Source organism: Schistocerca americana, chromosome 3, assembly GCF_021461395.2.
Source record: "Schistocerca americana isolate TAMUIC-IGC-003095 chromosome 3, iqSchAmer2.1, whole genome shotgun sequence".
Taxonomy (NCBI): Eukaryota; Metazoa; Arthropoda; class Insecta; order Orthoptera; family Acrididae; genus Schistocerca; species Schistocerca americana.
In genome coordinates this window covers 881643747-881787925 of record NC_060121.1, presented here as the reverse complement: position 1 = coordinate 881787925, position 144179 = coordinate 881643747, and the positions used below count along the sequence as shown (strand labels likewise).

General features: G+C 42.6%; 1 protein-coding gene and 1 non-coding gene across 2 annotated transcripts; both read right to left on the bottom strand.

Moving 5' to 3' along the window:
• Window positions 1-23278: 23278 nt before the first annotated feature.
• Window positions 23279-139311, bottom strand: LOC124606463 (retinal homeobox protein Rx3-like). Its single transcript, XM_047138445.1, has 6 exons — window positions 139223-139311; window positions 63635-63769; window positions 46828-47012; window positions 44110-44276; window positions 37398-37515; window positions 23279-23345 (listed from the first exon to the last, which is right to left on the bottom strand). Exons 1-6 carry the CDS (start codon window positions 139292-139294, stop codon window positions 23279-23281), a joined length of 744 nt encoding a protein of 247 aa, XP_046994401.1. The 5' UTR covers window positions 139295-139311.
• Trnat-ugu lies at window positions 37835-37905 on the bottom strand. Its single transcript has one exon. It is a non-coding gene; the product is annotated as a tRNA-Thr (tRNA).
• Window positions 139312-144179: the final 4868 nt, after the last annotated feature.

The following is a 144179-nucleotide window of genomic DNA, read 5'->3' as shown; positions in this document are numbered from 1 at the left end:
TACTACGTTCCCACACGACACACAGATCATTAGACATGATAGTCTTTGAGGATTTTCAATAGATTACATCAGTTTCAGTATGTTGTCTGACATGGGCTACTGGAACTACTCGTATTGACTCTATAATCTCCACTAGTTGATTACGGTGTTTCTCTCCCTCATTTCTGTACAGTAACATCGAATACAACGTCATGCTTCATGTCGTGTGTTCTTCCTCTCTCTCTCTCTCTCTCTCTCTCTCTCTCTCTCTTTTTTTTTTTTTTTTTTTTTTTTTTTTTTTTTTTTTTTTTTTTTTTTTTACGGAGGTTAGTCATCATTTGTGTTTCTACAGATTTTGCTGAGTTAGCATTTGTCGTTTGGACAACATTACGATGTCTTTAGCACTTTAGGTGTTGCTGACTTTGGTTTATCGGTTTCACATTGCAACTGTTCATTTGTTACTCAAGTAATTGAGGACAAAGTGATCGAGCAAGTGCACAAAGTAGAAAATGAAGTTATAAAAGAAATAGATCAGAAAGTGCACGCCGCAATTGAGGCCAGAGATGTGGGCTCAAGTGCGGATGTGCAGGATCTAAAAAAGATAGTGCACAAAGACATTCCGCTGTGGCAGCGGAGTGTGGACCGTCGTCTTGCCGAAATGGAGCTTAGCTTGCGGCATGACGAGGTTATCCTGGTTATACGTGTTGTTCTCAATCTGATGTGGATGCACTTTCGTTTTCTGATTTTCCCCCATTGTTTAGCTAATGCCTGTGTGTTAAGTATTATTCACATAAGATGTTTCTATACTATGACCATCGTTGATGGCTTGTGCAATAGGTTTCTTTCTTTTAAGACTGATCTGTTTGAGTACATGAGCTTGTTTCCCATGTATGGTTGTGACTAACGTACAACAGATTGGGAGTTTTACATTTATGATCATTTAGTTCACTGATTATTGTAGTGGGATTCTACTTTACATCTGTGTTTTCCTGTATATTAGAATATGTTAACTAGTTTTCTGATTATCACTGACTACTGATTGCAACGCTTTGAAGTGTGCTGTATGTATGAGATACCACTCTGCAAGGGATACATACTTGTAGACTGTGATTGCTGTAATTGTCGCTAACAATTTCGTTCCGTAGTGGCCGCATGGTTCAAGTAGTGTGTAAGTCTAGGGATCGATGATTACAGCAGTTTGGTCCCCTAGGAATTCACACACATTTGAACATTTTCTTGCGTACCTTCATTCTTCGACATGTAATTACGGTGGTTGACGCACTATCTTTGTTGGCATTATGGTGTTCTTGTTGTGAGTTCTAACTGTTTACATTGTTTTGATGGTACATGACAGATATTTGTGTTCACGCGTCTGCAACTGTCTTAGCTAACGTGGATGTTTGTTCACATTGTGTAACTCCTATTTTCGACCTATTTTGTATCCGTATGGATATTTCTATGTCATTTTGTGGTACTGCTTATGTATAATGTTGTATATCTCATGGAAATTCTTTGACTATGTATACGTGTTTCCGTTATGTGAAATTTTGAAGGATATTGTTTAAAAAAATGGTTCAAATGGCTCTGAGCACTATGCGACTTAACTTCTGAGGTCATCAGTCGCCTAGAACTTAGAACTAATTAAACCTAACAAATCGAAGGACATCACACACATCCATGCTCGAGGCAGGATTCGAACCTGCGACCGTAGCGGTCGCTCGGTTCCAGACTGTAGCGCCTAGAACCGCACGGCCACTCCGGCCGGCTATTGTTTAAAATTATGCTTGTGAATTTAAATAACTACTGAAGCGATTGTCACGTAATGTACTTAAAAATGACATGGTCTATAATTAGGGAACGTAGGGTTAAATGTAAAAGATGCGGGGAAGCCCCACAGCTACGGAAGTAGCCTGGCGGAGTGGAAAAGGTGCGGTTGGCGCGCAAGTGGCAACTCGTCCTTTGTGACGAGAAGGAGTCTGGGCTGAGCAGTGGTATGGTTAACACCTCACTAGCAGCAGAGGACCACAGTGGCTCATATTCCTGGAGTTTTGAGGCCAGAAGAGCTTGTTGTTGTTGTTGTGGTCTTCAGTCCTGAGACTGGTTTGATGCAGCTCTCAATGCTACTCTATCCTGTGCAAGCTTTTTCATCTCCCAGTACCTACTGCAACCTACATCCTTCTGAATCTGCTTAGTGTATTCATCTCTTGGTCTCCCTCTACGATTTTTACCCTCCACGCTGCCCTCCAATACTAAATTGGTGATCCCTTGATGCCTCAGAACATGTCCTACCAACCGATCCCTTCTTCTGGTCAAGTTGTGCCACAAACTTCTCTTCTCCCCAATCCTATTCAATACTTCCTCATTAGTTATGTGATCTACCCATCTAATCTTCAGCATTCTTCTGTAGCACCACATTTCGAAAGCTTCTATTCTCTTCTTGTCCAAACTATTTATCGTCCATGTTTCACTTCCATACATGGCTACACTCCATACGAATACTTTCAGAAATGACTTCCTGACACTTAAATCAATACTGGATGTTAACAAATTTCTCTTCTTCAGAAACGCTTTCCTTGCCATTGCCAGCCTACATTTTATATCCTCTCTACTTCGATCATCATCAGTTCTTTTGCTCCCCAAATAGCAAAACTCCTTTACTACTTTAAGTGCCTCATTTCCTAATCTAATTCCCTCAGCATCATCCGACTTAATTAGACTACATTCCATTATCCTTGTTTTGCTTTTGTTGATGTTCATCTTATATCCTCCTTTCAAGACACTGTCCATTCCATTCAACTGCTCTTCCAAGTCCTTTGCTGTCTCTGACAGAATTACAATGTCATCGGCGAACCTCAAAGTTTTTATTTCTTCTCCATGAATTTTAATACCTACCCCGAATTTTTCTTTTGTTTCCTTTACTGCTTGCTCAATATACAGATTGAACAACATCGGGGAGAGGCTACAACCCTGTCTTACTCCCTTCCCAACCACTGCTTCCCTTTCATGTCCCTCGACTCTTATAACTGCCATCTGGTTTCTGTACAAATTGTAAATAGCCTTTCGCTCCCTGTATTTTACCCCTGCCACCTTTAGAATTTGAAAGAGAGTATTCCAGTCAACATTGTCGAAAGCTTTCTCTAAGTCTACAAATGCTAGAAACGTAGGTTTGCCTTTCCTTAATCTTTCTTCTAAGATAAGTCGTAAGGTCAGTATTGCCTCACGTGTTCCAGTGTTTCTACGGAATCCAAACTGATCTTCCCCGAGGTTGGCTTCTACTAGTTTTTCCATTCGTCTGTAAAGAATTCGTGTTAGTATTTTGCAGCTGTGACTTATTAAGCTGATAGTTCGGTAATTTTCACATCTGTCAACACCTGCTTTCTTCGGGATTGGAATTATTATATTCTTCTTGAAGTCTGAGGGTATTTCGCCTGTTTCATACATCTTGCTCACCAGATGGTAGAGTTTTGTCAGGACTGGCTCTCCCACGGCCGTCAGTAGTTCCAATGGAATATTGTCTACTCCGGGGGCCTTGTTTCGACTCAGGTCTTTCAGAACTCTGTCAAACTCTTCACGCAGTATCGTATCTCCCATTTCATCTTCATCTACATCCTCTTCCATTTCCATAATATTGTCCTCAAGTACATCGCCCTTGTATAGACCCTCTATATACTCCTTCCACCTTTCTGCTTTCCCTTCTTTGCTTAGAACTGGGTTTCCATCTGAGCTCTTGATATTCATACAAGTCGTTCTCTTATCTCCAAAGGTCTCTTTAATTTTCCTGTAGGCGGTATCTATCTTACCTCTAGTGAGATAGGCCTCTACATCCTTACATTTGTCCTCTAGCCATCCCTGCTTAGCCATTTTGCACTTCCTGTCGATCTCATTTTTTAGACGTTTGTATTCCTTTTTGCCTGTTTCACTTACTGCATTTTTATATTTTCTCCTTTCATCAATTAAATTCAATATTTCTTCTGTTACCCAAGGATTTCTACTAGCCCTCGTCTTTTTACCTACTTGATCCTCTGCTACCTTCACTACTTCATCCCTCAAAGCTACCCATTCTTCTTCTACTGTATTTATTTCCCCCATTCCTGCCAATTGCTCCCTTATGCTCTGCCTGAATCTCTGTACAACCTCTGGTTCTTTCAGTTTATCCAGGTCCCATCTCCTTAAATTCCCACCTTTTTGCAGTTTCTTCAGTTTTAATCTACAGGTCATAACCAATAGATTGTGGTCAGAGTCCACATCTGCCCCTGGAAATGTCTTACAATTTAAAACCTGGTTCCTAAATCTCTGTCTTACCATTATATAATCTATCTGATACCTTTTAGTATCTCCAGGGTTCTTCCATGTATACAACCTTCTTTCATGATTCTTAAACCAAGTGTTAGTTATGATTAAGTTATGCTCTGTGCAAAATTCTACCAGGCGGCTTCCTCTTTCATTTCTGTCCCCCAATCCATATTCACCTACTATGTTTCCTTCTCTCCCTTTTCCTACACTCGAATTCCAGTCACCCATGACTATTAAATTTTCGTCTCCCTTCACAATCTGAATAATTTCTTTTATTTCATCATACATTCCTTCAATTTCTTCGTCATCTGCAGAGCTAGTTGGCATATAAACTTGTACTACTGTAGTAGGTGTGGGCTTCGTATCTATCTTGGCCACAATAATGCGTTCACTATGCTGTTTGTAGTAGCTTACCCGCATTCAGCTTAAGGACTGTATTTATGGGCCTCAGGTGGTGAATTTTGTGATACCATTATCGTGGCGCGGTTTTTGGTCCTATAAAAATATTATTTCGACGCCAAGAAGATCAGTAATAGGGCGAGGCCAACAGCACTGCCATGACTGCATCGCCGCCAGGTTAACAGCCACTGCAAATTGCGCCATGAGTGCCACCAGCCTTCCACTAAATTGTTCAGTATTTGGCACTCTATAAATGGACCAGGTATTTGTGAAATTTGCTTAAACTTAATCATAATCGTGGTGTTACTAAAAGCTCAATCTTACACCAGTGATTATCGCAAATCACAAACCTAGGCAGGTATCCTATCCTAGTGAATTTAAATCCGAGTGTCCTTATTTATTATGAGAAAGTGGCTGAACTTGAATTTAACGTTGTGTTTTCATTTGCACAACCAATTATAATTACCACTAAATCAAGAGACTGCTTATTAAAGCACATTTGTTATTTAAAGAGTTATAGTTGGTTGTGTTTTACTTAACTAATAAGTAATGATAAGAATAGTTACCTATTCTCGTACATACTAGTGTAGTTTTGTTAATGAGCATGGTTCTTCAAACCATGAAAGTTTAGGGATCCTCATGTACCAGCCTAGTTATTTAATGAAGCAGTGCAAAGGCTCCTTCAGAGCCAGTGTAGTTAGGTTTACATTCTGTTTAGTCGCTTCAAAACGAGTTTAAGAAAGAACTGTTTATTATGTTATCTATTCTAACGCAAGGTGGTTAATGCACAGGCATAGATACCCTGTTTTAGGCAATGAAGTTATAGATTATGATCATTAGTAGACCCTCTGATTTAAATTCAGAATCATTTCAAGCTATTTCCTGTTCAGTATAGCTACTAGTTTCACCGTGTGTCGGTATTTGGTTTTATAAACTGTTGCCCCTAGTTCAATTAAGGTACATGTTGTTGAGAGGCATATGTTGCTGTTTACTATTTCATCGGCCATTTGCTTATCTGACTTACTAGTTAGCAGCACATTCATCTGCAAGGATAGGTTACTGTGTTGTAGTGTGAGCAGATATAAGGAGAGAGTGGAGTGTATCAAGGAAGGTTAGGTTAACCTTAGCACTGCCTTCTGCTTTATCACTTTGCTTGACAGAAGAATGTCTAATTAGGCTGGCGACCAGTTTAAATATGTAACGTTACAACTTGCTTTTGTGCTGGGAGAACGTCTGTTCCTGATCCACCGTTTACTACTGTTTATACTCTGCTGGAGTATTTCGGAAACGAATCCCAGTTTGACTGCTCTGTTTCCATTAGGTTACCTTGTAACACCATAATCGATAGCGAGTAGTTTATACAGCGTAATATATTATTTGAAGTATAAAGTGTTTACTCTTTACGGCTTCATGTCTTTGCATTACTGTAAGAAGGTGGTGTTTAGCAAAATATGTTTTGTAGAATTATAACTGTGTGCTTAAATAATGGAATTTTATTAAATATGTTTGTTTATGTATGAGAAAATTCAATGTAAAAACTGGTTCATACTTAGGGACTTTGTCTTATATATTGTAAAAGACATAGTGATTCCGCTCCGCTACGGAAATGGTGTGGCGCGAGCTAAAAGGTGGAATTGGCGGTCAGGCTGAGCGGGAAGCGAGAGAGTCAGTCAAGCAGTCAGTAGCCAGCAGCCGACCAGTCGACAGCGCAGGTGCCGAGCGAAGCATCCAGTATCTAATTTAATATTGAATTGCCTCGGATGTAATTGTGGCTGTAAAATGGTGCTCTCGCTTTGGAAATGGCTCTAAAAGTAATATTCACGTCGCCAAGAAGAGCTTAATAGAGCATATTACTGCCAAAGGAGAGACCAGGTAGCCGCCACGTGCTCGCCACCACTATCGCACGACCACTTCATCAGATCCAAGAGGTTAGAACTGTATAACAGTCTGAACCAGAGTGTTTTTGTGATTTAATTTGCAATAATAATTCAAATATTGCTGAACCTTGTGTTCGAACCATGAATTTACTCCTTTCATGGTACCCAACAGGGTCCTCTCAAAATTATTAAACACCTAGTATCCTGTGTATGAAAACTGATAATATTCTGTGTTATTTGATTAAGCCTAATTTCTGAATGCAAAAATATATAAATGTGGATAGTCAGATTAATGGTTTCACTGAAATCAAGGGAGACACTTACTGATGAATTTATAAAAATCTCCAAAGTGTTTGGTTTGCTTCTATTTTACAAAGATCAGTGTTTTAATGTTCAGCAGTATAAAAGTTGTCAGTGAAAACCACTTGCTTCATAAGTGTTGTTATAAACAATTTTGCTTTAATGCCACTTGAAGTTGAACTGTTTCTTGAAGTCATTTCTGAAGTTGTAGAGAGTATTGTCAGTACAAATAATGTTAAAACTTTGCAAAATAAATGATCTTAAGTGAGGCGGTAATTCAGCTTTGATCATAATGCAAAATATTTCTGAAAAGTGTATATAGTTTGCTCATATAAAGAAGAGATGGTTTGGGGCCCACATTTCATTCTTTTATATTAGGAAGAAACCAAACTGAACAGTTGTTTTATAACTAAAGAAACCTGAAGTAATAATTTAAAATAATATATATAAAACCATGTATACTGTGTTATTTCATCTTATTTTTGCTTTATATATGTGTGTTAGTCAAACTTTAATTCTTATCTGGTGCCATTTAGTATTGCGTAAGTCTTTGGGAACAATTCCTGTGCTAAAGTAGTGAAAGGTAAAAGTGAAGATTAAGGTCAACAGGGATAAAGTCCCAATTATTTTATGATTGCTTACGTATGCTGTTTGTAACTACTGCTATTCACTGTGTAGTTCGCCTGGTTATTGCAGGTGTTCATTACACTTTAATGAGAAATAATTAATGAAAGTTCCTTTTACAAGAGTAAAGATAGATTCATTAAAAATAATGTTCTCACATTATTATGCCTAACTAGGCTGGCGATCGTTTTATTATTTCATTCACAAGAACTTTGCTACTGTAACTTCTTGCAAAATTTTAGTCGTCTGGTATCTACTAATTGCTACCATTACAAAATTCATGTTCGATTCCCTCTATCCGTTAGGTTAATGCACGGTCAATGCAAAAATCCTCCCAGAGGGTGACACTTTTGGTTAATTTTGTGTAATATTTGGCAAATGCGCTGCTAGAGTCCTATACTTCGCATCTTTGTGACAGGTTAGAAAATTCTGTTATCTGGAAACAGTGTAACACACGCACGCACACGCAACGCCGGTATTAGTGTTATAATCTCACGGTCACATCTCAAAAACTCCCCGCAGAGATAAAACGTTACCATCGATTGCCGTTCAAGGTGGTCTGTGGTACCGTTACAACTGCATACCTCTAAAGCCTTAATAGTACCCGACATAGAGTTCTGGTATATTCCTTGACGTCCGTATTCTCAGAAAATCATCCACTTTCTAATGTACCAACTGACATATTACACATTTTATGGCATACTCTGACACATTTTTTCTGGTTATTTTTCTGCTATAAACCATACTTTCCTTTGTCTTCTCCTGCTTAAAGACTACGTGACATATAGAGGTATGAGTCTTTCGCTGTTCTGACTGCAGTGAATGGCTTTCTAATATACTGCTTATGTGTTGCAGTATCATTCTTTGTACTTACTTCATAGTTTATGGTTTGGTACATCACCCAGCCACATGCCTGCTTATAAGCAGACTTACCACTTTCATGTTAACGTCTATAATAACCTTTTCCATATATTTCAATAATAAGTGTTTATTGGGGATTCATTACAGTATATTTCTATAAATTCATTGTCTGGTTCATTAAAATGTTTTATGAAATAAGTGGCACCTTATGAATCTATTATTGATAGAAGGCACTGGTGTAACTTTATATTCTTGTGTTATTAGTTATTATTAATATATGGAATATGGCGTACAGATAGTTGTGGGGCTTACCTCCAGTTTTACTAGTATATGACAACATATAAATGCATGTTTTAGCTTCAGTTTGTACTCATTAGTAGGGCCTGGATTTAATTACCTAAAAAACAGTGAAATATGCACTCATTTATGACCTAAAACTTACATAAATATGACCTTAAAAAATAAAATATGACTTAATAGAAGTTTATTTAAAGCATCCTTGCTTGTTTATTTAATTTTTTATTCACTATAAAGTAATACAAAATTCACTTCTCAAAATATAGTAAGTATAGTTTTTTCTTTCTGTAGGGTTTTTGGCTAATTTGCACCTATTTTTTGAATGTCTGAATGTTTTATTTTCTAAACACAAAGTACAGTGAAAACATAATCCATGGAAACAGTAAAACAATGCTTTTATTTCTACATAGTATTTAAAGCGTTTCACATTATTTAATGCCGTATGTCAATCTTCAATATCTGCAAAGTTTCACTGGATCATAAGGTGCATTTTCAGATTTTGCATTGTCAAAGATCTACGGTTGTCGCTGACGATTGTTTTGTACCTGTAAAAGCTCCTCTCCACTTCACAAGACATCACTGGAGCGTATTTGAATGCAGCCAGGTCACCGGAGTTCAGCTTTGTTTCAGTATCTTCAAATGTTGCGGCATTCCCTGAAAGACTGTCACTAATTTTGAACAATGTAGAATATCCAGGATTCCGTTGTAGAACACTTTGCAATTTGGTTTTCACTTTGTCAGCCACATGACAACGAGCTCGACCCAACTCAATCTGCACATGTTGCACAATACTCAGGGACTCACATAGCTGAGTGCTAACAGCCTGCAGTCGTTTGATGGCTTTTGATATCACTGAAAAATTGGTGTTGATGTATGTCAAGTTTCGAAACAATGTATCTGTAAAACCTTCTTTCACAATTTTGACAGCACTTGATTCATCGCTATCAAGCTCGCAGAAGATTATCTTTATTTGGGTGTAGTTGGTGCAGTAATACTGAACAGCATTAAGCCAAGAACCCCATCGGGTAAGAACAGGTTTAGCTGGGAGGGGCGTTTAAGGTGCTTGTTCATTGAATTTCTGCCCCCTTAGCGGAGCCTTCACATAGATTTTCTTGCCACAGGAAATTAAGTCGTCCTCGTCAGGGTGATTTGATCGCACCTCTTCGGCAACTCTGTGCAACGCATGCGCAAGGCAAGTGGCGTACACCATACTTGGGTAGAGAATCCTTTGGCTGCTTTAGCCATATATGAAGCACCATCTGTTACAAGCAGCAAAACGTTGTCTCTTTTCACACCATCTGGCCACAGTAGCTTCAGGGAGTTGTCAAACAAAATAGCAATCGATGAACTGTTACCCCATCGAAAGCTTCTCACGTTAGTAGGAACATATCCCCATCAACTTTTAGAACACCAACAACAACATTTGCAATATATAGCGCCCACTAATATCCGTAGTTTCATCTATTGACAGCCAGATTTTTTGCTCAGCAATAGTAATTCGTATATTGTTGAGCACATAATTGTAGTATATGGATAAATAGTTATTTCTCAGTGTAGATTCATCTGGAATGGGATGTGTTGTGTACTTCTCCAAGAACCGTCTGAAATGTGGATTCTTCAGCTTTTCCAATGGGATGTTGCAGGACACCATCATCTCACACAAATTCTTGCAGAATGATTGTGCGGTTGACGATTGACCTGTCTGTTCAAATAACAGCGTTTGCCTGCTGTTATTTTCAGCACTTCGTTTCATACAGCTGCTGTGTTTAGCGGTATTACAATGTTGTTGCACATTAAAGCGCTTTTCTGCACTAACTTTAACTTCACACAGTTGACAAAATAATATTTTCCCATCAGTATACTAAAGAACTTCTCTCCAAATTCTCAAACATATCCTCGCAACTTCACGCTGTTGGAGCATTTTGCTTTAGGCATGTTGAACACGGCAAAGGCTGTATTCAAACTGGTACTGGGAACACCTGTGCGACTGCGATGATTATTACTGCAGAAGATGCCTTTGTTGGCTCTGAGAGCGTATTGTCGACTCTGTGCAACAATGTTTTATGTTCGCGAAACGACTGTTGTGGTACACCGATTTTCTGCTACAGTTCTGAGAAATAAAGTTGTGTACTAATTTATCTGTTTATCTTTCATAATAACACGTTAAATATTGTCTCGTGAGCAACATATTCATTTTCTTATTCGTGTGTCCCGTAAGTTACGAGAAAAGCGGTATAAGCATTTTTGGCAAAAGTTGCGGAAATATGACCTATTATATTAAAAGTTAGCCGCAATATGACCTATTACTAAAATTTGTTGAAATATGACTTTATACGCACAGTCAAAATACATTTTTGACACTGAAATGCCTAGATTTGTGTATAAGTTGTTCTAAAATTCACCTTAGTTCAGAAAAATATGACTTTTCATTAAAAAATATATATTTACAATTATAATTGTTTTGGTCAGTGTGTTTCTCAGGCATTGACATAAGCATTCCACCGTGCTTATCAATGCCTTACTTGCAGTATTGATCTCCGTTTAGTAGGTTTTTTTCAATTATGTATCATATACATTTTGTCAACTAGTTTATACTTACACAGCGTGTAACTTTTATCTTATTTTAGTCCTTAGTTTATCTTTAACTCTGATGCTGCTCCCTGTACAGTTTACTAATTTTATTTGTTACTCCGTATTACCACTATAAGACTTGCACTGCCCCTTTTGGTTATGTATTTCATACTGTTACCATTGTTGTCTTTGCAAAGGGGTCTGAAGATGGCTGAACATATCTCCGAAACTGATTGCTCAATAAATTAACAGTTTGGAAATTTAGACGGCTGAAAGGTGTTTTGATTTGGCATTCTGTAGTGGACAGTCTCGGTCCCGCAACCATCTGTATATAAGATGAACGTACAGAGACTAAACAAAGTATGTCCTCAGTAGCTTGTTTCACAAAAAGGTGACTCGAATAGTAAAATCTTATGTCTGGAGCCTACAAACGCCTTAAATGAGTCGTGGAAGATCCCAACTCGTTACATTTATTCGTTTTAAAAGGTCATTATGTGAAAGTTGAATGCAAAGGAGAAGCTTCTCTCTCAGCTGAGTAATAATTTTGAAATAAAAACCGTTGTATGCGTTGTGCCTCATTGCTGAACAGTCACTGATAAAGGTGTGTAAGTAGGCTGTTTATGTTTTTTTATTGGTAACGCCACCTCTGTATGAAAAATCACTGGCTGTGCTGTGTGCAGTCTGTGGGTAGTTTGCATTGTTGTCTGCCATTGTAGTGTTGGGCAGCGGCAGCTGGATGTGAACAGCGCGTAGCGTTGCGCAGTTGGAGGTGAGCCGCCAGCAGTGGTGGATGTGGGGAGAGAGATGGCGGAGTTTTGAAATTTGTCATGAACTGCTATATTTATATATGATGATATCAAGGTAAATACATTGTTTGTTCTCTATTAATATCTTTCATTTGCTAACTATCCCTATCAGTAGTTAGTGCCTTCCATAGTTTGAATCTTTTATTTAGCTGGCAGTAGTGGCGCTCGCTGAATTGCAGTAGCTTGAGCAGCGAAGATTTTTGTGAGGTAAGTGATTTGTGAAAGGTATAGTTTAATGTTAGTCAGGGCCATTCTTTTGTAGGGAATTTTGAAAGTCAGATTGCGTTGCGCTAACAAAATATTGTGTGTCAGTTTAAGCACAGTCATGGTACAATTTTTCAAAGGGGACGTTTCAGGTGGAGCACATTCCTGTTTTCGTTTAGAAAATAATCTTTGAAGCGTTTCTGAATCGTAGTTACCGGCATTCTGTAAACTTACCTTTCTTGTAGAGAGGCCTAACAGTAGGATATTTTCAGACAGTAGGATACTTTGATCTGTAAAGGGCTGCATTAATTTACAAACTTCATATTTTATTATATATGTAGTTTTATCAGTGCGCCGTGTGAGTTCGTGGGTTGAGTTGCTGTTACTCTTCTTTTGTTGCCATAAATAACATTTTGATATATAACGGTCAATAAATCTTTGTTTCTGCAGAATGTTAGGTATTTTGTTCCTAACATGGTATCAGATGTGTGGTTTTACTAAACATTGACTTGATGAACTATTGACACGTAATTTAGTAAAGTTATCTAAGAAAAGACGAATTCAAGCAGACGGCTTGTCATGTTATATCACGTTATTGTGGATAGCTTATGATGTCATTCGACGTGTTTGCTAGTTTAAAAGAAGGCAGAGGAAAAGGAAAGTACTTCAGTTGACTAGTATGAATAAAAAGAAACATCGTGAGTGAAAAAAACACCTCAGAAAGGTAACTGGTAAAGAGAACTGGGCAACGTGGCGTATTCTCATGAAGGTTATTTTGGAATGTGATGTAGTTTATAAAGTGGGATGTGGTATTTTCATCAAACTAGGACTAACTGTTGAAGGTTATGTTGGAAAATGAGCTAACTGGACAAAAGTAAATTGTAAGGCAAAGAAACGACCCGTTTTGTCACTAGACACAAAACGTTTACTTCGAGTCGCCCCACGTGAAATTGCAAAATATCTGTGGGAAAAATTGCACCAGATCTATGATAGTCAATACACAGAAAATGTTGACTTGTTGTGACGTAAGTCTCATATTACTCAATCTCAATGGTCCAAGCCAAATGCAACGTCATTTAACAAAATTTGATAGAGTTCAAACAAAACGTCTATGCTAAATAACCCAATACATGAAGCTAATTTGCGTACTCGTTTACTTCAGACATTGCGAAAAGAATTTGTTCATATTTATGTACTTTGACACTGTCTACCACAAGAAGACGAAGCAAAACTTGAATTCCAGGAAAAAAACACCTACTTACGAGTTGCGAATAAAAAAACCACATGAAACAAATGTAGCAACTGTAATTTTTTTACAGTTCAAGAGTAGGAACAAAAATAAATTGTTTAGTGTACAAAATGGGCAAAATCCAAGCACACTGTACTGCAAGAAGTGTTTTTCCTGTGTAAAAACGAACAAATTTAGAAAGATTGCAAAAAAGAAGTGGTGTGCTGTCAATGCAAAGGCATAGATTATCTGTCCAGAAAGTGACCTCATCGTGGTGATACTTCAATGGAATGTTAGGCGGGTTATGGAGCCCCTCAGGAAAATAGCGGGTAGGTCGGGGAAGAATGCCAGTGTGCACTCGGTGTGCTTGCCGGGGGGTCTCGTCCGTAATGTGGAGGAGGCCCTTCCGGCAGCTATTGAACGCACTGGGTGTGACCGGCTGCAGATAGTAGCACATGTCGGAACGAATGACGCCTGCCGCTTGGGTTCTGAGGCCATCCTTGGTTCCTTCCGGCGGCTGGCTGATTTGGTGAAGACAACCAGCATCGCACGCGGAGTGCAAGCTGAGCTTAATATCTGCAGCATAGTGCCCAGAGTCGATCGCGGTCCTCTGGTTTGGAGCCGTGTGGAGGGTCTAAACCAGAGGCTCAGACGACTCTGCGACTATAATGGTTGCAAATTCATCGACCTCCGTTATTGGGTGGAGAACTGTAGGGCCCCCCTAGACAGGTCAGGCGTGCACTACACACCGGAAGCAGCTACTAGGGTAGCAGAGTACATGTGGCGTGCACACGGGGGTTTTTTTAGGTTAGAGGGACCCCCCCTTGGGCGAAACGATAAAATACCTAACGGATTACCAGAGAGGACATTATCATCGTTGATAAAGAATGTCCGTCCTCAGAGACCAAAAACAGGAAAAGTTAACGTAATATTGGTAAACTGCAGGAGTATCCAGGGCAAGGTTCCTGAATTAGTATCTCTTATTGAAGGAAATTGTGCGCATATAGTATTAGGAACGGAAAGTTGGTTAAAACCGGAAGTGAACAGTAACGAAATCCTAGACACAGAATGGAATATATACCGCAAGGATAGGATAAACGCCAATGGTGGAGGAGTATTTATAGCAGTAAAGAATTCAATAATATCCAGTGAAGTTATTAGCGAATGCGAATGTGAAATAATCTGGGTTAAGTTAAGTATCAAAGGTGGGTCAGATATGATAGTCGGATGCTTCTATAGACCACCTGCATCAGCAACCGTAGTAGTTGAGCGCCTCAGAGAGAACCTGCAGAACGTCGTGAAGAAGTTTCGTGATCATACTATTGTAATAGGGGGAGACTTCAATCTACCAGGTATAGAATGGGATAGTCACACAATCAGAACTGGAGCCAGGGACAGAGACTCTTGTGACATTATCCTGACTGCCTTGTCCGAGAATTACTTCGAGCAGATAGTTAGAGAACCAACTCGTGAAGCTAACGTTTTAGACCTCATAGCAACAAATAGACCGGAACTTTTCGACTCCGTGAATGTAGAAGAGGGTATCAGTGATCATAAGTCAGTGGTTGCATCAATGACTACAAGTGTAATAAGAAATGCCAAGAAAGGAAGGAAAATATATTTGCTTAACAAGAATGATAGGGCACAAATCGCAGAATATCTGAGTGACCACCATCAAACGTTCATTTCTGAGGAAGAGGATGTGGAACAAAAATGGAAAAAATTCAGAAACATCGTCCAGTACGCCTTAGATAAGTTCGTACCGACTAAGGTCCAAAGCGAGGGGAAAGATCCACCGTGGTATAACAATCATGTACGAAAGGTACTACGGAAACAAAGAAAGCTTCATCATAGGTTTAAGAGTAGTCGAATCATAGCTGATAAGGAAAAGCTGAACGAAGCGAAAAAGAGCGTAAAGAGAGCAATGAGAGAAGCATTCAACGAATTCGAACATAAAACATTGGCAAACAATCTAAACAAGAACCCTAAAAAGTTTTGGTCATATGTAAAATCGGTAAGCGGATCTAAATCCCCTATTCAGTCACTCGTTGACCACGATGGAACCGAAACAGAGGACGACCGAAGAAAGGCAGAAATACTGAATTCAGTGTTCCGAAACTGTTTCACTGCGGAAAATCGTAACACGGTCCCTGACTTCAGCCGTCGCACGGACGCCAAAATGGAAAATATTGAAATAAACGATATCGGAATTGAAAAACAACTGCTATCACTTAGTAGCGGAAAAGCATCCGGACCAGACGAGATACCCTTAAGATTCTACAGTGATTATGCTAAAGAACTTGCCCCCTTTCTATCAGCAATTTATCGTAGATCGCTGGAAGAACGTAAAGTACCTAGCGACTGGAAGAAAGCGCAGGTCGTTCCCATTTTCAAGAAGGGTCATAAATCAGATGCGAATAATTATAGGCCTATTTCGCTTACGTCAATCTGTTGTAGAATAATGGAACATGTTTTGTGTTCTCGTATTATGACGTTCTTAGATAATACAAATCTCCTTCATCATAACCAACATGGATTCCGCAAACAGAGATCATGTGAAACTCAGCTCGCCCTATTTGCCCAAGAAATTCACAGTGCCGTAGACACTGGCGAGCAGATTGATGCCGTATTCCTGGACTTCAGGAAGGCATTTGATACGGTTCCGCACTTACGTTTAGTGAAAAAAATACGAGCTTACGGAATATCGGACCAGGTTTGTGATTGGATTCAGGATTTCCTAGAAGAAAGAACACAACATGTCATTCTTAACGGTTCAAAATCTGCAGATGTAGAGGTAATTTCGGGAGTACCGCAGGGAAGCGTGATAGGACCTTTATTGTTTACAATATACATAAATGACTTAGTTGACAACATCGGTAGCTCCGTGAGGCTATTTGCAGATGACACGGTTGTCTACAAGAAAGTAGCAACATCAGAAGACTCGTACGTACTCCAGGAGGACCTGCAGAGGATTAATGCATGGTGCGACAGTTGGCAGCTTTCCCTAAACGTAGATAAATGTAATATAATGCGCATACATAGGGGCAGAAATCCATTCCAGTACGATTATGCCATAGGTGGTAAATCATTGGAAGCGGTAACGACCGTAAAATACTTAGGAGTTACTATCCGGAGCGATCTGAAGTGGAATGATCACATAAAACAAATAGTGGGAAAAGCAGGCGCCAGGTTGAGATTCATAGGAAGAATTCTAAGAAAATGTGACTCATCGACGAAAGAAGTAGCTTACAAAACGCTTGTTCGTCCGATTCTTGAGTATTGCTCATCAGTATGGGACCCTTACCAGGTTGGATTAATAGAAGAGATAGACATGATCCAGCGAAAAGCAGCGCGATTCGTCATGGGGACATTTAGTCAGCGCGAGAGCGTTACGGAGATGCTGAACAAGCTCCAGTGGCGGACACTTCAAGAAAGGCGTTACGCAATACGGAGAGGTTTATTATCGAAATTACGAGAGAGCACATTCCGGGAAGAGATGGGCAACATATTACTACCGCCCACATATATCTCGCGTAATGATCACAACGAAAAGATCCGAGAAATTAGAGCAAATACGGAGACTTACAAGCAGTCGTTCTTTCCACGCACAATTCGTGAATGGAACAGGGAAGGGGGGATCAGATAGTGGTACAATAAGTACCCTCCGCCACACACCGTAAGGTGGCTCGCGGAGTATAGATGTAGATGTAATCATTCCGATTTTGTAATGTTATCCGCTGTGAGAATATCGTCAGAAGAAAGTCCAGGAAAAACTTTGTTCTCAAAATCCGATTTAACTGAAAGCCTAGATAATCTGAGGCGCCAAAGAAACAAATTCAGATATATGTAAACAGGAAGAATACGGCGCTGCTACGGCAACGCCTATATAAGACAATAAGTGTCTAGCGCCGTTGTTAGATCGGGTACTGCTGCTACAATGGTGGGTTATCAATATTTAAGAGGGTTTGAACATGGCGTTATAGTCGATGCGATGGGACACAGCATTTCCGAGGTAGCGATGAAGTAGCGATTTTCCTGTACGACCATTTCGCGAGTGTACCGCGAATACCAGGGATCTGGCGAAACATCAGATCTCCGACATCGATGCGGCCGGATAAAGATCCTGCAAGAATGGGACCAACGACGACTGAAGAGAATCGTTCAACGTGACAGAAGTGCAACCCTTCTCCAAATTCCTTCAGATTTCAATTCTGGGCCATGAACAAGTGTCAGCCTGCGTACCGTTCAATGAAACACCATCGATATGGACTTTCGGAGCCGAAGGCCCACTCGTGTACCCTTGATGCCTGCACGACACAAAGCTCTACGTCTCGCCTGGGCTCGTCAATACCGACATTGGACTGTTGATAACTGGAAACATGTTGCCTGGTCGGACGAGTCTCGTTTCAAATTGTATCGAGCGGATGGACGTATACGGGCATGGAAACAACCTCATGAATCTATAAACTCTGCATGTCAACAGGGGACCGTTCAAATTAGTGGAGGCTCTGTAATGGTGTGGGGTGTGTGCAGTTGGAGTGATATGGGACCCTTGATACTTCTAGATACGACTTAGGCAGATGACGCGTACGTAAGCATCCTGTCTGATCACCTGCATCCATTCATGTACATTCCGACGGACTTTGGCAATTCCAGCAGGACAATGCGACACCCCACACTTCCATAATTGCTACAGAGTGTCTCCGAAACACTCTTCTGTGTTTAAACACTTCCACTGGACGCCAGACTCCCCAGACATGAACATTATTGAGCATTTCTGGGATGTCTTGAACGTCCTGTTCAGAAGAAATCTCCACCCCCCCCCCCTACCTCTTGCGGATTTATGGCCAGCCCTGCAGGATTCATAGTGTCAGTTACCTCCACCACTACTTCAGACATTAGTCGAGTCCATGCTATGTCGTGTTGCGGCACATCCGCGTACTCGCGAGTGCCCTACACGATATTAGGCGGGTGTACGAATTTCTCTGGCTCTTCAGTGTATATCAGTGTGTGATAAGCGGTATATCGATAGTGGTGCTACTCATCAGGTAACATATCGTTGAGACTGGTATGTTTCATAGAGTGCTTTTGATACGGCAATGAAAGCGGCAAGCGAAAAGAATAATGTACACATCAAAACAATTGGAGTGGTCGAATTGATGTTGAAACTTTTGATAGAGAAAGGTGTACCTGACGATATTTTGAACATGTGTTGTGCTTTCCAGATGGTGCTTCTAATTTTTTTTCTGTTAGAAATGCTGGAGAGAAAGGTATTGATCAAACTATCAAAAATCATGTAAAATATGGTTGCTTTACAGAAACGACGTACCAATTGCTATCAAGAATCATGGTAAAATATCTTTGTTTTACAGAAACAACATACCAACTGCCGTTGATTTATTCGAAAGCAAGAATGAACATTATCGTTTGGCAGTGAAAATGATTCAGCGAGAAAAGTCTTTTGTTGTAAATTATGTTATTGATACTCTATAAAGGTGGTATGAAACATCTGGACACTAGAGTAAACTACATGTACAATCATCACAGCCATGTGTATCGATATGACCGCTGATGGCGAATTTTGTGAAGATTATATGCTAGGTAAACAGTATCGTCTACTTTTCTCCAACCGAGTCAGTAAAGCAGCTGGCTCAGGAAAATTATCCATTTCTAATGTCTTTGGTCTAATGGAAGAAAAGGATTTAGCTGGCTATCGATATTTTCTCGTTTATGATTTTCCTGCCTTCAGAGTGACAGATCTTTTATGGCAAAAAAATGAGGTTAAACAGAAGCTACCAGTATTTATTGATATGGTGAAAACACAAACTCTACTGAAGATTAAGGGCTTGCTAACTGATGGTGGCAAGGAATTTTATAACTGTAATGCAAAAATATATACTGTTTCAACTGGGCTGAAACATTCTATGACTGTGCCATATACACCGCAACAAAACGGATTTGCTGAATGCGAGAACAGGATTTTCTGTGAGATGGTTTGTTCGCAGCCTCAGTCAGCAAGGGATATTCCAAAAACAATGTGGGTAAAGCTGTACTGCTGCAGCTCATACTCTGAACCAGACTGGGTCAACAAAAGTAGAAGCAAAACCACTAACTAAATTATTTTTGAGGAAGGAGAGTCAGTTTGGTCATCTGAAATTGTTTGCGACAGAACGTTTTGTCTGGATTCGATCACAGAAACGGAAGAAATTCAGTGCCAACACTTGAAAGTGTTACATAGTTGGCTGTGACGACTGTGGCTATCTGTGTGTACTTCCCAGACAGACATTGAGTTATTGTCAGCCATAATGTAAAATTCAGGGATGAAACATTATAACTACTATTGATGAGTGATAGTAAAAAGTTCTTTGACGCCTCGACTGCGAATGTTATTAAAAATGAAACACCACACAATCTGAATGATGAGGACACATTACAATAAAATATTACGGTACTGAATCATCACTATTGTCCTGAGCTCAATGAAGATGCAAACGACATCTATTTAAATGGTGCTGAAAATACAGATAGACATCGAGTATTGAGGAATAGAGAAATGATTAGGCCAATACGTTACCAAGACGAACCTGAGCAACCAAAGGTGATGATGCTAAAGGACGTTCCAAAGGACTATGATGAAGCAGTGAAGTTCTCAGAGGCAGAAAATTGGAAAGCTGCAATGGATTAAGAAATGCACTCATATCAAAAGTTTTGTACCTCGAAATTAGTTGATTTACCAGTCGCAAGGAAGATATTGGTAACTATTGGATGTCCGCAACAAAATTGAATTATAACAGTGACATCATTTGCTACAAGGCAAGATTATTTGCAAAAGGATTTAGTCAGAGGCCAGGAGTTCATTTTTCTGAAACTTTTATCCCTGTCGTTGGATATGAAACAATGAGAGCCTTTTTGTGTGTTGCTGTTCAATGAAATTGGAGGATTAAGCACTTTGATGTCAAAACAGCGTCCCTGAACGGTATGTTGGAGGAAGAAATTTATATACAACAGCCACAAGCTTATGACGATAACACTGGTTGTGTGTGTGTGTAGGATGCTTCGAAGTATGTATGGATTGAAGCAAGCAGCAAGATGTTGGTATGAGTTTTCGAGAGTACCTTGAGAAATTAAATTTACTGGAGAGCAGTGCTGATCCATCTATATATATTAATGAGAAGTTAATTCTGTTATTTCATGTGGATGATTGATTGATAATGAGATCGGATGAAGTCGTTTACAGCTGCACAAAATAATTATAAAAAGAGTTTGATATTGTGGTAAACGAAGTGGATTGTTATACTGGCCTCCAAATCCTAAGACTTGAATATTGTGCGAAGATTAATCAGACTGCGTACTACAAAAAGTGTGTTTGCAAGGTATGGTATAAGTGAGAAAAACCCAGTATCATTACCGATTGAATCTGGGTGGGTACCTAGTGATTCAACACAGTTAATGACGCTAATACTAGAGCGATTATTGGTAGTCTCATGTAATTAATTATGGTAACACGCCCAGATCTAACACATGCTGTCAATGCTGCTTCAGGAGCACAAAGTTCATCTATTCAAGCCTACCTTAAATTGGTTAATCGAATTCGTCGCTCCCTAAAATGTACAATTGAAGATGGAATTCAGTTTAGAAAATTGTCGAATTCTGTTATAGAAGCTGATAGTGAAATCGATTATGCAGGTGAAAAATTGACTAGACTTTCACAGGTGGACCAGTAATGTGGAAAAGTAAACTTCAAAAATGTATTGCACAGCCATCAATGAAAGCCAGATTTGTTGCCTCAAGTGAGAGAAGTAAATCATTAGTACAGCTGGGTCATTTAATGATGGAAGTTCAATTGCCACATCACTTAGTGATAAACACATAAAGAGTATAGGATTCTACAAACGCTCCCAATATATTGAAACACATTATCAGTATGTATGGCAGTGAGTCAGTGAGAAGAAGATCATTGTAGAATATATTTCGACAAATGATCAAGATGCAGACTTTTTTTTGGTAAGGGTCTTCCAACGAAGATGTTATAAAGAATGAAAATTTTGATTGGAATGACTGATTGAAAACTTTCATTCAATAATAAAATATGAAAATTGAGTTAGTACAAAGTAATGCATACATTAAAATTTCATTTTTTTTATATAGGCTATGACTTCAGTGTGCTGTGTAAGTTCTTAGGTGAGTTGCTGCAGTGCTTGTTTGGTGCGATAGGCAACATGTTCATCCATAACAATGAGTATGTCTTTGTTTATGCAGCGTATTAGTTCGGTATTTCATTCCTGACATAATCTGTACATGATAGTACACTTAATTAATAACGTAGTATATGTGAAACTAAGTGCATGACATATGAATATTGGTTACTTACTGAAAATGTTACCAGTCCCATACGAATCTGTATTTTTGATGACCTTGACAATGTCCTTTTGTTGAAGATACAGATACAAAATAAATGTCAATTTCATTCTCTGCATTTGGTGCAGATATTATCTTCTCTTCTGAGCCACATGCACCATGCTTCACCATATAATGGCACAAGTTTTCTACTGAAGTAGTATCTGCTCGCTTCTGAATTTCCGTTATCTTCTATCTCCCTAACCCATTTCCTGTAATCCTCTTGAGGTGCCGCATCATAACATCTGCACACCAACTTTCCCCTTTGTGCTTTCATATCTCCTTGTAAAGGCTAGTAATTTAAAACATTTGCTACATATGAACTGAGATTTAAAATGGTACAATTCTCTTTGACACTATTTGAAAACTGTTGAAACTTCAAACGACTTCATGCCTGAACTTTCAGCCTCACTCATCATATCTAACTTACAGATATTTTACTACTGTTATTAGCATACTATGCTACTGTTTATAAAATGAAAGTGTCTCCATACCATCACTCGTTCTTACTGTTCTTTTATCAGTCCATTTCTTGCTTAATGAAGACACTATGCTTCTAATTGGTCTTGATACACTTAATGACTTCTTCATAACATAATTAATTCTTTTTGCAGAAACTATTGTTTAACAGACATGGAAACCTTTTAAGACATATTATGAGTTTAATTTAGCCACTGGTTTTATTCCAAAATTAACCACAGTCAATATGTTTTACATCTTCCTTTAAAGTCTTTCACTATAGATGGTTCATAAATCTCAGTGTTTCTTTTAAGGTCTGGGAACTGTATAAGCGATATATCTAACTATGGGTCATAACAAATTTTATTTAACTTCAGTTTGTTGTATGAAAATATTAGTTATCAATGCATTTGTATCTTAACCTACTCTTGAAGGTAATTTATGACACACTAATTTATAGGTCCTTGTACCATATTCATTTCTGTTAGGAGTAGTTAACGAATCTGGATTAAAATCACCACAAATTCTTTCTTCTATCTGACAATAGCACAATGACACATCAAAAGTTTGCATGAAATATCCAAATTTCCCAATGGGAACCTATTTAGTGAATCAGTGTCTGCTTCGCCAGTTAGTAAATCTTACCAAAAATTCTTAGTATTCATGTATACTTCCACTTGTTCAGTACGTGACTCATTAAACATTTCCAAAATCTGTTAAATATTCTGTGCAAGTTGTAGCTATTGAATATAAAAGAGAGCAAAGTTCTTTGTCATACAACTAAATGTCCATGTTTAAATTACATTGCTGCATTTATAGGAAAGTTCATCAGTAGCTAAGATTCCAGATTCATTGTTAAAACCTTTAAAAATAACTTGTCAATGTCGAGATCTTCGTCAAATACACATGGCATAATTTCGTATCACACATACAAAAAAAAAACATCAAACGTACTGTTGTGGTACAAAAAAGTTTGGGTGATCTCAGTTTACTTCAAGCTCACGTATACTGAAGATAAAATCAGGCTTCAAATTAGATGCAATTACACTCCTGGAAATGGAAAAAAGAACACATTGACACCGGTGTGTCAGACCCACCATACTTGCACCGGACACTGCGAGAGGGCTGTACAAGCAATGATCACACGCACGGCACAGCGGACACACCAGGAACCGCGGTGTTGGCCGTCGAATGGCGCTAGCTGCGCAGCATTTGTGCACCGCCGCCGTCAGTGTCAGCCAGTTTGCCGTGGCATACGGAGCTCCATCGCAGTCTTTAACACTGGTAGCATGCCGCGACAGCGTGGACGTGAACCGTATGTGCAGTTGACGGACTTTGAGCGAGGGCGTATAGTGGGCATGCGGGAGGCCGGGTGGACGTACCGCCGAATTGCTCAACACGTGGGGCGTGAGGTCTCCACAGTACATCGATGTTGTCGCCAGTGGTCGGCGGAAGGTGCACGTGCCCGTCGACCTGGGACCGGACCGCAGCGACGCACGGATGCACGCCAAGACCGTAGGATCCTACGCAGTGCCGTAGGGGACCGCACCGCCACTTCCCAGCAAATTAGGGACACTGTTGCTCCTGGGGTATCGGCGAGGACCATTCGCAACCGTCTCCATGAAGCTGGGCTACGGTCCCGCACACCGTTAGGCCGTCTTCCGCTCACGCCCCAACATCGTGCAGCCCGCCTCCAGTGGTGTCACGACAGGCGTGAATGGAGGGACGAATGGAGACGTGTCGTCTTCAGCGATGAGAGTCGCTTCTGCCTTGGTGCCAATGATGGTCGTATGCGTGTTTGGCGCCGTGCAGGTGAGCGCCACAATCAGGACTGCATACGACCGAGGCACACAGGGCCAACACCCGGCATCATGGTGTGGGGAGCGATCTCCTACACTGGCCGTACACCACTGGTGATCGTCGAGGGGACACTGAATAGTGCACGGTACATCCAAACCGTCATCGAACCCATCGTTCTACCATTCCTAGACCGGCAAGGGAACTTGCTGTTCCAACAGGACAATGCACGTCCGCATGTATCCCGTGCCACCCAACGTGCTCTAGAAGGTGTAAGTCAACTACCCTGGCCAGCAAGATCTCCGGATCTGTCCCCCATTGAGCATGTTTGGGACTGGATGAAGCGTCGTCTCACGCGGTCTGCACGTCCTGCAGGAACGCTGGTCCAACTGAGGCGCCATGTGGAAATGGCATGGCAAGCCGTTCCACAGGACTACATCCAGCATCTCTACGATCGTCTCCATGGGAGAATAGCAGCCTGCATTGCTGCGAAAGGTGGATATACACTGTACTAGTGCCGACATTGTGCATGCTCTGTTGCCTGTGTCTATGTGCCTGTGGTTCTGTCAGTGTGATCATGTGATGTATCTGACCCCAGGAATGTGTCAATAAAGTTTCTCCTTCCTGGAACAATGAATTCACGGTGTTCTTATTTCAATTTCCAGGAGTGTACATTTTATGAAGTGAATGAACAGCACAACAGTGGCTAGATCCACCATGTTTTATTATGTACATGTCCAGTTTCAGAACACGTGAAGTTCCATCCTCGGATGGAACTTTAAATATTCCAAAACCGATCATGTACGCAATAAAGCAACTGTTTTGCGGTTTCTTTATTCTACAGTTGCAGATGTCCCATAAGAGGAACCATTAGATAGAATTACGTTCTTTACACACTAGTGAGGAGTTTTTTATTGGGTAGCTGCGTAGTGGGCAGCTTTAATGAGACCTTTTCCTAACTACACTTTAGTTCCAAAGACTAGTATAGATACAGGGAATATGTGCAGCAAAGGACAAGAAAGACGTGTATCTTAAGACAGTCTTTGAAGAGAGTCTCTGCATAGTAATATATCTGTAGCCACACTAGTTTTATGTAATATCTTTTATTGCTCGTAGTAGCACTTCATACAATTAGCAGTATAATTTAATTTACAATGCACATTTATAACGATACTGTACAAGTCTATGAATAAATCAACACGTGAGAAGTTAACATACGCTTCAGACACATAAAAAAATGCTTTCTTTTCCATACTGAAACGTAAAATATCTGACGTAGTCGACAACAGATTGCTCTACGCGCTACAGTATTTACATATTAGCTAGAATAACATTCACGTTCAGAATGGTGGAAAATACGTCGCTGTATAATGTCATAATATTTCCAGTTTCTATTGCTTGAATATATAGGAAAAGCGGGAGGAGTAATTACATCAGACACAAATTGCTAACGAACGTCACTTACAAGACTCAATTCTTAGACCACTAAGCAAGTAACATGTAATGAACAGATAACTGCTTTCAAGCAATGATTTCTTTGTCCTTTGTCAGAAACAACAAACAGTTTTTATGATGATTTTTTATGTCGCTACAGTATGGTATAGATCAAGAGTTCCACAGTCCGAGAAAAATCAGTTAGGCTTATCAAAACGTCAACATCTTACTTTTTACACTAGGTGTGTGAATTTACTCTAGCCACACTCGCCGGCTAAGGCCACGAACTTGGCAGAGCTACTATCGAGTCTTCATAAGTATTTATACTTCATTATCCGTGTAATACTCACTGCTTACGGAGCCAGTTCCACCTCGCTATGTACGAAAAACCATTTTACACGAAATAACTTAGCCAATTTATGGAAAACCCATAAACGTGCTCGGGTATAGAGAAGGAAGCAAAATCAGCTAGGAGAATCAATATCTTTGCCTGCTGGTGCTCCTGTAATAGCTTTGGCCACGTGACATATAGAGCGCCCCAGGAGAACTTTTTTTGGCTAGAGGGGTATTTCCTATGTTATGTAACTAAACAAGACGGTGACCAATATCGGTAAACTAAAGCAGTTCTTATGTGCCAAAGACACGAGCAAATTTTACATGTTTTACACGTCGTCCACAATATGTGCATGACGGCGTAGGGAGACTGGTTTTGTGCGATACATCTCAGCAGCTATAAAGTAAGCAGTCGGTACTGTAGGCTCTGTTCAAAAGCACGTCAACAACAAAGTGTTTAGTAACTGCCACCGACTGAGGAAAAGGGAAGGATGTGCTACCTGATTGGTTGAGCAAAAGTTGCTCACATCTATATGGTGGAATATGAGAAATTAATCTCATCGATTTCAGGACTTGAACTTCAGATATATGCGTTAAGTCGAAAGTTTAACAAAGTTCTAAAGATGAAAGAAGAATAATGCCAGCTGCCATTCAAATTTTTCTTTAAAATAATTGAATCTTAATTTGTTCAACAGAATAATTATTACTTCTTACATTCAAACTATACGAATATTCACGAAGAGTTGGGGGATGTGCGAAAATTTTTGAGTTGTAAAATTCCTGAAAGCTCTAAGTGAGACTGAAGAGAGAGTGCAGAAGAAGGAAAGAAAAAGGGAAAGGAATAATGGGACTTACTACGGTAGAAAGAAGTATAGCAGGAGCAGATGGTGAACAGGACAATAGGACAAAAAGTGAATTCATATAATGTAAGGAGAAAGAGAGAAAAATCGGAGATGAGAAGAAGAGAAAAATTACAATAATAACAGATGGGTCACAGAAACAATGTGAAGAGCGAATGAAGTGAATTGTCATGATGTACGGAAAAAAGAAGTGCTGCGATATAGAAAATAATAAGAAATGTGAAAATATGAAAATAAGGCAGGTTTGAACAGTGATTGAATGAAGAGTGGAGTGAATAACTGTCAGATTTAGGATAAAAGGAGGAGTGGAAAGACGTGAAGAAGGTGAAGAGACATGAAGGAGTAACATAGTGGTATCGAGAGAAGTGTTTGTGAGATCAAATAAAAGCCGTATTTTAGTAAAAGAATTAGGACTAAGAAAGGAAGACTTACAGGAAATATGGAATGGTGAAACATGCAACGTATTTCCGAAGAGTGAAGAGAATGCGACCATTATGTATTCGAAATACATAAAAGGAAGTACTGGAGAAGGAGAAAGGAAAACTAAAAAGAAATGTGGTAGGAAACAAGCAAAAACTAACTCACCATCGTGTATCAGAGGTGGAGATTAGAAACGGGGAAAACGAGAAAGACATGGCGAAGAGAGTGTGTCGAAAAGAGTGACGAGAAAATACTGAAGAGAGGAGAGGTGCTCAGGTTATTGTTCTGAACGGAATGCGATAAAGGAGTAAGGCATACAGGCAGAGCTGTCCAATTATTTAATGAATAGCAGCTCTTTTTAAACGTGGATTAATGTAAGGTAATGCCCATTAGGCCGTCCTCTCGTAGATTTACGAAGGACCGAGTTAGCTGTTCATTCTGGTACAGCGAAAGGAGGTTACTGTGGGTACTCGATACGACTTCGTCTAGACTCGTAGTACTCTGAAGGGAACAGTGGGGCTCGTGTCTTTGGCAGTGCTTGCCGCGGGCCATCTACTTGTCGTCGGGGGCGCGCCTCCCTGCGGGAGTGGCCGCTTAGCTGGCGTCTGGCGGCGAGCAGGAGGCGGGGGCGGAGGCGTCGCCGGCGGAGAGACTCAGGTCGGTGGCGTCGTGGGCGGCAGCGGCGGCGGCGGCGCGAGAGGCGGCGTCGGCGGCGCTCAGAGACAGGTCGTGGGCGGTGGGGGCGGCGGCGGCGGAGGCGGCGGGACTGGCGCAGGGCGAGGGCCGCTGCGGGGGTGGCGAGGGCGGCCGCGCAGAGCAGGCGCACAGCAGCTTGGAGCAGGCGCCACCCGCCTTCTCGCACAGGGGCAGTCTGCCGAGGGAAAAAGACACACCGGCGTCAGCGGCGTGGGGGCCATGGCAGGGATCACCACCTGAACTTTACAAGTTTAGTTCATATGTGGGGCAGGCCAAAATAACACCAACTCCCACCCACTGTCGCTCTGCAGCTGCCTCAAAAACAGGTGCCAACAGTAGTTGGGGTACCTGGCCGATGTTCGTTCCGCTGATGAAAAGACATCACAGACGATCGGAAAGATTCTGGGCGACGTATGAAACTAGGCTATCTGGAGACTTTTTCACAACTAGGATTACAACTACGACAACTAATGACGAAGGAAAGCAGCAGACCAAATATTGAACCATGGGGGATTCCTCAGAGTTCATGTTTCGTATAAACCTGATCCTTCGATACCACTCGTCGACTTAGATTAATGACGTCATCACAAGCCCCGAAATTTTTTTTATATAAATGATAACCATGACATCACAACCACCCTTTCCCATGGCGAGAAAATATAAAGATGCATTACTGATAAATACTGAACCAAATGAGCACCCTTGGAAATTAGGGGCTCTCCACGCAGACAAACTAAAATCTAAATTGACACCCACAGTATCACGAAAGTGATAGAATATACAAACCACACAACCAGATAAACACGAGAGAACGGTTGATATCACACTCAAAATTATCGCAAACCAGCTATAACTGGTATCGGAAAGTACACTTTTATATATTGCTCAACTGAAAAGCCGTATAACGCTACAGAAAATATCCAGTACCTACACAGGAAGCCAAAAGAATATAGCAACACAAATAGCGAAAAAGCTACAGCAATACAGATAAGAAAAATTCATGGCAAATAACCAAATGCAGTGTCGAAAACATCGCTTGCCCTATATAGAGCAACTGGAAAGCCTAATATGGCTGAAGCCGAGTTCATACTTCCACAATGACTTCTCTGATTCATACACAGCTCTCGTTTATTAATATTATTATTATTATTATTATTATTATTACTGTTATTACTATAGTGTGCAAGAAAAGTACAGTACATATATTTAAAAATTTAGAGCATATTTATCACACGTTTGCTCGATATACAGAAGATTTTCGAATCATGTGTAGAAATCTTTTCCTTATCCTGTAAACATAATGTACAAACATTGGAAATAAGTGTAGGGTACTATCCCAGATAAGAAAACAATAGTAATACACGAGAGTTAACTGTGAATCAGAGAATTCTGCTCTCTGGAGTTCGCCAGGTTTCAGTCCTTGGCCCGCTGCTTTCCGTACTGTGTATCAACAGTATTTCGTCTGTGTTACCGTCTTGTAAAAATCACTTTAATGACTTCATCAGGGAGCAAAAACTTATCTACAACTTCCACAGGAGCTCGACTGCTGTTATGAGAAAAGAAAGAAGGCAGTAAATGACAAAGAAATGTGGCAGTATTGTAAACTGGTTCCCATGTGATGCAGTTCATATATGGAACACGCGGTAAACAAAGCCAAGGTGAAATACGGAAAAGGAATTGAAGTTCAGATAGAGAAAATGAAGAAGTCAGGTTTCCGAAACCATCGGAATTCTGTGAGAAAAAGCAAAACATCAATGAATATAATACGTAACTAATGGAGTATAACCCAGTTAAGCCATGTGATGCTGGGGGTTTGGATTATGAAATGAGGCACTAAAAGCAGAAGACTGGTTTTGCAATTTGGACGACAAAGTAGCTGACTCTACCAGAAGTAGAGAGAATATGAAATGCAGACTGGCAGTGGTAAGAAAACATTTCTGAAATGTGCTAATATGGAACATAAGTTCAAGCGTTAGGAAGTCTTTTCTGGAAGTATGTATCTGATATAAAGACTCGTGTCGAAGTAAGACGGGGTTAGCAAGCAGTACTGGACGGAAGAGTGCAGGAACTTTGAACATGCAGTGCTACACAAGAACGCTGCCTGTCAGATCGGGTAAATAATGGAGCGTACTGAATCAGAATGAGAAGAAAAGACATTTATAGCACAGATTAATTAAATGAATGGATCCACTTATAGGACACATTCTGAGGCATCAAAGAGTAATCGATTTGATAATGGAGGGAAGTGTGCGGAGTAAAAACTGAAGAGATGGACGAAGGCTTTACTGCAGTAAGCTCGTTCAAACGCGGATGTGGGCTGAAGTAGTTACGTAGAGACGAAACGACTTGCAGAAGATACTGCAGAGTGCAGAGCAGCATCAAACAAATTTTAACACACAACAATAACAACAACAACAAGTATTACTAGCACTACTGTGAGAGGTAACGCCTGAAATTTGGCATCCTTGGCACACACTTGACTGTGGGTCTCGGAATATTGAATTTACCAACATTTTCCGAAATGGAATGTCACATTCGTCTAGCTCCAACTACCATTCCGAGTTCAAAGTCTGTTAATTCCCGTCGTGCAGCGGAATCTCGTCGGAAACCCTTTCACATGAATCACCTGAATACAAATAACTGCTCCGCCAATCCACTGCCATTTTGTACCTTGTGTGCGCTGTGTTAGCGTCATCTGTATGTGTGCATATCGCTATCCCAAGATTTTTACCCCCCTCAGGTTATGTGTGCAATGAGTTCAGCTTTGTGTTGGCCTTTCGCTTTCAGCAGTTCTTTCGTCCCTCCTATTTCGTATAGCTTTTTCTAATACCATAACCGTATTTCCGGAGACCTCGAGACGAGCTTCCTCCTGTATTGTAAACGTCCAGGTTTCACATTCGTATGTCAGAACACTACATGCAAAGGCGTTTATAAATGTTTTCTCAGTGTGGCAGTCGATGTGCTTCTTCAGCATAAGGCCCTTCTCTTGGTCAGTGCTGTCCGTTTCTTGATTCCCACGAGACATCTGTTACTTTCCTCTATACGGCTGTGACGCTACCGCCAACAGTTCTTAAGCAATGCTTCACCTAGGGGCTATTAGTAGGCGCCCAGGCGCACACCGTGTGATCGGATGGGCTGCTACCGTTCATTTAGCGGATACCGCTCCAACGTCGGACTTCGGAGTCCGGGGTTCGGCGCTGCTCAGTGCTGCAGGGACCCAGTGACGCCCTCAGCGCTGCGCTCAGAGACGGTACTGTCGTGCAGTGGCGGACATTTCCTGTGCCATCAGATCCAGAAAAATATAGCCTACAAACTGCCTAAAAGTGCTTCAGTTTTTACGGCGGAGATTGTGGAAATTTTGGAAGCAATTAAGTTTGAATCTTCAAATTCCTTCTTCAAGATATTAATCTTGTCCGACTCCCACAGCATTTTTCTTTAATGTGGTATTCGAATATATTAGCTGTAAACAAAGAGAGCAAACCATCATTCTCCTCTGGGTGCAGTCCCACGCTAGCATAAATTGCAATGAGGAAGCTGACGTCCTAGCGAAACAACGGCATCTTATAGGATGTGGATATACACTGTGCTAGTGCCGACATTGTGCATGCTCTGTTGCCTGTGTCTATGTGCCTGTGGTTCTGTCAGTGTGATCATGTGATGTATCTGACCCCAGGAATGTGTCAATAAAGTTTCCCCTTCCTGGGACAATGAATTCACGGTGTTCTTATTTCAATTTCCAGGAGTGTAGATGGAAGGAGGACGGAGGGGGGAGATTATTAGGAATTGTTCTCGGTGTGATATTACCGTATTCAACCTACTTATGTGACATCAAGAGCAACAGGAAACAGTCATTACGAGAGATGTGTAATGTGTCCCAACAAACGAAAGGTGGGTACTATGCAGCATTATAGCCATACTGCAAGCTCGTGGTTTACGGGGACGCATTTTGACCGATCTACGACTTCCACCACAATTCGACTGCGCTTTAACCATGCCTCATTTCCTCTACATCTTCACAGTACCAACATTTACGGTATCCCAGCGTGTTAGGGTGGTTCCGAGTCATAATCTGATGCAGACCACATCTTCTTTCGTATTCCAAACTTAACAATGAAAGACTGAAATTTCTGGGGACTTTGACGAGTATGGGTTATCTTTTCCCTCAATCAGCGTCTTCTCTTTTGGTTTCTGAAGACATTCGCCTGTACAAAGTGATTGTCAGTTTTCTTACGTTTGGAGGGAAAAGTCTGTGGGACTCATAGTTTCATTTTTCTGTATCACTTAGTATTAAATTTAAGAAGTAGTATATACTGATAACGTAAATAGTTCTAGTTTACTGTTCTGGAAAAAGCTGACGGCTTTAAGCTTTCAGTTCTGTGGATATTCATTTTCACATTTTCTCTCTACGATTGCGTATTCCATGTAACCATGTGTTTCCGATGGCTAAATATGGTACGAGCTTTGCAGGCGAAACAAACAAACGAAGCTTCGGAAGTGCTGTCAGCACCACGTGGTGGTTGACTCCGTCAGCGGGCTAGCCGCTAGACACGGCGCCCACACTGCAGTGTGACCGCTCCCAGTGCGTCCTCCACCACGACGCAGACTCCCCGTGATCCTGGTTTCGACGCCAGACGCAATCTGCATGACGTACGAATGTTATGTCTCGTTGAGAATGAAGAGTTTGACGAAACTGCTGGTGTCCATCTCTTCTCGCTGTTTGGACCCTAACGTCGGTGGCTGCTATTCGTACCCGGCACGCTTGATTGGGGGGTGGGGGTGGGGGGGGGGGGTGGGAGGGTGGGGGGGGGCAGCCGCGCTACGGCGACCAACACAAGAAATCCCCAGCACTCCAGTAACTGTCCTACAAACTTCACCGCTACTCTTTAGTGCCTCAAATTTGCAGCGTTATCCGTAAGTAGAGTATAGTATACCTAGGAACACTTGATGTTCTTTGGTCGGTACTTCAGTCTACTGACTAATTTGAGGATCATGTGAAGGGTTGCAGACAAGAGACCGCCATTTTCTACAGTTTTTGTTGCTGGTAGACATTCTATTCAGCATTTGTAAATATTTCGAGTTCTACACATTTAAGCGCTTTATGATATATTAAAGCTTCTTAGAATAGATAGGGTGTTTCAAAACTGTTAGAAACTAACACAAATTTCCATTTTCAAGACAGGTAACATTGTTCGGACATTAAAGAAAGTCAGTTGCAAATATTCCATGTCCCATGGTAAAAGACCTCCTTCCGTTTAATGGCATAAGATGCTGCAAGACCGAAGAATTATGGTTTTACCGTCCACTCGTAATATACCAGATATGTAGAGTCCTACTCACCGTAAGATTCTGTAACTGAAGAATTAACAATATAAAGTGTTTGAAAATGAACAACCGGGTTTTAAGGCTTTGTAGCATTTATTACACTTAACTTACAATTGTAAATAATACATCAAATGAAAGATGAAGTAAAACAGTTTCCCTTACGAGTGTTCAGTGTGAACACTATTTACCATAAAGCAAAAACCGAGTCGATAGGCGAATTCTTTACAAATCCTGATCAGTGAGTGTGGATTAATTGTTGCATCAACTGTCTTGATCCTGTTTATAACGTCAGATAGATCAGCTGGTAGTGGAGGTACATGAACACGATTATTTATGAAGCCCCAGAGGAAAAATCGCACGGCTTCAGTTGTGTGAACGTGGAGACCGTGCAAAACAGGCTCTGTCGTCCAGCTCCTTGCGGACAATCCAGAGGACAGGTAAAACGTCAATTAACCACTCATGTACTGAGTTATGTTAGTGCGGTCGCACACCATCTTGACGCAAAATAAAAATCTGTGGATCATCTGATTCTAGTTCACTTGCTTCATTGAAAATGAAAGGCCCCTAAACCTTATGCCGGGATATGGCACAAAAATATTCGATTGGGAAGTCTCGTTGCAGGTGTGCCATATCGTGGGAATTTGCTGACCCCCCAACAAGAGCACATTATGTGTTATCGCATTTTCACTTAGGTAAAGTGCCGATTAATCATGAAGATGATACAATCCTGAAAGTGCCAGCCGGTGTGGCCGTGCGGTTCTAGGTGCTTCAGTCTGGAACCGCGTGACCGCTACGGTCGCAGGTTCGAATCCTGCCTCGCGCATGGATGTGTGTGATGTCCTTAGGTTAGTTAGGTTTAAGTAGTTCTAAGTTCTAGGCGACTGATGACCACAGATGTTAATCCCCTAGTGCTCAGAGCCATTTGAACCATCAATCCTGAAAGTATTCATCGTCATATAGCAACATTTCGTTCGTAAAGTTGGTACGTACCGACTCGATGTTTGCCGTATGGCACATAGTGTTCACATTGAACTCTCGTAAGAAAAAGTGTTTTAGTTGATCTTTCAATTGATGTATTACTTACAATTGTAAGTTGACTGTAATAAATATTACAAAGCCGTAAACCTGGATGTTCATTTTGTAACACCCTGTGTTGTTATCTCTTCAGTTACAGAATTTTATAGCAAGTAAAACTGTATATTATTAGAATAGTTATGTAACGTGTGGAAGGTAAAACTATACTTCGTCAGCCGTGCAGCATCTTGCACCATTAAACGGAAAAAGGTCTTTTAATATGGAACATGAAGTATTTGCAACTCACTTTCGTTAATGTATTAACAATGTTACCAGTCCTGAAAATGGAAATTTTTGTGTTACTTTTCAATAGGTTTAATTTCAAAAGGTGTTTAACTTATAACTGGTTTTCGATAATACTTCTTCTCAGTTTGGTTTCGCTTACTGATTATTGGCGTGTAGTAGAGTAGTAATATAACACATAGCATTCACAACACTTTTTTGATTGCACCCCTTTTAAGTTCCAGTGAAATAGTTGCACCTAGGTACAAGGCCATGTCGTACCTTTGAACATGTTTTTACATTTGGAAAAACCTTAATTATCCTGAGTAATTTTTGTAATTTCAGAAAAAGACTGCAGCATATAAAATGTGAATGCAATCGTATACAAACGGAATATGAAAAATGTTAAAACTGTATTACAGACCCAGCTAGACGATAAGTCTGAAAACTGTACCGAGGTACACTATTCTTCCCTAGCTCTGAGATTTCAGGAGACGACTGCACAAAAACTGTAGTACATGGAGAAAAATGACACGTATCAGTGGATAGAACATGTCTCCAAGTTACGATTCGCAATACGAGCAGTGGCGAGGTTGTGCTAGGAGCCAGGATTGTCAGAACATGTATACAACTCTACTGCTATATTGCTCTTGAAGAAACAAGTTTGCCAAGATCGCTAATGATCCTTTTTATTATCGTTACCGGTTTCGAGAGACATGGGCTGTCGTCATCAGTGCGTGTAACATTATTAGATGTACATGCTTTTTACAACAATGAAAATCACATAGTGATGTAGCGTGACATTGTAATAGAGAGTGGAAGGGAACATCAGCATGCTACAGATAAAATAGCACAGAATCAAAACATACAACACGTTGTGTTGATGTCCGAAAATACACTAACCACTTGAAGTGATTAGTGGTTAGTGTATGCTGGAACATCAGCACAACAAGTTGTATGTTTTGATTCTGTGGTATTTTACTTGTGACCTGCTGATGTTCCCGTCCACTCTCTATTGCAGTTTGAGGCAAAAACACTATGTAACTTTCATTGTTCTAAAAGGCAAGTACATCTAATAATGTTACAAGGTCTGATGATGACAGGGCAGGTCTATCGAAACAGTTAACGGTAATAAAAAGAATTACTAGCGATCTTGGCAAATTTGATTCTTCAAGAATAATATAACTGTCAGATGGCCACCAACGATTGAAGAAATGTCAAACACACTGAATGCGCAGAATATTTTGACCACCGATCTACTATCGATATAAACTCGTCCAGGCGATAGCAGCGGCACCTGGCGAGGAATGACTGCTAGTCAGACACACGCACTGTGCATGTGGTATCAGTGAGATTGCTGTCCGCGTGTGGAATGGGGAAGCCGCGCGATCTATCTGAGTCTGACCGAGGGCAGATGGCGATGGCGCGGAGGCTCGGCAAGAGCATTCCGGAAACTGCGCGACTTGTCGGGTGTTCTAGGAGTGTTGTGGTGAGTGTCTTCAACACGTGACGAAACCAAGGCGAAACCACTTCCAGACCTTATGAGGTTGGGCGGCCACCCGACATTACAGAAGTCGGACGTCGTAAGCTGGACAGACTGGTAAAACAGGACAGGTGGCGAACTGTGAAGGTTCTAACATCAGATTTTAATGCTGGACAGAGTACAAGTGTGTCTGAACATGCCGGCGGCTGTGACAGAGCGGTTCTAGGCGCTTCTGTCCGGAACCGTTCTGCTGCTACGGTCGAAGGTTCGAATCCTGCCTCGGGCATGGATGTGTGTAATGCGCTTAGGTTAGTTAGGTTTAAGTAGTTCTAAGTCTAGGAGACTGATGACCTCAGATGTTAAGTCCCATAGTGCTCAGAGCCATTTGAACCATTTTTGTCTGAACCCACAGCGCACCGAACACTCCTAACGAGCGGCCTACGACCTGTGCATGCGCCGATGTTAACATCGCGACATCGGCAACAACGGGTGAAATGGGCACGTGACAATCAGCACCGGACGTTAGCGCTGTGGCAGAGCGTTGCATGGTCTGGTTAATCCCGATACCTTCTCTATCATGCCAGTGGGAGGGCGCGAATCCGACATCTTCCAGGGGAACAGCTCCTTGACACATGTACTGCGGGATGGAAACAAGTTAGCGGCGGCTACATTAGGCACCACGACGGCCAAGGAGTGTCGTACACTGGTTGCACACCACGTACACCTCTTTATGATGATCATATTTCCCGATGGCAGTCGCATTTTTCAACAAGATAATGCGGCATGTCACAATGCTAGGCGTGTGATGGAGTGGTTCGAGGGACACAGTCATGAGTTCCAATTGATGTGCTGGTCCACAACTCACCAGATCTGATCGCAATCGAGCACACCTGGGATGCGATTGAACATGGCGTTGGCGCTCATCTTCCCCTTCCCCAGAATTTACGAGGATTATGTGACTTGTGTGTGCACATGTGGTGCCATCTCCCTCCAGCGACGTAAAAGGCCTCATTGATTCCACGCCAATGCGCGTCGCCGCTGTTATCCGTGCCAAAGGTGGACATACCGGCTGTTAGGCAGGTGGTCGTAATGTTCTGGCTGATCAGTGTATAAATCATCCGCTGTCACACTTATTTAGTCCGCGCCTGCAGATAGGCAACCCAACGAACACATTTCCTCAACGGGCCGCTGCCGCGCCTTCCGGGCATTTCGTGCCGGCGGCGTCAACGAACTGCACCCAAATATTGACGTTTGTCGCATCCCAGCCAGTGCCCATACCGAGCGTCTGTAAAGTGACTTAAAAACTTGGAGAGATGTTCTGTCTATTGTACGTCTATCCTCTCTGTGCCTTGTAGGTTTTGCGCAGTCGCCTTTTGAAACTCTGGATGTCCTTGTGAAGAACCCTGAGCGGCTTGTGTTTTTGGGAACATCACCGAGTTCCCCAGCAGAGTGGCTACTGACCCGTGCACGGCGGTGCGGTAGCCGTCCCGGCAGAGAGCCGCCGCAGCCGCCGCCGCCGCCGCCGCCCCCGCGGAGTCCATCTTGAGGGCGGCGTCCGCCGCCGCCGCCGTCGCCGCCGCTGCAGCCGCCGCAGCAGCCGCTGCCCCCTCCTGGCCCAACTGGCCGCCCCCGGCTGCTGGATTGCGCCCTGTGAACACACACACATCCGCAACTTCACAAAGTGTACGACGCGTTTCTATGGCGGCACATCCGACCACCTCGAGACAAACAGAAAATGTTGCCAGACAATTATGTTCCACGAGTGCCCCATCACCAGTCTAGGAAGGTCAGCATTTTCCTGTAACTTGAGTGATATACGCACAAAGGCGATAGTCAAAGAAAGTGAGATAAATACTATTGATGGCCGTATGAAGGCTGAAGCGTGGAATGAAACTCTCTATCAAGGCCGGGATTCGAACCCGGGTCTCCTGCTCACAAGGCAAATGCGTAACCACTACGCCACCCTGGCACAATGGTTCTACTCATCCCCACGAACTACCCTAGGACGCCTCCCTCCTTAATCCAAAATTCCATTCACGCCTCAGCCCACTTGGTGTTTACCCCAAGCCCGCATCTCGTGGTCGTGCGGTAGCGTTCTCGCTTCCCACGCCCGGGTTCCCGGGTTCGATTCCCGGCGGGGTCAGGGATTTTCTCTGCCTCGTGATGGCTGGGTGTTGTGTGATGTCCTTAGGTTAGTTAGGTTTAAGTAGTTCTAAGTTCTAGGGGACTGATGACCATAGATGTTAAGTCCCATAGTGCTCAGAGCCATTTGAACCATTTGTTTACCCCAAACTCGAAATTATTGCAAAGGCTCTCCAACTGTATTGGAGTAGCACTTCATCATCGAACGAAATGGTGATCCTGCCTGAAGCAAGGGCATGCTGCTTTACTCAAATGAAACTGTGTGGTTCCAGAGACTCTTTCAAGTCTCGAACATCTATGATACATATATGCAGACTGAATCGACGACAGGAAATTGTAAAGTTGTTCGAGTTTAGGGGGAATACTAAGTGGCCTGAGGCGTGAATCGGAATTTGGATTGAAGAGGGAGGCGTGCTAGTGTAATCCGTGTAGTGGTGCACAGCCACTGTGCCTAGTGAGCCGGACAGTCGGGTTCGAATCTTGGCCTTTGTACAATTTTCATTCCTCACTTCAGTCTGCATTTATACATCATGTATAGTTAAGACTTGAAATCTATAGGGAAAGGTGTGTAATATCGAATATTTACGAGAACCATGAAGTAACAATTAGAATGGAAGACCAAGAACAAAGTGCTCGAATTAAAAAGGGTTCAAGATACGGATGCAGTTTTTCGCCCTTACCGTTCGGTCATACATCGAAGAAACTGTGGCAAAAATGAAAGAAACGTTCAATATTGGAATACAGGGAGAGAGGATACCAATAACAAGATTTGCTGATGACATTGCTATCCTCAGTGAAAGAGAAGAAGAATTGTAGGACCTGTTGAATGGATTGAACAGTTCTATGAGTACAGAGTATTGATTAAGAGTAAACCGAAGAAAGTGAGAAGTAGAAAAAATTAGATTAACGGTAACGATAACATCAAAATAGGTGACCGTGAAGTAGGCGAAGAACAAACTCTCCTACCTTGGAAGCAAAATAACATATACCGTCGAAGCAACGGTGTTGTATGAACTTTCCAGTATCCTCGTCATAGAAAGCAGCCGCCTATGCTTTCGGCCAGTTATCTGCAATGGTCTGCATCACGTTGTCTGTGGAAAAAAATTTGTCTTCATAGCCAGCGGTTCTTGTGAGCAGAGATGAGACTCTGAGGGAGCCAATTACGGACTGTATTGTGGGTGATCAAACACTTCTCATCGGAAACGCTGCAGGAGCGTCTTCATTGTCCCTGCAGTGTGCGACCGAAATTGGCATGAAGAAGAAACTGCTCGACAGTTGCGTTATGTGGGATGCATTACACAGGTGAAATCTCTAACCAGACCCTCATGCTTGGTGGGAGACGCTATTCCCTACGCATCTTTACATGCTCACTGTTCACTCAAAACTAAAAAGAGCGACGCGACACGATCGACGGGCACACTAGAGACACTGACCAACATATCTGTGCGAAGCTTTAACGGATTTTCCCAGTGGTTTCCATTTCGCGACCGATCGGAACTTACTTTCTGGGCAACCCTCGTATAAAAAGCAGATAATGACAAGCAGAGGGCATTTCCGGCAAAAGAAGGCTAATAGTATCAAACGTAATTCTTAATATGAGGAAGAAATTTCTGAGAACGTGCGTTTAGGGCACAGATTTGAATGATGTTGTTCAATGGACTGTGGGAAGAAGGAACAGAAGAGAGTCGAATCGTTTAAGATATGGTATTATGGAAGTTGTTTAAAATGAGGTGGTCTTATAACATAGCGACTTGGGAGATTCTCCGCAGACTCGGCGAAGAAAGGAGCTTATGGAATATACTGGCAAGAAAAATGGACTGGATGACAGGACATTTGTTAAGACATCAAAGAATAACTTCCCCGGTACATTCTTTACTTTCTTTTTATTCGTTGATTTATTTACCCTGTAAAGACTGTCGGCACTACGCCCTTTTGTCTTCAGCATCCAGTTTACTATTTAGAAATAGTGGTGAAGCGACAGTAACAACAATAATAATAGTAACTCAGATGACTACAGCACAGAATTGTTTGTTAAGAGAAGAATAATCAAGAACAGAAATACGTAGGTGGAAGTGCATAGGACAGAGAGAGAGAACGAGAAGCGTGGGGAAATGTAAGTGTACAAGTAATGACGAGGGGGGCATAAACAAACAGTGACTGAAATTGAAGCGAAAAATAAAAGCACTGGAAGAGGAAATGAGGATTTACTTCACTGTCGGAGAGAGAGAAATGTTAATTTCTGTGAGAGAAGTTACTGGTATCAGAATCTGAAGTGCTTCGTATTTTTATGAAGTTGGTTTTGAAGGGATTGTAAAGGTCCTTTTACATTTCATTCTTTTCTCTGGAAATATACGTCGAGTGTCGGACGAAACTGAACTTGGAAGTAAACAATGTTTGTATCTGTTGGTATAGATGTGTCGACAGTGTGTACAGTGTGGTGCCAGTGACGTATGCATAATGCATCGTGGTTACGTAACGCGCCTGGCAGCAACCACCTCAACTGGGCGTCTGAAGCACTGACATGATCAAATGGGTTATGTTGTTACGTAATGAAGTAAAGCAGACAAGTATTTATCGTTAGTTCGAACCGTCTGGTGTTATGACTAACCGTGCCTTGCTGAATTACTTCCCAGTATTGTAGGTCCAGCTGAACTACGCCTCAGCCAACCTCAGCCAGCCAGCTGAACTAATGATTTTGCAAATTTCGGTTTCCTGTGGAAATATATTCCGTAAATGTTGAAGGACGTAGAAGCTACGGAAAATCTTCCTGCACGTTGCGACATGATTGTCTGCCTACCTGATGTTTTCATCCAAAGTTACACCTCGGTTCTTTGACTTTCAGTGAGTAGTTGTCAGAGAAATTTTCAAAAATTTCGTCTCAGAATGTGAAGAATTTATCCGTGAAGTCTTTGTGAACGGAAAAACGAAGTCCGTCTTATACGATTTACTGCAGTCTACTAATATCAATAGTATGGCCTTGCACCCTCTCCAATTTTATGCAGAAACTGACAATTACGATCTGAAGGAATATACTGTTTTTTTTAGGCCTTCTGACTACTTTCATGCTGCTCTTCTCATTTTCCAATTTCTACATCCCAGAGTAGCAAGATTACCCAAAGCAGTAAAATATTTCCAGTGCCTGTCTGTCCACAGTCTTTTCCATACATTTAGTTTCGACCCTGTTCTGTGCAGAAATTCCTTATTCCTTTTCTTATCAGTCACATTCATTGACAGTTCTTTTTTCTGTAAGGCCGCACCACATTTTTGAATTTACTACTTACGTCAGTCAGTTCAAGTATCTCTTCTGTTATCAATAAAATCTTCCCAGGCCGTTACGTACACATATTTTTGTCTATCTAACATATGTGATTGCCCTTCACAACATATATATACCGACTCAACTGAAGTAGTTACTATGGTAATGTTATACTAGTATCTGTAGCCTCTATAGCCACAACGGAATAAGACTGCACATATCATATCTCAGTGATACAGTATCTCATTTCCTTGTAGGTTGAATATTCCTGATGATATTTATTAAAATTCATCCACCTGTCTCATTATTAAACTATGGTAAGATACTGTCTCTCCTCATGGGTGCATCTGTCTCTCCATGATGTAATAGTCCTGTGTACGCTTGCCGCTTCCTAGTATGCCTCACCTCTTGCCAGTTTACAGCAGTGTATTTCCTAATACTGGCTTACTACAGTACCTGACTCATTCTTGTCTTAATGCTACGGTCGATTAAGCATACTTCAATCTCCAGTGAGCGCGCCTACAAAGTCACGCAACTCGCCCAGCGCTTAGGTGTTGCGTGTAGTCTGTCAGTTGCGTGCAGGCGACCAGCCGAGGTCGTTTAGCGACTGACTTCGTAGAGAAATGCCAGAAATTGAAGTTAAGTATGCCAACGTTCCTTGAAGCCCTCGGGTGGCTTTTGTTCCTCATCGATACAGATACCCACTCTGTAGGAGCAATCACAACGGAGGTGTTCATGTGGACAGGTCACACTAATCCTTGGTTCCTGAAGAGGGGCAGAAGACTTTTCAATAGATACAGGGGCAACGGTGTGGACGATTGACTGACCTGGCGATGTAACAGTAGCAAACAGGGTCTTGCTATTGTTGCAAATAGCTGAAATCAAATATTTCGGATATAAAATAGTCTTAAATTTGTATCTATAGGAAGGAAATACTCAGGAGGATGTTGTGATGAGAAAATAACACATCTGGCGGACAATGAGTCGGTGCGTGGAATATTATATCCAAAAATTGTGTAGATAGCTTACAGAACTTCGAACAGAATTGAAAAGTTGAAATTAGGTACAGTGGGAATTAGTGAAGTGTAATGGCTAGAAGAAGAGGATTTCTGTTCATATGAGCACAGGTTTATCAACACTGCGTTAAGTAGGAGAAATGCAGGTGAATGTCTAATAACGGATAGGAAAATGGGAATGCGGATGAGTTACTGTAGATCATAGTGAATGGAAACACAAGAATCCGAAATAAAGCCACATTCGGTCATAGTAGTGGAAGTGTTTATGCCTACTAGCTCCGCAGATAACGAAAACACCGAAAGAAATGTGTGATAGGGTAAAAGAAATTATTCATGGTGTTAAAAATTACGAAAATTTAATTGGGAAACATCCACTTGATAGCAAGACAAGGAGTAGGTAAAACAATAGGCAACTGGTTTAAAAACCGTGGAAGAAGGTTGTAGATTAGAAAGACACCTGGAGACACTGAAAGGTTTCAGGTATATTATACAGGGTGTTTGAAAAAGAACTCCCTAGTTTTAAGTATAAATTTAATGGCGAAATTAATGAAAATTACATCAATGAGTACATATCATGAAAGAGAATTCCTTCAAGTTTTGTTTGATGTTAGTAGACTTCAACGTGGGATCCATTTGTTGCCTGCACACGTCGAGACGGTATTCCTCGTCTCTCCACGTACTCACCAACATTTCCGCCACGACGATTGTTTCCCGGGAATGATTGATATCTCTGATCTTTCCACTATACACAACATTTTTTATGAGGCCCAAAAGAAAAAGTCCAGTGGTGTTAAGTCTGGGCATCGTGGTGGCCGAGATATTGAGCCAGCTCTGCCTATCCACCTCCCTGGAAAGCAAGTCTCAAGAGCCGCACACACGTGGTTACTGCAATGAGGTGGGGTGCCATCTTGTTGGAAAAACACAAGCTCCTTTTCCGCCTCAATATCGTCTATTTGGAGAAAGACTACTCTGTCAACATGTCGCAGTAAACGTTCTCGTTTATTGTTTCTTCTACAAAAATGAAAGGACCAATCACACGATCTTCTATCAAACCACACAACGGAGAGTCACGTTGATGTTGAATAACTACATGTTGATTGCTCTGCCCCCCAAATATGACGATTAACTGTTCCACTGATATGAAATGTTGCTGAGTTGCTCTACACTGCACTGCACGCACGCCTGGACTGAACTGAGGGAAGAGAGGTAAAAGACAGCACTGGTGCTGTCTCAAGGTCAAGCAGACCTGCCAACTGCAGGGGGGCCAAAACGTAGAGTGTTGATGAATCAAACACCACAAACTAGAATAATGTATGTCACTTTGTACAGATTCTAGGACAGATTAAAACTAGGGAATCCTTTTTCAAACACTCTGTATAGAGATAACGCAGAGATTTAAAATCCAGATTTTAAATTGCAAAATGTTTCCACGAGCAGATGTGGCTCCAATAATAATTTCTCACTCAGAGAATAGGACAGTAAAAAGACCTGCAAAAGTTGAAATAAACAGGCTTTGTTAGAAGAGAACATTGGGAACGGCTAGGTGTAATATGAGAAAGAAATGTGACAGAAGATGAATGAGTAGATTTTAGAGATGGCGATTTTAGAGATGGTGAACAACTTAGGAAATATAAAAGTCGCAGTTGAAATCCTTAGATAACACACAAAATGCTGGATATAAGTGATGAAAGGAGAATGAAGCAAATGAAGTAAAGACTACAAATGTATCTACAAGTGTGAATGCCAGCGTCGGCTATACCTGGCATCATCGCATCCACAAATTGAAGGACTGGTAGAGTTTTGCTATCCACGAACTTTCTGTAGTCGAGAGCATTTACAACACAAGACCCATGGCAGAAGAACACAAAGTGATGCCGATCCTCCTCAGGTTGCATCACATAGTTTTCTGATGGATTCACAAAATATCTGCAATGACCACAGACTCAGTCAGGAAATTTATTTCATTTATTAATATTTTTCAGATTTAGAGAGTGATTTTGACATTGTTGACTGGAATACCCTCTTTGGTATTCTAAATAGGGGTAAAATACTCCAGCCGTTGTAGCCGAGCGGTTCTAGGCGCTTCAACCCGGAACCGCGCTGCTGCTACAGTTGCAGGTTCGAATCCTGCCTCGGACATGGATGTGTGTGACGTCCTTAGGTTAGTTAGGTTTAAGTAGTTCTAGTCTAGGGGACTGATGACCTCAGATGTTAAGTCCCTAGCGGTTAGAGCGATTTGAACCATTTGACAAAATACAGGGACCGAAATCAGACGGCAGTTATGAGACTTGAATACATGAACGGAAGCAGTGGTTGAGAAGGGTTTGAGACAGGGTTGTAGCCGATCCTCGGTGTTATTCAATCTGCACATTGAGCAAGCAATAAGGAACACCAAGGAGAAATTTGTAGAGGGAATAGGAGTTCGTGGAGAACAAAAAAAAGTTCTATGTTTGCCGATGACATTGTAATTCTGTCAGAGGTGGCAAATGTCTTGGAAGAGCATTTGATTGGGATAAACAGTGTTTTCAGAAGGTGTTATAAAATTAACATCAACAGAAATAATACAAGAGTAAGGCAATACATTTAAATGTGGTGATTGTGGGGAAATTAGACTCATAAATGAAACAGTAAAACCAGATGAGTTTTCGCATTTGGGTAGCAAAATAACTGATGATGGCAGAAGTACAGAGGATTCAAAATGCAGACTGGCAACAGTGAAGGAAGAATTTGTGAAAAAAAAAGAAATATTTTAACATCGAATATAAATTAAAATGTTAGGAAGTCTTTCCTGAAAGTATTTTTCAGAGTGTTCCGTACATAGAGGTGAAACATGGATGATAAATAGGACACACAAAAAGATAACAGAAGATTTTGAAACGTGAGGCTGTAGAAGAATGTTGAAGCTTACGTATGCAGATTGAGTAACTAATGAAGACAATCTAATCAAAGAGAAACGAGTTTTATGCGACAACTTGACTAAAAGAGGGGTAAGTTGATTGGACACCTCATGAGGGATCAAGGAATGGTCAGTTTGGTAATGGAGGGGAAATATGAAAGGGGGTGAGCGGTAAAAATTACAGCGATACAGTATGCAGGCTGAAGTGGATGCAGGTTACAGAGATGAACAGGATATTCGGCGTGGAGACGTGCATTAAAGCAGTCTTCGGCCAGAAGAGCACAAAAATACAACAACCACGTCGAACAGAATTTCGTCCGTCCCTTACATTGGGCTTACCCTTCCTTATTGTCGTCGTAATATCGATTAAATTAATTAGAGGGTTCCTGAGAAGTGGTAGGGTTTATTTCCTTTTCGAAAATGAATAATAAGGAGAGAGTTTGGCATACTACATCTTTGTAGTCTGTCGGGAATCTGACATTGTTAACATTCCATTCTATCTGTTCTTGTTAAGTAGGAGAAAGGAACATTCACATCAGTCTGACTGAAGCTTATAACGCTAAATTATTTTCGTAACAGTCTTTAAATTATTGTTTTGTTCCACACTGGTGTAGTACGTCTCCAACAGTTTTCATTGCGGTTGTGGTTGCTAAATAGTACGAAACGTTATTGACAGACACAAAGCTACACTTCACGTTCCCCACAGATGGCAGGAAAGAGCGTGTCTCTCTTGAGGGAAGTTCAACGCTATTTTATTTCAGCGATATCAGGAAGTTCAGGAACCGTCAGCCACTAAACATGTGGACCCGTAGGATACTAACGACAGCATTCTACAAATTTGGCTCTTTATGTTTGTGAGTGCATTAGGAAATTACAGTAATTGTATGAAGAAGGAATGTAAGTTCATAGACATGGTTGACAAGAATGTGTGTATAGTGTAGCATATAGTGACAGTACAGAGCCACAGATGTGAAATAACGTGGCAAGTTCTGGACACCATATACTGCACACATCCTGTAACAACTGCAGCTAATGTAGTGAACGAGCTAGTGTAGAATACCAGATAGCATAGCAGTTAGTACAGTGTAGCAGAAGGCGCACTTTAGCAACTGTTGTCTTGTGACACGAGTGGATACCTAGAGCATTGTGGCAGCTAGTGTATTGTAGTGTATTGTAGGGTCTAGTGTAGTGTAGTGTAACATAGTGTAGCAGCTTAGTGTATTGTTGGGTAATGTAGTGCTATGTAGTGTAGTGTAGTAGCTACTGTAGTGTAGTGTAGTAACTACAGCAGTGTGGTTAGTGTAGTGTAGTGCTGTGTAGTGTAGTGTAGTGTAGTGTAGTGTAGTGTAGTGAAGTGAAGTGTAGTGTAGTGTAGTGTAGTGTAGTGTAGTGTAGTGTAGTGTAGTGCTGTGTAGTGTAGCGGCTACCGTGGTATAGTGTAGTTTAGTGAAGTGTAGCAAGTAATGTTGTGCAGTGTACTGTAGTGTACTGTAGTGTAGTGTGGTATAGCAGCTAGTGTAGCATGGGCGTTACTTTACTGTATCTTGTTATTTAGTACAGCAGCCAGTTTAGCACACTTACCGTGCAGCAAAGCGAGCACAGTGAGCTGCCGCTAGCGGGTAGCGCAGTGTGAAGTGTAAGGTAGTGTACTCACCGAGCAGGAGCGGCGGCGCGGCGAGCCCCAGACAGCGCATGCGCCACGCGTCCTGCAGCAGCTGCAGTCGCGCCTGCTTCCGCCACTTCGCGCGCCTGTTCTGGAACCACACCTGCGGACAGTTCAGCGGACACGATCAGCCGGTTGCGCAGAGAACACACTGCACCCCCAGTATGTGTAGGCGTTACCCTGTTCATAGCGCATTAGAAAATGGAGTAGTCGTTTCTACCATCAAACTGCTGCGTTATCGGACATTTATGTCACTTTTTTTGTCAATCCCCGTGGATCCATGTACAAAGGGGTACTCGGAACATGATTCGCAGAACGATGGTAGAACTATAAAAGAAGGAACTAAAAAATAGCGAAAGCAAGGCAGGAAGATTGAGGCTTAACATTTTCTCGATGATCTGGTCATTAGAGACAGTACAAGCCATTAGCGACTTAGAGGAATCATGAGTAACTTAAATCTGGACGTCCGAGTGGGGATTTGAACCCCTGTTCTCGAGAATGCCTTACCATCGCGCTCCGGATAGACTTTGCGATGGTATTGACAAGTAACCAACAATTTACGCTGTAAAGCACTGCAAGAAACTCCCCTGAGAGATAAACCGAGCCATCTGCAACCACATGGTACACTCCAACCGGAAATATATTGGAAATGCAACCTGCAAAGAGAGGCTTGAACAGCGCTCTGCGCGAACTAAGCATATCGATTCAGCAGATCCCTCCATGTCCTGCGTGAAAATAAGGTACAGCGGAAAATAAGACACCTTGGGAGACACTACGGCGATATTAAAAAAGTCAACTTTCATGTTTCTGTGCCAGCGACAGCGGAGATTACTCTTGTAGTAAGGACAGCAACATTTTGCACAAGAGCTTGATAGTCATAAATAGATTTTTCACCCATCTTTAGCGCCGATAATTTAGAATGTGCCACTGCGATAATTATTCGATCACCTCGCTGCAGTAAAACACAAACTAAATCATCTCCGAACAAGCGTTGAAGGCCCAACGGTATCGACCGGCCGCCGTGTCATCCTCAGGCATTTGGCGTCACCGGATGTGGTCACGAAGGGGCATGTGGTCAGCACACCGTTCTCCCGACCGTGTGCCAGTTTACGAGACCAATGTAGCTACTTCTCAGTCAGGTAGCTCCTTCAATTGGTCTAACAATGGCTGAGTGTATCCCACTTGCCGACAGCACTCGGCAGACCCGGGTGGTGACCCATCCAAGTGGCAGCCAAGCCCAATAGCGCATAATTTGGGTGATCTACTCGGAACCGGTATTACCACTGCGGCAAGGCCCACGGCTATAGTAAAACACTGCATTTCCGAAAAATCCCTTCTCAGAAATTGCAACAACTCTGTTCTGTTACGATGAAGCGACAATGTGTTCTCTGTGAAGTCCTAGTTACTGTTATCCATTGTCTTATACCCTAAATAATTTACGTTCCATTCCACACTCGAGTCATCTGCAACTAGAAAAAGACCTGATTCCTTTTTTAGTTTTTCGTCACGAATGTACATAAGCTCACAGAAGTAAATATTAGTCCCCCCTTGAAAGTGGTCACTGGTCACTTTGGATAGCTTCATATGATGTAGAACTAATGCTGTGTGGTCATGTCACCCTCCACTGCTAATATAATTCGTTATATCGAAGTGTATCTGACAACCACAGGTATAGAATCAGCAGAATAAGTTGGCCAACATGCAGGCCTCACAGAAGGGCAGGAAAGAACACTCTCTTTTGGACTAGCCACAACAACCCCACGACTGAAGTTGCCCTTTTTGTTGGTGTATCGACACGGACTGTGCAATATGTCTGATACGAACGGTGTAGAACCAGTAGCCACGCGACAGAGGACAAGATCAGCGGTCACGAAAAGACGCTAAAGCGACAGCGACCGCAGACATGCGTCGCATACTGTCAGTCGGTTTGAAACCCGGCAGGAACTGCAGCTGTCAGTGGACGCAGGCCCATCTCAGCCAATCTCCGAGTGAAGACTGCGAGTGGCAGTGAATGCAGAGGACATTTGGAGAGGGGATCTCGCACAAGGCCATCGCTCAACTGGCAAATAGAGCCGCACTTCTCGAACACAGTGGGCCAAACCACACAATAACTGGACAGTAAATGGCTCAAGGCGTGTTGGGTGGTCTGGGAAACCACTATTTCGCCAGTTTTTCCAATAATGGAAGGTGGGTGAGGGCACAGACGGCCCACTGCCCAGTGCGCCCCTCATAGTGCGGGGGCACACGAGTGTGGCTAACACTTCTGTTTCCCTGCGCCCTTTAGCTTACTTCCCATTCCTGCATTTCTATCGTCTTATGGAATAATTTCCTCGATCAAGGCCACGCACAGATGCAAATCATTGATTGCACCTAAACGTGCTGTTGCTTTGAAGCTACTGGCATATAAGGAAAGTGTTAAAAGCAAACCGGAATCACGTCTGCTTGACAGCAGCAGATGAATTTCTGAGTAGGCACTATACAAGGCGAGTCATCTGCCCCTAGCTATGGGTTTTATGCAATCCGCAACACCCTCAAATACCATCTGCAACATTTTCATATTCTCTAGCTCGCTACAGGCAAACTATTAATCATACAGGAGAAATAAGGAGGACTTTTTTTTAGGAAGTTTGATGCAGTTAAATGTTGTCTGGGAAATCTTTTCCCTAGGGACCATAGTTTTCGAATTATTCAAGAAAAACTTACAAAAGTTACTTTCAAACGCGTTTTTTTTTATTAAATCTTATGGGACTTAACTACTAAGGTCATCAGTCCCTACTTAGCCTAAATCATCCTAAGGACAAACACACACACCCATGCCCGAGGGAGGACTCGAACCTCCGCCAGGACCAGCCGCACAAACGCGTTTTTCTTGAATAACTCGGAAACCGAGACTTTCAGCGAAAACAGTACAACATTTAACTCCTAACTAAGGTACGAGCATAGGGGATTGGTTCCAAAGTATGTGAGTGGCTCGAAGATTTCTTAAGTAATAGAACCCGGTACGTTGTCCTCGATGGTGAGTGTTCATCGGGGTGAGGGCATCATCTGGAGTGCCCCAGGGAAGTGTGGTAGGTCCGCTGTTGTTTTCTATCTGCATCAATGATCTTTTGGATAGGGTGGATAGAAATGTGCGGCTGTTTGCTGACGATGCTGTGGTCTACGGGAAGGTGTCGTCGTTGAGTAACTGTAGGAGGATACAAGATGACTTGGACAGAATTTGTGATTGGTGTAAAGAATGGTAGCTAACTCTAAATATAGATAAATGTAAATTAATACAGATGAATAGGAAAAAGAATCCTGTAATGACACACTCACGTCGATTAAATATTTGGGCGTAACATTGCAGAGAGATATGAAGTGGGAGAAGCATGAAATGGCAGTTGTGGAGAAGGCAGGTTAAATGGCAGAATTTTGGGAAGATGTGGGTCATCTGTAAAGGAGACTGCTTATAAAACACTAATACGACCTATTCTTGAGTACTGCGCGAGCGTTTGGGATCCCTATCAGGTCGGATTGAGGGAGGACATAGAAGCAATTCAGAGGCGGGCTGCTAGATTTGTTACTGGGAGGTTTGATCATCACACGAGCTTCAGAAACTCGGGTGGGAGTCTCTAGAGGAAAGGAGGCGTTCTTTCCGTGAATCGCTACTGAGGAAATTTAGAGAACCAGCATTTGAGGCTGACTGCAGTACAATTTTACTGCCGCCAACTTACATTTCACGGAAAGACCACAAAGATAAGATAAGAAAGATTAGGGCTCGTACAGAGGCATATAAGCAGTCATTTTCCCTCGTTCTGTTTGGGAGTGGAACAGGGAGTTTGGGAGTGGAACAGGGAGAGAAGATGCTAGTTGTGGTACGGGGTGCCCTCCGCCACGCACCGTATGGTCGATTGCGGAGTATGTATGTAGATGTAGATGTAACTATATTAAATTTCATAGAAAACTGTCCTGCTCATTTTTTCTCTACGAGTAGTAGTTTTCGAGTAGCAAGCGAGAGAATATACACTATGTGATCAAACGTATTCGGACACCCCCGAAAACATACGTTTTGCTTATTAGATGCATTGTGCTGCCACCTACTGCCATGTACTCCATATCAGAGAGGTCAGAAGTCATTAGACATTGTCAGAGAGCAGAATGGGGCGCTCCGCGGAACTCGCAGACTTCGAACGTCGTCAGGTGAGTGGGTGTCACTTGTGTCATACGTCTGTACGCGAGATTTCCACACTCCTAAACATCCCTAGGTCCACTGTTTCCGATGTGATAGTGAAGTGGAAACGTGAAGGGACATGTACAGCACAAAAGCGTACAGGTCGACCTCGTCTGTTGACTGACAGAGACGGCCGACAGTTGAAAAGGGTCGTAATGTGTAATAGGCAGACATCTATCCAGACCATCACACAGGAATTCCAAACTTCATCAGGATCCACTGCAAGTACAATTACAGTTAGGCGGGAGGTGAGAAAGCTTGGATTTCATGGTCGAGCGGCTGCTCATAAGCCACACATCACGCCGGAAAGTGCCAAATGACGCCTCGCTTGGTGTAAGGAGTGTAAACATTAGACAACTGAACGGTACACAATGTGGCGATCTGATGGCTGGGTGTGGGTATGACGAATGCCCGGTGACGTCATCTGCCAGCGTGTGTAGTCCAACAGTAAAATTCGGAGATGGTGGTGTAATGGTGTGGTCGTGTTTTTCATGGAGGGGGCTTACACCTCTTGTTCTTTTGCGTGGCATTACCACAGTATACGCCTACATTTTTGTTTCAAGCACCTTCTTGCTTCCCACAGTTGAAGAGCAATTCGGGGATGGCGAATGCATCTTTCAACACGGTCGAGGACCTGTTCACAATGCACGGCCTGTGGCGCAATGGTTATACGACAATAACATCGCTGCAATGGACTGGCCGGCACGGAGTCCTGACCTCAATCCTAAAGACAACCTATGGGATGTTTTGGAACGCCGACTTCGTGCCAGGCCTCGCCGATCGACATCGATACCTCTCCTCACTGCAGCACTCCGTGGAGAATAGGCTGCCATTCCCTAAGAAACCTTCCAGCATCTGATTAAACGTATGGCTGCGAGAGTGGAAGCAGTCATCAAGGCTAAGGTTGGGCCAACACTATACTGAATTACAGCATTACCGGTGGAGTGCGCCACGAACTTGTAAGCCATTTTCAGCCAGGCGTCCGGGTACTTTTGATTGTACGTTCAACCGTCCAATGTTTAGGCTCCTTAGAGCAAGTGAGGCGTCGTTAGGCATTTACCAGCGTGATGTGTGGCTTTTGAACAGCTGTTCGATCATGAAATCCAAGTTTTATAACCTCCCGCGTAACTATCGTAGTACTTGCAGTGGATCCTGATGAAGCTTGAATTCCTGTGTGATGGTGTGGATAGATGTCTGCCTATTACACATTAGTGTCGGCGGTCTCTGTCAGTCAACACACGAGGTCGGCATGTACGCTTTTGTGGCGTATGTGTCCCTTCACGTTTCCACTTCATTATCGCATCGGAAACAGTGGATCTAGGGATGTTTAGGAGTGTGGAAATCTCGCTTGCAGATGTATGACACAAGTGACACCCAATCACCTGACCACGTTCGAAGTCTGCGAGTTCCGCGGAGCTCCCCATTCTGCTCTCTCACGATGTCTGATGACTACTGCGGTCGCTGATATGGAGTACCGGGCAGTAGGTGGCAGCAAACTCCACTTAATACGAAAAACGTATGCTTTTGGGGGTGTCCGGATACTTTTGATCACATAGTGTATTCTTCGGCAGCGATGCAGTAATTCAGCAGGATATCTGTCCCTTCAGAAGACCAGAATCACATTGTAATGCTTTCAGGAGCGTAATAGTGATCTCACGTTGCCGTCTGGAGAACCAAAATTCGCCTGACCTGAACACTACGTGACGTATCTGGAGTACTGTCGGCTGTGTGCCCCCGAATCACCTCATCGACTCATAATTACCATGAACTGCGCGGTCTTCGCGTAGGCATCTGGTGCCACCTATCTCCAGAAGCCTGTTAACGACTGTTCCAATCTGTGCCAGGCAGAATCGCTCCTGTATACCTGTTCCAGTGATGGAACAACACGCTATTAACCAGGTCGTCATGACATTTCGGCTCATCGGCGTGCGTACCAATGATACATATTATATTAGACTTCCTCAGGTACAGTCTGGAACCGCGCGACCGCTACGGTCGCAGGTTCGAATCCTGCCTCGGGCATGGATGTGTGTGATGTCCTTAGGTTAGTTAGGTTTAAGTAGTTCTAAGTTCTAGGGGACTGATGACCTCAGAAGTTAAGTCCCATAGTGTTCAGAGCCATTTAAATGATAAATTATAACTTTCTCAGGATATTCATGAATACCGAACTGCAGTGGAAAGTAGAGAAGAAAATTGCATATCATCAAAACTATTACGAACAGTCCTAGAGAAAGGCTGCAGATTATCAAACAGGGTTTAAAAAAGAAGGAATACCACTTAATGGGACATATATGAAAACACCTTCGTTTTGCGAATGTTGTACTGTCTGCGGATAAAAAAGTGGAAAAGCTTAATAGATAAAGTTTGCAAGTACATTCGAAAATCAATTATACACTCTATGATAGGAAAAGCGAAGCACCAGGAAGGCATGGGCTGACGTCAATGTATCTTCGTACACGTAGACATTAGCGGCGGCTGTTTACACGATTACAGCTGAAATTTTCAGGGAGAGCGCCCCGTGCGGGTTTGACTGTTCTCCTATCGGGCGCGTCCCAGGTGGTGGACAGGGGGTCTCGCCTGACTTGACTGGAGGGCTTGAAGGAAATAAAATACCTCCCGCGGACTGAAAACAGGCCCCTTGCCAGCGGTGTGGTGAAGTCCTTCACGGCAGCTTCGGCGGAGAAGAATAACTTCTGTACGGCGCAGTTGGCGGAGGAGGCAGTCTCTCCTTTCTCAGACCTAATTAAGAAAGAAACCACCGCCTTGTGGCGAAGAGAGATCTTAAAAGGCTGAGGGAGTAAACTCTGATAGAAAATCCTCAGATGCGTTAGGCTTAGCAGGCCAGCAAAAGAGTAACAGATTTTTTGTTTTCAATTAAAGAACGAGCCTCGGATTGAAAATACCCAATAGCAGAATTTCTTGTACCCATGAAATGAATGACGGCTCTTTGCAGCCTGAAGAAAATCCAAGGAACGCAAAAAAAAGAACAATTGATAAAGGACGAAACACTAGAACCCAAGAAAAACATAAAAACGAGATGAGAGAGGAAACATTAAATGTATTAACCTTCACAGGAGAGAGTGAAGAGGTTACATGAGGAAGAGAAGAAAGATTCATATACCTGGAATGAGTGAGACCAAATGGAAGGGAAAGAACTCAAAATTGCTAAGACCCGGGTACCAATTATACTGGCATGGTCACAATAAAGCGACAGAGAATGGGGTGGGCCTTGTGTTTCACAAAGACATTGGTCTCATTGCAGATGTAAGCTTTATAAGTGAAAGGAGAATTAAAGTCAAAGTGAACATGAGAAAGAATGGTTTCACTATACTCCAAGTGTACGAACATCAGTAAGGGTGCAGTGAGGAGTAAAAAATGAAATTCCTTGAAAACCTGGAAGGCCAAGTAAGAGAAGATAACATAAGGATAATTGGGTATTTGAATGCTCAGGTCGGCATTAATAGAAATGAATCCCTTTTGGATATGGAAAAAAGAATGTTAAGTGTGAGGAAATTCTAAATTTGTTCATAAGGGATAAGCTTTTAGTAAAGATTACATTCTACAAAAAACGAGATAGCTATAAGATCACTAGATATGGTTGGAATGGCAAATCTAATACAGTTATCTACTATTTCTCGACAGAGAAATACATTAGAGGAAAAGTGAGAGATACCAAAGTTATACCAAGTGAGTATTTGGATAGTGGTCGCAGCTTACTAGTAGGTGGTCAAACTGTAAAATTAAAAGAATGACTGCCGTACAAACATTGCGTGAAATTAAGAAATGGAAGTTGAAAGAAGAAGAAAATAAGGAAAGTTTCCAGAAGTTAATAGCACAGAAATTGCCAACAGGTAGTGGTAGTGTGGAGGAAGTATGGAACCTATATAGAATATTAATAGTTAGTAGTGCCGTGCAAATATCTGGCAAAACAAAAGGTAAAGTAAAGGAGAAACAAACAACTTAGTGGAAAAGTACAGCAAAAGATGCAATTAAAGGACGTAATATAGCAAAGAAAAACATGGAGATTAAGCACAAGATGATAACACTGAAGCAGGAATATCGACAGAACAAACTCAAAGCGGAGAGAACAGTAAAAGAAGAAAGGAGAAGAGTTGGGAAATATTCACCCAGAAACTATAGTAAGACAGCAAGGGGAACCAAAAATTCTTATATGGGTTGTTGAAAAGTGGAAGATCTAACAGAGAAGATGTAAAAGTGATTGAAACAGATGATGGAGATATTATCAGGGACATGGAAGGCATCAGGGAAGTGATGAAGAATTATTTTGAAATATTATTGAATAGGGTTCAAAAATGGTTCAAATGGCTCTGAGCGCTACGGGACTTAACATCTCAGGTCATCAGTCCCCTAGAACTTAGAACTACTTAAACCTAACTAACCTAAGGACATCACACACATCCATGCCCGAGGCAGGATTCGAACCTGCGACCGTAGCGGTCGCTCGGTTCCAGACTGAAGCGCCTGGAACCACCCGGCCACAACGGCCGGCATTGAATGGGGAAATGAACAAGAAAGTGACACTGAAGTCATTGAAGTAGAGGAAGAACAGCATCCAATTTCTTTGGTAGAAACCAAGGCTCTGAGCACTATGGGACTTAACTGCTGAGGTCATCAGTCCATAAACCAAGGAACAGAATGGTTACATCAGATGCTGGGGGCGATCTGGAAAAAGTGCCAGATGACTGAAAAAAGGGTATTGTAATACTACTGTTTAAGAAAGGAAGTAAAAAGAAGTGCACAAATTACTGAGGAATGACACTGCTATCACACTGCCTTAAGATAATAGAAAGGGTAATAGAAAAGAGACTGAGAAAAATTCTAGGACATTAGTTTGAGAAACAAGAGCATGGTTTCAGAAGAAATAGTTAATAGAGAACTATTGGCAAAAAGGAAAAAAATCTGATAATGTGTTCCCGGACTTGGATGAAGCATACGACAGTGTACCAAGGGGTAAAATGTGGGAATACCTGAGAAAATACGATGTTCCTGATTCATTAATTTTACAAGTTCAGGTACTGTAGGAAGACTGCGAAAGCAATGTATTGGTAAGAGGTGGAAGATCAAAATGGTTTGAGACAAAAAGAGACGTTCAGCAAGGCAGTTAAATTTCCCTGTTACTCTTCATTACACTTTCGGACACAATCATGATAGAAATCAAGGAAGTAGAAAATGAAAATCTCAAAGCTGTTACTTTAGCTGATTGTGTCGCCATTTGGGGAATGGCGGGAATGGAGGTTTAGAGGAGAATGGATTACTGGAATAAAAAGTTTAAAGAATTGAAGTTGGCTGTGAGTAAGAACAAATAGATGAGTAGGACTCCCACGCCTTGCAAAGTCATGCTAGAAGGAGAGATGATTGAATGTATAAAAAGTTTCAAGTATCTTGGTAGCGTTGTATAAAGTGATGGAAGTGCCAAACTCGAAGTTTTAGTCAGAGTAGCAAAAGGATCCAGCTTCTTCCACCAAGTACGAAACCCAATATGGGACAAAGGAGTCCCTTAAGAGACCATTTATAAAACCCACCTCCTGCCGATCATGGCGTATAGTCTGGGAACCTGTGTCATAAATAAGTGGGAAGAGAGTCTATTACAGGCATGTGAAATGAAGTTGCTTAGATCAGATTTACAAAATCCCAAGAGAGGCAGAATCAGGAACGAATGTGTAAGGATAGACCTGTAGGTGACCTTGACCATGGAGGAAGGAATGAGTACTGTAAGACTGAAGTGGTTAGGTCATCTGAAGCGAATGCACCCGACTTCAGCTCAGCGTCAGTATTTTAGGATGAAGGTACCAGGAAAAAGACCGATTGGTCAGACCAGGTTAATGAAAATATCAAGAGGAGAGTAATAACGTGGGATGTTGCGGAGAGAGAAAAGCTACACCAGGACAGAAATCAATGGAGGCAGATAGTTCACAAAGTTCCTATATGGCTTTCTAGAAGGAAGTCTTGATGATGATGATGATGATAAAGCTGACAGTGGCCCAATATTTCGCTCTTCGTTCAATAAAATATTAAAATACATAGCCTAGTATAAAATATAAAGATTCAAATAGACACAGCTGTTTGAGAATTATTGATTTCTCCTTTGTGCGAACCATAGCATCGATAAATTTAAGCAAGATTATCATTTCCACCAGGCTTTTTGGTTGAAGTAACTGCTTCACTTAGCACTACTTGAAGGCTTCGGCCTTTTACTACCATGCTGACAAATGGATGGGGGCACTGCTAGTGGGTAAAGAGTTGGGAATGTATTGTTTCTGGTTACTGATATAGACTTTATCTCTGTCGACGACGACGCAATGCGTGGCGTGTGACTTTTGACATTTAGTTACTACGAAGATGGGTCCAGTCTCATTTGTGCAATTCAAAATGAGCTGCCTCGCAACTGTACTAAACAAAGTATTATTTTAACAAAGCATCATGCTGTAAATTAGGCTTTCGTTAAATTATTAATATAGTTCATTACATTAGTGATATTAAATCTACACATAATTTCATAATTGTTATCTTTAAAAACTACCATCCTGGATTCTTTAAAACATTAAAAGTTGTAACGCAATAAATTAGATACAGGGGAGCTAAAGTGGGAAAAGATAAATCAGGGGAAGGAAAGTTGATTAGTGTGGATAATGGAGAGGAGTGGTAGGCCAGAGGTTACAGGAGGGACAAACGTCATGACAGATTTCATCATCTGAAATTGGGAGTCTGTTGACGTTTTGTTGGGAGGTCATGTATAATACGTACAAGGCCAGCGTTTGGAGGATGTGTTGGTAGAGGAGAGGCGGCGCTCCATGGCTGGTGGGTGGTAAGTGGAAGGTGAGGTAGGCAAAATGTTCTGGAATGTATGGGATGCGCGTAGCTATTAGACATGGTCGAGGAACGTGAAGAATTTGAATCGTGAGGGATGAGCAGGTGAGGGTAAGTAGGCGCGAAGTGAGGCAGTACACTTTGCGCTAGAGGGTTGGGAAAAGAGTAACAGAAATTAGATGGACCAGGCAAAATACACGTATGAGAGGATAGACTGAATAAAACGTTTATAGGTTGACAATACTCTGGAGAGGTGGAATCGTTATGCTGGGTTGCCTAATAGTCTGGATGATTACTATGTTGGGTTTCCAAGTTCGTTAACAGTGGATGGTTATTAGGGGGTGTGTTAGTTTATTAGCTAATTGGGTAGGACGGTCACAAATGGTGAGGTATAAGTCATGCAGGTGGGAGCAGCAACGATTTGTTCTATAATTTTTGGCTGAGTGTGGGAAGTGTTGGTCCTGAGGAGCGTCCGAAGCGTTTGCATTGTTGAGGTGAATCTGGAGGGGTTTTTGGTATTCCTGGAGGATCTGGAAGAGGTCTAGGAAGGCGGTGTTGTCGACGTAATGTATGAGATTGCAAGCGTAGTGCAGCTTCGCTGCTGGGTCGATTATAGTATTGCGACAGCGAGAAAACGTGATGGCAGAGTTTGTTTGACGAATTGTTGTGGAGTCGGCATTTGGAGGCAGTTTAACAGATGGTGTTTCTGTAGTAAAGAGTAAGACACTGAGCGTCGGCACTACGTCGATCAGTGAAGTAGTTTCGTGGCCTCCATACGACTCTCCACACGAGTAACAAATTATGTACGTCAACCATCACCTGCTCCGTAAACAGTTATGTAAGAAGTAGCAATGAACTTTACTAGTGCAAAATTCTGTGCAGTTTATACGGTTAATGGCGGCCACAATATTACTTACAAAGTTAACCCGAAATATAAAAACACTGGTGAACTATAAGACCGCAACAACAATGACGGAGGGCTCGTACATCTAAATATGACATGCGAAGAAAGTATGTCTAGTGTGGAGTCAGCAGGTATATATCTCATGCATACCACAAGCGAGTTGTCTGTACCAGAACGCTGCGACTGTGGTTCAGTAAGACTGAACGGTACCTTTTAGTGCGTAGCAACTTGCAGTTAGGTAGCCATCCAGTTAACGCAGGTTCCGCGAGAGCTGGGCGTGGCGAGGCCCACGAGAAAGACAGGTCGCGGCGAGTACGTCACGAAGCTAGGCTTGAACTCGCTCGCTCGGTTAACTCCCAGCTGGGCGTGACGTACTAAGGAGAATTGCATCTTCCACTGAGATCTGCTATTATGAAATCTTACTGATTAACTGTACTACAACAAAATTTAATTTAAGATCAATACTCGATATAAATAGTGTAACGGCTTTTTTATTGCACTTAGTCTCTTCTGCTTAACAGTCCTCATTTCATACAAGAAGTGGCGCCTTGTTGTTGTTGTGGTTTTCAGTGCAGAGACTGGTTTGATCCAGTGCAAGCCTCTTCGTCTCCTAGTAACTACTGCAACCTACGTGTTTCTGAATCTGCTTACTGTATTCATCTCTTGATCTCCCTCTACGGTTTTTACCCCCCATGATTCCCTCCAGTACTAAATTGGTGACCCCCTGATGCTTCAGAATGTGTCCTACCAACCGATCGCTTCTTCTAGTCAAGTTGTGCCACAAATTCCTCTTGTCCCCAATTCTATTCAGTACCTCCTCATTAGTTACGTGATCTACCCATCTAATCTTCAGCATTCCTCCGTAGCACCACATTTAAAAAGCTTCTATTCTCTCCTTTTCTAACCTGTTTATTGCCCACGTTTCAGTTCCATACATAGCTGCGCTCCACAAAAACACTTTCAGGAAAGGATTCCAGCCACTGAATCTGTACTCGATGTTAATAAATTTCTCTTCTTCAGAAAAGATTTCCTTGTCATAGCCAGTCTACATTTTATATCCTCTCTACATTGACCATCGGCAGTTATTTTGCTCCCCAAATTGCAAAAGTCATCTACTACTTTAAGTGTCTGATTTCCTAATGTAATTCCTTCAGCATCACCTGATTTAATTCGATTATATTCCATTATATGCAACTGATAATCAGTTTAACGTGATTTTAATTTTATTGTACCCCAGTACAATTGTAACAAATTACAAATAGACATATGGACTTCCGATCATTGTAGGACTAAGGACAATAAGACTCCATAATAGCGGATTCCAGTAGAAGATGCAATTCTCGTTTGTATGGACACACCTAGTTACGAGTTGACAGGTGTAGAAACGTAATTTTGTCTGCTGAGTTGAGGGAGCGACTCTCCGAAAGTAGGCGCCGCGGCCTATCTTCCTCCTGGGCCTCATGTGAATGGCTAGTGACGTCATACCGCGGCCGGCCGCTTGTCAGTCTCTCAGTTATTTGGCAAGGCTCTTCTCTACACTACGATACAATTATTTTCAGAGCGACTTCGTCTCTTTAAGTTTCTCGCTTTTTTTTAATGGCTTGTCGGATTTCTGACACTTTGAGGCAGCCGTTCACTACACGAACTCTGCCGTGGCCGACAACTCAGAATTTCTTCTTTGTCACACTAGTCTGCACATCAGCGGTTGCGTGAGCTATCACAAATTTTTTTACGTGGCAGGTAGGAAATTAACTTACAGTGTTGAATTTAACGCCTGATTATTCCCAACCAGCAGAACGCGCACTGGTTACGTCGTGAACTGGAGAAACAGGTTAGAGGATGCAAAAGGATATACTGGAGTGGAGAGCATACAGGAGCCTGGGACGCCCACCCATAATGGTGTCAGACACCTGAGAAGGTTATGTTCACGCTCACACAGACTGGCCGATGTGACCACACTTAGTTCGGAGTGACTGCTTTGAGGCTGGGCGACTGACATTGGGTATGCAGAAGGATATGATGGAGTGGAGAGCACACAGGAGCCTGGGACGCCCACCCATAATGGTGTCAGACACCTGAGAAGGTTATGTTCACGCTCACACAGACTGGCCGATGTGACCACACTTAGTTCGGAGTGACTGCTTTGAGGCTGGGCGACTGACATTGGGTATGCAGAAGGATATGATGGAGTGGAGAACACACAGCAGCCTGGGACACCCATCCATAATGGTGTCAGACACCTGAGAAGGCTATGTTCATGCTCATGCAGACCAGCCGATGTGACCCCCACTTAGTTGGGAGTGAATGCTTTGAGGCTGGGCGACTGACATTGGCGATGCAGAAGGATATGACGGAGTGGAGAGCACACAGGAGGCTGGGACACCCATCCATAATGGTGTCAGACACCTGAGAAGGTTATGTTCACGATCACGCAGACTGGCCGATGTGACCACACTTAGTTGGGAGTGAATACTTTGAGGCTGGGCGACTGACATTGGCGATGCAGAAGGATATGATGGAGTGGAGAGCACACAGGAGGCTGGGACACCCATCCATAACGGTGTCAGACACCTGAGAAGGTTATGTTCATACTCACGCAGACCGGCGGATGCGACCCCCACATAGTTGTGAGTGAGTGCTTTGAGGCTGGGCGATTGACATTGGGTATGCAGAAGGATATGATGGAGTGGAGAGCACACAGGAGCCTGGGACCCCCATCCATAATGGTGTCGGACATCTGAGAAGGCTATGTTCACACATGCAGACTGGCCGATGCGACCCCCGCATAGTTGGGAGTGAGTACTTTGAGGCTGGGCGACTGACATTGGGGATGCAGAAGGATATGATGGAGTGGAGAACACACAGGTCTGGGACACATATCCATAATGGTGTCAGACACCTGAGAAGGTTATGTTCACGCTCACGCAGACCGGCCGATGTGGCCACATTTAGTTAGGAGTGAGTGCTTTGAGGCTGGGCGACTGACATTGGGGATGTAGAAGGATATGAAGGAGTGGAGAGCACACAGGAGGCTGGGACACCCATCCATAATGGTGTCAGACATCTGAGAAGGTTATGTTCACGATCACGCAGACTGGCCGATGTGACCACACTTAGTTGGGAGTGAGAGCTTTGAGGCTGGGCGACTGACCTTGGGGATGCAGAAGGATATCATGGAGTGGAGAGCAAACAGGAGCCTGGGACACCAATCCATAATGGTGTCAGACACCTGAGAGGACTATGTTCATGCTCATGCAGACCGGCCGATGCGATCCCCACTTAGTTGGGAGTGAATGCTTTGAGGCTGGGCGACTGACATTGGGGATGCAGAAGGATATGATGGAGTGGAGAACACACAGGTCTGGGACACATATCCATAATGGTGTCAGACACCTGAGAAGGTTATGTTCACGCTCACGCAGACCGGCCAATGTGACCCCCACTTAATTGGGAGTGAGTGCCTTGAGACTGTGCGACTGACATTGGGGATGTAGAAGGATATGAAGGAGTGGAGAGCACACGGGAGCCTGGGACACCCATCCATAATGGTGTCAGACACCTGAGAAGGTTATGTTCACGCTCACACAGACTGGCCGATGTGACCACACTTAGTTCGGAGTGACTGCTTTGAGGCTGGTCAACTGACATTGGGGATGCAGAAGGATATGATGGAGTGGAGAGCACAGGAGGCTGGGACACCCATCCATAATGGTGTCAGACACCTGAGAAGGTTATGTTCACGATCACGCAGACTGGCCGATGTGACCACACTTAGTTGGGAGTGAATACTTTGAGGCTGGGCGACTGACATTGGCGATGCAGAAGGATATGATGGAGTGGAGAGCACACAGGAGGCTGGGACACCCATCCATAACGGTGTCAGACACCTGAGAAGGTTATGTTCATACTCACGCAGACCGGCGGATGCGACCCCCACACAGTTGTGAGTGAGTGCTTTGAGGCTGGGCGATTGACATTGGGTATGCAGAAGGATGTGATGAAGTGGAGAGCACACAGGAGCCTGGGACCCCCATCCATAATGGTGTCGGACATCTGAGAAGGCTATGTTCACACATGCAGACTGGCCGATGCGACCCCCGCATAGTTGGGAGTGAGTACTTTGAGGCTGGGCGACTGACATTGGGGATGCAGAAGGATATGATGGAGTGGAGAACACACAGGTCTGGGACACATATCCATAATGGTGTCAGACACCTGAGAAGGTTATGTTCACGCTCACGCAGACCGGCCGATGTGGCCACATTTAGTTAGGAGTGAGTGCTTTGAGGCTGGGCGACTGACATTGGGGATGTAGAAGGATATGAAGGAGTGGAGAGCACACAGGAGGCTGGGACACCCATCCATAATGGTGTCAGACATCTGAGAAGGTTATGTTCACGATCACGCAGACTGGCCGATGTGACCACACTTAGTTGGGAGTGAGTGCTTTGAGGCTGGGCGACTGACCTTGGGGATGCAGAAGGATATCGTGGAGTGGAGAGCAAACAGGAGCCTGGGACACCCATCCATAATGGTGTCAGACACCTGAGAGGACTATGTTCATGCTCATGCAGACCGGCCGATGCGATCCCCACTTAGTTGGGAGTGAATGCTTTGAGGCTGGGCGACTGACATTGGGGATGTAGAAGGACATGATGGAGTGGAGAGCACACAGGAGACTAGGATAGCCATCCACAAGGATGACAGTGACTGAAGGCTATGTTGGCCGATGCAACAATCTCTGTTGGGAGTGGCGCTGCCAGCATGTGTCTGGGCGACTGACCTGTACGCGTGCCTCGGACAGGCTGATGCGCAACGCCACCTCCTCCCGCAGGAAGACGTCCGGGTAGTGCGTCTTCTGGAACAGCGACTCCAGCTCCTGCAGCTGCTGCGGCGTGAAGGTGGTGCGGTTCCGGCGCTGCTACAAGCCCACAAGCCGCACTCACACACTGCGCTACACAATCACTGTGCTCCTACAGCTACATCTCCTAGCATTTACAACGAAATTAAAATTTGCAAAATTAAGAACTGTTCATTAAACAGAAATTTAATTTCATCCATATTTAGCAGCTTTGAACGTAACTGTATCCAGTATACGGGTAATGTGAACAAAAGCGCCCTCGGTCACAGTTTTATTCACGTCCTACCGAACTACGCGTAGCGTTTCGGACCCTGTGGGCCCATCATCAGGTGCCAATTGTCTTAATACCCAATTTACTTCTGCGTTTGAGGGAGGTGAAAAGCACATTCTTATTTAAGAAGGTTAGATGTTATGTTTTGCGTTTCGTGAAGCAACTGCGAGAAATACGATAAGGTACAGTGGAAAAATCAGAGATAAACGTACCGAACGATCTGGGAAGAATATTTTTAACCTTTTATCGCCAGAGACATTGGTTTATCCCTCTTCTCATCGCATATCACGTCACTCAAGGCGCACATTGCTTTATACATTTTAAAAAAACTTCACAGATGTAGTTTAACATTTCATTGAATTACACAATGCATTTATGATCCTGTTAGTCAGTCAGTTTCATGTACCATGGATCATTTGGCACAACAGATGTGGAAAGAATCATTTTAAATTCCCATCGCAAAAGTATGAAGTATTTTTAAAATGTATAAATAAATGTGCGCCTTTACTGGCGCTATGTGCGTTAACAGAAAACGTAAACCACAGTCTGCTGGCGATAAACAGTTAAAAATGTTCTTCCCCGATTGTCCAATAAGTTTTTCATTAATTTGTCCACTGTTTCTCACCATATTTTTCGCATTTGCTTCACGAAATACAAAACGGAACATGTAACCTTCTCGTGACAGGAACATACATTTCACCTCACTCAAACGCTGAAGTAAGGGATTTATTAAAACGATTTGTACCTGAAAATTGACCCACAGGGTCCAAAACGAATCGTATAATTCGATAAAGCATGAAAAAAATGTGAATGAAGGCCTTTTATTCGTACCTCTTATGTATTATATACAACTTATAACTACGAAGAACTTCGCCACATAAAACATACATATGTATAATAAGAGGTATAGAACGAGTAAGAAGACTTGAAATACTGCAGATAAAATATCATAGAAGTCTCCCCCACTGAGATGTTCGTGAGGAGTCTTCTGGCCTCTCCAGGTAGACAGCCGAAATCCAGTGTGTGGTGGAAAGTAGACAGTGGAGACCTTTTAGATCAGGGGTGGCCAAGATTTCGGTTCGTGAGCCACGCCCAGGCATTAGCGCTCTGTCTCGCCGCACACTTCCCCCACACGCAGTCTGGACGGGAGGAGGGGGGAGAGGGGAAAACTGCGAACATGCCATGTTTAAATGGCAACACAGTCGCCCTGCATACGACTTGGCCTTACATTTCACATTTCTCAACAACGTAGATCAGAAACAAAACAAATTTTCAGTATTAGTTAGTTACATTTGGTGTCCTGAAGACAATATAATTTTAATCTGGTACAAACTGCTGGCATATAGACAGAAGCAGACAATTTCATAGATTTTAGGACTCAGGTTGCCATGTAATCATGACTTATTTAGTTATGTAATCACGAAAAGGTCATTCACACGAAACTGTCGATCGAAAAATATTGTAGCACTTACGCAACATCATTATGGAGACGTGGAAACTCTACACAAGGAACGCAACATAGACGTCATGGAGAGTTTTAGCGTAAAAGTATTTGTCGGTACAACGGGGATTACCATCAGTTACATCTGCACATACTCAGGAGCGCTTTCAACTGAAACGGTAAACGGTCTCGGAAACAAATGGAAGATTGGCAGTGTCCTCGAATCGTTTAGGAAATTATCCTTGTAATTCTTTAAAGGCCACAATGGATTATTCAAACCTTGCGTTTTCTTTAATGTCAGTGAGCTTACGGAACTGTACTGTGTTTGACAGAAAGTATCCCTCCTATAATGCGATTTTCTTTTCAAATGCATCCCCGTCAAAACAAAAGTAGTTGCTTCTCACCTTGCAGTGTCTTTCTGTGGGCAGTGTGCAGTCAAGTCCACTTAAACTGTAAGGTCTGCAATCCATTCCAGATTATCTAATTTTCGTTCCTGCACTCCTTTTTCCTTCTTTAGTTCAACGACAGCGAATTTTAAACCGAAAAATCGTTCCAGACATGCCCATTGACGTAAACAACGTATGTTCCAAATATATATATATAGAGTGACAATGGTCTTCGTTCAGTTCCTCCGGGCAGAGAGTTGAAGCGTCGACTTTGGAGAAGCAACACAAGGGAAATGTGACGCAGTCGTGTCAGCTGTAAGATTTTACCTTGCATGACCATAATCACGAAAGTATGCACAATTTCCTAACTTACGGTTTGACTGCTACTAACTGGAATGAGAAGGAACAAACAATGGTGAGAAAAGGTCGTCTCCATTCTGATGGTGACGTAGTGGGATTCTCGGAAAGAACGTCGAGTGTTATCCTTCCCAATGACAGCCTCCACTGCCCAGTCATAGTTTGTAACTTTTTCACAGTCAGCCTTGCATCGCGCACAATTTGCTATTGTTCCTTTTAATCCGAGATTAATCCTTTGCTTTACGTGGAAAAGAGAATCCATTCCTGCCTTCTTCGCCTTGCCACGGTTCGCGCGGCTGCCCCCGTCGGAGATTGCAGTCTTCCCTTGGGCATGGGTATGTGTGTTGTCGTTAGCGTAAGTTAGTTTAAGTTAGATTAAGTTGTGTGTAAGCCTAGGGACCGATTATCTTAGCAGTTTGGTCCCATAGAACTTACCACAAATTTCCAATTTCCTGCCTTCTTGTCTAAATGTTAGGCTCCTATTTCATGACAGCTTACACATCACAACATATACGCAGTTTTGTATACTGTTCTTGTCAGTTTAGTGCTAATATACCACTACATAGCAGATCACAAGCCTTTTCTTCGAGTACGGGCTAGGAATCTACGGCCGTCGCAACCGATAGGTCATGCACATAGGTATACGCAACTACTCTTTCAGTAAAGCTCTGCCTGGACTGTAACTTCGAGAGGAGTTAAAAAAATGCACCACAAAGAACTGTCAGAGTGGGGGGTGCCTCAAGACACTAACATCTACATGCGTCGCTTCCAGCACAGAAAAAATAAATGAAACAATCAAGCCAGGCTCATATGCCGACAGGAGGACGTTCTCTATATTACAACAATTGGTAATGTTTACACTCTCTTTCCTTATGCAACTGAAATTGTGTATTTACGCCAGACGTGTTTAGCTCTCCCAAACGCATCACTAATAATCTTAATTTGTACCACAAGCGTAAATAGCTTCCTGTGGTCATTTTACGCAGACCATTAATGATACAAGATGTTTCAGAACATCCTGATGTGAGCACTTTCCAAGGTCGATAGTCTTTTTCCTTTCCCAGTTCGACCATTAGCTCTGCTGTATGTCAAAATTTTTGTAAGCTTAAACAAGATGAAATACGAGGCGTAACAGAAAGGTACCGGCAAAGCTTCGGGAAACATTCCACACAAATACAAGAAAGAAATAAGTTGTATTGGAGATGTATACAGAAACAATTTACTTATAATTCTACACAATACATTTAACATGAGAAACAGGAAAACGATTTACCAGCCTATCACATAAAGGTCTTTGTTACACGAAACTTTCAGAATGACCTCCTATATATGACAGCCCGCCATCACATCGAATCCCGGAAGCGCCGGTGTACGCCTGGAGTATTTCGTATAACATGGCAGCCTTCCAGAATACGGGCACCCAGAGCCTCTGCATCTCGTGCAGATCGTCTGTGCACAAGCACTCCTAGAGGGGCCAACAAGTGAAAGTCACCATCTCGCGTGCAACAGCCGTCATACTGCCCACATCCGACGCCTCTCGCCACAAGTGTACGAGTACAAACAAACGTTTAGCGGTTTTGTGAGCCAGCAATCCCGTCCACCTTACATAGGCATTACAATAAAACTGTCGAGGTAATGAGCGAATAACTATGTCATTTACATTTTAAACTACCGTTGTTGACATTACTTGCCACATTTCGGAATTCCGTGACCCGGCAGTGACATTTTTTTTTAATTAAGGAAAAGCCTAGCATTTATTCCAATAATTTTATTTAAACAACAGTTTAAACTGATCACCAGAACTTATATCCGAGTATTGGAGCTCAACGTTTAATGTTATTCAACTTTTAAGACATTTGGACATTTAACGTCAGATTAAATCATAGCTGGGACACAAACTTTACCTTTAAATATGACAGAATTTACATATGACTGATAGAAGTCGACCTCGGGGAAGATCAGTCTGGATTCCGGAGAAATGTACTGATCCTATGACTCACCTTAGAAGACGGACTGAAGGAAGGACATCCGAAGTTTATGGCATTTGTGGATTTCCCTTTGAAATCCGGAGGGTAGCAGAGATAAAATACAGGGAGCGAAAGGCTGTTCACAATATGTACAGATCCCAGAAGGCAGTTATAAGAGTCGAGGTACATGAAAGGGAATCAGTGGCTGAGAAGGGAGAGAGGCAGGGTTGTACTCTATCCTAGATCGTATTCAGTTTGTACACTGAGCAAGCAGTAAAGGAAAGCAAAGAACAATTTGGGGTAGGAATTAACGTTCAGGGAAAAGAAATGAAATCTTTGACATTAGACAATGACACTGTGATTCTGTCAGAGACACGAAAGGACTTGGAAGAGCAGTTAAACGGAATGTACAGTGTCTTGAAAGGGGGTATAAGATGAACATCAGCAAAGCAAAACAAAAATAATGGAATGTAGTTTAATTAAATCAAGTGGTGCTGAAGGAATTATGGTAGGAAACGAGACTTTGAAAGTAGCAGATGAGTTTTGTTATTTGGGTAGGAAAATAACTGATGATGGGCGTAGTAAAGAGAATATAAAATGTAGACTGGCAATGACAAGGAAAGCGTTTCTAAAGAAGAGTAATTTCTTAACATCGAAGTTAGGAAGTCTTTTCTGAATGTATTTGTGTGGAGTGTAACCATGTATGGAAGTGAAACATGGATAATAAACAGTTTAAACAAAAAAAGAACAGACCCTTATGAAATGTGGCAATACAGAATAATACTGAAGATTTGATGGGTACATCGCGTAACTGATGAGGAGGTACTGAATAGAATTGGGGAGAAAAGAAATTTGTGGTACAACGTGACCAAAAGAAGGGATCGGATGGTAGGAGACATTCTGAGACATGAAGGGACCACCAGTTTAGTACTGGAGAGAAGCGTGGGGGTAAAAATCGTACAGGGAGCCGAAGAGATGAATACAGTAAGCAGGTTTAGAAGACTATAGATTGAAGCAGTTGCTCGGAGATGAAGAGGCTTGCAGAGGATAGAGCAGCGTGGAGAGCTGCATCAAACCAGTCTTCGATGATGATGTTTGGTTTGTGGGGCGCTCAACTGCGCAGTCATCAGCGCCCGTACAAAGTCCCAATCTTCACACACTCAAATACAGCCACTTTCACGAATGATTATGAAATGATGAGGACAACACAAACACTCAGTCCCCGGGCAGAGAAAATAGCCAGCCCGTCCGGGAATCGAATCCTTGACCCCGTGATCCAGATGCAGCAAAGCTAGCTTCTAGACCACGAGCTGCGGACCAAACCAGTCTTTGGACTGAGGACCACAACAACAACAACAATGATACAACGCAGAGCTCATTACCTGAGTGATCTCGTCGGTTTGGGACTGACACAACGGACCATAACGTCTACTACTTCACGGAACTAGGACTTTGCGGTAAATGCGCTGCCTATTGCATACGACACTTTTTCAAAGGGTTCCTACCTCATGGAGAGAAGGGCAGTATGTCATGTACGGTAAATTACATGACTAGCTTCAGATAATGCTTTACACCATCCTAACACACACTTCCTCTCTTCATATAGTTCTCTAATTAATCTTGTCTCATTTCGGCCAGCTATCGATCGTGTCACTTGAATAGTGACCTTCCAGAAGCTTAAACATGCACTGACTATTCTCTCTGTGAGCCTCCTTTCTTTCTTCAGCGCATATCTTGCCAGTTTACAACTTTGGCTTCTCTTGAGAATGCTGATGTGTTCCGAGTTTCTTCTTGAACTGATAACGTTCCTGGATGTTTTCATTTTTGAGATCCATTTTTGCAGATTCAGTCCAGTCTTTTAAACCAGGAAGAGTTGGTTTTTTGCGCAGAAAGTGAGCAAAAATTCACATGATAAATCTATTCGATCTAATACTTACCGTACGTAGATGAGAAAAAAAAATTACCCATTTCTGCATGGTGTCTGTCAGTTTTTGCACATCTGAGACCATTTCATCGTTACGTATATCGTCTTCCGTACTCCCTGTTTTTTTCTTTTTTTTCATAAGATATTCCTGAAGATCATCTTGTCCTTGGTTTCTAGTTTCTCGTTCACATTTATCCAGATCACTCTGAATCGTTTTGCTGTTAGCAGAATCTATGCTCTAATTACTGTCCAACAGTGGCTTTGGTTGTCCTGGATCCTCAGTCAGCTGGTACGGCACTTGGACCTCGCTGCCGCTGTTAGTAGATGTGGAGGCTTGTTTGTCAGCCATGTACGGTTCTATTCTCTCTCCTAGGAGCCAGCTCTTATCCTGCATGTTTTTTCCATGATCTACATCCAGCTCTAAGGTTGCCGCCTTGATAGTTATATTTTCTCAAAAGAGATCTGCAGGCCCACTTTCGTCGCTTGGAATTTGAGTCCATTTTTATTAGCCATGAATTTCGCTTTGGCAATGGTATCAGCCAAAGTCTACTGCATAATCACTCTCTTTTTGTTGTTAAGCCCATTTGTTTCGGCAACTGTAGAGGTGTGATTCGATAAACAGAGTGAGAGATGCTATCTAAATCAACGAAGGCCACCGGGAACTTGATGTTTCTGAGTTTCAGGTAGATATGAGAGCAGAAATTGTTCTCTCACTAGGTCATTTTTAGCGTTATATGCCTCAGTCTAAAACGGAACCCTTTCAGGATTTCTTTGTTGTCCGTCTGTCTGTCCGGATGTTGAGAACACTTTTTTTCAGGAACGAGTAGTTCAAAATTTATGCCACATACTAAGGTCTAAAGGCCCTGGGCGGTGTAAAAATTTTAAGGTTCTACTTTTTAAAATGCAGTACCACCATACTCTCAAAGATGGCATTTACTGTATGTTCCCCAAAACTTCTCCATTTCTCTGCATTTATTCGTTTATGTTTATCTTACGGATATTGCTTATGTCCCTCAAATATTTTGTAGTAATTCTTGTTTTAAAAAAATTGGTTATTGGTTCAAAAAATGGTTCAAATGGCTCTGAGCACTATGGGACTTAACATCTGTGGTCACCAGTCCCCTAGAACTTAGAACTACTTAAACCTAACTAACCTAAGGACATCACACACATCCATGCCCGAGGCAGGATTCGAACCTGCGACCGTAGCTGTCCTGCGGTTCCGGACTGAGCGCCTAGAACCGCTAGACCACAGCGGCGGCCAATTGGTTATTGTATCACTCTCCACGTTTTATACGTCCTGAAGTAGTCTTGCCAAGTACTAATTTCATTTTATTGGTTTAGTTTATCAATATAAACTGTGATGTAGCTTCCTGTTCCAGTCTCGTGTTAAAGTTTTTTCATGTTTACTCCCTTTATGTTTATTTACTGTTCAACTTTTTACTTTTTACATTGTATAACCACCACACTGTCACGGTAGTTATTTACTGTACGTTTATGCATGAATCTAGATGTTTAACTTCTTTTCCAATGCAGTTTACAAACATTGTAACTTCTTTGGCGACAATAGACAATAATTGTATGAAGAGGGCCTTGTAAACCGAAAACCGACTAACACTATAAAAGAAATACTGTGAGACAAAAGCATACTAGCGCTTTTCATTAATTAAACTTCCAAGTCAGCTCAGTCGAGAGATACCGCCATTTATGTCACTCATTTAGATATCCGAAAAGTCACTCATCAAAACCTATAGGTTACTTCCCGTTGACCTAGAAACAAGAAATTTGGCAAGAAGTAAGCTTTCACAGTGCAAGTAAAGGAAAAATTTCGAAATTGTTAGTTTATAATTATTCATCTTTCGCTTACGCCATAGTCCCGCAGCGATCGCAGGGTCGGCGTGGTTACATCGTATTTGGCAGTGTTAGTGTTAGGGATGGCTGGATGCCCTTCCTGTCGCCACCCCGTACCCCCCATGACAGAATCAGTGTACCCCAACTTTCTGCGTCTAGTGTAAATCGTGAAATAGTGCGGACGTGTTTCAAATGTCTGCGACGCGTGTAACTGAGGCGGAACGTGGGGACCAGCCCGGTATTCACCAAGCGGGATGTGGAAAACCTCCTAAAACCCCATTCAGGCTGGCCAGCACACCGGCCCTCGTCGTTAATCCGCTGGGCGGATTCGATCCGGGGCCGGTGCGCCTACCCGAGTCCAGGAAGCAGCGCGTTAGCGCTCTCGGCTACCCTGGCGGGTTGTTAGTTTATAATTATAGCAGACGAAAAAAATATTTCTTTTGTCGTTTGTTATCCGACTTGAGACTTGAAATTAAAACATTCCCAAAAGTCTTGGAATCCCTGGGGCCGATATCTCGTCAGTATCAATGCCGATAACAGGCGAAAATCGTCAACATCTTCGATTCCTGGAACGGATAAACTGTCTACATACATATCTAAGTTTATTGATGTCCATGTTATTGCATAGACGAGGGACTTGAGCTGATAATATATATGGGAAAGAGTACCATGACAATTGTATCTTGAGAACATCTTTATTCTTTCACACTGCTAGTTTCGGCGGCACATTACCGCCATCAGGCCTCAGCACAGTCAAAAGAGTATTTGGTTTCCTTGGCGCATTTACTGTGGGATCCTTGTTACTAGCACACGTGGGCTAGCTTTCATCAGGAATCTATACTCGACATCGTGTTGTCTCCAATGAAATCATATACAGGGTGGTCCATTGATAGAGACCGGGCCAAATATCTCACGAAATAAGCATCAAACGAAAAAACTACAAAGAACGAAACTTGTCTAGCTTGAAGGGGGAAACCATATGGCGGTATGGTTGGCCCGCTAGATGGCGCTGCCATAGGTCAAACTGATATCAACTGCGTTTTTTTAAAAATAGGAACCCCCATTTTTATTACATGTTCTTGTAGTACGTAAAGAAATACGAATGTTTTAGTTGGACCACTTTTTTCGCTTTGTGATAGATGGCGCTGTAATAGTCACAGACGTATGGCCTACAATTTTATACAAACAGTTGGTAACAGGTAGGTTTTTTAAATTAAAATACAAAAGGTAGGTACATTTGAACACTTTATTTCGTTTGTTCCAATGTGACACATGAACTTTTGTGAACTTATCATTTCTGAGAACGCATTCTGTTACAGCGTGATTACCTTTTAATACCACATTAATGCAATAAATGCTCAAAATGATGTCCGTCAACCTCAATGCATTTGGCAATACGTGTAACGACATTCCTCTCAACTGCGAGTAGTTCGCCTTCCGTAATGTTCGCACATGTTTGACAATGCGCTGACGCATCTTGTCAGGCGTTGTCGGTGGATCACGATGGCAAATGTCCTTCAACTTTCCCCACAGAAAGAAATTCGGACACGTCAGATCCGGTGAACGTGAGGGCCATGGTATGGTGCTTCGACGACCAATTCACCTGTCATATTTCTTTACTACACGAATATGTAACAAAAATGGGGGTTCATATTTTAAAAAACGCAGTTGACATCCGTTTGACCTATGGCAGCGCCATCTAGCGAGCCAACCATAGCGCCATCTGGTTTCCGCCTTCGTGCTAGACAAGTTTCGTTCTTTGTAGTTTTTTTGTTTGACGCCTATTTCGTGAGATATTTGGCCCGGTCAGGATCAATGGACCACCCTGTATACATGAAGTACATGCGATTGCATTGGAGATAACAAGGTGACGAGTATAGACTGCTCATGAAAGCTAACCCAAGTGTGCTAGTGGCGAGGATCCAACAGTTAATGCGCCAAAGAAATGAGAAAAACTTTCGGCGGTGGTCGTGTCTGAGGATGGCGGTTATGTGCCGCCGAAACTAGTCGTGTGATAGAATTAAGACATTCTCAAGATACAGTTTTGGTGGTACTTTTTCTCATATAATTAAGTTTGTTACGGGATCCTTAGAGCACGAATGCTACTCGCACCTGGGCATTTCTTGAATGCTCGTCTGCCTCAGTACTTTATTTCGAGTACGTTGCGCCACGTCTCAGATCTCCTCCCGGCCCGCACGCTCTATGGAGCCGCTTCGGCACCCACCGGCTGTGCGCAGAGCGCGCCGTTTGCTGCTCTCCCTGCTGCTGAGTCCGTCCATATCTATATCGTTAGCGCGGCGCCTCTCCTGCAGAGACGCGGTGACAAAGGCGCCCGCCGAGCAGCTAATCTGCTTAATGCAGTCGGCCGTCCGTTGTTTCAGAGCCACAATGGCCGCCACGGCGCCTGCAAATTAACCGCGCGAACAATGCGCCCCCCTTCCCCTACCGCTACCCTACCCCTGACTCCGAGGGACTCATCCCTCCACCCCTCTGACCGGATGTCTGTCAGCTAAGCTCACACTCACGTCACATACACCCCAGCCCCCTATATAGGTTCCTCAGCACAAACACCGAAATCAAAACACTGTCTGACACGCCCTACCGCCTCTTGTGCTCACAAGCCACAAAGCTGTGTAGAGCCAAATAGGCGACCGGAAACAAAGTTACACCCGCACTCCACGACAGTACGCTGTGCGTCAGATGGTACCCACTCTACCAGCAGCATTTCCCTCCTTCCTTGTTTCATTCGCCGATGTTACGCCGGAAAAACGAGCCTCTCCGTTAGAGCTCTAATTTCTCTGGCTACTGCGTCGCAACCACTGTGTGAGATGTGTGTTGGAGAAAGTACTATGTTTCTCGACAATGAATTTTCCAAGACATTTGAGAGTTGAGACTGTCACCGCCTTCCTTTTACCGTCTCACACTGCAGACAGTTGAGAGCGTCTGCGGCATTCTCACGCGGACGAAATTGAATTCTGTTTTGACGAAAACTGACATTATGAGCCGGTGGCTGTGTACAATATATAAGTTGACTCTTACAGAGAAGATAACAGCAACCAGCTACTTTTTACAATGCTATTTATTTATTTAAATAGCGCCATTACCGGTTTCGAACCGACAAGTTCATATTCAGACGGCTAGTTCACGTTAACATACATTTTACTTTAACTTTCACTTTTTGTTTTCCCAAACGATGAAATTTCCTTTGGGTGGTGGTGCCCTACAACCAAAACAAGATGTGAGACAATGTATTTTTAACTGTAATTGTGCCTCACAACGATTTTAAATGATGTAAAACAAAATTATTAAAGTAGAGATGTTTTGATTACTTGCGTTGAGAAATCCGCGTCATTACGTTCCAGTGCTGACTGCCTGTGATTATGTCTTCGCTATTGCATGATCACGCGCCAACAGCACTGGAACGTAACGGTGCGGATTCTTCAGCGTAAATAAGCAAAACACCTGTACTTTAACAATTTTGTTTTACATCATTTAAAATCGTTGTGAGGCACATTTAAATTAAAAAGACATTGTTCAAAAATGTTCAAATGTGTGCGAAATCTTATGGGACTTAACTGCTAAGGTCATCAGTCCCTAAGCTTACACACTACTTAACCTAAATTATCCTAAGGACAAACACACACATCCATGCCCGAGGGAGGACCCGAACCTCCGCTGGGACCATCCGCACAGTAAAGACATTGTGTCACATCTGTTTTTGGTTGTAGGGCAGCACCATCTAAAGGAAATTTCATTGCCTGGGAAAACAAAAAGTGAAAGCTAATGCATAATGTATCTTAACGTGAATTAGCCGTCTGAATATGAACTTGTCGGTTCGAAACCGGTAACGGCGCTATTTAAATAAATAAATAGCTTTTTAAAAAGTGGCTGGTTGCTGTTGTCTTCTCTGTAAGAGTCTGCCTACATCTCCTTTGAATCTTCTCTACCTGTTCAAATTCGTTAAGATTGCCAGGCTGATGAATTGTAACAGATAATTAGACGACCAAGAGCTTTTTAAGCGATATCTTTTGGGCATGAATTACTCTACCTTTGCGTCCTTCAAATAATTCTGCGGCATCTTCCCTACCCAGCATCTTACACTAGTCAGCCAAAAATCATGACAGCCCTCTTAACACCACGTTCGACCGTCTTTGGAACGCAGTACACTTACTATTCTGAGGGGCATAAACTCGACTAGCCATTGGTAGGTTTCCGGAGGTGTTCGTATCCAAATGTCTGTTTACAGGACACGCAACTCCTGAAAACTGTAGACTGGCGGTTTGCGGGTGAGGATGTGCCGCCCGGTAGCGCCACAGCTGTGTTCCACAGAGCTCAGAGGAGACGAATTTGGTGGCCAAAACGTCAGTGCGAGTTCACGCCCGTTGCTCTTCAAACCACTGTAGTACGATCCTAGCCTTGTGACACGGATAGTTATACTGCTGGCGGATTTCACTGCGTCTGGGAAAACAACAAGCATGTGATGCCCATGGGAGGTCAGGTGAATGTCCCCATAACATCTGTCCCCCACGCCTCCCTGGTTGGCATCCGTGTCGAGGTGCTCGTTTCTAGCATCCGGATGGTGTATCTGGTCACAGGTATCGACCTGGCGAAGGAAGAAACGTGCGTCATCCGACCAGGCGACACGTTTCCACTCATTCACGACCCAATATCGATGACTCCGTGCCCATTGCAATTGTAAATTCAGTGTCGTAGGGTCAGCATGAGAATACACAGGGGTGGTCCGTTCCGGAACTTCACTTCCAACAATATGCGCTCAAAGGCATACTCCGAAACACTTTTTTGCATCAGCAATGCACTCTGTCGTCACATCTGCCGAAGATCGCTTTCTGTCCCGCTTTAAGAGAGGGCAAGCCTCTGACGTCAGTGTTTTATGGTTATGCGTCCAACACCTTGTCGCCTGTCCGTAGTTTCACAGTGCTTCTACCATTTTCCATGGATGTTCAGGAGAGTATCACGCAAATAGCAGACCAGCTTCGCTCTTTCTGAGAAATTCGCTCCCAGATGCCGGTCCATAACAATAACTGTCCCAAGTCACTTATATCTGTGTAGTTCCCCATCTGTTCACTTTATTGTAGCTGAAACGATTCCTCATTCGCCTCCGCTCCACTTCCTCATCGAGTCACGTGTCCTTAACACTAACAGCCGGCATTCTGCCTCGAAATGAGCAGTGATGATAATGTTTTATCTTGCATGTGAGCTTTCCACTTTAAATCGCTCTTGGCAGAAAATCGTAGATACTGGAACATTGTGATTGTCACATACTGTCGATTATCTAGACGCATTACATTACATGTTTAGGGTCAGCCGTCAATGTTAGCACGATGCGTTGATCATCTCCAAGTCTCTGTGCATTTCGTAACATTTTTCTAACTATGACACACATCTGTTCACAACTGCGTCGTCTGCGTACAGATTCATAGGACTATAGGTTTTATCCACAGGGTGACATACCAAGGGCGACCGAAATAAAACTTGCCCGAAAAATATCTCATGCACCTCAAGACAGACAACCCAACCTACGTAAATGCTTGTTAAAATTCGGGGTGAAACCTTCAGCTGTCATTTATTTCACATAATTCGGTCCTAGTTTCGGTCCTTGACCATTATCAAGCTTATTCTAAAACGAATAAATCAAACCATTAGAGACTACACAGTCTGTCTGGAAGTATGAGAGGTTAAATAGTATTTCACTTACGGGTATAAACAGTAGGATAGCTATACCATAATTTGAACAAAAGTAATTTAAGTCCATCATAGTACGTAAAAAAATTCCTCAGTATAATAACTGTGTACCATGATTTTCGTCACAAAGCAAGTCCATATCGACAACTAGATACACATAGAGAGATGTAACTTGGCCAAACTGTCAAGGATACAGTCAAAGACAATGCTATGTCAGAAATAAAACTATAGTACATGCTATCAATTGCAGTGTCAGTTTACTAAGAGGTACATTACAATCTTTGGTTCCATATGTACAAATGTGATATATAAATAAATGCCATACTGGCGATCTTTGTAATCTAAAATACATCGTAACTGTCTAAAATACGCGCCTGCGGTGGATGATGTAAGTTGGGTTGTCTACCTTAAGGTGCATGAAATACTTCCCACGCAAGTTTTATTTCTCCTGCACCGTATGTGGTAGACCACAGTGTCTCTGTCTCACAGCCTTAATACACACACGGAGAAAAAAGTTTTGCATCACCCCGGTTCCTAGGACTCCTGAAGAAAGACATTGACTGTGGATATTCTATCACAGACACAGCCCCTTTGACTGTTCAGAGTGTCCCTAAACTCACCCAAAGATGTAAACAACCATGCATGAGCAGCGCCTATTAGAGGGAGGGCGTCCGATAGCCGATCAGTTTCAGTCATTCCAACAGGGAGGAGGTACACGGTTCGTGTTGTCTGTAGTTCAACCATGCCTAGACGATCAATACCGTGGTTCGATCGCGACCGCATTGTTACTTTCTGTCAGGAAGGGCTCTCAACAAGGGAAGTGTCCAGGCGTCTCGGAGGGAAGGAAACCGATGTTGTTCGGAAATGGAGGAGATACGGAGGGACAGAAGCTGTTGACGACATGCCTCGCTCGCTCAGGCCGGCCAAGGGCTACTACTGCAGTGCTGACCGCTACCTACGGATTATGGCTCGGAGGAACACTGACAGCAACGCCACAACGTTGAATAATGCTTTTCGTGCAGCCACTGGACGTCATGTTACGGTTCAAACTGTGCGCAGTAGGCTGCATGATGCGCAACTTCATTCCCGACGTCCATGGCGAGGTCCATCCTTGCAACCACGACACCATGCAGCGCGGTACAGATGGACCCAACAATACGCCGAATGGACCGCTCAGGATTGGTATCACGTTCACACATAAGTGTCGCATATGCCTTCAACCAGACAATCGTCGCAGACGTTTTTGGAGGCAACCCAGTCAGGTTGAACTCCTTAGACACGCTGTCCAGCGATTGCAGCAAGGTGGAGGTTCCCTGCCGTTTTGTGGTAGAATTATGTAGGGCCGACGTACGCCGCTGGTGATCGTGGAAGACGCCGTAACGGCTTTGGGATACGTGAATACCCGCCTCCGACCGATAGTGCAACCATATCGCCAGCATATTGGCGAGGGATTCGTCTTCATGGACGACTATTCGCGCCCCCATTGTGCACATTTTGTGAATGACTTCCTTCAGGACAACGACGTCACTCGACTAGAGTGGTCAGCATGTTCTCCACACTTGAACCCTATCGAATATGCCTGGGATAGATTGAAAAGGACTGTTTATGGACGACGTGGCCCACAACTACTGTGAGGAATCTACGCCGAATCGCAGTTGAGGAGTGGGACAATCTGGACCAACAGTGCTTTGATGAACTTGTGGGCAGTATGCCACGACGAACACAGGCATGCATCAATGCAAGAGGATGTGCTACTGACATTAGAGGTACAGGTGTGTACAACAATCTGGACCACTACCTCTAAAGGTCTCGCTGTATGATGGTACAACATGCAATGTGCGGTTTTCATGAGCAATAAAAAGGGCGGAAATGATGTTTATGTTGATCTCTGTTCCAATTTTCTGTACAGGTTCCGGAACCCTCGAAACCGAGGTGACGCAAAACTTTTTTGATGTGTATACGTCATAAGTTACCTTCGTCTCAGACGATGACTTCCGCTTAAGAAAGAGACACTCGTTTCAGTCCAGTACCAAGTCTGTAACGTAATCGCATGTCTGTTTGGATATGCCGTATCAACGTATTTGGTTTATTTTGTGATAGCCGTGCGGTCTAGGGCGCCTTACTACGGTTCGCGTGGCTCTCCCCGTCGGAGATTCGAATCCTCCCTCGGGCATTGGTGTGTGTGTTGTCCTTAGCGTAAGTTAGTTTAAGTTAGATTACGTAGTGTGTAAGCTAACGGAACGACGACCTCAGCAGTTTGGTCCCATAGACCTTACCACAAAATTCCAAATTTACTTGGTGCAGAATTGTATGGTAGGTTTTCTAGAAGGAAAGAAACTCTCCATCAACCTGAACCCCGCAATCTACTGCATAGTGGATGCCACGAACGGACAGAGCGAGCTGGATTTCACAAGATCCGTGCTTGCAGTACCATGTTCACTCTCACATTAGAATTGTCCGGCCTCGAGACACGTCAATGCACGCGAGCATTATTTATGTTCCGTAATTCTGCAAATTATCAATTGACATGTGACTGATGAAACTCAAGACATACGTATCAGCGTTTGAAATGGAATTACGGACGATCAAACACACCACTTTCAGAAACGGCTAAAACACTAACTTCATTGATAACATCGTACGCAAAAACTATTTGAAATTAATACTTCTCCTGCATGCAGCTAAGTGCTCTAGTCCGTAGTGGCAACAATTGTAGTGCTACGCCAATTTCAGAGGTTCTTGGAAAAACAAGTTAAAATAATACGAATATATACCTACGTCTACAAATAAAATCGTTTGAATTTTACTCAATGATAGATACTATTAACCCTTTTGCACAAAGTGGTACATTTAGGCTCATCTGGAAGCACGGTCAATCAGCCAGGTCTGTGGCATTTAAGTTATCTGAACAAAAGAGAAACTGCAAAGTACAAGAGACAGACTCAGCCATCGCTCGCCTGACCATGGTTAATAAGAAATGTAATGTGACGTTGTTCATACAAATATGGGATATAGGATAGCATCACTAGTAGAAAACAACAGTTTTTTGGAACAATCGATCCTGTAGCTGGTTTGGTAAGGACATTCACGATTTCCTCTCGTGCCTTAATCTCATCATCTCACAGTGTTGTCTATATCCTACGTCTCCAATTATTTGTCCCAGTTTTTGTCTTCACGCACAGTTTTTGCCTTCTACTGATGGTCTAACACCCTATCCCTCAACATCCATGCCCGAGGCAGGATTCGAACCTGCGACCGTAGCGGTCTTGCGGTTCCAGACTGCAGCGCCTTTAACCGCACGGCCACTTCGGCCGGCTCTCTTACCTTATCAGACCAGTATACTTTGAACACCTTGCAATAACAGCACGCCGCCAACGGTTCGATTTTCTTTATTTATGATTTTCACCCAGTTCTTAAATCAGTATCATACAATGCTGCGGTATACTCTTGGAATTTTTTTCTCAAATTTGGCCCCACATTTGATAAATTTTGATGACGAATGCTCTATGTGCTTGCACTAGTCTACTTCTCATGTCCTCCTTGCTTCGCCCTCCATGGTTCATTTTGCTTCCAAGGTGACTGAATTCCTCCACTTCGTCCAGTATTCCGTCAGCAGTTTTGGTGTTGAATTTGTCACTGGCCTCATTATGCGCTCAGCAGACGATTTACTTCAGTGAAAAGGTTCCGTTCTTCTTCACTGTCACAGATGATAGCGACGTCTACAGCAAATCTAATCAATGATTTTCTTTCAACCTGTATTTTAATTCCACTCTTGAACCTTTATTTTCTTCATCGATTTTCAGATATGCAATTTGTAAAGCTATACGACAAAGAATTTCGACTGCTGTAAAATAAGTAAATACAGTTTTCCCCTTTCTCCCCACCCCTCCTGTTAATAAGCATGTCACATGTAAGTTAAATTACGTATTTATGATAAAACTAGACAGTTACATCACAAGAGACCAGTTTCATTTTGTTTCTAAATCTTCTTTAAGAGGCGATGAAGCGCCTTTGAGAGTTGTGCCTAACTCCACACGCTGTACAAATATGAATAATAAACCTTTATTTGTACAACTAGTTTCAACCCATTTTTATGTATGAAGCAATAAGAACATACTTAGAAAAATGAAACACCTTCTGTATTCGTCACCAACATTTACTTACACAATGTTAACATTTTAACCGTGAACTGTGTGTTCATACATGACCTCCGTTCCAAATGACTGGCATTTACCATACACCTTATGCTAATAACATTGTACTAATAACATTGTCGGGAAGACTTGCCATCTTCTTAACCAAATGACGATAGTAATTCTTCACATACTCACACACGCATCTAACTCTGTGTACGCAACGTTATTATATACTATTCGCTATGGTGAGCAAGTAATAAGTAATTTTACCTGCTATATACCGGGTGATCAAAAAGTCAGTATAAATTTGAAAACTTAATAAACTACGGAATAATGTAGATAGAGAGGTAAAAATGGACACACATGCTTGGAATGACATGAGGTTTTATTAGAACAAATAAAATAAAATAAAATAAAATAAAGTTCACAAAATGTCCGACAGATGACACTGGACAGCAAAACTGCTACCATGACGGGTGAGAGGTACGGCGATATGTCACAGAATCGCACCATCCCCAGCCTGGCTGATAAACACCTGCTGGAACGTACGATGTTTATGCAGGACGGCGCTCCACCCCATATTGCTAGACGCGTGAAAGATATGTTGTGCGCGTCGTTTGGTGGTGATCGTGTGCTCAGCCGCCACTTTCGTCATGCTTGGCCTCTTAGGTCCCCAGACCTCAGCCCGTGCGATTATTGGCTTTGGGGTTACCTGAAGTCGCAAGTGTATCGTGATCGACCGACATCTCTAGGGATACTGAAAGAGAACATCCGACGCCAATGCCTCACCATAACTCCGGACATGCTTTACAGTGCTGTTCATAACATTATTCCTCGACTACAGCTATTGTGGACATATTGAGCATTCCCTGTAAAGAACATCATCTTTGCTTTGTCTTACTCTGTTATGCTAATTATTGCTATTCTGATCAGATGAAGCGCCATCTGTCGGACAGTTTTTGAACGTTTGTATTTATTTGGTTCTAATAAAACCCAATGTCATTCCAAGCATGTGTGTCAATTTGTACCTCTCTATCTACATTATTCCGCGATTTATTCAGTTTTCAAATTTATACTGACTTTTTGACCACCCGGTATATTGTAATTGTTTTTCTTTTTCGTCATTTCATAACGTACTTAGAGCAGCATCTCCTCTCGATAATCGTTCTTCATTATTCTGTATCGCTCTCTTGCAAAGGTCGATTATCGACAGACCAGTACATATTTGGCTACGGCATTCGTTTTGTTTAAACATGTAGGCTATTTCACTCTGCTTTCAGATCTATTAAGTGACGAACATACGCTTAGTGTTGCGTGCGTCTGCCAAGCTGCCACTTGGTTTACAACGTGACAAGTTATCTATGTCAGTGTCGTCAACAGGCTTGCAGTAGACACAATTTGGTTTCTACTGTTGTATATACGAGTAGTTAGGTGCTTCCCGTCATTTTTTTTTATTTTTATGTGACTCTCCCTATATAAAGAGAAAATGTTTAAATAACGGTGTAAGTTATATGCCAATAACTTGGCATGAGAAACATGTGTGGAGACCCGGAATCACGGTTGAAATGTTAACTTCGTGTTAGCACATTTTGGCTACAAATGTACAGACCATGTTATGGAATGTTATCTGTGCTTTTACCGTCATGTTGAATTAACTTTATAATGCTTTTCCTACTCACCATCTTCACCTGACAGCCCAAGAAGATTTCATCATAAAGCCTACGTTCACAAATGCAGGTCATCTGTTTACGTGAAAGCATATTTTTTAGTAGAACGTTATTCTCTGTTTCTGAAAATAGTCTGTAATGGGACTGTTGCTGGCTATATTAATAAATAATATTAAAACACATCTGGTTGAACTATTACGTCATGAATTTTATCATTTTTTGTGCAGAAATTTCTTTCTGTGTAAGATCTGTATGACATTCGCAAAAATTGTAACTTTGCGTTATCTTCAAGCTGTCCTGTCATTTGTCATGGCGTAATACATCGAAATTGTTTTCTTGAGTTAATAAAAGTGGTTAAGAATTGGAAAAGGCGTTTCTTTTCTGTGGTCTACGTAAACGTTAGGTAGAACAATATTTTTCAGGAGCTGTTGCTACATTCAACTTCGCTACAAGCCTTATTTACATTTAACTATATTTTGCATGTATAATTAACAGTTGCATCTGTTATTTACTGTGTTGTATTGGCTGCGACTGTTAATTAAACTGAAAGAGCTATTATACTTCTGTGTCAGTCTCAAGACTTGCGTTTCATCTAGTAGACGTTCCGACAAATTAACCGCAACCATCAGATGGAAAGCATGTCTTACGTAACTGTTTCAGTTGTCATTAAAACACTTGTATACGAAGCTAGTGTAAGAGATGACAGTCGAATCGCCTGATCGATTAAATATAAACCTTAAGGTTCATACAATCTATATTTTTTCCACTTCAATAATTTGTGGGTTGCGGCCGCCTTCTGCGAAATGAAGTTTTCATACTGCGCATTCATACTTACAGTGTGTGTCGAAAAGAATGGCAAAATCCAGCGCTACCCACACCAAAAATTTAAGGTGCAGCGCATAGAATCTCTAGTAGCTCATTCAGTTACAGTATTGAACACTCAGGGAAAACCTCCCGTTAAATTCTGACATACTAAAGTCGGAATGTGTTTCCGTCCCTCCTGCAGCACGATGGGTCGCTTGTTGTTGGGTTTATGGTAGAGTTCATACGGTTAGTAATGTACATTATAATTTATGGCAAAGTTGTTTGATGGGATTTGTGTCGGAATTTGAGGAAATCAGTCCGCGAAATCCATCTGATGTTCTTCGAACATCGACGTGGTACATCTTGCGATGTGAAAACAACTGTTGTGGTACTTATACAGGAAACGTCGACTACCTAATTGTTTCTTAAAAAAAGACGTCATTTTTCACATAATATCGTCCGGCTGGTAAAAAATAAACTGAAATTATTTAAGGATAAACAGAGATTTTGTCTGTCACTCATTCCATGTCTTAAATAAACCGTTAACTTAACGCACACTGAGAATTCGAGACTAAAGTCCTTATCAAAAAACATAATTTTCAAACGTGGTATTTGTTTTACCAGGTTCGCCTCTTCTGAATGTTTCTATAATTTTCATTTTCATTCAAAAGCGCGTATGTTTTAAGGGTTCAAGTGCATTTTATTTGAAGTCTATATCGATTCGTCCAGAGTCTACAGCACCGGTACAGACTGTTTGTCATTCTTTGTCGTACGATAAACACCCAATCATCGGTAACGAATGTTTAGTTTTTTTATTGACACAAACAGCTTACATGTTCCCACAACAGCTTAAACTCACTCGTTACGGCAAAAACGTTAAATGGTAAGGGACAGACGTGACATCCAGAATTCGCATCCGACATGCCGCACGTTGTGTATTTTCCTCCACTGATGATTCTCATTGCGTTCCAGTACCACAATGGTTTGTCTCAGGCATTGTTATCGCTTTGGTTGTTTCTGTAGGAGGATCGCCTTTTCAAGTTTTTCAACTTAGCATTGGGTCCGACGTTACTATTGCTTCATAATGTGTGTTTTTTTTTATCGTTACAACAATGTCAGATGAGAAATTGGACTAGTGTTTTGTCAGTGTTTAAAGAAGCACAGTTGTGAGGAAATGGATATTCCTGGCTAAAGTTTCTTCGGATAAGTTTTCACGATTTTCGAAACGGTCCAGCTCAGCAACAATGTCGCGCATCGTTTCGTTCGACTTTGCGTAATCAGTCATCTTCAGGAAAGACCGGTTCCGATCAGTTTATGGGATTTCGTCGTGGTCGTTCTTCGGTACGCGATGAATTTCCCCAGTGTGCACCAAACTCGGTTGTTGTTAAAAAAAACTGATGCTGTGCTCATCATGTCTGAAGAGGACATCTACTCAATTTATCGTGAGATAAACCACTGTTAAGCAAATCGAAAGCCGCGGTTTATTCGATTTTTCATGATTATTTAGTGTGGAAAAGCTTAGTTCCCGATGAAATTCACACAATATAGCCACAGCTAAAAAACAGACTCGTTTCACTTGGCATAAGCAAATGCTCAAAAAATTCTACCGAGGAATCGTAACATCGTAAGAACAGACGAAACTTGGATTATTCGCAAGAATCGGATGCCACACAGCAATCAATTTTTTGTGTGTTCCAAAATGAACGGAAACCGAAAAAATTGGCTCGTTCATGAAGAGCTTCCAAGAAACCTAAGGGCTGTTTCTTAAATGGTCCATAATAGCTACAATGTAATAATCAGTCTTTATATCATGACATATCTGTTTCGGCTTTCATTGCTATTTCCAAGTAACATGCGAATGCACTCGTGATGAGATCATTTACGCATTTCCAGAAAGTCTTTTTAGGTAGAATTTGTGTTTCTCATCTAACTTTAAAATTTCATTCTGTTTGTTCGATGTAGCAAGTGCAATAACTCCTACAGTGCCCAAACAGGATGAAATTTTAACGTTAGGTTTAAAGAGCACCTCAGAAATAGCGACAATGACCAATCAAGCTCCTTTCTCCATTTGAAAGATCAGCACCACACAGTCCTATAAAATTGCACTATAGACATTGCATAGAATTCTCAAACGTCCCACTATGAACATTCTTGAATTAGAAATTTATATACGTATCAGAAACAATGCACACGAAATATTAAACGAACATACAGATTTTAAACACAAATGCTACCTAAAAACCTTACTTAAATACATAAATGATCTCACCACGAGTGCATTCGCAGGTTACTTGAAAATGCCAATGAAAGCCGAAACAGATCTGTCGTGAAATAAAGACTGATAATTACACAAAAGTGAGGTGTTTTAAAGGCTTTAGCCGGCCGAAGTGGCCGTGCGGTTAAAGGCGCTGCAGTCTGGAACCGCAAGACCGCTACGGTCGCAGGTTCGAATCCTGCCTCGGGCATGGATGTTTGTGATATCCTTAGGTTACTTAGGTTTAACTAGTTCTAAGTTCTAGGGGACTAATGACCTCAGCAGTTGAGTCCCATAGTGCTCAGAGCCATTTGACCCATTTTCTAAAGGCTTTAGTGAACAGAGAGAAGCACATCTGTGAACCAGAGTTACTCGACGCGTAATTGGAACATGTCACTAATGCGTTGCTGAAGAATACTTATTCGTCCGCTGAGATAAAAATAACTTTAAGAAAGCCACGAAAAGTTCTTACTGATATACACGCATCCGAAAAGTCCAAGTTTTTTCTACCGTTCATAAAAGACGTAGCTGAGGACATAGGAAAGAGCTTGACGAAACGGAATACCGCTGTAATCTACAAACCCACCAGGAAGATACAGGATCACCTAAAGTCGGTCAAGGATGCTCGTAAACCGCTGGAAAAGGCAGGAATTTACAGGATACCGTGTAGTTGTGTGGAGTTGTACGTGGGAACTGCCAAAAGAACCGAAAAGCGACTTGAAGGTCACGAGGTCAACTGCGGAAAGAGTGAAAGTGACAGATCAGCTTTTGCGGCACATGCAGACAGAAGGTCATCGGATTCGACTGTATAAGACTCAAGTGCTGCCAGCCACAAGCAGATACTGTGAAAGCCTACGGAGGGAGGCCATAGAGATGGCTGAACACCCCAGTAATCGTAACCGGGAGGAGTGAAGCTAGACGGTATCGGAACTCCGGTGCCAAAGAATATGTGTACCAGTGTTCCACCATTGAGTGACAGCAGTAGCAGATGACAGTAATTAACAACCGTCAGTTGCGATGGAGTTTTCAAAACACGTAACGGCACGTCTGTATGTGGGAGCACACGGAAACGGAATTTTTCTTTAGTTAGCAGTGAACCAGGGTGTACATCACACCTTCGAAAAAGCTACTACACCCTTAGAAAACATGCTCTGCAGATAGGGACGAAACGTTGTGTTTCAACAAAGGACTCATTCGACTGTGGCATAATATCCCGCAGTATTTGAATAATTGTGAGCTATTTTCTTCACCTCAACATGCAGTTCAGTCATCCCAAAACTATGTTTGCGAGAATGGAAACAAATGTTTCCTCAGTTGCTTGTAATCCATAAAAAAGTGTACAAAATGTTAAAAGCAGGAAACAACAAAGGATCCCTATCAAAGAAATATTTCTTTTCATCGTTTTTGTAACAACGTAAATGCGATCCTCGAACAAATTTTTAATTATAGCTCCCTCAATGCCAGTAGAGTAAGATGCAACAGACTGTAAAACATTATTTTCCATGTTTGTTAACGCAGCATGAAAGCAGTTTGTCTCTGTAAATGTCGCTGTAGAACGTGATGCTTACTCGGTTCTTACTCCATGACCTCAAAATGTGTAACGAGACTTTACAAACACCCTGTCCATGTGAACCGAAAATAAGCGAACATTTTTTTTTTTTTCCTGGCCACCTTCCTTGATCTCCGCCCAGTCGCTTTGAATGCTTGTGCGGCAGAGGGATGGAAGGAATCAGTATTGTGGGAGAAAAAAGATAAGGGCAAACGGAAGGGAGATACACGCGCCATCTGTACAGGAGCCAATGTTTAATTCCGAAAAGTACCACAGCGGCAGGGGGAGAAGGCAGCCTAGCGCCCTGCTGGTAGGCAACACGCGCACCCAAAGACTGGGGCCGGTGAGCTACAAGTATGCAGTTTTGCTGTTGCATGACGTAGTTAGCACTTCGGAGAGAAGCACTTAGGTTAAGTCGATGGGAAAGCACTTGCGTTGACGAGAAAACATGTCATGCCCCTCGGGGAGGTAAGTGGTGTTGCCTGTCTTAAGGTGCATGAAACCACCTACAACACTTGAAAGGCTAGTACGCTAAATATCGAAGGAGTGCAAGGGGTCTGCTGGTAATAGCAAAGTATAAACATTTTCCTTAGAGCTGTATTGTTTATTTTCCAACGGCCTTGCCGCAGTGCTAATACCTGTCCCCGTCTGATCATCGAAGTTAAGTTCTGTCGGGCCGGGCTAGCACTTGGAAAGGTGACCATCCCCTCTGCCGAACGCCGTTGACAACCGCGGTGCACTCAGCCCTTGTGAGGCAAACTGAGAAGCTACTTGACTGAGAAGTAGCGGATCTGGTCTCGTAAACTGACATACGGCCTGGAGAGGGGTGTGCTGACCACATGCCTCTCCATATCCGCATTCGGTGATACCTGCAATCTGTTGACACGGCGGCCGGTCGGTACCGTTGGGCCTTCCAAGGCCTGTTCGGACGGAGTTTAGTTTTTCCTGTTGTTTATTTGTTCTGTTCATTATGTGATGTTTTTTCTTTCAGTGTCACATCCCTGCATCTTCTGACACCTGCTAGATATTGGTATTACAATCAACTTCCGCGGAATATAGTTTCTTTTTTTGCAATGGTTCCCAAGAACTCTCCGTATTCGTCGCCTTCCACAAGGTCTGCGCATTACTAGGAATTTAAAAATAACATTTTAGACAATCACATTTTTTCGTTGACTGAAACTTCATCTCGACCTTGTGAAAACTATAAAATGTTCCTTCAGATAATTCTGATTCATTCCGTCACTGTGTCATCAGATTGCTTTATATTCCTCTTTTAGTATTCGTTGGAGACGGCATCGACAATTTCCTGTAGACTTGTATTACTATCTAGTATTTCATGGTCATGGATTCTAATCTCTTTTGAACAATTTCTACTTTCTTCTGCAACAATGATAATTTGATGATGTGTCCAAAGGTCCTTTCCTGTAATCTTTTACTATTCTCTCTAGTAATATGTTTACAAAAAGCAGCCTGCTTTTGCTTCTCGTTATATTTACAGGCTTAGGTTTCTTATGCAGATCTTAATGGCTTCTCCATCACTTCTGTTTACCACTCTTTTTCGAAGTACCCCAATATTTGTCATTCCTCTTCTCTACATTTGTGATTTTTCCTCTCTCAATCAAAATTAATTATTGAGTTAACATAAACGTTATCAGGGCACGATGCCGCCTCATGTGGGAAAAGCAAGTATCATGTTAAAGGTCTTGTACAAAAGCTAAACGCTGTTATTTTCACAATAAGAAGCATCTCTACTCTCTCCGACACTGAAATACGAGTGCTCGTTTGCTTAATTACACTCTATTACCTCCCATTTTATCGTATATAGAGGCGACACTGTGCACTCGCTCCAGGTAAAGTAAATCCGGCAGATCTGTGGTGTCAGTTCGCTAACTTCATGCAGGCGACTGTTCAGGTGTTATTGAACTGTGACTCTGCCATGTCCGTATACGTAACCCATCATGGGATTTGTTGTTGGCAATACCGACACGTTTAGAAGAAACTGCAACATTCACTCATTGAGCACTAGACGGAAAATCGATTTGCACTTGAACAATGTGCACGATTCAGCAGATATCAGTTTCAAAACACTTACAGAAAAACTGAAAAGAGTATGAGTGAATTGCCTGAGTGTAGAAATCTAAGTTGGAAGGTTTCGTTGTAGCACACTCCCCCCATTCTGTACAGGAATATCTCACAGTATTTAAGAACTTTTCTGAAAAATGTATTATTTATTCGTATACAGTTCCACAGCTTTGTGTGTTTCATTATTTCTTTAGTTTCTTTTGTTTACAAATTTTCCAATTGACATTCTGTAAACTATATACTGTCTCGTTCCACGACCGTGTAACTTTGTGCCGCAAAGTCCGACGGGACCTGACAAAAACAATAAATAGGAAAAGGACATCATGCTATTGCGACGACCATCAATAAACGTCACCTTCACAAGTTTGGTACTTGTTGAATGCACAGCTCATGGAACGCATCTGCTCAACATTCCAAAGATTCATTTCCAGCAGGATGGTGAGATCACACAAACCGCACCGTTGTCAGTGAAAGAGGTTAGTCGTACGTTTCCCAGAAGGCTCATTCCGCTATTCCGGCTGCAACACTTGGCACGCAAGGTTCACTGAACTGATCACTAGCGACTTCTTTTGTGGAGATATTTAAAGTCACATGCCTACACTCACAAACTCTGAACGCTAGTTGAACTAAGCTGGAAATGGAAAAAAATACTTTTTGAGAGTTGTAAGTTGTATTCGCGCATTTTAGCAAATACTTGAAAAGTGTGTTCAAGAAAATAATTACTTTTTCATTAAACGTCAGGAGGGTGTATTTCAAAAACGCCAGTTTGCAACCAGTTGCCATGTTTTCACATTTGTTTCTTATTTTAGATTGTGAGACAGAGTTACGATGGTTATGTGGAATAAATTTTTTTAAAAAAATAACGATACTTGGACGCCGAGAGACATTACTCGAATACGGCAGCCGTTCCTAGCTAAACATTGTTTTCAACAGCGCTCCGGGAGTGTTCTGCCTGCGATGTAGGCTACCCGGAGAGCGTTAGCAGGCTTAACATGCGATAGGCAACCTACGCCTGTTGGTTGTGAGATGGTTGAAATTAGAATCTCAGTTTTGTTTCGAAAAGCTTTCACAGCAACGATGCAACCAATTTTCTTATACGCTGAAATATTGCTGATGTTGTGTAACGTCACGCGAATGGAAATCACAGGAGATTGTTTACATTTAAATATACATTTACATTTGTGAAAGTAGCAACACTCAGAATGATTGGTCCGAGTCAGTGTAAACTCGGGTGATAGCTAAAACAATAAACTACTGGTTATCGTTCAGACAGAGGACACACACGGCCCCAGCGGATGCTCCTCTTGTACAAGAGGACAGGTTACTACAATCAAAAGCCCCGAAACGAAGCGGTAACGTGAAAATTAGTGGCAGTCTACCACGTCAGTGTCAAAGGTCACAGTATCAGCACACGAGTGAGTCACAACAGGGAGGAATGGTTGGTCTTTGCGAAATGGTTTTCTAAGGCCGTATCGTTTTAGCACGTACAAGACGTGCTGCTACTGTGATATAATTATGTTGTATCTACCACTCTTTAACAGTCAAAGATCGATAGTATGCACTGGAATAACACCTGACGGATTTCTCCAGACTGGAAGCTATTTGTCTATTATAACCAGAATTTTCACATATTAACAGTTTATTCTGAAATAAAATAACATATATTAGGCTAAAACATAAAACTAGTTCAAAATGTACGTCGCTTTACACACCACAGTTTTTTTTCTTATCTTTACACTATCAGCTGTCACCTTGTCATTCAAGTTTTCGCTTTTAGTTTTCCCCCACAACCATCTTTTATTTGTGATGATATAATAGGAGCCGGCCAGTGTGGCCGTGCGGTTCTAGCCGCTTCAGTTTGGAACCGCGTGACCGCTACGGTCGCAGGTTCGAATCCTGCCTCGGGCATGGATGTGTGTGATGTCCTTAGGTTAGTTATGTTTAAGTAGTTCTAAGTTCTAGGGGACTGATGACCTCAGACGTTAAGTCCCATAGTGCTCAGAGCCATTTGAACCATTTTTCATATAATAAGTTTTGAAGGGGATGGTTCGCATTGGCTAAGCCATCCAAACCTAACATAAAAACATGCTCCTTCCTTTTTCTTTATGATTTAAAAAATGATCTTTTGATGTAACTAGGGGTAATCAAGTCTAAGCAAGAGGTCAAAATACCTCAGTTCACGTGGCATGTTTCTCGTAGAAGACGATGTTCGAACTAAACTTAAGTCGTATGGCATGGATAGGCTGTAAGACCTATCTTTTGCTTAAACTGGCGCCTTTACTTCTCGAAATGTGAGAGATGTGTATTTTTATGTATATCTGATACGTATAGGTGACTGTAATGAGTGCGTGTGTGTAGTGTGGTGTCGTGTTTTCATTCTAAATGCACGACGAATGTTTGGTCTTCCACATATCACCAGTTTTGCTCGTCTTATGGACTCAGACATATGTTCACCTAAAGATGTGGTTGTATTGCCACGAAGCCAGTCGTGAGTCCAATACAAAGGATTTTAATACAGCTAAAGCGGTTTTCTAATTTTTCAAGATGTCATGCTTGTGTCGTATGATGACGATGAGAGAATTCTGTTGCTCTCGGATAAAACCGAGGGGACCGCTGGGCGGATCACCATCAACAGAATCACATACCGTCACTTCATGAACACTGTGGAGAGGTTTGGAATTTAATACACGGTACTGGTGCAAAGTCTGGTGATCAGGGACTCCACGCCGGAAAGACAAAGGCAAAGCTGCCAAAATTGCTTGGCTTGCCCAGAGGGTTATCCATCCAAGTACTGGCCACGCCCGACGTTGCTTATCTTTGATGATCTTACGGGAAACGGTGTACTCAACGAGGCAAGCCAGTTGGCGATGATTCAATTAATGTCACTTAATTCAATCGTCAGTAAGTATACAGCGCTTACATTCCACATGCGATGCCTTGGCAACATTTCATTTCAGATTCGTATTCTTCAAATCAAATGGTACCGTTTGATATTCACAATAATAACAATACTCCATTCAATTTACACTCCTGGAAATTGAAATAAGAACACCGTGAATTCATTGTCCCAGGAAGGGGAAACTTTATTGACACATTCCTGGTGTCAGATACATCACATGATCACACTGACAGAACCACAGGCACATAGACACAGGCAACAGAGCATGCACAATGTCGGCACTAGTACAGTGTATATCCACTTTTCGCAGCAATGCAGGCTGCTATTCTCCCATGGAGACGATCGTAGAGATGCTGGATGTAGTCCTGTGGAACGGCTTGCCATGCCATTTCCACCTGGCGCCTCAGTTAGACCAGCGTTCGTGCTGGACGTGCAGACCTCGTGAGACGACGCTTCATCCAGTCCCAAACATGCTCAATGGGGGACAGATCCGGAGATCTTGCTGGCCAGGGTAGTTGACTTACACCTTCTAGAGCACGTTGGGTGGCACGGGATACATGCGGAAGTGCATTGTCCTGTTGGAACAGCAAGTTCCCTTGCCGGTCTAGGAATGGTAGAACGATGGGCTCGATGACGGTTTGGATGTACCGTGCACTATTCAGTGTCCCCTCGACGATCACCAGTGGTGTACGGCCAGTGTAGGAGATCGCTCCCCACACCATGATGCCGGATGTTGGCCCTGTGTGTCTCGGTCGTATGCAGTCCTGATTGTGGCGCTCACCTGCACGGCGCCAAACACGCATACGACCATCATTGGCACCAAGGCAGAAGCGACTCTCATCGCTGAAGACGACACGTCTCCATTCGTCCCTCCATTCACGCCTGTCGCGACACCACTGGAGGCGGGCTGCACGATGTTGGGGCGTGAGCGGAAGACGGCCTAACGGTGTGCGGGACCGTAGCCCAGCTTCATGGAGACGGTTGCGAATGGTCCTCGCCGATACCCCAGGAGCAACAGTGTCCCTAATTTGCTGGGAAGTGGCGGTGCGGTCCCCTACGGCACTGCGTAGGATCCTACGGTCTTGGCGTGCATCCGTGCGTCGCTGCGGTCCGGTCCCAGGTCGACGGGCACGTGCACCTTCCGCCGACCACTGGCGACAACATCGATGTACTGTGGAGACCTCACGCCCCACGTGTTGAGCAATTCGGCGGTACGTCCAACCGGCCTCCCGCATGCCCACTATACGCCCTCGCTCAAAGTCCGTCAACTGCACATACGGTTCACGTCCACGCTGTCGCGGCATGCTACCAGTGTTAAAGACTGCGATGGAGCTCCGTATGCCACGGCAAACTGGCTGACACTGACGGCGGCGGTGCACAAATGCTGCGCAGCTAGCGCCATTCGACGACCAACACCGCGGTTCCTGGTGTGTCCGCTGTGCCGTGCGTGTGATCATTGCTTGTACAGCCCTCTCGCAGTGTCCGGAGCAAGTATGGTGGGTCTGACACACCGGTGTCAATGTGTTCTTTTTTCCATTTCCAGGAGTGTATTTTGGCAGTTTTATGGTATATTTTCTGTTTCGTGTTGTTGACAACTCTGTCGTCATCAACAAGGTTGAATTAACATATTATAAACGTGATCTGCATGCAAATAGAACTAGCATTCAGTAATAGGCTCCTGTCTCTATAATTTGTCCTTCGGCTGAAATTAATAATACATAGAATGTTAGTGGAACTTAAGACGCGTAATAATTAGTTTGGGCTAGTCTGATGCTGTAATAGTGACGTCACGAGCGGCAGTATAAAAAGAAGCTGACTCTGCTGTAAGCGGGCGGGGGGGGGGGGGGGGGGGCATAGTGTGGCTTGAAGGGAAGGTGGGTGCCCGTTGATCCTGCACCGCACGTGCTGATTCAGCGGATGCGTCTGAAATAATTTTGTGGTGGCAACACTTATCTCAGCCATATTGGAAGTTTTTCGAGCCTCTGTGTCATTCGTATCTTTTCACTGAGCTAGAAGTGTATATTAAACGCAAGAGATGTAATCCATGGAAGTTGTGAATAGGAATCTACAAACGCATATTCATGAAGGCTCGTATCCTTGTCAAGTAAAAATCATGTGCATTGATTGACTGTCGGTTCTTGGTAGAACATCTTATACGTCATGAATGAAAAACACATACAACATTGGTGTAATATTCTACAATAATTATTATTTGTTTTATGAGCCGGTTTTCGGCTGTTACACCATCATCATTTACAAAAACAAGTACGTGTTACAGTGAAACTTAGTTAGATCAAAGATTTTAAACCAGTATATCTACAGAGTATCTCCATTACCAGAGATGAAAAATATTAATGTCAGAATTAGGAACAAAGAATGAATAGCAAGCGAGTAATACACCAAATGTTGAAAACAAAAAAACATACCAAACAACGTAGTTTCCTGCGTTTGACACTGAAAGTCCTTTTAGCTGTTTATTTTGTTAGCTACAAACCAAATGAGTAGCATTTCCTGAACGATAATTCGTAACTATATATGTACCAAATAATAAAGCGCACATCAGAAAACATTTCATTTGATCAGTTTATAATAATAGATTGAAAGTCTTATTCGTAATCGCAACACCGGAAGCTACAAAATACTAAGAATGCAAACAACGTAAGGCTAAATTTTTACATTTCTTCTACTTATTTTTTTTAATCCGGCTAACTTATGACTACACAAAACAATTCCTGATTATTTATTATTTACAGTGGTGTTTTTTATGATTCTTTCCCCCCTCTATTTTTAAATCTTTCACTCTGATGTTTCCTGTACTCTTCGCAGAAGATTTTTTTGCTCTTTTTTTTAAAGTGTTCAAACCTTCAAACTTCGATTCTGAATATTTATCTATTCAGAATATCTTCTCCAGAAACAATCATTTCATCTAGGTAGGTCTTTTATATTTGATAGTTCATTTAAGGAGAAGTATTATCATCAATTCCTGTTTTCATTTAAAAAATTTTCATGCAATTCATCACGCTACAATTACTAATACAATTACTAATACATTTTTAGCGCCGTCTCAAGAAAGGTACCAACTTATACTAAATACTCTACAACGTGATTCACTTGCATCCAGTAACTCGAGAAACACTCTTAGGCATTATTAAATACATAAATCGAAGTTGCCTTTTACATAATAAAATTTTGTTCTTAAATGTACTCTTAAAGTCTTCCCCATGAATTTTTTAAAAATATGTTTTTCATTCTCAGGTTACTGTCTCTCATTTACGCCTAAGTCACAAGAACGGAACTCACAAGCGGCACAAGGCATTTCTGCTTTGCGAATCGCCTTTAGTGTCGGCATCCTTGCAGCTGGAATCGTCGGTGTGATGTCCCTCTTTAACAGTCTAGCTTGCCGACTAAATAGTAGCTGTAGCACTTAAGTCTAAAGTTGCTTAAAACACCTAGCAGACCTCTAGACTTTGCTAGAGGCTAAAAACTATTTATAAGGGAAATAAGTAGCTGACTTGATCAACAATATCTTCACATGTAGAGCGTTATTTGTGAATCTGTGCAAAACCAAGGAGACGGGAAAAAATGCGGAAGGGAAGGAAAACTGAGACGACGAAGAATATAACATTCCCCGAACAGGAATTTTTAGCTAACGGAAATGCGTCTCCACTTCTCATTAGCAGTGCTGTCATCAGAAACAAAATACCTGTTACCCTCCTGCGTTGCACCCTTCCCTTCGTCGGAAGCTTCTTTACATGACAGGTGCCTATTGTGGAAATTAAATTTTTATACACCAGTCTTCAGGCAGAGCCCTCTCTTCTTTCTTCTACGAATTAATTCTAAAATCCGTTCCCACACACTCGCCATTCACGCTGAAGGAAATCCAATAATTAGGTACAGTGCACAGCCTATTGTGACGTCACACAATGGCGGCAGCCTGGCACAATGTGGCGCTGACAGCCTCCGGAACAAAGTCCGCCCGCTAAAGCGGTTACGGTTTCCGCCGCGGAGCAGTACTGCGGTAACTTCCTCCGTCTCGCGCTGGCCGGCTATTGTCCTGCTGTCGTCTTCCCTCGCGTTTTCTGTTGGTCACTCTCTCCCCTATCTCTTTCCAGTATCTGAGGGAAAATCACGACACGGATCTAATGACGATCGGATGAGTAAAAACAGAGAATGGAGACGCAGAATAGAGGGATTAAGAAAATAGAAAAATCGTTATGGTGGAGGCTGCCGACATTCTCACTGTCACATCGACAGTGTGGGATCTTACACAAGGTCTCCACAGGTATGTAGTGGGCCTCATAAACGTTTACTGTGCGATTTACTGGACGACAAATGGGCATCATAAACCAAAGTAACATCGCCTGGTAAGTATAGCTATGCTCGTGTGCTTAACTATCTACACTACTGGCCATTAAAATTGCTACACCAAAGAAGAAATGCAGATGATAAGCGGCTATTCATTGGACAACTATATTATACTAGAACTGACATGTGATTACATTTTCACGCAATTTGGGTACACAGATCCTGAGAAATCAGTACCTCTGGCCGTAATAACAGCCTTGATATACCTGGGCATTGCGTCAAACAGAGCATGGATGGCGTGTACAGGTACAGATGCCCATGCAGCTTCAACACGATACCACAGTTCATCAAGAGTAGCGACTGGCGTATTGTGACTAGCCAGTTGCTCGGCCACCTTTGACCAGACGTTTTCAATTGGTGAGAGATCTGGAGAATGCGCTGGCCAGGGCAGCAGTCGAACATTTTCGGTAGTGCGGTCGTGCATTATCCTGCTGAAATGTAGTTTCGCAGGGATCGAATAAAGGGTAGAGCCACGGGTACTAACACATCTGAAATGTAAATTCCACTGTTCAAAGTGCCGTCAGCGCGAACAAGAGGTGACCGAGACGTGTAACCATTGGCACCCCATACCATCACGCCGGGTGATACGCCAGTATGGCCATGAAGAATACATGCTTCCAATGTGCGTTCACCGCGATGTCGCCAAACACGGATGCGACCATCATGGTGCTGTAAACAGAACCTGGATTCATCCGAAAAAATGACGTTTTTCCATTCGTGCACCCAGGTTCGTCGTTGAGTACACCATCGCAAGCGCTCCTATCTGTGATGCTGCGTCAAGAGTAACCGCAGCCACGGTCTCCGAGCTGATAGTCCATGCTGCTGCAAACGTCGTCGAACTGTTCGTGCAGATGCTTTTTGTCTTGCAAACGTCCCCATCTGTTGCCTCAGGGATCGAGAGGTGGCTGCTCGATCCGTTACATCAATGCGGATAAGATGCCCGTCATCTCGACTGCTAGTGATACGAGGCCGTTGGGATCCAGCACGGCGTTCCGTATTATCCTCCTGAACCCACCGATTCCATATTCTGCTAAAAGTCATTGGATCTCGAGCAACGCGAGCAGTAATGTCGCGATACGATAAACCGCAATCGCGATAGGCTACAATCCGACCTTTATCAAAGTCGGAAACGTGATGGACGCATTTCTCTTCCTTACACGAGGCATTACAACAACGTTTCACCAGGCAACACCGGTCAACTGCTGTTTGTGTATGAGAAATCGGTTGGAAAATTTTGTCATGTCAGCACGTTGTAGGTATCGCCACCGGCGCCAACCTTATGTGAATGCTCTGAAAAGCTAATAATTTGCATATCACAGCATCTTCTTCCTGTCGGTTAAATTTCGCGTCTGTAGCATGTCATCATCGTGGTGTAGCAAGCAGTTTTAATGGCCAGTAGTGCACGTATACCAACTGGTGGTCACAGGGCCTCGACAGTGTAGCCTGCCTATTGCCTGACCAGCCGTTGCATTGGAAGCGTACGAATGCACCACTCGTGCAGTGAAGGAGAGGCAGGCGGCGAGTTTTGCGGGGTGCAGCTGCGCTCATCGCGCTAACCCGCCGAACAAAGCAGGCACGTAGCTACGTCGCCTCACAGCGTGACGGAGCGTGTGTCTGCCGCTCAGCCAGCTGCCACTGCCGAGAGTTCTTTTATTTTTGTAGACATGTTGTTTTTGTACTTTTGACCCATTGGTACAACGCGTCGCGTAATTAGGAGATACTAAACAAGTTACATGCAGAAAGACTTGGTCCAAATTTCACTTGATGTAATGAATCACAGCTCTGGATGAAAGCACTAACAAATAGGCAGAAGTTGAAAGATTATGATTACTAGCAGTAAATATACACTACTGGCCATTAAAATTGCTACGCCACGAAGGTGACGTGCTACAGACGCGAAATTTGACCAACAGGAAGAAGATGCTGTGATATGCAAATGATTAGCTTTTCAGAATATTAACAAAAGGTTGGTACCGATGTCGACACCTACAACGTGCTGACATGAGGAAAGTTTCCAACTGATTTCTCATACACAAACAGCAGTTGACCGGCGTTGACTCATGAAACGTTGTTGTGATGCCTCGTGTAAGGAGAGCAAATGCGTACCATCACGTTTCCGACTTTGATAAAGGACGGATTGTAGCCTATCGTGATTGCGGTTTATCGTATCGCGACTTTGATGCTCGCGTTGGTCGAGATACAATGACTGTTAGCAGAATATGGAATCGGTGGGTTCAGGAGGGTAATACGGAACGCCGTGCTGGATGCCAACGGCCTCGTATCACTACCAGTCGAGATGACAGGCATCTTATCCGCATGGCTGTAACGGATCGTGCAGCCACGTCTCGATCCCTGAGGCAACAGATGGGGACGTTTGCAAGACAACAACCATCTGCACGAACGGTTCGACTACGTTTGTAGCATCATGGATTATCAGCCCGGAGACCATGGCTGCGGTTACCCATGACGCTGCATCACAGACAGGAGCGCCTGCGATGGTGTACTCAATGACGAACCTGGGTGCACGAATGGCAAAACGTAATTTTCTTCGGATGAATCCAGGTTCTGTTTACAGCATCATGATGGTCGCATCCGTGTTTGGCGGCATCGCGGTGAACGCACATTAGAAGCGTGTATTCCTTATCGCCATACTGGCGTATCACCCGGCGTGATGGTATGGGGTGGCATTGGTTACACGTCTCGGTCACCTCTTGTTCGCATTGACGGCACTTTGAACGGTGGACGTTACATTTCAGATGTGTTAGTACCCGTGGCTCTACCCTCCATTCGATCCCTGAGAAACCCTACATTTCAGCAGGATAATTCACGATCGCATGTTGCAGGTCCTGTACGCGCTTTTCTGGAAACAGAAAATGTTCGACTGCTGCCCTGGCCAGGACATTCTCCAGATCTCTCGGGAATTGAAAACGTCTGATCAATGGTGGCCGAGCAACTGGCTCGTTACAATACGCGGCACTACTCTTGATGAACTGTGGTATCGTGATGAAACTGCATGGGCAGCTGTACCTGTACACGCCATCCAAGCTCTGTTTGACTCAATGCCCAGGCGTATCAAGGCCGTTATTACGGCCAGAGGTGGTTGTTCTGGGTACTGATTTCTCAGGATCTATGCATCCAAATTGCGTGAAAATATGATCATATGTCAATTCTAGTATAACATATTTGTCCAATGAATATCCGTTTATCATCTGCATTTCTCCTTGGTGTAGCAATTTTAATGGCCAGTTGTGTAAGTATAATGTCATACCATTTCATATTTAGAGTTTATACTACAAGACGGTATTAAATTGGACAAGCACGTAGAATCTGTGGAAAGGATCTGTTGGAAGGATTCTAGGAATCTGTAAAGGAAACTGGGCAAAAGGCAACAGTGCGACCAATTGTACTCTTCCAGTGTTTGGAGTCCATAGAATCAGGCAAGGCAGCAGCCATGGAACGAATTCACAGACTCGCTACCTGCCTACACAGCTCACACCAAAGTGTGACAGAGATGCTCGGAGAACTTAAGTGGGAATGTCTGGAAGACAGACGACGCTGTTCCAAATACCCATGTTTAATGCGGAATTTTATGTGTAACTGACCATTACATGTCACGAGAAGCAGGCCCGTTAGTATAAGAGGAGGGATGGAGTACTGTGTTGTCAGCAGAGAAACAATAACAGATCATAGGGTCGGCCAGGAAAACTCAGCGACTTCGAAAGCTGTACGTGTCCTGAGTAACAAATACATCACCGACATTTCAACCCTTCTAAAGCTGCCAAAGCTGGTTATTGGTGATGTGACTGCGAGGTGGAGACGCGAAGGAACAACCATAGCAAAACCATGACCAGACAGACATCTTGTATTGAAGGACAGGAGCCGTCAACAATTGTGGAATGTAGTTGTTTGATATCGCATTAAGTCAGCGGAAAGAATGAATCGTGACTTCGAAACTGCTGCTAGCAGACCATCTAGAACAATGACGGTGCGTGTGGAGTTAAGAAGAACGGGGTACAATGACCGAACAGCCCATCATAAGCCACGCACTGTTGTAATCAACGATAAGCCACGGTTGCGGTAGTGTAAAGAGCAAAGCCAGTGGACAGTGGATGACTGGGAATTAGTGATTTGGTGTGGTTGGTTACGCTACAACCTCTGACAATCCTATCGATGGATTTGGGTTCAGTGAATACGTGGTGACTGGTACCTGAAGCCATATTGCAATACGATTTAGAGAAGACATCTGTATGGTGCAAAAAATTGGCAGTTCACCCTAAATAATGATTAGTGTGAAGTCATTCACATGAGTGCTACAAGGAATCTGTTAATTTTCGGTTACACGTTAAATCATTCAAATCTAAAGACCATAAATCCAACGAAATACCTAGGAATTACAAATACAAGCAACTTAAATTGGAAAGAACACATAGAAAATCTCGTCGGGAAGGCGAATCAAAGACTGCATTTTATTAGCAGTACACTTAGAAGACACTAGTCATCTACGAAAGAGACTGCCTACACTAAGATTGTCCGTCCGTTTGGAGTATTGCTGCGCGGTGTGGGATCCTTACCAGATTGGTTTAACAAAGTACACCGGGAGAGTTCAAAGAAGAAATAGGAGAGAGAGTGTCACGGATGTGATACAGGATTTCGGGTGCCATAATTGAAACAAAGGCGTTTCTCGTTGCGGCGGGATCTCTTCACGGGATTTTAATCGCCAACTTTCTCCACCGATTGTGAAAATATATTTTTTTTATCTTGACCTATGTCGAGAGAGATGATCATTACAGTTATCTGAATTAAATACACTAATTGATCACACATGTGACCAAAAGTGTGTGGATACCCCCACGTAATGCGGAACTGACCACTAGATGTCATCTGAGTCTGACTCGTCAGCGTAAAAGAAGACGGAGAGTACTATGTTGTCGTTACAGGATCATTTAGTAATCGCGAAAGCGTTACGGAGATTATAGATAAACTCCAGTGGAAGACTCTGCAAGAGAGACGTTCAGTAGCTCAGTACGGGCTTTTGTTGAAGTGTCGAGAACCTACCTTCACCGAGGAGTACAGTAGTATATTGCTACCTCCTTCGTATATCTCGCGAAGAGACCATGAGGATAAAATCAGAGAGATTAGAGCCCACACAGAGGCATACCGAGAATCTTTCTTTCCACGAACAATACGAGACTGGAATAGAAGGGTGAACCGATAGAGGTACTCCAGGTACCCTCCGCCATACACCGTCAGGTGGCTTGCGGAGTATGGATGTAGATGTAGATGTAGAGAAGCAGCGGCAGCAGAGTGGGTCGCTCAGGAGACCTCGGTGACTTCCAACGTGGAACAGTCATTGGATGTCAGCTAAGAAACGAATCCTTCAGGATCAGTTCAAGACCTCTATGGCTACCGAAGTCGACGGTTGGTGATGTGATGGTGAAGTGAAAACGCGGAGGAACAACTACAGGTAAACCAAGACCCAGTAGATCCCACATACTGACGGACATGGACTGTCTACAACTGCTGAGTTTGGCTGTAAACAGTCACACCACATCCGTGGTAGGAATCACTCGTGAGGTCCAAAGTGTCACCAGCATCCCAGCCAGCACAATATCTGTGTGTAGGGAACTAAAACAACGGCGTACAGTAGTCGAGCATCGCCTCAAAAGTCATAAGTTTGTGTAGCCAGTACTAAGCGACGCTTGAGGTGGTCTCAAGAGCAAAGTCATCGGACAATGGATTCCTGGAAAACAGTGATTTGGGGTGATGTATCACCTTATTCCCTGTGACAATTCGATGAAAGTGTTTGGGTTTGGCGGATATCTGGAGGTCGTTACGTGCCATCATGGAGAACCAACAGTGAATCTTTCGCCAGGGTGCTGATGACCATTATGTCGAGCGCTCCCTCAACTCAAATCATCATCATCATCATCATCATCATCATCATCCAACAGCGAAGGACGGATAGGGCGGTGTTACGTTACGGGAGTGCTTTGCAGTTCTGTGCTGGTAAACTTCTACGTTATTTGATACAAAGACAGCTGAGTAAAACTGAACGTACTCAGACATTTCTCTCTTTACTTATTCTGATCATCACTAAACTGACACACAATATGTTTTTTAGCGCAACGCAACCTGACTTTCAATTATCCCTACAAGAGGATAGCCCTGACTAACAATAACTTATATCATTCATGAATCACTTACCTCACAAAAATCTTCGTTACTCGAACTATTGCAATACAGCGAGCGCCAATACTGCCGGCTAAATAAAGTAGGCTGTTTAGGTTTTTATGTTGGTAACGCCACGTAGCGCTCTGTATAAAAATCTCTGACTGTGCTGTGTGCAGTCTGTGGCTGGTTGGCGTTGTTGAAATATTCGCTATTGTAGTGTTGGGCAGTTGGATGGGAACAGCGCGTAGCGTTGTGCAGTTGGAGGTGAGCCGCCAGCAGTGGTGGATGTGGAGAGAGAGATGCCAGAGTTTTGAGAGATTACTATGTGAGCACGATCTGGACGTGTGTCCGCCAGAAAAAGGAAATTTGTAAAGATGGATGGATATATATATACAGGGTGTTACAAAAAGGTACGGCCAAACTTTCAGGAAACATTCCTCACACACAAATAAAGAAAAGATGTTATGTGGACATGTGTCCGGAAACGCTTAATTTCCATGTTAGAGCTCGTTTTAGTTTCGTCAGTATGTACTGTACGTCCTCGATTCACCGCCAGGTGGCCCATTTGAAGGAGGGTAATGTTGACTTCGGTGCCTGTGTTGACATGCGACAGATTTTTTGTGAACGTTTGGGCAGGCATTGCTGGTGATGTCTTGAATGGGCCCCATGTTCTTCCACCTACGCTCAATGGAGCACGTTATCATGATTTCATACGGGATACTCACCTGTGCTGCTAGAGCATGTGCCTTTACAAGTACGACACAACATGTGGTTCATGCACGATGGAGCTCCTGCACATTTCAGTCGAAGTGTTCGTACGCTTCTCAACAACAGATTCGGTGACCGATGGATTGGTAGAGGCGAACCAATTCCATGGCCTCCACGCTGTCCTGACTTCAACCCTCTTGACTTTCATTTATGGGGGCATTTGAAAGCTCTTGTCTACGCAACCCCGGTACCAAATGTAGAGACTCTTCGTGCTCGTATTGTGGGCGGCTGTGATACAACACGCCATTCTCCAGGTCTGCATCAGCGCATCAGGGATTCCATGCGACGGAGGGCGGATGCATGTATCCTCGCTAACGGAGGACATTTTGAACATTTCCTGTAACAAAGTGTTGGAAGTCACGCTGTTGCGTTCTGTTGCTGTGTGTTTCCATTCCATGATTAATGTGATTTGAAGAGAAGTAATAAAATGAGCTCTAACATGGAAAGTAAGCGTTTCCGGACACATGTCCACATAACATATTTTCTTTATTTGTGTGTGTGGAATGTTTCCTGAAAGTTTGGCCGTACCTTTTTGTAACACCCTATATATATATATATATATGATGACTTTTGAACATTATTAAGGTAAATACATTGTTTGTTCTCTATCAAAATCTTTCACTTGCTAACTATGCCTATCAGTAGTTAGTGCCTTCAGTAGTTAGAATCTCTTATTTAGCCGGCAGTATTGGAGCTCACTGTATTGCAGTAGTTCGAGTAACGAAGATTTTTGTGAGGTAAGTGATTCATGAAAGGTATAGGTTATTGTTAGTCAGGGCCAGTCTTTTGTATGGATTATTGAAAGTCAGATTGCCTTGCGCTAAAAAAATATTGTGTGTCAGTTTAGTGATGATCAGAACAAGTAAAAAGAGAAATGTCTGAGTACGTTCAGTTTTACTCAGCTGTCTTTGTATCAAATAACGTAGAAGTTTACCAGCACAGTGTTACACAATTTTCCAAACGGTACGTTTCATAGTGATTGGGGTGTTGTCTTGTTATTGCGATTAAGAAACCGCCGGATGCGGAAGAGTATGAAGGCAATTTTCACGTGTTCGGCGTACAGTAGAGCAACTTTTCGGAGGTGATGATCGTATGAGCATGACAGTGCAGCCTGTCATTAAACAGCGTCTTGGAGGTAGCGGTTCGTAGACAGTAACACTGTTCAAATAGAACGGACTGTCCAGAGAACCGGCACGAATCATAAGGAACATGCCGATTCTCCTCCAGACCACTGCAGACTCCTAACTAAGGTACGAGCATATGGGATTGGTTCCCAAATATGTGAGTGGCTCGAAGAATTCTGAGTGTTCAGCGGAGGTGAGGGTATCATCTGGAGTGCCCCAGGGAAGTGTGGTAGGTCCTCTGTTGTTTTCTACCTACATAAATGATCTTTTGGATAGGGTGGATAGCAATGTGCGGCTGTTTGCTGATGATGCTGTGGTGTACGGGAAGGTGTGGTCGTTGAGTGACTGTAGGAGGATACAAGATGACTTGGACAGGATTTGTGATAGGTGTAAAGAATGGCAGCTAACTCTAATTATAGATAAATGTAAATTAATGCAGATGAATAGGAAGAAGAATCCCGTAATGTTTGAATACTCCATTAGTAGTGTCGCGCTTGACGCAGTCACGTCGATTAAATATTTGGGCGTAACATTGCAGAGCGACATGAAGTGGGACAAGCATGTAATGGCAGTTGTGGGGAAGGCAGATAGTCGTCTTCGGTTCATTGGTAGAGTTTTTAGAAGATGTGGTTCATCTGTAAAGGATAACGCTTATAAAACACTAATACGACCTATTCTTGAGTACTGCTCGAGCGTTTTGGATCCCTATCAGGTCGGATTGAGGGAGGCATAGAAGCAATTCAGAGGGGGGCTGCTAGATTTGTTACTGGTAGATTTGATCTTCACGCGAATGTTACGGAAATGCTTCAGGAACTCGGATGGGAGTCTCTAGAGGAAAGGAGGCGTTCTTTTCGTGAATCGCTACTGAGGAGATTTAGAGAACCAGCAATTGAGGCTGACTGCAGTACAATTTTACTGCCGCCGACTTAAATTTCGCGGAAAGACCACAAAGATAAGATAAGAGAGATTAGGGCACGTACAGAGGCATATAGGCAGTCATTTTTCCCTCATTCAGTTTGGGAGTGGAACATAGACAGAAGATGCTAGTTGTGGTACGAGGTACTCTCCGCCATGCACCGTGTGGTGGATTGCGGAGTATGTATGTAGATGTAGATGTAGTTGTAGACCACAGCGCCCGAGATGACCACATTCTGTGGTTACGGCTCTTGAGGAAGAATGGGTTGCCATTACTCCACAGACATACGGTCACCTCACTGGAAGTGTCTCCAGCAAAGTTCATGCGCGTCATAAAGACGAAAGATGGAACACCCGATATTAATGTCCACTAACAGGTGTCCAGACACTTTCGCTCATACGGTGTAGATCATTTGCTGGTTCTACTCCTTTCCCCACCTGCCCCCTACCCGGGTCCTCAGTTTGCCTGGCTAGGCAGCGCCACCCCAGGTTTGACGCTCGCTTTGCCCCCGCCGGATGTGACGTCTCCACGCGACGCGGCAGTGACGTCCGTCCTCTCCGTCGTCCCTGCGCCCTCGCCCTCGGCCCTACACCCTCCGTCCTGCACCCTCGACCAGATGGCAGTCTGGTCTGTGTAGGGCGCTCACCCTCCCCTCCCTCTGCAGGGAGCTCCGCTTTGACCTCGCCGTCCGCTTCTGAAGCGCCTTTTTCAAAAGCTAAAGAGCCTGACCGAGTTATTACTGCTGAAAGTGAGAGAGCAGGAGAGGGTCTAAGCACGAAAACATACTCTACAGGAATCAACAAGGATTCCGTGTGAAATCCAAAGTGCCTTAAATAAACATGCACAAGTTGATACCCAAAGTATGCCATGGAATTACACGCTGCATCTGGTGGACCAAGTGCGATCTTTCGCGTATCGGTTCAAATTTGTTACTGAATTCATGGCTTCCTTGCAGACAGAACTGGCCGAAATCAGCTGTAAAACTAACTCCAGGAGTATTCCATGTGAGTGTTACAGGGTCATTATTGTTCACTGAACACACGCAATAGGGTGGATAAAATAGAAATCGTCGTCAAGCTTTTCGCGAACGATGCTTCAATGAATTGTGGGAAGACCTGAATATAATCGCAGGTTGGTGTTGGAACTCGCAGTTTATTCTCAAAGTAAATAAATGTTTCATACTCCACGTAAGTAGGCAGGAAGGCCCATTGCTTGTAAATCATAGTAATGGCGACAAATCGCCAGAACTAGCAACAACCCTAAGGTTTCTAGCAGTATCCGTTCAGAGGGACCTGGTGTGGTACGAGCACATAAAAGTACTTGAAGGGAGATCAGGTGACAGGCTTCATAAACAGAACCCATACACAAAACAAGTGGCTGACAAAACGCTTGTTCGACAGATTCCTGTGTTTTGCTCGTGTCTGTGGAATTGTTTATCACGTAAGACTTTTTTATCGTATGGCTATGGCCCCCCGTCGGGCAGACCGTTCGCCAGGTGCCGGTCTTTCAATTTGACGCCACTTCGGCGACCTGCAGTCGATGAGGGTGATAGAATGATGATGAGGACAGCACAACACCCACTCCCTGGGCGGAGAAAATTCCCCGACCCAGCTGGGAATCGAACCCGGGCTCAGAGTATTGACAATCCGCCACGCTGACCATTTTTTTTTTTTCATTTTGTTCGCTGTGTTTGGTCGTTCCGGACTTCACATGACATCCGGCCAAGTTAGTTTGTTGATCCTTCCACTCAGTTTCTTTTATTACACAGGCCAACCAGCTCTCTGACCGAACACCCTGAGCTACCGTGCCGGCGCCCATTCAGCTACCGGGGGCGGACACGTAAGACTAATAGAAGAGAAAGAGAGAGAGAGAAGATCTGAAAAAGAGGCGTGCGTTTTGTTACGCGATCGTTCACTAAGAACGACAGACTGACGGAAATGCTCAATGAATTCCAGTGGCAGACGCTAAAAGAGGGGCGTTGTGCATTGGAGAGCGTACCTTGTGTCGTGTACCATATTACGTCTACCGACATACTCTGGCCAATAACCACGACTACAAAGTCACAACAATTATACCTGATACGTAAACTCACCCACAGACCGTCGTCCCACGTTCTGTTCTCAAATGGAACAGGCGAGGGCAAACTGACGCCGGACTTACTCTCCTCCACGCACTGTATAATGCCTTGTGTAGTAAAGACTTAAAAGCAGAACACGACTCAAGTGCCTATTTTCACTAAATCGATAGAAGCGAATTACGACACGATTTCGTTCAAAACGCGACGGTCGATTTCCTCCAGCAACATCTCCGATCCGACCTTCTGATCCGTTTAAGGGGGGACGTTGATGAAAAACAGACGCTATTTGAAAAATGCACCAATTCCACAGTTTTGGAGATATGGCAATGCAATTTTGTACCACGCTTTACGTGAAAGTAACACATTTACATATAAAATCCTTTGATTATATATATTCAACTTTTTAAATGAAATTTGAAGTTTTATTTTCAAAAAATAATGTATGTTCCTTTTTCTCAAAAGTGGTTCAAATGGCTCTGAGCACTATGGGACTTAACATCTATGGTCATCAGTCCCCTAGAACTTAGAACTACTTAAACCTAACTAACCTAAGGACATCACACACATCCATGCCCGAGGCAGGATTCGAACCTGCGACCGTAGCAGTCGCGCGGCTCCGGACTGAGCGCCTAGAATTGCTAGACCACCGCGGTCGGCTCCTTTTTCTCAGAAGGTATTCAAGAGATTTCTACAAAAAAAAAAAATTCTCTGTTTCATCTCTTTATATGTTGTAAGCTTCTCTTATGAGGTTTTTGGAACAGGTCAAATAGGAGAATTTCATAATTTTTTAATTATAATTCCACAAGTACAATTTTAAATTCATGCAAAATTCCAAGCACTTTGCCCCATATCTCAGCTTGCAATCAGAATTTCGAGATTTGGTCTTGAGACAAAGTTTATTACGTTTACACAAATACGTGTACAAAATTTCATAATTCTAGCAGTCATAGAATTTGAGGAAAAGGTACATAAACGTTAAAAAACAAACTTTTCAGGAAACGCAATTCAAAGTTCAACCTAACTTTTTTTCTTATGTCACTTCTTCAGAAGACACCACATTTGTACTCTGGGTCGTCTTTCCCTTCAAGGCTTGCCTTCTGGTTTCTAGTTGTCTGCATTCTTTCCTTTACCAGGCCTTCAACTGACTTTTCAGCTGCAGAGACGCGCTGTAAATCTTTCTCAGGATGTTTTGAGTAAAATTTCCTATCTTGAAGCCCATTCTTTCTAATACCTTCATCCTCCCGACGTTCCCATCATTAAATACAATAACTGCATCATAAGTTGCAATTCTGACAACTGTAGCAGATGCAAATGTGTTTTTAGGGCATCGTTTCCATATAAGTGAATTTAGAGACTCATTTGGATTTTGGGTTTTGCCATGAGTGTAAACTTAGATCGATTTTCCACTCACTGAAAAAACAACACGTACCCTGTCAATCCGTGAATTTTCATTTCATTTCTTCCTACCTTTCTGGATGCTTCTCTTTTAGTCTACGGCAGAGAATGTCCCATGGGCCATTTAACTAGATTTGCGACTTGGAGGAAAATACGCTGAGAGGCAGTATGATGAATCCTATTCCGGATGGAGAATCGTCTACAGACTCAGAAGTAATGTCTGATGCGCCCTGGAGAGAGTGACTGCACCATGGCTGTATATGTTGTAGTTTATTGTTTAGGGGACAGACATTTCAGGGCGATGGAGTTATCTGTGAGCGTATGCTATCTGGTATTCATTGCGTCAATGTGCACTTACATCTCGACAAAACATGAGCGAAGAATGACAACTTGCTCCTTATGCAGAGCAGACGACAAGCTACGATTCATTGGTCAGATACTGGGAAACCAAAGTGTGCCTGTAAAATCGTTTGACTACAAAATATCTGTACGACACACACTTGAATACTGCTCGAGCGTTCTGCAGCCATGGGAGGTCGTACTAACAGGGGGCATCGACCGTATAGAAAGGAGAACGTTGTACGTTTCGTGTGACTCGTAAGGATGTGCGCCGGAAGTGGTGAGAAATCTCAAGAGACAGAAAGACGCTGTCCGTCTACCGCGAGAGACTACCTAGGAACGTTTGCGCGCAGAAACTACGGATATCTTTCAGCACTCTCGTACGTATCCATTCCGTACATATCAAAATCACCCATTTAAAATTATTTGGTATTACCTGCCACGCAAAGTGATCGGCCCTGTGCCTTGTTGACACAGTGAATTACGAGCCGTATGAGAAACTGCAGTCGCTGTAAATGGATGGACGTGTTTAAATCACTGGGTATCAACGGAATGCGACGAATGAATGCGTCTTCATCTGCAGCACTCACAAAAATCGGGTTCCCTTCTGGTTCTGATTTTTACGAATACGCAACAGTTTCAAAGCAAAAGTTCACTAATAACAATTACACCATAGATTATGATTTGATTCCTTTTTGAATTACTAATTAAAGTACTATATCTGCAACCCATAATGTACTTTCCGAGATGTGTCGTTCGTGTGTGTGTGTGTGTGTGTGTATGTGTGTGTGTGTGTGTGTGTGTTGTGTACGCTAAAAATATATATAGCCTATGTCGGCCCAAATGTTAATTTGTGGATCGTGTATAAATTTGAAGTAAATCGGTCAAGACTTTTTAGGAATTTTCCCCTTTATATATTACATACATGTAGCCTAAGTTTCAAGCCAAATTACGATTATGTAGACAGTGGCCTTCCTCTTGTCTTCAAGGCAAAGCGTACAAAATTTTATAAAGATCGGAATGAAAACTGTCGATTTGTATGAATTACAATCAGACAAAGAAACGGGCACTCTTTTTTGTACGTAGATTATCAGAGATTTTTATGGCTGCATATTAACTCCTTTCTAAGCCACTGAAAACTGATGAGTAACGAGTTACTTTTTTTTTACAACGACTTTCTTCTACATACCGGTTGCCTTCTACGTCAAAAACTGAATCTGAGATCAGCGGGTGTCAGTGATTATGGAGACGCAGGATACAATTTATACATCGAAAAATACAACAGAGTGAAGAATAATGGGGACTAACAAGTGACTCGGGGTTCTGATCTGTCATCCCTCTATACACACTCCCTCATGAGACTTAGAGCTGATAACAATCTTTTTAACGTTTTTTTAAAGTTTTTATAGATTTAAATAACGCACTTCAGGATTCCACATCAGATTTCTGTGAACCATGTAGTTCACTCACATGCTGCCACACAACATGTTATTATTGTTGTGCTCTTTGATGTGGCTCTTCATGCTGGTCTGTCCTGTGCAAGCCTCTTCATCCCTGCGTTCATCCACTGAACACGCGTACAGTATCCGTGTATAGGTGTCCCTCTACAGTTTTTAGCCTTCACCTCCACATTTTCCTGCGTTCTCTGATTGACAACTTCTTGATGCCTCAGGACGTGTCGTGTAAATCGTTCCCTTCTTTAGTCAAATTGTAAGACAAATTTCTTTTTCCCCAGTTCCATTCAAAACCTCCGCATTCTGTATTGTAGTCACTCACCTAATCTTCGGCATTCTTCTGCAGCATCATATTTCAAAATCTTCTCTTGATATCTGAACTTCCCATCACCTACCTGTCAGTTCCGCACCAAGCAACTTTAGAGGGAATTACCTTCAGAAAAGGCTTCCTAATACTTAAATCTCTATTGTATTTTAATACATTCTTCTTTCTCAGCATTGTTTTTCTTACTGTTGCCGGTCTGCATTTACATCGTCACTAATTCGGCGATCGTTAGTTATTTTGTTGCCCAAATACCGCACCTTACATTTTTCGTGATAAACTAAAATTACGTTGAACTGAATTAAATTATTCTGTGTCATTTTCATCTAGCTAATACACGTTTATTATGAAACAGTTACAATCTTTTTATTGTACTTAACTGTATTCATTTCATTACTTTAAAATATGTCACAAATTAAAAACTTATTTCTCCTACTAAAATTGATTCACTCACTGTTTCCAAATGATATATTACCCTCCAATAATGATTCGTTGACATTTGTGGGCTACAAAGATGATTTTAGCATCCTTTGATTATTTTCATAATCATTTGTACTCACATTTGCAGTGAATACTAATTCTCTATTGCAGAATACCTCGCTGTTTATTTCACTGAAAAATTGTCGTATTACGGCTAAATAAATCAGTACATTTTTGTTTTCATGTTACGAAATATCCGAAAAAATAACGAATGTATAACAACTGTTTTTAAACTAGCAATGGTGAGAGTGGTTACTCGAAGCATATCAGATGCGGAGTATATAAATGGATACAAAGCTGGAAAGACACATAATTAATCACGCACGAATTCAGGAATGTAGGTTATGAGAATTTGTTTAACGATATCAAAGATTCCCATACGTAACACGCAACAAGTTTTTTGTCTTGGTAAACAAAGATTAGACGGGTCTAGACCAAGAGACAATTATTCAACAAAAGTATTTACACCAATAGCAAAAGATGCCGCACATACGAAAAAAGCAAGAGATATGAATATCCAGATAGAACAACATATCTTTCAAAGAAGACGCGAGAATTTCTAGTAGACAATAATAAGAATATGACAAGATATGCTGAACCGAACAAAACCATACGGTAATGCAAGCGTCAGAATGTGAGGAGTTACAATGAAAACGTGATACGAGAAACAGAGCAAAAGAATTAGAGCATGAATAAGTCAAATCAGAAATATATGTTGGGTAGACACCACATTATATAATCTCAGGCGGTAGGCGGCACAGTAACTAACAACACAGGGAAAGTTGTAATCCAAAATTTCTTTACTTGTTTATACTCGCATGTTTCAAGGGATAAGTCAGATGCAGAAATAGTTAATAATGAAGACAATGACATTTCGGATGAGATGTGTTAAGCCATTCAAATTTTGCACAACATTAAGTCACCGAAATGCCATGGCTTTTCAATACAATTGACAAAAGTTGGACGAAAAGTAATACGAAAGGAACTTAAACTACTATGCTTTGCAGAAAGTCTAGAAAACGGAGAATGAAGGTGTTTCCATGTTACATGTTCGAATCACATTCTTTTTGCTGACTCTTTTTACTACTTGCTTCAAGTACAGATGAAGTGCAACAATTAATGAAAGGCCTTAATAGATTACTTAAGAGGAAGATATAAAAAGCATTTATAACGGGACTAATATGATGCATGAACAATATATCAAACGACATTAGTACAGATTAAAGACGTAGCCACAAGCTTTTGAATTTGAGCAGTTCAAGATAGCAACGGCAGACCCTGGAAAAGCAATAAACGGAAAAGTGAAAATGGTCAGGAATGTATTAGATAATCTAAACAGGCTTCAAAACTAGGCTTCGACTGTATCCTTACCGGAATGTTTACACTGAGTGTGGATTACTAGTTTTGAATTACGACAGGGAAAAATGGACTAATAATGTTAATTATAATTATTGTCATTATTATTATTATTATTATTAACTCCCTTTACAATACATGTATTGGAATGTTGACCCACTATCGATGTCTGCTTAGATGTAAGCTCCTGAAGGAAGTAACGTTGTCAGGTGAAATAAATACATAAATAAATGAAGTCTGAAAGTTTATCTTCCCCTTTGATACACAGTATTTTGTTCCCTAACGATAGTTTGTTATTGTCTTATGAGTGTCTTTAAAACATTCTGCAAAAGCAATGAACACCACTAGGCGATCCGTTCTCCAGTCTTAGATCTCAGAAGATGTTTTTTCGATTTGCGCGGCTACAACGACGTACATTTCCGCAACAATATCCGGATATTCATATATCTCACATTTTCATAATAGAAAGACATTAAAAATAATTTCTTGCACATTTTGTCATTCTAAAGCTTTCTATTCAGCTCTGTTCCATCTATTGATTTAATCGTGCGCTCATACGCCAGTAACAACCATTCTACTGACACGGAAAATTCTGATTGTGATACAGACTTCCGTTGTTTTGTATTATTATCTTACATGTCACAATCATCAGTTCGTCTCCCCTGCCCCAAGGCTACTGTGAGCACATTACCCCAATGGACTTGCGTTAGGGAGGACGACGGCTCAAACCCGTATCCGGCCATCCTGATTTAAATTTTCGGTGATATCCCTAAATCACTTCAGGCAAATGGAGGATGGTTTCTTTGACAGAGCATGGCCGACTTTCTTCCCCATCCTTCCCTAACCAAATGGAACCGATGACTTCGCTGTTTGGTCCCTTCCCCCACGTCAACCAACCAACCAACCTTGTCCTAGTACAGTGTTTGTTCCGTCATGTAGTCATATGTGTGCGGGATGACAAGGTAGATTCATAAACCGCGAAGCTCTCTAGAACTATATTATAACACACACACAGAGAGAGAGAGAGAGAGAGAGAGAGAGAGAGAGAGTGATACGTACTTTTATTTTATAAGAAGTCCACTTCCTAGAGGCGAGAGTCTTGAAGCAATGTGCGCATGATCTTCATTAAATGCACAAAAAAATTCATTTTGCGGCGCCGATACAAATTTATTAAGAAAAAATAAGAACTTTAACGACATTAGTAACCTTTCGCAAGTCTTTCTAAGGCGTGGCTGTCGGTTATTAAACGACGCGATCAAATGTGCCGGATGTGTGCATTGAGACATAGCCGATCACGTGCGGTTATTCAGCCGAGGCAATAATGAAATTACCGTAAATCAGTGACAACACACGAAATAACAAACATTTAAAGCGCTTGCTTTTAATTACTGCAGATTGTCCGTATCTTGGGTACTTTTAAACAAACAGAATTGGGATAAACTGTGTGAAATCACAAAATTATTTCGACTATTACATTTGTACAATTCCACACTGCATATTCAAAGAGTCCTTTTATCTCTAAATGTTATTCATCACTTTTACTTGATATATGAGTGACAGAAGTGTACCACAAAGAGAGAACAACTTAAACTTCCAAACAAAAAAATAAAGTAAATCTGATTCGCGTGGGAAGCCTTCAGATTGGGGTACGTAAAAGAAACGTCCAACGCCGAGTATTTTTTTTTCTTTTTACTATTGTGTCACTACACAAATGTAGGTATAAAAGAAAGAAAAATGCTAATCAGATTAATCAAATTACACGCTCCGAACTGGATGACCACACGAGGACCCCGTTTATTACATCTCCTAATTCAATATCGGAGCGATTTGAGTACAAACAGCATCCCTTACTCGCCAGTCAGAATCTAATTACGCTTATTTTGTTAACTTTGCCACACGTGGACTATCTTTCTGCGTGCTTTGAAGAAAATATACCTCTGCTTTACACAGAGATCTCGGTGGAGGATATGACTTGATACGCTGTTCCCATCCTGCCATCAGCATTATTCTACCGAGAAAAAAAAGATGTGTGGCATCTCTGTAGTGTTATTCTTCCGCAACTGAGCACTAATAGTTCCATTAATTCATTCTTGAGGTAGTGCTATCGAATCGTGAGATCTTTGTTGTAAGAAACGTACACTCATTCATCAATTCTTTATCGAAAATGGTGCCTAGGTAAGATGTTATGTAACATCAACATCATAATCAACAATTCCATATCTACCACAGGATACAGGCCTCCTCTACACTTTTCTAAGTTAATCTTGCATGTATCATAATGCATTAGGTTGCCATCTCGGACTTTTCCTATCTTTTGGAACCCAGCGTAGAACTTTCACGGTCCCTCTATTTTGCATTCGACTGACTGCATCCCTTGCCCAACTCCATTTTATTTTCATTGATGTCATTGCTACGCTTCCAACTCTAGCCTGTTCCCTGGCACGTTTGTTTGTTTTCCTGTCTCGTACCAATAATCCCCACTGTGCATCCCTTGCCGGCCGGAGTGGCCGTGCGGTTCTAGGCGCTACAGTGTGGAACCGCGTGACCGCTGCGGTCACAGGTTCGAATCCTGCCTCGGGCATGGATGTGTGTGTTGTCCTTAGGTTAGTTAGGTTTAAGTAGTTCTAAGTTCTAGGGGACTGATGACCACAGCAGTTAAGTCCCATAGTGCTTAGAGCCATTTGAACCATTTTTTTTTTTTGTGCATCCCTTTGTTTGCGCGCTGGGCAATCCCAGTTTTTTTTAATGATTTTCCCCGTCTCACTGATGTACGTGAAATGTGATAATACAAAGAAAATGTATACTTCGCCTTTGAAATACACAGGACACTTAGTTTTGATAGCCCTGTTTAGTATACCAAAACCACTCCAGGCCATATTTACCTTGTTTACATTTCTTGCCTTGCCCATCCGGATAATGACTTCAGTTGCCGCAAATATGAAAACTCAGTTCGTTCTATTACAGCGCTGTTGTTTTGTATTATTTATTTTCGGTGAGTCGGTTACACATTACTTTAGTGCCACTGTAACTTATTATCAGCTCTACCTTCAAACTGAATCTATGACGTTGTTTCATTCGCTGTTCTTCAAGTTTATCCTCGTTAGAGGAAAATACAGCACTTCGATGACTTCAGCAAAACGACGTGGCTACAGATGTGTTCAATGCAAACGAATTCGTTCTTAACTTTCCCTATTTAATGATACGAAAACTACCTCAGGTCTGCTGACAACAGTTACTGAAGTGCACAATCTCCTTCACTGAATACTCTCTCAATTGTGAATTTCTCACTATGGCTATGAAGCCTAATTGAAGCTGGAGCATTTATGTATATATTCTTTATTGTACTACCACTGGTTGACTGAATGTCCTGTTTCTGAAAAACTGCCATATGATATATTGTTATAGTTTTTTACCGAAAATAAACACATTTATGCGGCGTGAAACCCTTCCTATACAAGAAATATATTTATTCAGTTTTATGGTTCCATCATCGTTTTATACTGTCAGAAGTAAACCTCACCTCAAAAGGATACTAAATGCAGTTTAATTATACTTAATTTCATTTTTTCACTTTGATACGTGTCAGCAATAATTCTATTTAATTTTATTTTTTGCACTTTGGTACGCATCACATAGATTCGTTCTCTATGAGCTGCTTGCTGGCGCCGAAGACATCCGGGTGGCATTCGACACGGTGCCCTCTGCAGACTGTTAACGAAGGTCCCGGAATACAGAACAGGTTCCCAGATATCTGAGTGGCCCGAAGACTTCTTCAACAGTAGAAGACAGTACGTTGTCCTGGACGGCGAGTTTTCATTAGTGACGAGGGTATCGTCAGTATTGCCCCAGGGAAGTGTGGCAGAGCCGCTGTTGCTCTCTGTATACATAAATGACCTGACACAGGGCGAGCACCAATCTGCTTTTGTTTACTGATGATGCTGCGGTGTACGGGAAGGTCGTCTTTGAGCGGCTGTAGGAGGATACAGGGTGACTTGGATAGAATTTCTACCTGGGGCGATGAATGACAGTTAGCTCTAAATACAGAAAACCGTAACATAATGCAGGTGACTGTAAAAAAATAGCCCTTCGAGTTCAGTGTTGGTTGTGTGCTGCTGGACACAGTCACGTGAATTAAATATGTAACGTTGCAAAGCGATATGAAATTAAACGCGAACTAACGTCGGTAGTCGAGTTCGCTTTGTTGGGAGAATTCAAGGGAACTGTAGCTGAAATATGAGGGAGACCACGAATAGAACATTGTGCGACCCATTCTTGAGTACTGTACGAGTGTTTGGAATTCCCGCAAAGTCTGATTAAAGGAGACATCGAAGCATTTCAGAGGCGGATTGCTACACTTGTGAGCTATAGGTTTGATTACCACGTGAGTATTATCGAGATGCCCCGTGAACTCAAATGGGTATTCCTGGACGAAAGGCGACGTTGTTTTCGAAAAACAATACTGAGAAAATTTAGAGAACCGGTATTTACGACTGACGATTCTCGTGCTGCCAATTTACATTTCGCGTAAGAGCCACGAAGACAAGAACTGAGAAATTAAGGTTTGTACGGAGGCATACAGATAGTCGGTTTTTCCCTCGCTCCTTTTGCGTGCCTTGCAAAGAATGTACGTAGACGTGGATGTAACACTGTGCAGTGCACCGATATGAAAACGATTCCATCGATATGATGACGACCTGGTGGCTGCCAAAGCGTACACCGTATTAAACCGCCCAGCTTCGTCGGCTGCTGCCGACTGTTCTTTCTGTGGCTGCTGCAATCAAATGGGCTGAGGATGACACGGCGGCCTATCGGTGCCGTTGGGTCTTCCAAGGCCTGTTCGGACGGAGTTTTTTTTGTTATCTTTAGTACCTTCAAACAATTTTACATCACTGCTACCACTTTAAGGCCAGTATTTTGACAGAGAAATACGATCAAATATTCGTCAATTTTTTTTGACGAAGATCTTTGACGTGGCGTTATAAAGGGGTATTACACTGTCCTCATATTTTTCGTCAGAGTTCAACATGGCGGACAACAACAATTTGCTATGCGCTGCAATCGCCTATACCACAATTTCATTTTGTGTGCATTTGGAAGAGAAGCGACGGAAAAAAAGGAAATATTCTACGGTGAAGCCGTGAGTTTTACACCTAGATAAGAAAATCATTCAGCAAAAATTGTTACGAGAGGACGTCAAGCCTTATGCAAATCACTATATATTTTCAAAAGGTTTATCTAAATCTGCAAGTGATATAAACCTACGTTTGTGTTTCTTCTGTCTACCTTTTAAGATAAGCTATAGGGTCAGTATTGCCTCCTACATTTCTCCGCAAGCCAAGCAGGTCTTCTCAGAATTCGGCTTCAATCTGTCTTACCGTACTTCTGCAAATTATTCTTGTCAGCATTTGGCAAGCATGATTTATTAAACTAATCGTTCAGTAATATTTACATCTGTCAGCACCTGGCTTATTTGTTTTTGAGTTATAACACTCTTGTCGAAGTATGTAAGTATTTATGGAATGTTGTACATCTCGCGCACCAGCTGGATTACGAAACCACAAAAGAAGTAACTTAGAAAAATTCGATCAAATCATTCTTGTTTATTGTTCGTTTTCCGGGGATCTTATCAGGTAGCACTAAGAGAGAACGTAGAGAGGATCGCCAGGAGAAGACAGGCTTGTTTTAGGTGCGAAAGTGCTATGGTAACGTTCGTAAAACTTCAATGAAACCACAGGAACTACATTCACTGAAAAATGTTACGTTAGTGTATACGATAAATAAGACACTGCAGTGAAACGCTTTAATTTCGCTCAGTTTCACGTGAATGGGACTACGGAAGTTCTCGCTTAAATGGGGTGGCCTAGCGATGTGAAAACCTGCTAGTTTCATACGCATGACAACATATCGCACTTCATGAAATAATTTTCACGGTTTAACAAGACAGTTTATATGTTTTCACACTAACTGGAAAAATGTTGTAAACAAAGAAAAAGGTGATCCACTATTATTCATGCTTGTTGTCATTTGACATTCAACATACATAGTGAATGTTCTCTGTCGTTCTGAATTTTGTCCGCAGTTTCGCAAGAAGGACAATATGAAGATGTTGCTGTCACTCTTCTATATTTTGCAAAACTTAAGTAAGGTTTGATTTTTATAACTTCAGTGGATACGCCGAGCGGTTCTAGGCGCTACAGTCTGGTACCGCGCGACTGCTACGGTCGCAGGTTCGAATCCTGCCTCGGGCATGGATGTATGTGACGTCCTTAGGTTATTTATGTTTAAGTAGTTCTAATTTCTGGGGGACTGATGACAAATGGCTCTGAGCACTATGGGACTTAACAGCTATGGTCATCAGTCCCCTAGAACTTAGAACTACATAAACCTAACTAACCTAAGGACATCACACATCACCCAGCTTGCTGACCTCAGAAGTTAAGTCCCATAGTGCTCAGAGCCATTTGAACAATTTTTTTCAGTGGATACAGACATGTACAAACAAGTAAGAAAAACATAAACAATTTTGCAAGTTTCTAGAATTACTGGACGTATTCTCAAGTTTTCCATAATTCAGGATGAATGATCTAGCTCTTTAACTACAAACATTTGCGAAACTATTAAAGAAATCGCAACACGGTCTTCGACAAACAGTAGTGCATAAAAAAAGCTTTTTTTTTGTGGTACAGCTAACGCTTGTAATATATTTACGGAAACAGTGAAGCCATTAAAGTTTTTTTGCTAGAAACTGAACTGCACTCTTTTTAACAGAGTTTGAAAGCCTTTGGAAGTCTGAATATAGTGACAAGTGACATATTTTCGAGAAACTCTGCGAGGATAGGACTAAGTCATTAACCCACTATGTGACAGAATCGCAGTTCCACCTGCTTCTCAACGTAAACACAGGTAACCAGCTAGAATGTATCGTCCACCACGTTTACCGCACTTCTCGCTTCTATTATGCGGAAGGCCCCACCGATATACTTATCAAGCATCATGTCCTACGATTCACTTCTGATCGGTACTGGACTACAGGTAAAAAGGTATGGATTCCCATCATAAAAACCCTTGTTTACTGTAATAACTCAGGAAATAAAGTTACGTGGATTAAATGTATAGGGGGAATCACGCAAGGCATAACGCCCCATTAATATCACTAAAGGTTTAAGATATCGAAACGAGACTTCTCGCATCTGTCGGGGCACAGAGAGGTACGTAGTTTTATTAAAAGGTTAAACACTCGTAACTCTTGCTGTAACTTAGACTCTGATGCAACTTCATTTTTCTCATTGAACGGTATACGTTTTAACGGAATTCGAAAGCTGTTGGATAGGTGAATACAGCGACAGACACTTGTTAATGTTGGCGTTGAAACTTTATGCAAACGACTCTCTGAAACGTGCTGAAATTGGGCCCAAGTCGACCTGAGTACGCTATCGTGGTGTAGACGCGTCAGATATCCCGGCTGCATACAGCTACACGGTCTGGCATGAGACACCCGCCTCTAAGTCTACATCTATATCTACTTCTGCATCTACATCTATACACCGCAAGCCACCTTATGTGGACCTACTGTTGGTAAGCCTCCATGTGAGCTCGAATGTCTCTGCTTTTAAATTCATAGATATTGAGATACACGTAGGAGGATGAAAAATATTTGTTACCTCCGCAGGCAACATATCCTCTGTGTATGTTAACAGTAAACCACACCGTGATGTACTATGACCCTCTCCTAACGAATCAAACTACATGGTTCCAGGGATCTTTTCAACTCATATACGAGGGCAAGTCAATTATTATCCGCAATTTAGTTATAGTTTTGTTTAATTTTGTTAGTTCTGTTGTTTTACGTTGATGACGCATGCTTTCTTTATTTGTTGTTATATCTTTGCAATTTTGAAATTGCTATGTTAGTTTCGTTATTGCTGCCGTGCTGTTAACTATGGCTGCTCCGCTGTCTATTTGCACCAAATAAGAACAACGTTCAGTGATCCGTTTTTTGTGGTCGGAAGGCGTATCAGGGGCAGAAATTCATCGAAGACTTTCGGTACAGAACGGGAACACTGTTTTGCCACAACGGAGTGTCTACGAATGGATTGAAAAATGCAGAAATGGTCGCACAACTGTTACGCACGATGGAGCCGGACGACCATTTACCGCTACAAATGAAGAAACCATTGAGCGTTCACGAGAAATGATTCTCTTAGAAAGACGATTAACTATTGAAGAAGTGGCACATCGTGTGCATATTAGCCACGGTTCTGTCTACGAAGTCATCCTCAACAGGCATGGGTTTCATAAAGTTTATGCAAGATGGGTCCCAAAACAACTCACACAGTTGCATAAACAAACGCGCTTGGTCATCTGCAATAAACATTTGGATCGCTATGGTAACGAAGGGGACAACTTCTTAGACAGGATCATTACTGTTGACGAAACATGGATCCATCATTACGAGCCGGAGAGTAAACAACAGAGTGTGGAATGGAAACATCCAGATTCGCCCAACCGTCCGCAGGAAAACTAATGTTTACGGTTTTTTGGGACACACATGGTCCAGTTCTGGCACAACACTAAGCAGTTTAAGTTACAGTGAGATGCTTTCTGCCAGGCTAAAGCCTGCAATTCGAAGCAAAGAAACGCCGAGGATTGCTGTCAAAAGTTGTTGTGTTGTTGCACGACAACGCCCGTCCGCGTACTGCTGCCCACACTGCTGAAACGCTCCAGAAACTCAAATTTGAAATACTAGATCAGCTTCCATATAGTCCCGATCTTGTCCCTTCTGACTATCACTTGTTTGGTCCACTCAAACATACATTAAGGGGCCGTCGATTTGCCTCGGACGAAGCAGTGAAAGAAGCGGTGCATTCATGGCTCGCAGCTCAACCGAGAACCTTCTTTTATGAGGGAACCAGGAAGCTTGTACAGCGATGGACCAAGTGCGTTGAAACGCAAGGAGACTATGTCGAAAACTGATGTTCTTGTAAGTTTCCTATTTAATTACAATAAAATTTTATAACTACTTTGCGGAAAATAATTGACTTACCCTCGCGTATATATAGGAAAATAATTGACTTATCCTCGTGTATATATACGTATATATATGCAGACTGAAGCAACGATTGAAAGTCTGTACCAAGGCCAGGATTCGAACCAGTGTCTCCTGTCCACTAGGCAGATGCACTAACCGCTACACCACAGTGGCTTTACACAACTGAACGGACTATCCTTGCAGGCCTCTCTCAACAGTCCAAATTCCCTAATTTTTCTGTCTGTGTTGTATCTTTCTTGTTTCATCTCTGTGAACCGAGGTATTAAATTCCCTTGCACATTGCTTCCTCCTTGCATTTGTGCCTTGAGAATGGCAGGGTGTCGAAATATCGGCAGTGGTCAACGACGTCACCCGGCGGCAAACCCGTAAGTTATTTGAACAGTCCAAATTCCCATTCACGCCTCAGTCCACCACTTGGTATTCCCACTAAACTCGGACATCATTGCAGGGGCTCTCCAACTGTACTGGAATAGCACCTCAGCATTGAAAAAAGTGAGGGATGCTGCCTGAAACCCAGGCGTAATTGCTTTAATCAGACGAAACTATTTGATTGCTTACACCGGTCTTAGTTCAAATTTTCTTTCGTCGCTTCGGTCTGCATGTATACCTCGTGTAACGTCTGCCGCTGGAGTTGAAAGAGCATCTCTGTGACGCTTTTGCGCTTACTAAGTGAACGTGTAACGAAACGTACTGCTCTTCTTTGGATCTCTATTTCCTCTATCACTCCTATGTGGTATGGATGCCAGAGTGACAAGCTAAATTCAGGAACTGGGCGAATGAGGGTTTTCTAAGCTACTTCGTTGGAGGACTACATTTACTGGGGATAATTTAAATGAATTCAGTATGGCATCTGCGTTTAGTTTTATGTGGTCGTTCCATTTTAAATCGCTTCTGATGCATGCTCCCAGATATTTAGCAAACAGGATGTCGCGAAAATGTTAGGACCAACTTCGGGGGGTTGTAGAGGCTGTCTTGAGGATCAATTAGAGGATAGGTACCCGTGTCAGGAAACATCTAACGCCGATACAGGGCGTCGCAGCTATAAGTGCCAGTGCCTACCGCCAAGTCACCCCTTCGCCAGCAAACGTGACTTTGTATGCTGACGGCGACTGATTGCCACGGTCGCCAGTGGAGAAGATGGAGCTAGCTGCTGCATATATGGGCCTTGTCTCCTAGGAATGCGACGATATGCTGCCTCGGTCGATATGGTTTCAGACACAGGTTTCCGTCCGCAGTTTATTTTTCTCCTTTGTGCCAAAAATCACTGGCCATTTTAGAGGGTTCCAGGAGAAAAATAAACTGCAGATTAGTCGAAAATTGTCATCCACGGAGACAACAGAGCATCACATTCATAGGAGACAAGGTCTTTCTACGCATCAGGTAGCTCCATCTTCTCCACTGGCGATCGTGGCAATTAGTTGCGATCACTGAGTAACAAACAACACTGCAAGACGTTCCCCCTACGGTCAGTCACCGTACAGAGTCACATTTGTTGCTGAAAGGGTGGCCTAGCGGCAGGCGCCGGTGCCTATAACTCTGACACCCCGTAGCGTCGTTGGATGATTTTCCTGGACAGGGGTTCCTATGCTCTATTTATTCTTCGAGACTCCCACTACAACCCTTTGAAGTTGGTCGCAACATTTATGGGACACTCTGTGCGTGACTGATGCCAGTGATTATTGTGCCCTCATTTAATGCCTCTCCCTGCCTATATATTAGCAATGCGTTAGTTTCCTTTATGTTGAGGGTCAACTGACAATCGCTACACCAAGCGTCGATCCTGTGCAAGTGTTACTGCGCCTCACTACAATTTTCTAGCGTCGCCGTTTCCCTCTACTCAACAGTACCGCCCGCGAGAAGCCTCATGCAACTTCGGACTTCATCCACTAGGCTATGAAAAGTAATGGTCCTATAACCATCTTTTAGGATTCGCCGGTTTAGCTGTGCTTACACAGCAATAGCTGATTCCGAACTCCTTGCATCTTAATTGCAGTATACTGCTGGAGCACTTTTGCGAGAAGTATTAACGACAAACTCAACAAAACTTGCATCACTTCACTCGTCTTTTATTGACTGTCGAATGCCTTTAAAACAATACAGTGTTCTATCGTAAAAAAATACTCCCTTCAGTATCTAAGGTAATACAACGTAACAGTATTAACCACGTAAGAACTTTTTTTTTTCAAAAGTCAAGGCAGTAAAAGGAGTGTTCTTCTTAGGCGACTCGCCCTAGACAGCAGACTGCATGCCGATGACCTTATTGTGAGATTTTCGACCAACTATCCAGATTTAGCTTTTTCGTGATTTTTCCTAATGAACGCGATGATTCCTTTGAAGGGGAACGGCCGATTTTCTTCCCCATCCCTGAAACAATACGAACTTGTGCTCCATCGCTAATGATGTCGACGTTGACGGAACGCTAAACACCAGTCCTCTTTGCTTTCTCTTGCGAGATTTTCAACCGTTTCGGAAAAAAAATTACGCTGCCTGCTTACACGGCTCTTGCCGTACATCATAATGTGGCCGCAAGTTTCCGAGCGGTCCCCAAAAACACGCTCCGTGCTGCGGGCGAGAGTATGCTGGGCGTATCGGAAGTACTTTTACAAAGTTTCCGAGTGAATTCTTCTCTTCGAAAGAGGCCACCTACGCCACCCATAACAAGTAGGACAAACAGGGAATACTGAATACAAATAAAGTAGGGCAGCGCATACGGACTCAACTTTGTTTGACGTACGGCAAAGCGCAACGGATATCTGAAGACCTTCAATTGGCAGATCCCATCCTGTGAAAGCCCACTTAGGAAACTGCCTGGGAAGATTAAAACTGAAACTTCCTGGCAGATTAAAACTGTGTGCCGGACCGAGACTCGAACTCGGGACCTTTGTCTTTCGCGGTAGAACACTTGCCCGCGAAAGGCAAAGGTCCCGAGTTCGAGTCTCGGTCCGGCAAACAGTTTTAATCTGCCAGGAAATTTCATATCAGCGCACACTCCGCTCTAGAGTGAAAATTTCATTCTAGAAACATCCCCCAGGCTGTGGCTAAGCCATGTCTCCGCAATATCCTTTCTTTCAGGAGTGCTAGTTCTGCAAGGTTCGCAGGAGAGCTTCTGTAAAGTTTGGAAGGTAGGAGGCGAGGTACTGGCAGAAGTAAAGCTGTGAGGACGGGGCGTGAGTCGTGCTTGGGTAGCTCAGTTGGTAGAGCACTTGCCCGCGAAAGGCTAAGGTCCCGAGTTCGAGTCTCGGTCCGGCACACAGTTTTAATCTGCCAGGAAGTTTCATATCAGCGCACACTCCGCTGTAGAGTGAAAATTTCATTAAGATTAAAACTGTATGCTGTACCGAGACTCGAACTCGGGATCTTTGACTTTCGCTGGCACAAGCACATTCCCGCGATAGGTAAAGTTCCTGTTTTCCAGCCTCGGTCCGGTACGCAGTTTTAATCTACCACGAAGTTTCACGTCAGCGCGCGCTCGGCTACACAGTGAAAATTTAATTCCACCCACTTAATGCGGGTAGGACGTCAAACGGGCCGACTTGGAGCAGGAAGGGCACCACAGGACATTTTATTTTCTACTGTCTATACTTTTACAAATAAATTCATAAAACTTTGTCAGCATGACCAGGAAGGATTCAGGTTTCACACTCACAGCAGTGGAAGTGGAAAAAGATAACAAAATAATCTTTTTTAGATATGAAATTTCATCTTTTTTTCACTTACTGTTGGCTGCATTTGTTGCTATAGGTATATTTTTCTTCACAAGTAAGAAAGATTCTTTGATGAATTTTGCACAGCATACAAACCATACTTACAGGTGTATGAAACTCTAGAATTTTCCAAATCTATTAAAAACTGGGGTAAAAATTGAGATAATTAACTACAAAATTTGATTTTTTCCTGAACATGAAGTTTAAAACGTAACAGCTCATTCATTTTTCATAAATTAAATAGATTCTAGAGTTTCATACACCTGTAAGTATGGTTTGCATGCTGTGCAAAATTCATCGAACAGTCTCTCTTACTGATGAAGAAAAGTGTACCTATAGCAACAAATGCAGCCAATAGTAAGTGAAAAAATGATGAAATTTCACATGTAAAAAATTATTTTGTTATGTTTTTGAACTTCCGCTGCTACGAGTGTGAATCCTGAAGTTTTATGAATTTACTTGTAAAAGTATAGACAGTGGAAATTAAAATGTCCTGTAGTGCCTCTCCTGCTCCAGGTCGGCCCGTTTGACGTCCTACCCCCCTTAAGACATTTCGAAAACCAGTATTTAGTGAACAATCTTTGGACAGTCTCCTAAGTGTCACTCGCGTGGTAGCCGCATAGAGCAAGGGCAGACCAATTGTGTCGCACACAGAGGCGCGTAAGAAATCGTCTTTCCATCACTCCATATAGGAACGGAACGGGAAAGAAACCTAATATGCAGTGCAGCGGGAAATCCCCTCTGCCATGCACTTCACAGTGGTCTGCAGAGTGAAAGTGTAGATGCAGACGTAGAACCAGATGTGGAAAAGAGTTCGCAAGAATGTGGGTCCCATAACCCCTCATTTTGTGTTATTAAAGAATATTCTGAAAAACTCTCATGTTAGACACTTACAACAACTATTTTTCCGTTTTCTGCTGCACACTGATTTTACTAGGTCGTTTTTAACGTATGACGGGTCTCGTTTCGGCAGTTTGCCATTTTCAAGTAATCCTGATATATATAGTATACAGTTTTCTTGTATAAAATTGTAAAAACATGAGTTTGATGGCTTGCGTCTGTTTCAGTAGATATTTACGTTTTATGTGTCACAACACAGAGTCTTGGAGTCTCTTTTGAGATTGTTTCTCACTTTCCATGCTGTTGAAGTTTGTCAGAACCCTATGTATGGAGCGCAGTTGGTTTTTTTTTTTTTTTTCACTTACGTTCGTCTGACTGCGCAGTCCACTCCAGTAACACACATACGAGCATGTTTACAATAAATTTGCGATTCATATTTGCGGAACGTAAGTGGTTCGTGTTGTCAAACGTACATTAAGTGCAAATAAAAAAGTGCACACCATACACAGAGTTCGGAGAAAATTCAACAGCACGGAAACTGAGAAACAATCTCAGCAGACACTCCACGACACTTCATTGTGATACGTAAATCGTTAATATCAGCCAAAGTAGACGTAATCCTTCAAACTTATATTTTTATAATTCTATATAAAGAAACTGTGTATTGTATACGGCGGAATCACTTGAAAATGGCAGATTGCCGAAACGTGATTTGTTGTATGTTAATAACGAGCTAATAAAATAAGTGTGCAGCACAGAATGGAAAAATACCTATTACGTCGTTCACTGATCTAATGTCTGCTGCGGGGTCATCTGAGAAGAAACATTAAACGTTTAAGGTGTGTTCCGTTTGCTTGTACACACGCGTACTCTCTCATCATGTTGGTGGTGTGATGAAAATCAGTATTCCAGACAGCTACCTGAAGCACTTTAAAATTTTTGTGCTGGTTGATGACTATTCCGAAGGACCATGAATTCACCTTATACGTCTCACAGGAGCTGTGTGATTCTCCTGCAGAAGTAGCACAGTGTCTACTCTCGCATTACGAGGAAGCACATTGTTTATACAAGATAGAGCTGCAATATATTTGGCCGGCCGAAGTGGCCGGGAGGTTCTAGGCGCTGCAGTCTGGAACCGCGAGACCGCTACGGTCGCAGGTTCGAGGTGGTGGTGGTGGTGGTGGTTAGTGTTTAACGTCCCGTCGACGACGAGGTCATTAGAGACGGAGCGCAAGCTCGGGTTAGGGAAGGATTGGGAAGGAAATCGGCCGTGCCCTTTCAAAGGAACCATCCCGGCATTTGCCTGAAACGATTTAGGGAAATCACGGAAAACCTAAATCAGGATGGCCGGAGACGGGATTGAACCGTCGTCCTCCCGAATGTGAGTCCAGTGTGCTAACCACTGCGCCACCTCGCTCGGTCGCAGGTTCGAATCCTGCCTCGGGCATGGATGTGTGTGATGTCCTTAGGTTAGTTAGGTTTAACTAGTTCTAAGTTCTAGGGGACTAATGTCCTCAGAAGTTGAGTCCCATAGTGCTCAGAGCCATTTGAACCATTTTTTGCAATATATTTCAGTCGCAATGTTCGAGATGCTCTGGATTGTATCTACAGTGACGAATTGATAGGTAAGGCAGGAACAGTTGCATGGGATGCAGGGCAAAGCTCTCAAACAGTGATTGGGAAAGATCAACACCTAATGTTTTCAGTGCGCGCTCTGGCTTACATTTTATCACGCTGGTCATTCTTCCCTATTTACCTGGGAAAGGCATATTTTCACATTCGAAGGAGAAAGTTAGTGACTGAAATTTGACGCAAAGATGTGATGCCTTTCTTCTAATTATTGCCATTCCATTTCGTTCACTCTCTCTCCTCTATTTCGTGACAGCACAAAACGAACCACCCTTCTTTGAATTTTCGATGGCTTCTAGCAGTCCTATTTGGTACGCATGCGACACTGCGGAGCAATAGTCTACAAGACGAGACAGGAGTTGTGTAAGTAGTTTCTTTCGAGGGTTTCCTGAACCTTCCGAGTGTTCTGCCAATAAAACGAAAGTTTTGTTTGGTCTTCCCCCAGAAGAACTTCTTGGTGACAATTCCATTTTAATTTTTTCCTAACTCTAATTCTTACATTTGTAGTTGACTCGACAAATTAAAAAAAATCATTTACTGGGTAACAGTAACTCGGCGGAACAATCTTAGCACTCACGTGCAGGCCACAGAGGTTTTCATCGATCAGAATCATCAGCCACTTTGCCGTCGCACTGGTATATTGGCTAAAACATTTTGTAATTCGCTTCGATGTTCTATTGACCTTACTAAAAGAAAAGGGTAGCTTTATCTTCAAACAGTTTAAGAAAATTGCTCAGATTGTTTCATAATCAAAAATGGTTTAAATGGCTCTGAGCAGTATGGGACTTTACATCTGTGGTCATCAGTCCCCTAGAACGTAGAACTACTTAAACCTGAAGACCTGTCTTTATTAAGGGATTTAAGCTGCTTCGCTACACGGAGGATATCTACTTCTAAGTTACTCATGTAGGCAGTCGTTCTCGATTCGAATTCTGGAATATTTATATCGTCTTCGCCGGCTGCGGTGACCGAGCGGCTCTAGGCACTTCAGTCCGGAACCGCACCGCTGCTGCGGTCGCAGGTTCGAATCCTGCCTCGGGCATGGATGTGTGTGATGTCCTTAGGTTAGTTAGGTTTAAGTAGTTCTGCGTCTATGGAACTGATGACCTCAGATGTTAAGTCCCATAGTGCTCAGAGCCATTTGAACCATTTATTTCGTCTTCTTTGGTGAAGGAAATTCTGGAAACTGTGTTTAATAACTCCGCATTCGTGGCGATGTCACCGGTAATATTATCGCCTGGTGAAGGTACTGATTGTGTGTCACTGCTGGTTTATTTTACATACGATGAGAATCTTACTGTAAATTGATAATATTTACTTTGTGGTCCGTCTGACTACAACTGAATGAAACATAATTTTCGTCTTTATTTTCTGCAGGGCATCTTCAGTGGCCTGGAATATGTGCATATTTTTGCTATTGAATTTACATTTTGGTCAATGTACCTATAGGATATAAACAGTTCTGATGGCTGGTTTTTGTTATTATGTAGTAATATTTTGAACTGTACTTACAGGTTGCGTGGACGATTTTCTATATATTACGCTCCTGTTGCATTTTTTGGTGTTATTCCTCTTCTTATAAATGCCAATTTACGGTTTTTTTTCCGCAAGGAACTGAACACTTGTTTTGATGCAATGTTTGTTTGTGTTGCCAACTGTCAGATGTTAGTACCAAGGATGGAATCATCTGACAGTCGGCAACACAAACCAAACCAATGCATCAAAACAAGTGTTCAGTTCCTAGTGCTGTGAAATGTGGAAAAAACCGCAATTTGGCATTTATAAGAAGGGGAACAACACTAAAATTGCAACAGGAGCGTAATATGTAGAAAATCTTCCACGAAACCTGTAAGTACAGTTCAAAATATTACTACATAGTAGCAAAAACCAACCTCCAGAACTGTTTATAACCTATAGGTACATTGACCAAAATGTAAACTAAATAGCAAAAATATGTACATATTCCAGGTCACTGAAGATGCCTTGCAGAAAATAAAGCCGAAACGCGTATGGCACGAAAATTGTGTTTCATTCAGTTGTAGTCAGACGTCCATAAAGTAAAAATTATCAATATACCGTAATATTACACGCAACTGAGGAAGGCAGGAATATAGAAGATAAGAATCTCTTTGGAGGTTCTGTCAGATTTCGAGACAGCGCTTTATTGTGAAAGTTGTTAAAAGCATTTCGCATTGAAATCGAAACTAAGTTTCGACTTCCAGTAAAGCATCGCCAATTTTAGAGATTCTGTGTTCTTTTGAATTTGCCACGCTTTTCTCGTTGCTTCTGCAACGGTGTTCTGACGTGAGTGATCACCACCGTCTTTTCTTAATTTATTTCATATAAATTTTTCTGCTGTCACCGATACTATTTCTCTGAATTCAAGCCATATCTCGTCTGCGCTTACATTGTACTATGTAGAAAGATTTTGGAGCATGTACTATGTTCGAACATTATGAATTATCTCGAAGAGAACGATCTGCTGACACACAGTCAACTGGATTTAGAATACATCGTCCTTGTAAAACACAACCAGCTCTTCATACACACGAAGTGTTGAGTGCTATTGACAAGGGATTTCAAATTGATTCCGTATTTCTGGATTTCCCGAAGGCTTTTGACATTGTACCACACAAACGGCTTGTAGTGAAATTGCTTGCTTATGGGATATTGTGTCAGTCATGTGACTGGATTCATGATTTCCTGTGAGAGAGGGCACAGTTCGTAGTAACTGACGGAAAGTCATCGAGTAAAACAGAAGTGATTTCTGGCGTCCCCAAAGGTAGTGATATATGCCCACTGCTGTTCCTTATCTGTATAAACGTTTCAGGAGACAATATGAGCAGACGTATTAGGTTGTTTGCAGATGATGCTTTATCGTCTAGCAAAGTCATTATAAGACCAAAACAAATTGCAAAGCGATTTAGAAAAGATATCTATCTGCATGGTGCGAAAATTGGCAGTTGACCCTAAATAATGAAAATAGTGAGATCAACCACATGAGTGCTAAAAGAAATCCGCAAACTTCGGTTACACAATAAATTAGTCAAATCTCTACGTTGTAAATTCATCTAAATAACAATTGCGAACAACTTAAATTGGGAAGAACACATATAAAGTGTTGTGGGGGAGGCGAAGCAAAGACTGCGTTTCATTGGGAGGACACTTAGGAAATGTAACAGATCTAGAGACTGCCTACACTACACTTGTCCGTTCTGTTTTAGAATACTGCCACGTGATGTGGGATCCTTGCCAGATAGGACTGACGGATCACATAGAGAAAGTTTAAAGGACAGCACGTTTTCTATTATTGCGAAATAGGGGAGAGAGTGTCATGGAAATGATATAGGATTTGGGGTGGACATCACTAAAACAAAGGTGATTTTCGCTGCAGCGGAATCTTTTCACGAAATTTCAATCACTCCAGTTCGAAAGCATTTTGTTGACGCCGACCTACATAGGGAGAAACGATCATCGTTAGGTGTGATTTGTGGAGTATCCATGTGGATCCAGGTGTAGATGTAAATGTATTTACTTAGGAAGGAGTGGAGGCTGTCTCTTAGCAAGGCGTCAAGCGTGTTTTTATCTGATTTTCTAAATAGAAACATTTTTATTTTACTTTTAGTGGATTTGGATGTTTCGGTGGTCAGTCTCGCTACAACGATTCTGTGGTGTCTAATATCTGTATCCATAGTGATGATCCCTATTTGCTCCGGATTATTTGTTGCTAAGGGGTCAAGTATGTTTTAGCAACCATTTACACTTCGAGTGGACTCGTGAACTAACTGCTGAAAATAATTTTCGGATGAAGCATTTAGTACAATTTCTGACAATGATTTACACCTATCACCAGTTGTGAATGAATATTTTCTCCAACAGATCGATGGTAAATTAAAGTCACGACCAACCATTATTGTAAGAGAGGGGTACCTATTTAGTGACTCGATCAAGTTTTCTTTGAGCTGTTCAGCAACTCCATCATCTGAGTCGGGGGGATCGCTAAAAGGAACCAATTATTAACTTATTCCCGGTTGCGAAGTATAACCTGTGCCCACTCTAATTAACAGGAACTATCTGCTTCAATTTCAGTCACTTTACCTTCGTTTATCGAGCGAAAGGAACGATACAGAAGTATACAATTGTTGGAACGAACTACTCATCACCATGCACAACACATTGACAAGAATAGTATAAATGTGGATGTAAATGTCACAGACGGCCTTTGCTGGTGATCTGATTAATAGCAGTAGCGTAAAATAAACTGCGGTGCGCAGTTTGTGAATTGCAGCTGGTTGTAGCACTATAGATATTTACAAGTATCGTGTCGTGGTTTGATCCGCATTACCGTGCGTATGGTGTAAGGAATATCTAGTTTCCAAAAATAAGTTGACATTGGACAAACACTGTGTGCTACATGACTTCAATGTTGTGCTATTGCTTTAAAAATCGTTTTGTAAGGACTCTTACTAACTGTTTCCTCTACTGGAAGATATACGCAATGCGTCAGTACGGTTCTGTCAAATTCGCACAAAAACTACATAAACGCCAATTTTTAAAATTGCTATAATAATTCAAATCACTGGATGACTATCAGTGCCATTCGGACTTACAATTTGCTATTCATATTTCGCACAGGAGAAAATAACGTGGTGACAGAATACGTCGAGTAAGTTACTAAAGTATGCATAAAGTGTGCATAAAAAGATTACGCACTTAGGGAGCAGTAATATACCTGAAGAAGGCAATAAAAGAAGGGTCTGGATGTAAGACTAAACTCAGGAGTTCGAGGATATCAATGCTAAAATTTGCTGATGACTTTACTATCGCCTGTGAAGTTGAGGAATGACAACAAGACCTACTGAATGCAACGAGCACAGAATATGGATTGGAAGTAAACAACGAAAGACGAAAAATTTGAGGAACAATGAGATTAAGATGAAACCGCATATCAAAATTTCGGATCTAGAAATAGACAATGATGACTGACGTGTAGGACCCTTCTCCCGCCCCCTTCTCCACCTCACCCAAGACGGTATTTTTTTTTTAAAAAAAAAGAAAGAAACGACTCTCCGATTTCTTGCGACTTCCCTTACTGAACAGGTATGTTGGTACCTGGCAGGAAGATCACATTGCAAGCGACAAAGCTTAGTTTTCAAGACGATACTGCTGTCCTGAAGCCACATATCACAAGACGAATACGCGATGTCGTTTAGAATGGCACAAAACTACGTCGTCTCTGGAGTAGTGAAAGAAATGTTTGTCGAGTAGCGGGTGACGGTATGCAATGCAATCCGGCACTTGGATGGTTGTGAGCAGATATATTGGGTGCCTAGATAACACTACTTACGCGAGTAAGTTGTTCGAGAGTGAATTCGTTTGTGGTGGTTTGAAGGGTTCGAAGCGTCATTTGTAGCTGATGACAAACTGAAATAACTTCTTTTATACATCACTTTAGGTAACCGAATGCTTCCCACATGGAACCACTTTTTGAATCAATCCTTCTATATATCACCGTAATACTTCTTCTATCACTAAAGCGTGGACAACTGCACTGTGGTGTGTAGAAAGACGCCTCTGATTGGACTAAAACTCAAAACTCCGAGTATCGAATTCACATAAGTTACAAAACAACTCCGACATATTGCAGCGATCGAGAAATATCACTTCAAGTAGTCACAAATGTAAAATACCTAGCACTATGTGTCCAGAGTGATTTTAAAAGAAACGCCCATGTATAAGTGAGTGAGTACAAAGGAAAAGTGGCTTATCCAGGAAATACGTAACTTAAAAATTTGTTATTCAACGTTTTCTTGAGTATCAAAATGGTTCAAATGGCTCTGAGCACTATGGGAGGTAACATCTTTGGTCATCAGTCCCCTAGAACTTAGAACTACTTAAACCTAACTAACCTAAGGACAGCACACAACACCCAGCCATCACGAGGCAGAGAAAATCCCTGACCCCGCCGGGAATCGAACCCGGGAACCCGGGCGTGGGAAGCGAGAACGCTACCGCACGACCACGAGATGCGGGCCCTTGAATATCTATCGTCATTTTGGGTCCCACTGATAGAAGAGGCAGCGAAAATCTAAAGGAGAGCGGCATACATTTCGTCACGGGTTCGTTTAGTAAGCGCTAAGCAGACTCCATCAAACTCCAGTGCAAGGCGATAAGAGAAAGATTTACTCTTAAAATTACTAGAGCGTGAGAAGGTAGAACACATTAATTTTTGGAAAAAAAACGTCGTTCTAGCCATGGACAGAAGTGACTGACACAAAATATACAAACTTTTAATGTAGGTTGATTCCTACAAAGAAGAAGACAGCAAACAGCCACTATTAATACTGCTATTTATTTAAGTAAATAGCGCCGTAACCGGTTTCAAACTGACAAGTTCATCATCAAACGGCTGTTCACTGGATTTGCAAGATACACTTTACATAATCGTCAGTTTTCGAGTTTTATTCTTCCACAGTGGCGAAATATTCTTGGTGTGTTCGTGCCATCGAAAATTCCGCGCTATTTTGTTGCAAACTTGCAGGAATGTATTTTTCAAATATTCCAAAACATAATCAGCACTTATATGATTTGCACATCACCATATTGAGCAAAGCACCACACACACACGCACACACACATACACACACACACACACACACACACACACACACACACACACACACACACACACACACACACCAAAAAGTATTTGCCACATGTGAAGTAGACACAAAGATTGTAATTTTACTCACAATGTCAGTTTTAGACAAAACAGCATTATACAAACTTTTTCTTTTTTGTTTCTTCTAGACACATGCCGAGCGCCGTTCCCTAAGTCGTGATCACACCAGGATTTTGCAAGAAGATTCGGCAACATTTTTCTTATAATTTTCAGTTTTTAGTGTAGACGTTTCTCCTTTTCCAGTGTGATTTTTGTAGATGGACAACGTATGACCGAAAGGGCTCTTGATTAAAAGCACGTAACTTTGTGTCTAGAAGAATTAAGAATACTTGCATATTATTTTCTTCCAAAAACAACTTGCTAAATATGCATGATGATGAAATTATAGAGTTTGGACCCGATAAGGATACTTACGGACTTTAATCTTTGCCGCACACTGTACACGAATGTAACAAGGAAGGAGAGTGTGTGGGAATGACAGGAGTACCAGAGCACAGTGTAGTGTAGTTTGTGACAGATTAAGGAGTCGATCTCGGGTGAACTACAGGTCTTGTTAAGCATGTCGCTAATCCGCCAGAAATCCTGATAACAGTATTATTCGCGACGGTTCACGAGTATGAGAACAAATTCCAGCTTCACTTTTCGGCACTTAGCGGTATTGTTCAAACCAAGTTGAATGCCAGTGGGGGTCCTAAATACTGTTATTTGCCAAGCCGTCATCTTTGCAACGAGCAGCTTTGAAAGTAGAGACAGCTATAAACAATTTTACTTTCCGTCCGAACCAAAACAACTTGTACTGCTGTTACCGGGCTGGAATTTCTTGAGGGATTAAAACTGTTTGTCGAGCCGGGAACTCAAACCCAGGACCTTTCCCATTCGAGGGCAAATGCTCTACCAACTGGACGACCCGTCCTGAATTACTTCATCTGCTGTCGTCAAAATTGTTATCTTCAAGGAGTCACTCGCACAAAGAGACAGAACATCAGTGCCGTACTATAATCTTGTTTTATTTATTAATTTTGCCTAATATTTTGAGCTATAGTAGTCGTGACCTTTCCGTTTTAGCACTGGCTATCTGAGTGTGGCACAAACGTCGAAAATGGTAATAGTTGTAACAGTGAAATATGTTGTGGGGATTCCGACTTGAAAAAAAATAAAAATCTCCCAAGTTTTTGTCTGCCTCTGTTTACCTGTTCTTCCTTCGCTGAAGCTACAACATGCCGTCATCAGTGGCTTCATTTTCTTTTAGTAATAGATCGTTTTGTTGCTAACGTTGCTGTCTCCTTTCTGCAGTGTAGCTGATGCTTCAAAACAGTTTATTTTGTTGCTAGCGGCAGTGGTTTACCCACTGTCAAAACACGATAAACTGTCCTCCCAACTGTGTTGAAGTACCAGCTGAACTGCAGAAGACAGACAGACGGCGACATGAATCCTCGTTCGACTAATACTTTGATATTGCTCGTCAAGATCCAAAGAACAGCAGCACGTTTCTTTACAGATTCTATAAGCAACCGCGAATGCGTGGCGAGATGATCAGCCGGATCCAGTATCAGACGGTACAAGAAAACCTTTCTGGATCACAGAGCAGTTCACTGTTAAAATTCCGAGACCGCAGGCTCCAAGAAGGCACACCCCTTCGTACCTCTCGCCAAAACACCACGAAGGTAAAAATTAGAGAGATTTCGTGTCACACATAGGTTTACCACCATCACTCTTCATGCGGATTTTTCGCGATTGAAACAGGAAAGAGAAAATGACAGCGGTGCTCAAAGCACCCTCCAACAGTCATAGTAATGTGTCTTGCGAATTTTAGTTGTAGATGGAAAGAATAAAACTTGCTGAAAAGTAAAATAAGCGGAAGGACAATGACGATGGTCTACGAAGAGCGAATAACGAGAACTGGGGTACTGCACAAGCCACTGCACAATATTAGATTGGTGCATAAGTTCGTAACGCTTTTGTTTTGCATGTTGGTATTCCGGTTGCTGTAGGTTTATTTTCGACTATCATTTTTTGTTTGTAGTTCACTGTTCCTATCTGAGTTTACGTATTGCCATTTTGTCAGTTGCCGGCCGAAGTGGCCGTGCGGTTCTAGGCGCTACAGTGTGGAGCCGAGCGACCGCTACGGTCGCAGGTTCGAATCCTGCCTCGGGCATGGATGTGTGTGATGCCCTTAGGTTAGTTAGGTTTAATTAGTTCTAAGTTCTAGGCAACTGATGATCTTAGATGTTAAGTCGCATAGTGCTCAGAGCCATATTTGAGACATTTTGTCAGTTGTAGATAAGGAGTGAAGCTGCGGACGCTAGGGAATGGTGTGACAAGAGGAGAAACGACAACATTTCCGGCATATTCCTCTGTTCGATTTCAGTAAAGGGTTGACAATAGAGGAGGCAGTCACAAACATTTGCGCCCTGTGTAGGGATAATGCCGTTGGGCGGAGCGCGGCAAGAAAATGGTTCTCTCGCTTTCTCGTTTGGAGGATCGTTTTGACGTAGTCACTCTTCACGTTCAGGAAGACTTCCGGGGTTCGATGTAGATCTTTTAAAAGCATTAATCCAGGATGTTCCAAGCCAGTATGCTCGAGAACTGGCAAATATGATGTATTGCCATCATTCCACACTCGTGAGACATTTGCATGCAATGGTGAAGATTGAAAAATTGTATGTGTGGGTGCCGCATACGCTAAGCCAAAATCACAAAATCAGCAGGTGGTCATATGTACATCTCTGGTTGCTCTTCATCAATTGGATCGTCAACAACACCGGCCTTTTCACTCCTATATTGTTACTGGTGACGAGAAATGGTGTCTTTATGATAACATGAGGAGAAGAAAGGAATGGTTGAGCCCAAAACTTGCAGCAACTCCCTGTACAAAGACCGATGTGCCTCCACAAAAGATAATGTTATGCATCTATTGGAATAGGGATGGTGTGGTGTATAACAAATTGCTGTCCCGAGGTGTAACCATCACTGCTAACATTACATTTATAGCAACTGAGACGCCATGCAGACGCAGTCCAAGGAGGACTAGGAAGACTGCGCGAAGTGATGCTACTCCCGCAGTATGCTAGACTGATGAAAAACACAGTACAAGGAGTTGGGTTGGGAAGTCATTCCGCACCCATATTATTCAACCGACCCTGCGACCTCAAATTTTCACCTTTTCCGCTCTCTATCGAACAACTTCCAAGGAATTTGGTTTCCAAATGAAAATGTGCTCCCAAAATGGCTCGACGTGTTCTCGCAACATTTCTAAAGCCGCCGAATCGAGAAGTTACCCCAGCGTCGACAGACTTTTGTAAACAATGAAGGAAAATATATTATTGATGACTAAAGTGTCTGTTATATGTATCTGTTATGTTTACTAAAGTTATGAAAATACGCTACGAACTTATGTAACAACATAATTAATTTGTCATTCAAGGAAACATGGACAAAAGAAGGTATCTTTCCTGAAGAAAGGCTGTACAAGTTACTCGCGACTGTCAGAGGTGACTTTCTATGCTGAGCTGAGTATTGAGGCATCGGCCGTGGCGGCCCTCACTCACCTGCCTGCGGCGGCCGAACATGTACTCGGACAGCAGGTCTCCAGGCAGCGGAGACAGGAACGGGCCCGCCATGATGTCTGCAGCGGCGTCGCGACGTCTGGCGTCTGCCGTCTGGCGCTCGCTGGCTGCGACCAGCGCGAGCGGTGGCGGCAGCGGCGGCGGCGACGCCGCCCGGGGTGGCGCCCCGGAGCCACGCCCACCCGGCCCGCGAGCGCCGCCGCCATTGGCGGGCGCAGCGAGCAGGCCACGCCCCCAGCGTCCGCCACTCCCCGGCGCCGCGGCGCCGCCAGCGCCGCGTAGTGGCAGTAGCAACACTGACTGTCTGTGTGTGTGTGTGTGTGTTTTTGTGTTTGTGTGGGCCGCCAGCGAGAGAGGATGACGGCACGACGGCACGGGGAAAACGTCGCGCGGCGAGTGGGAGAGTTGATCGCGCGCCATCAATAGGTCAAACGCATCGCTTTTGCCATTCACGGCAGATTTGTGTGGCGCGCGCGACCGGACCACCCGCTTCTGCGACGAAAATGTGATTTGCGCGCCAACTCTGATGATGCCATTGGAAGACATTTGACGCATACACACACCTTTTTTTGTTTCTTTTTTTAGCGTTTTAATCGCGATGAACACGGCGGCGTTCCATGAATTTCATTTCAGTCTCTTTGCCCCCAGCAGCATGACAACACGGGCTAAAAGGGTTTATAATTAAAACTCCTAAAAACAAACTGATACGCTCTCAGATTTCTGAAGAAAAAGGCATCCGAATCACATGCTCAAGGGGACCGCGACTAATCACCATCACCGATTTCGTCCATATTTATGGTATACGCAGAGCTGGGACAGAAATGAAACTGACAGAAGTTGGAGTTCGAGATAGTCAAGCGTTTAGCAAAAACAATAAAAGCATTTTAGCGCAGATCGGGAAAGGCAACAGCCACTTATGATATCGTAGTACGCAGACAGCGGCCGGTACAGCGAAGAGCAGTAGTGACAGAAGAGGTAGTGATCGGTTCCCAATGTGGAAGCTTTTTTCTCTTTTTTGTTTGCTATTTTTAAGTTACCGAAATAAGCTCGATACACTGTATTTATCAATATGTTCATATAAGGCATGAAAAGGAAACGCAAAAGGAAATCTGAAGTTGCCAAAAATTTCCAAGAAACGATTATACTCACAGCGTCCACGAGGACACTCCAGATACCTTGCAAAACTGGATTGCAAATAAAGCGTACAGGAATTCCGTTAGTTTCATTTCGATCTTCGATCAGATACCGTTCCTATGTTTCTACGATGAATATCACCCCAGCACAAGTAAATCAACAACTACAGTCAAATAATAAAAGACTCTAAATGCTTTACAACCCCTTCCTAGAAATTCATTCTCAATCTAAAATTTTCCTTTACCTTCCCTTTTCATGCTTTTCAACAAAATATTAATGAATACAAGTTATTGAGCACTATTTCGCGTCATTCGCATTTTTAGATACCGATTCGATCCCACGGCCCTTGTACTACCGTTCTGCTCTCATTCCGCTGTGCTGTCCGTTTCGGGGGAACTACGCTAACGAAAACGGCTGGTTTCGCACTCTGCACACTATTTATACTAGTTGCTTAGCCATCTGGAGCTGCCTCTTCTGTCACCTGCACTTATGGCCAAGCCCTGCACTCACCATAAATCTGGACGGAATCTGTGATGGCTTGTATAGGTAGGCGCGATGCCCGTGTCTCAGATACAACCCGAGCGACGCCTCGCTCGTTAGACGGAACACGCCACGAGTTAAAAAAATGGTTCAAATGGCTCTAAGCACTAGGGGACTTAACATCTGAGGTTATCAGTCCCCTAGACTTAGAACTATTTAAACGTAACTAACCTAAGGACGTCACACACATCCATGCCCGAGGCAGGATGCGAACCTGCGACCATAGCAGTAGCGTGGTTCCGGACTGAAGGGCCTAGAACCGCTCGGCCACAGCGGCCGGCACCACGAGTTCCTCTCTCCTGCCAGACCCTTCGTCTGAAATTAGCTCTTATAAATTACGTCCTGAGCTATTTGCTATAGATCTTCCAGTTTCTGCGTCACCTACAGTTTTCCCTGCCTCTTGTACCACGCAAGTTATTCCGCGTTACCTTAACGCATGTATTATCATCCAGTCAGGGTTTTTCACGCATTCATTTCCAATCGGAGAAACTTCTCATTTTCTATCTTACCCTTCCACTTAGTTTCCAACGTCCTTCCGAAACATCACGTCTAAAATGGTTCGATTCTCATCATCTCCTGTTTTCTCAGTGTCCGTGATTTACTACCACACAATTCTGTGCTCCGAATGCACCGCCTATCCTCAGAAGTGTTTTTATAATTTATGGAAAGTACAGCAATTGCTTACCTTCCTGCTGCCTTTATGCTTTATGATGTGCAGACGATTTTATGACGAAAGCGTGAATGCACCGGTTACATTTTACGTTCAAAGCGAAAAATCATAGTCGACGCTCACGAGTTTATACATTCCGAGTCTAGCAGCCGTCCTGCCCACATCGTTCACAGCAACGTCGTTTACCCTTCGCATGCGCTTTCACGGAAGTGAATTTGTCATATCCACGACAGTAGTGTTAGATATGTCCTACGAACTATTACCGCGTTTTGTAGCACAGTGCCCGGGAGCCCGTCCAATTACCCGATAGCACGTCTTTGATCCGTTAAGAAAGCGTAGAAAAACTGTGGAAGCTATCGAACATAGTGACTTTGTAAATAATTTGGCGGACTTTCCGGAAGTTATTCCTCAACGTAATGCCGTCCACGACCTCGATTCCCACTACCAACAACATCACGGCCCACGCGTGTTCTCAGAACAACGTCACAACGTACAGCCAACCACGCAGCAGCTTTACCTCGTTCGAGACCCGAACAGCGTCCATTATCAACAGTACTGCGCTCAGCTTTTCAACCACGCCAGGCAGCACCATCCATTCGATAGGTATGCAACGATAGTTACATCAGGCAGTACAGTATAATCTGCCAAATCAAAATCACTTTGAACTTATTGCAAATTTTTGTGCTAGTGAAAGTTAACCCCCTGTCAATAAAAATCCTCCACAATGACGTAGAAAAATCAATATCCCTCCCTTCTATACGACATTAAAAATTGGGAAGATACAGAAAAAGATCTACAAAGTATCCCATCTCATCCGTACTTGGCTAGATCATGATGTGATGCAGTACTTGGCTGCATCATGACGTGATACTATAAGCATTGCGACTGAAATCACTGACGATTACAGGAAGCGTGTTGGTTTCTTGGAAGAGAACCAGATCGAATTTCACTCTTGGGAAATTGATCAGACTAGCAAACCGTCAAGGTAATCATTACAGCACTACCAGACACAACATCTCAGGAGGAGCCGGCCGAAGTGGCCGTGCGGTTAAAGGCGCTGCAGTCTGGAACCGCAAGACCGCTACGGTCGCAGGTTCGAATCCTGCCTCGGGCATGGATGTTTGTGATGTCCTTAGGTTAGTTAGGTTTAACTAGTTCTAAGTTCTAGGGGACTAATGACCTCAGCAGTTGAGTCCCATAGTGCTCAGAGCCATTTGAACCATCTCAGGAGGAGACTGCTGTTGAATTAACTAAGGATATCAAATAGGTTCTGTAGTACAAAAGCATCCGCCAATGTGACAAACGTTCATATCCCTTGTTTTAGTAACATACTCCTTCCAAACGTTATTTCGTATTGCAGGTCTAACTGCAGATAATTATTCATCGGTACGACGCAATGCGGAACCGTATTCTGTAACATCCGCTCAAAATCACCTAACTTCAGACTTTGAAAAACACAGACACACTCCAGCCTCTTGCATTAATTGTGGCGGAAGCCGTCCTGCGTCATACAAGCACAAGATGAAGAGAGAAGGAAAGTATATGAGAATATTGAAGAAGTAATTCAGTGTGTACAAGGAGATGAAATTCTACTACTGATGGGGGATGTGAATGCCGTTGTAAGGGAAGGAGTAATACAGAGGGTTGCAGGAGAATATAGCCCGATAATAGGAATGAGAGGAGAAAGACTAAATGACTTCCGCAATGAATTTTATCCGGTAATAGCCAAGAATCACAAGAGAGGAGGTATACTTGGAAAAAGCCGGAACATACGGGAAGATTTCAGTTAGATTACTTCATTGTCAGGCAGAGATTCCGAAACCAGATACTAGATTTTAAGGTGCACCCTTGAGCAGATTCAGACTCAAATCACAATTTAGTAATAATAAATAGTCGGTTGAAGCTCAAGGGACTTGTCAGGAGCAATCAATGCGCATAGAAGTGGGACACGGAAATACTAAGAAATGAAGAGACGTGCTTGAAGTTCTCTCAGGTTGTAGATACTGTGATAATGAATAGCCCAGTAGACTGTTCAGTTGAAGAGCTTTGGACATCTGACAAAAGAGCAAGCACAGAATTTTGAGAGAAAAACATAGATACAAGGAAGGTAACTACAAGGAAACCATGGTAACAGGAGAAATATTTCAGTTGTTCGACGGAAGAAGGAAGTAAAAAAATGTTCAGGGAAATTCAGCAATACGGAAATACAAGTCACTTAGTAATGAAATAAATAAGAACTGCATGGAAGATAAGACGTGAGGGCTGGATGAAAAATGGGGAGAAATCGAAAAAGGAAGGACTGAATCAGCGTATAAAAAGGTCAAAATAGCCTTCGTTGAAATTACAAGTAAGGCTGCTAACATTAAGAGCGGAATGGGGTTCCATTTTTAAATGCAAAAGAGGGAGCAAATAGGTGGAATTAGTACATTGAAGACCACTATGATGGGAAGCACTTGTCTAATGACGTGTTAGAGGAAGAAACGGGAGTCGATAGGGAAGAGATTAGCTATCCAGCATTGCAGTCAGAATTTAAAAGAGTTTTAGACGACTTAAGATCAAATAAGGAAGAAGTGACACGTAAAATTCCATCGGAAT

Excerpts from the sequence above, each read along its gene's own strand:
- LOC124606463 (XM_047138445.1), bottom strand. The coding sequence starts at position 139,294 with ATGGCGGGCCCGTTCCTGTCTCCGCTGCCTGGAGACCTGCTGTCCGAG. Across the intron at positions 63,770-139,222 it reads TGTTCGGCCGCCGCAGGCAG|CGCCGGAACCGCACCACCTT; the intron begins GTGAGTGAGGGC and ends GGCTTGTAGCAG. Across the intron at positions 23,346-37,397 it reads TACCGCACCGCCGTGCACGG|GAGTGTAATTGCATCTAATT; the intron begins GTCAGTAGCCAC and ends TTCCATTTCCAG.